This window comes from Thamnophis sirtalis, unplaced genomic scaffold, assembly GCF_051295495.1.
Source record: "Thamnophis sirtalis isolate CommonGarterSnake01/CBP01778 unplaced genomic scaffold, rThaSir2_p1.2 scaffold_7, whole genome shotgun sequence".
In the NCBI taxonomy this organism is placed as follows: Eukaryota; Metazoa; Chordata; class Lepidosauria; order Squamata; family Natricidae; genus Thamnophis; species Thamnophis sirtalis.
The window spans coordinates 10,257,507-10,401,685 of NW_028261387.1; the positions used below are offsets into that span (position 1 = coordinate 10,257,507).

Sequence of the window (144,179 nt, forward strand, 5' to 3'; positions counted from 1 at the left end):
GTCCTGGAGTGTGGGGAAGGCTCTGACGAGGGCTCTGTGTCGGAGGCAGAGAGGGGGCCAGAGCCATATGCTAGTTATCAGCTGCCTTCAGAGTCAGACATCAGTGAGGCAGACAAGCAACTGGAGCCTGTTCCCAGTGTGCACATGCGCAGAGTTCCCAGATGAAGGGAACAGCTAAAGAACCGAGGTCGACTTGGGAGTAAGGCCACAGGTGGATGATGAATGGCCCCTCCCAGAGGAAATAAAAGAGGAACAAAAGAGGAGTGGAGTTTGCAGGAGACAATTACTTCACTTAATTGGTTCGTGACTCTTTGAGACTCCTTGCCAAGTTTTGCAGATATCGGCCTGGCAACTCTCCAAGCCAGATAAGGTCTGTGACTGTAAATCCTCCCTTGAAAGACTTTGTTGGATTTGAATGAGAAGAATTCACAGTAAATTAATAAAAGGGGGTTTTGTCGCGACAAGGAATTTGCTTCATGCTCTTGGGAAACCTAGGTCAGAACAGGCAACAATGAGGAAAAAGATGAATATTTTGTTCTGGAAACTAGTCTCCTCCTTGAATTTTAAAGTATAACAAAGTCAATACAGGTTATCCTGTAAATCCACAAAATAAGACAAACTTTATTTAGTGACTGCTTGCAGTTATAATGATGATGAAAAAGTAATTTTACAACCAATGTTCACATTCATGACCTTCACTGGTCGGTAAAGCCAAGGAAACCTAAAGTAGGATTATAAGCACAGTTGCCATTTTACTTAGCATTGGTTTCACTTAATGACCAACTTACCAATTGTGGTCAATGAAGGAGGGCTACTTGTAAAGGCTCAATCAATTCGCAACATCTACCGACTAAAAAATAGTTTACTCAACTGCAAATTATCACAAATTCTAATGGATGTTAAAAATGTGCTCTTACTATAATAGATAACACATAAATGTCATTTAGTCCATGAATTCTGATTTAAAACAGGTCATAATTTGAATTCATGCAGTAAAAGAACCCAACCGTTTAAACCAGAAGCTCCAAAAGAAGTGATCTGCTTGATAGACCCAACAATCATCTCATTCTGCTTTTTCAATGTTGAAGAACTACTCCTAAATGTCTTCACGGAAGTCCTCAAATGCGGCCTGTTTTATTCAGTTCCGTTGAACAAAATTCTGGACATCTTTCACATACAGTAGAACAGCCAGCAGTTTTCTGAAAGCTGGATATTCTATTCAATGACCTGTTTGGGATATAGCTGCTAGTTTCCCAAAATTGCTCTAATACTGTCCGGCTCAAAAGCAACTCCTTATTCACCAAAACTTTTCCTTCAGTGTCTCTTGATTGGATTTGTTGATTGGATTTATTCCTTATGCTCCCTACTGCTACGCCATGGCTCAGCTAGCACCTTAGTGCAGAGGAGAATCTTCTGAAGGAACACATACCAAAAAAAGATCTCCCACACTAAAGTAGGAACTCCCTTTTTATTATCAGTGTTTCCAGGAGGAATGGTGTTGTTGATACTCTTTCAACACAAGGAACTTAGGCTCTTTCCTTTTGGAGGATATTTCCAGGAGGACACAAGAAGTGTCAACGTAAGACCCTGCTATTGTGTAGTTATTTCTGTCCTGTACAGTGGTGGGATTCAAATAATTTAACAACCGGTTCTCTGCCCTAATGAACGGCTGTGTGGGCGTGGCTTAGTGGTCATGTGAATGGGTGGCCGTGGCCAACTCAATGTCACTCATGTCAATGGGTGCTTCGCCTTAGTAGTTACAATGTAATAAGGGTTAACGGGAGAGGCAGTTTCTGTAAGCAGGGCAATAAAGATTAGGCTAGAAACAAAACCAGAATGTTTCCTTCCTGCCTTCCTTACAGGATTAGCCCTGTAAAGTGGGAAAAAACAAAAGGAGGTTTCTTCCAACAATCAGTTCTCTGAACTACTTAGAAAGTTACCAACCGGTTCTCCCGAATAGGTGCGAACTGGCTGAATCCCACCACTGGTCCTGTAGAAAATTATCTACTGTTTTCTACTCTTTCATATTTCCTTTAATGTTTCAAGCATATAATACTAGCTCCTCCACTGTGTGCTGAAAACAAATAGAAATCTGAGGACTACGAGGAATTTCCTAGTTCAAATCTCCCTTCGGTCATAAATTACCTCGCAAGTACAGTATCCCTTCAATGTTTGCTTATGGGGACACTATTAGTGTAACGTTTTGCCCAGAGTGCTTTGGGCAATAAATCATCATTACCATGTCAGGATTTTCTCCTCACTTCATCTTTCCTTGGTCTACCTAGGAGGAAGGGTGTCACTACTTATTTTCATCACTTCCCATTTATTAGGACAGATTACATGCACTAGCTTGAAGAGCAAGAGACATTCATTTAGAATATGAGCCTTATCAGAATTCTAGGGCAGTTGTGAGATTGTAAAAATAATCCTTGTGTATTGAATATTTGAAATGTGAGATTATATTATCGTGATTAAATTCCTTTCACTTCTTTTAAACGATGAAATACGATACCTAGCCAGCATCTAACCCAACCTGATTCTCTGAAGATTGAAACATTGGTTTATTTCTCTCCTTTAAAAACGAGAGACTAAATGCACCATAAATGAGCATAGCACTTCAGTCCCATAAGTGGGAAGAATTCAAAAATCCACAGTCGCCCAATTCCATCTTCCACCAAGGAAAAAGAAAATTATACATCTCTAATATGAAATGAGTGTCTAAATGGCTACAGAAGACATTTCACTGTAGACTGATGGGAAACATACTATACCTGCATTGTCATTAGTAGAAAATCACAAACCCAACTTTTCACAACAGAGATTTGTACAAAACTGGCTAAATATCACAAGGGGCAGATTGTGGCGCTGCTGCAATCTTATCACCCCTTACTATTTATAATGCAGCAACAACAAAACTAAGATAGCAATAGCAATAGCAGTTAGACTTATATACCGCTTCATGGGGCTTTCAGCCCTCTCTAAGCGGTTTACAGAGTCAGCATATCGCCCCCAACAATCCGGGTCCTCATTTCACCCACCTCGGAAGGATGGAAGGCTGAGTCAACCTTGAGCCGGTGAGATTAGAACCGCTGAACTGCAGATAACAGTCAGCTGAAGTGGCCTGCAGTACTGCACCCTAACCACTGCGCCACCTCGGCTCATAAAATGTGGGTCAGGTCTTTTCTCCAAAGCTCCTGAGGGAAGGACAAGAAGTAACAGATGGAAACTTATCAAAGAAAGAACCAACAAAGGAGAAATTTCCTGTCAGTGAGAACAACTAATTAGTAAAACAGCTTACCTCCAAAGTTACGAGTGCTTTGGAGGTAAGCTGTTTTTTTTAAAGAATGGAGCACTTTAAAGAAGAGATTGGGCAGCCACTTATCCAGAAGGGTATAGGGACCCCCCCCCCCGCTGAGTCAACCTTGAGCTGGTGAGATTAGAACCGCTGAACTGCAGATAATAGTCAGCTGAAGTGGCCTTCAGTACTGCACCCTAATCACTGCGCCACCTCGGCTCTAAGAGTCGAATTAAATATGATGGAATTAATACAATTCATAAATGTATAGCTATCATACAAACGAAAATAGTAGGCATGAGAACACTCATCTTGGCTTGGGAACTGGTGGAGAAACTGCTCTACACTGAGGTTTGTACACTAGTTGTTTGCAAAGAAAGAAAACTTGCATTCACATTAAAAGTTCTGTTCTTTCAGTACAAATAGCAGGTGCAAAATCACAGTTCCAGAGAATGAAACCAGGACTGGAGCCATTTTCCTCATCCAGGTTCCTCATCCAGATTGTCCTCCATCCCAATATGTATTTTTTTAAAACATTCAAGCAGGTTTTTTTTTTTAAATAGCATCATTCTGTTTCGTCCCTGAGGAAGAAAAGGCTTTTCAACAGCAAAACAAAAACAGATATACTTCAGTTGCAAAATGAGGTGCTATTATATGTCCCATCTTTGTTGTTATTTTTTTTCCCAATTAACCAGAAACAAAAGCCAATCTTTAATCTTCCATTATAAGGAGAACTTCCAATTCCGCCATAATTTTAGACCCTTTCCCCCCCCCTGTATTCTTTCCAACTCCATATTCTTCTCTGAGTGGGAAGGAGGAGGGAGTAACTGGAACTGTAACCACAATGAAAATATAATTGCACTACATCTGAACAAAGAAAAACAAATTTCCGACATCTTTTTAAGAAGTTCTTTGTTTGGCAGCGCTTTTCATCATATGCTGCAGACATTCTCGAAACACTTGAAAATTGTATCAGCATTCTTTATTTCTGCTAACCAATTTGGAAAACCCTTTGGCAATTAAAAATAAACAAGAGGGAACAAGTCAGATGCAGGGAAAGAAACCCAAGGGTGTTTATAGCTGTGCCGAAATGCTTGCAAAACCTTTTTTCTCTACCCCCCAACCCCACCCTTTAAAGATTTTTTTTTCTCCACAATTTTTCAAGATGCTGATTCCCTTAGCTTTCCCACTGTGGCGGCCCAAGGCTTTTTGTCATGCTGCAGCTGTGATCTGATAAAATAAATGACACTTGGAGGGGCCCATGTCCTTAGTAACAGTTATAATAGAGTTTCTAATGTGCAATAATATTCAAATGAATATTAAAACATCACAAAGCAATAATAAAACCGCAGCTGTGCCACTATAGAAAAACCACGGATTCTAAAGGAATAGGAGGCAGCTCAGCACCGAGTTACGCATTTATACCTGAGGGGCAGCCAAGGTTATCTCTCAAGCTGATGGGAAATAAGGCATATGGAATTCTGCTCACAAGGAGCCAAAGGATGATTCCCAGAGGAGCCAAGGGGAGTCCAACAAAAGAATATTCTCCAGCCTCTTGTTGACTTCCCTGTTCCATCTTTCCATCTCATTCTAAAGCTAGAGCTTTACGAATTCATACTTAGGATTAAATTACCCGAAACAAATGTGCAGTTGCTCCCCACAGCAACCACTGTGCTTAAACTCTCCAACTGCTTTTTTTTGTGTGGGGGGGGGAGAGATGATGGATTTTGGAAGCGAGCATGCTAGCAAATGGCTAGGAACATCTAGCAGCATCTGGCCAGTGATGGCTACTATTGGAAGGTAAGCTGGGTTGACTCCAGTTTGACTTTTAGGGAAGCCCATTTAGCTTTTGGCTTGATTGGGAAGTTGAAAAGCATCCAGGAAGATACAAAGGGAAATCACCTTATAATTTTGCTTTGTTTGTGTCCAAAGCTTGATTTAAGGGATTTATTTTAGCCAGTAGCATAAAATTTTGAATTGAATTGAATTTATTATATTCCTATGCCGCCCTTTTCCCAGAAGGGACTCAGGGGGGCTCACAACCAAAGTTGGGGGGGGGGAATAGGGGATACAAATAGGGGGAAAGAAGACATAGACGAACAATACCACAATTTTTTAAAAACAACTCAAGAGGCACATCATTCGAGCGGGGACAGGAACTCAACAGCCCCAGGACTGTTGGTACAGCCAGGTTTTAAGGGCTTTGCGGAAAGCCTGGAGGGTGGTGAGGGTCCGAATCTCCATGGGGAGCTCATTCCAGAGGGCCAGAGCAGCCACAGAGAAGGCTCTCCTCTGGGTGGTCGCCAGTCGGCATTGGCCAGTGGATGGAATTCGGAGGAGGCCTAATCTGTGGGATCTAATCGGTCTATTGGAGGTAAGGCATGTTTTCCCTTTGAAGATACACATGCATCTTCAAATCTTTTCCTACCAGTTCCATTATGAGAGCGCGCTTCGTCCGTGCAGCACTCAAAACTGCCCTCGGTGTCAGTGCTGATGAGTTGAGCTGTTTTTTAGCTCAGCTGAGGCACAGCAATCTGCTCTGCCATGCGAATCAGCAGAGGTTAAAAAAAAAAAAACCAAGGGAATATAGGACAGGGAACGGCTGAGGTAGGAGGGCGGGGCCAGCCACAGGTGGTATTTGCCGGTTCTCTGAACTACTCAAAAGTTCCGCTACCGATACGTCAGAACTGGTCTAAACTGGCTGAATACCACCTCTGAATATCTTCCTCATGCCATCAGTCCCTCATAGTTTGAGGTGATACAACCCATATGTCTTCCTTCTGCTGGTTGTATAAACTAGTTGTTGCGTTCAAGTAAAGGTGAAGCCAGGTCAAATTAAGATGGTAGCTAAGAACTTAATTAGCAGGTGCATAGGGAGGATGAAATGAAGAATATACGATCAAGTCTGTTCGGAATTCAGAGGACCTTCTGTTTCCCAATCACATAGGCTTTTAATACCTTCCTTCATAGATGAAGAGGCTAGTGATTAATAAATGATTACTCTTACTTATTATAATAGAAGAAAAGCGCTGAATGCATTTCTTCTATGTAATAAACTCACTCATCATTAAAAAAAAATCAATGAGAAGCTATTAGCTCCATCATTTATTTCTGTTCCCCTTTAATGTTGTGAATAGTCAAGGGACATATTCACACGAGGGACTAAACCACACTGAGATTAGCTCAAGCAAGTTACTCTGGACTGAACACATTCACATTTTTCTCATTTTTGTTCACTGTGGGACACAGATCTAGCCCACACCTTTCTCCTTCACTTATCATTTGGAGAGGGCGAGTCACCCCCCAAAAATTATTAGCATTCTTATAATACCAACTGGAGCAAGATCCAGCGCTGCAACATTTTCTGCTGTTCTCTCAGGCCGACAACTTAAATGAAGATATCAGGATACAAACGAGGGTGGATGTGAGATGGGGTACTTTCACTGTGTTACAGCCTATCTTCCAAACTAGAGATTGTAGAGGAAACTCCAACCAAATTACTTACAGTCACTGATGCCAGAAAATCCGTGTTTTTAAGGCAAATTGCCCAGGGCGTTCAGTAGAATAAGTAGCAGAGCTGGCTTTCTGCGTTTTCAAATAAATCAATTAGTAGATATTAATCTCTAAACCAAGCACCTTTCTTACAGCAGTTAAACCAAGAATCTAAACTTACCTAACTGAATTGCCATTTGCAGTCTTGCACCTCACATACCAGAAACACAGTCGTAAAAACAGACCCATTGCTATGTTGGTTATTTAATAGATTAACAGAGTTGGAAGGGATCTTGGGGGGTGGGGTCCCTATACCATTCTGGATAAGTGGCTGCCCAATCTCTTCTTTAAAGTGCTCCATTCTTAAAAAAACAGCTTACCTCCAAAGCACTCATAACTTTGGAGGTAAGCTGTTTTACTAATTAATTGTTCTCACTGACAGGAAATTTCTCCTTTGTTGGTTCTTTCTTTGATAAGTTTCCATCTGTTACTTCTTGTTCTTCCCTCAGGAGTTTTGGAGAAAAGACCTGACCCACACTTTATGAGCTGAGGTGGCGCAGTGATTAGGGTGCAGTACTGCAGGCCACTTCAGCTGACTGTTATCTGCAGTTCAGCGGTTCAAATCTCACCGGCTCAAGGTTGACTCAGCCTTCCATGCTTCCGAGGTGGGTGAAATGAGGACCCAGACTGTGGGGGCGATGTGCTGGCTCTGAAAACCGCTTAGAGAGGGCTGAAAGCCCTATGAAGCGGTATATAAGTCTAACTGCTATTGCTATTCTCTGTGACACATGGGGATGAATTCATTTTGTCTTTTTAATACGTCATTCTGAGAGCTTGCTGTGATGAACAGTAATGTCCTTATTTATAAATCCTCTTGGCCAGCAGAATTTACATTACAGTAGAATGCATCCTAACACATTCTATCGTTTATTTCTACCCATAGCAATATTTTCTTCTGCAATCTATGAGACAAAAACTATACAAGTGCTATCCACAGGATGAGGTGATGGTGAGAGACTATTTTCAAAGATTTTTTTTCATGAGAAAATTCAACCATTGCTCTCTCCCCATCCTCACACTCATAAATCTGGATTAATGATAAAAATCTAGTAACATGACTATACATCAGAGAAAAAAAGACTGTCAAATATTTTATGAGTGTATCCTATTCTTCCAGTTTTGGGGAACCAAGCATTTGTGCAAAAAAGAAGCCATCTTAAAGAGAAAATACAATACAATAGCAGAGTTGGAAGGGAGGTCTTCTTGGAGGTCTTCTAGTCCAACTCTCTGCCTAGGCAGGAAACCCTACACCGTTTCAGACAAATGGCTATCCACATCTTCTTAAAGACTTCCAGTGTTGGGGCATTCACAACTTCTGGAGGCAAGTTGTTCCACTGATTAATTGTTCTAACTGTCAGGAAATTTCTCCTCAGTTCTAAGTTGCTTCTCTCCTTGATTAGTTTCCATATTATTTTTCTGGGGTTATTGAAAGCTATGTTATTTTGCTATGCTATGAAAGCTATGTTATAAAATCTTTCAATTAGAGGGAAGTAGAAGTCAAAAAAAGAAGTACAAAGAGGGAGGTTCCTCACTTGCCATGTTTTCTCCTTATGCCTTATAAAAAGTGGGATTGATTTGTCTAAATTTAACTTTTCCAGCAGAGTCAGGCAGAAGATGGCAGAAGAAGAGATTCTGAAGAATAAGACAATAGTGCTATGAATACTATGTGTCCTGATCTGAACCTCTAAGCTAGACATTGGCACCAGAGAGAAAGTTTTCCCATTCAGTGTCATTGAAAGTTTCAACTGCCAATCTGATTAACTTCATCATAAGGAGGTACATCTGGTCTTCTACTTTAAACCAGAAAATATCTCATTCTGGGTTCTGATTCCATACATTTACTTCTTTGTCTCAGAATGCAGAGAGTCCCAGTTTGTTCCGTCTCTTGCTAGCCTTGAGATTGATGTCCTTAGAGTGAGAGTAACACATAGAAATCCTTGCATGTTAATGTTGTCAAGAGATATAATGCAATCTTTTAATTCAGGCAACTTGGGTTCCATTTCCCCATTCTGCCCCAAAACCTATAGCAGCTTATTCTCTGTGCTTCAGCGTCTGTGTTTCAGTGTATCAAAATTAGCAGAATGTGGCGTATGTTCCAGCAATAGCAAGGCAAAGTGATAAATTGCTCTCACTTGCTTCTTGCTCCTGTGCTTTGGTGGGATGGAAGACAGTGGAATAGTGTTGCATACATTAGGACTAGACAAGAGACAATGGAGGTGCATGGAAGTTGCCAGGCCATTCTGGAGATAGTGTAAATAACTAATGAACTCAGTCTAATCTACCCACAGGATAAAATAAGATAACACATACACTTCGGCCTTCGCTTCTGGAAGAAAACAGGATGCATCGATAAAAAAATAAATAGAAAAGGAGGGAAATGTGGCATCTCTGTAGACTCTATACAAGTATCTTTCATGAATGTTCTTAAAATGTGTTTTCAGAACCAGACAATCTCTTATAGATATCACCTCTTAGAGAAGAGAGATCTTTTCAGTAGCAACCCAATTCCACACCCGTTAACCCCGGTTAACCCCAGCGCGCCGACAAAAGCGCACCTTCAACGAACAAGTAGTAACAACCGAATAACCCTAACCCTAACCCTAACCCTAACCCTAACCCTAAACAAAACCCTGAACCTAACCCTTACCTTAACTGAAATCGTGGTTTTGTGGGCGCGGTTTTGTCGGCGCGTTATTGTGGGCGCATGTATGACATAGCGGTTTTTGTCTCAGCAGTTTCGTCGGCGTGCTTTTGACATGCACGCATTTGTCAGGTCACTATTAACCCCAAGATGTTTGCCTTCTCTTCTCCTTATTAAACTCATGATTTCAAAATATTTTCCATTTTAATTTTGTATGATGCAAAAGCAATAATTCTACCTTAATATGCTTCCCATTCAAACATTCAGGCATTTTAGTGTTTCTGAATTCAAATCAAAATACTCTGTGGTCTTTACCTGGCTTGACTGTACACATTCCTTATCATTCATTAAAATAACAACTTATTGATAGTTTTTAAGTAATTGCGCTATGATCAGACATATAACAAAGATCAATATTACACTCTTGAAATTGGTGATATAAAATCGATCTTTTTTAAGCTCCATTTTTTTCTTTGCTACATCCCAATATTATTGAAATTGCATTGTGAGGGTTTAAAAGATAAGCTTGTTTGTATACTAAGGGCTTTTCATTGCTCCACTTGTATATTGCCTCTAGCACTCATTGAAAAAAGAAGGAATCAAACATTAAAAAAAAATAAACCCACAAAACCTCACACTTTGTAATTTCATTACAATTTCATCCATTATTTGGATAAAAATAATATCTCCATCTAATAAAGCAACAGAAATGGGGATGAAATTCAGTCGGTTGTGTCGTTCTCCATTTCCACTTCATATTATATTTCAGTTTATAGTCTTATTGTCAGCAAAATATTTTTTTAGCTACTTAATTAACTACTTTACTTAATTAACAAATTGCTTAATTCTGGGGTGACTTGGAAGAAAAAAAAGTGACAAATGTTTTTTGTCCAGTAGCTAAGTTTGTGCATTTAGATACTAGAAGTTAAATAATAGAAATTAAACCCCACTTGTGTCTTTTCTGAGTAATTAAAAGTAATCAGAAATGGATCGGTTGATGTTAGAGAGAGGCTGATCAAGAGAGGGGAGGAATCAAGCAAGAAATCAGTCATTATGTAGGCATAAGATAGCAAAGTCTAACCCTCTTGAATGCCATTATATGCCATTATCTAGTCTGGCACAGGTGCAGACTGGGAAGATTCCTGTGAAATTAGGTATGAGCAATAAAGTGGCTAATTCTTCCTATCTCCAACCGGTTGTTTGTTTCTGACAAGTCAAATCCAGGTTGCAGAGGGATAGCTTGATAAAATGGTTGCACTGATTATAACTACAATCCTTTGCATATTTACTTGAGAATAAAATATTCAATGAACACAAGGCCCCTTGTTACTGAATAAGCATGTATCAAATACGAAAGCTGTATTTTTAAATCGCTTTTGAGGCCATCTTAGTCTGTTTATATTGGATCTCCAATATAACATTTTTTTTCAGTCTTATCTGTACATGTTTTCTCAGAAATAAATTCCAGAAAAGTAACGAGACTTAATATAAAGTAAAAAGCATATATGATTTTAGATTGGATATAGCACGTGATCATCTTTTTGAACTTTTGAGTCTTCTATTAATTCTTGACAGCAATAGTACTGGAACCGGTCTGGGAAGTAGATGCCATTTCCAAAATTAATTATACAACCCATATAGAATACAGCCACTTTTGTTCTAAACCTTGCACTCAAAGGCAGCCAGCTGCTGGCAAACCCCTATGTCCATCATTAACTGCATCTCAATACGCAAAGCCTACTAGGAATACATTAGGAAAGTTTGCCAAGTTAAAGTTTTGCTGATGCTTGTCCTTGATTTTTTTAAAAAAAGGCTCTTAGCTTTATAGCTTCAAAGAGTAAAGTTGAGAGAGGGGGGGGGAGAGGGAGAGAGAGAGAGAGAGAGAGTTAAGAGAGAAAAACACCTGAAAGCAAGTTCCAGAATGAACATTGCAATCAGTCAAGATTGCAAGACTTTGTGAAACAACCTTTCAGAAGAAGTTTATCAATGGTCATCTTCTTAACCACTAAGAAATAAATGAAAGGGCCATTTATTGTGTAGAACGCCAGGCAGGAGGGCCAGATCAAGTTAGTTTTCAGGATTAACTTTTGAAGCACTGACGGATCTGGCTTGATTATTGCCTTGTAATTTCTTTTTAAAGGGTATGGTTTTTGCCATATTTCTATAATGTTCTTTAAAAAAAAAAAACTAGAACTCCCTAGTTGTCTTAATTTAATTACTGGAATGATCTCAGGCACATATTGATAAACAATATGTGAATCATAAAATGATCATAAGAATAAATCAATATTTATTTATTTATTTATTTATTTATTTATTTATTTATTTATTTATTTATTTATAAATAAATAAATAAATAAATAAATAAATAAATAAATAAATAAAATTTATAGGCCGCCCAATCCCGAAGGACTCCGGATTCCGTACCTCCAAGGATCCAGAAAAAACTGCAGAGATGTTTGCAACAGCTTTTCCATTTGTTTTGATTTTAAATATCTCAAACGATGGCTTTTTTTTAACTATAGCAATGCTCCAGGCAGATAAAGCAATCATCGCTTCTCACAATCCTGAATATCTATGAAAATTAGCAAGATATGAAAATTTGGAATGAGACTAACTTGGGAGAGGGAAAGGAGAAGAGGTCTTAGAAGGAACCAGGAATAATCTGCAGACCTGCAAATTAAACAAACTGAAATATAGTAGTGATGTTAGGTAAAGGTTCCCCTTGAATATATGTGCTAGTCGTTCGGGACTCTAGGGGGCAGTGCTCATCTCTGTTTCAAAGCTGAAGAGCCAGTGCTGTCCGAAGACGTCTCCGTGGTCATGTGGTGACTAAACACCAAAGGTGCATGGAACGCTGTTACCTTCCCACCAAAGGTGATCCCTATTTTTCTACTCACATTTTTTACATGCTTTCGAACTGCTAGGTTGGCAGAAACTGGGACAAGTAATGGTAGCTCACTCTGTTATGTGGCACTAGGGATTCGAATCGCCGAACTGTCGACCTTTCAATTGACAAGCTCAGCATCTTAGCCACTGAGTCACCACGTGTACCATGTTAAGGTACACCCAAAACTCTCACAAGTCTTGCTGGGAGGAAGAAAGAAGAAAATAATATTGGCTTCACAGTCTTGAAAATGTAGTGTCTTACGACAAAATAAAGAGGTAAAAGGGATGAGGATCAAGAAAGAAGAATATAAATTACAAGCATTCGCAGATGATTTGGTGTTTATTATGGAAGATAAAATAGAAACAGGGCCAAAACTAGTTGGAATAATAGAAGAATATGGAGAAGTAGCAGGCTTGAAGATTAATACAGATAAAACAAAAATTCTGGTGAAAAATATGACAGAAAAACAGAAAAGAGAGTTGATGGGGAAACTGGACATACAGGTGGTGAAAAAAGTGAAATATTTGGGTATTCAATTGACATCAAGGTGTATAACACTAAAGGAGGATAACTATTATAAGGTGAGAAAACAAATAGAAATAGATTTGGAAAGATGGAAAAAACTACAATTATCACTGATGGGAAGAACAGCAGTAGTAAAGATGAATATACTACCAAGATTGCTATACTTATTCCAAACAATACCGATAAAATTAGAGAAAAAATACTTTGAAAGTATGAATAAAATAGTGGGAAAATACATATGGTGGGGGGGGAGCAAGAATTAATATAAAAATGTTGCAAAATGCAAGAGTTTGAGGTGGATTTGGATTACCAAACTGGGAATTGTATTATCAAGCAGCGGGATTAGCTTGGATGAAAGAATGGATCTTTCTGAGTAATACAAGATTATTGACATTGGAAGGTCATGCTTTGCAACTAGGTTGCCATGCTTTTTTGTGGTATGGTAAAAGTAAGGCACATGGCTATTTTCAAACACATTATGTAAGGAATGGATTGTTAACAATATGGAAAAGAGTCAAAAGAAAACACTATTTAGAAATATCAACAATGGAAGCATTGACACATCCAAATATTAATAATATGAAAAATGTCATTAAATACAAAGATATCTTAACAGAAAGGAGGGAACTAAAACAAAAACAAGAATTAGAAAAACAAGGGATTGATATAGGATGGTTTTCACAATTGCAAATACAATCAAGATATGAAAAAGATAAAAGGGAATACAGTTTTAGGAAGTTCGGAGTTGGATAAGATACTTATGGGAACGGAAGAAAGAATAATTAAGAGACTATATAGCTGCCTATTAAGAACTAGGTTAGAAGATACAATGGTAACTTGGGCAAAGAATTTTGGTCACACGATTGAGTTAGAAAAGTGGCAACAACTATGGGAAAGGAACTATAAATTAACCATGTCAACAGCTTACAAAGAAAACTTATACAAAATGTTTTATAGATGGCACATGTCACCAGAAAAATTAGCAAAGATGTTTAAAGACAAATCAGCGAAATGTTGGAAGTGTCAACAAGCAACAGGTTCCTATTATCATATGTGGTGGACATGTGCAGAAGCAAGGGAATATTGGACTAAGGTAAAAGTATGGTTAAAGAAAATGCTACAACAAGAAATAGAATTTAGACCAGAGATATTTTTACTAGGTATTGTCCCAGATAAACTCAAGAAAGAGGATACTTATTTGATTATACATGTAACTAAAGCAGCAAGAATTGTATTTGCCCAAAATTGGAAATTAAATAAGCTACCAAGAGATGAAGAGATAATAAAAAAAGATATTAGATTGTGCAGAGATGAATAGGTTGACAATGAAAATAAAGGATAAAGAGGAATCAGTACTTCAAGACATTGGGAAGATTTTATGATTGGCTAGAGAAAGGATACTAGAAAAGAAAGTAGGGAGAAGATATAGAAGCCAAACAATGCACTGTTAAATGGAAAGGGGGGGGGTATAAGAAGGGGAAAAGAGAAAAGAAAATATTAAATATATAAGTATATATCCCAGAGCAAGACATAAAGAGGGGGGGATATAGTTAGGATAGATTAATGAAGGTAAGGGAATAAGAAATGATATCAAATTATATTTGGGTTTGCAGAAATACCATCCCAAGGAAACATAAACTGAGACCTGAAAGAGACACCTACAATAATAGAAAAGAAAGAGAGAGAGGAGGAGGAGAGAATGAAAGGAAGATGGGGGAAAGAAGAAAGGGGTAAGGAGAGGAGGATAAAGATGAGAAGGAGAGAAGGAGAGAGGATAGGAAGGGGAAGAGGAAGACTAGGATTAGGAGAAAGGGAAGGGAAGAAGGAAGGGAAGGAGAGGAGGAAGGAAGGAAAAAAGGAGAGAAGGGAGGGAGGGAGAAAAGAAAGGGAAAATAAGGTGGTGTTACAACAGGAGGAAGGGATGGTGAACAAACAACCCAAACTGTATATTATAACCTATTAAATGAAATAACAAATGTATAAGAATGATAAATGTAAAAAAGAATAACAATGATGTGAATGTACACTTAAAATGGTATGTAAGAGAATTAAAAATTATGTGTGTGTGTGTGTGTGTGTGTGTATATTTAGTGTCACAACCCCTGGTATGCCCAAATATGGGAGGAGGCATACTGCTTCCTTTCTCTGTCTATCGGCTCGTCACAAGAGACCATCCAGACAGAAAGCCAATATTTTTACTGTTGCCTTTGTTACATTTGTGTTGTATTTGAGCTGATAAATAAATAAAGGGAGACTAGTATAGATCTATTTCAAGCTATTTAGCTCTCATCAGCTAGCCATACCCTTACTGGGATTTGAACCTGTGCTGTATTACATATTAAGCAGTTGTGTTAACCACTAAGCCACAAGGTTCTCCTCCTTTATCAGCTGAGCCAGGGAAATAGGTACGTATTTAGTGTCACAACCCCTGGTATGCCCAAATATGGGAGGAGGCATACTGCTTCCTTTCTCTGTCTATCGGCTCGTCACAAGAGACCATCCAGACAGAAAGCCAATATTTTTACTGTTTTGTATATATAATACTAATTTGTATATTTAATTTTAGATTTGTTTTATCATAACCATCAAGGTTGTAGCCTTCATAGCCATCAATTCTGAAAGTGAAAATTCAAAAGTCCAAATGTAGAAGAAAATAAAAACTTTGAAGTCCTTTTAAGACAATCAGCAGAAAACAATACAATGAAACTAGAATATGCTTCTTACAAAGAAAAGTTCAATATTAACAAATTATGGTGGAAAAAACCCTCAACTTTTTATAAACTCTGTTTAGAAAGAATTTACAGATTGTAAGCATCAACTTTAACTAGAGAGATATAAAGATTTTTTTTTAACATATCACGGTTTTCATACAGCGTACACAAAGTATTCAAAATAAGTTGTTTAAACAATCCAGTTGTTTTTATTTCACCTATCCACCATTCAATACTTCCTCCCCTTTATTAAAAAAAAAAAGTTGAAAACTCTTCCCCATTTTCTATTTGAAATAAAAATGCAACACCTGCAGAAAAATTAGATGAAATTTTCCTATTATTCTGTATCGTGATAACTCCACTCAATTTCTCTCCCACTTCCCTCCCACTGGCAAGATTCTCTAGAAATGAGTTTGCAAGATCAAGGCTGTTTTTTTTAAAAAAAAAGCTGTGCTGAGCAGTTCTGTTTTCTTCTCAGGCAGGGAACAAAGGAAAGATTCACTGTCCCTCCCTCTTCTTTACTGCTGCCACTGAGTTTAAGATAAATGAGTGGGAAATGAATGGAATCTGGAACACCGTGAGCTTCACTATAAATGGTCAGAATAAGTTTGGGAAATACTGTAATTCTGAGGTTTCAGACTTCTCTAAGTGTTGTGGGATTCATAGGACTCTTAAAAAATCACGCCCATTCTCTCATTCCTTTCTTTGAAAGTAGATGAGAAATCAACCTCTCTCTCTCTCTCTCTCTCTCTCTCTCTCTCTCTCTCTCTCTCTCTCCTCCCTCCCTCCCTCCCTCCCTCCCTCCCTCCTCTCTCTGTGTATATGTGTACTGAAGTAAATGGCAATAACAAGAGATTTTATAAGTGGATTTAAAGACCTCAGTTTTTTTTTAATTAAAAAAACCCACAAAGAGATCTTCCATTGATTAGGAGTTTTAGACTGATTATAGCAGGGGTGGGTTCCTGCCGGTTCTAACCGGTTCGGTAGAAGAGGTTCCACAAATCTACCGAACCAGTTAGAACCTGTTCCACACGGAGCGCCTGCCCCACCCCCTCACTCGCTTCACCCGCCTGTTCCATTGCAGTTCGCAGGTGGTAGCTTGCGCGGCGCGGCCAACCTGCTAGGACCTCCCTGAACTTACCTAGGAGGCATGGATGCCAGCATAGTACGGGGGCATTCCAGGGCATCCCACCCCACCACTGGTTCCCCGCCTCCCTTCCCGGTGAAGTTTTCCAAGGTGTGGTTTCAAAAGCAGCCTCCCAAGCCTTGTGCCCGGCTCCTGCTGAGCTCCAGGAAGGAGGAGAAGAGTGAGGGAGTGAGGAGGAAGAGCTGGCACGCACGCGGGGCCATGCCAGCTGGGCAACCGGTGCTAAGAAAGCGCCTCACAGCTTTTGAAGGGAGGAGGGGCGAAGGAAAGGGAGAATGCGGAGTCACTTTTCAGGGATGCCGAAGTGGCAGGAAACCAGCACCGCTGCCAGAGTCTAAAGCTTTCAGTGGCTTCAGACAGGTGAGGCGGGGAGCAGAGACCCAGGCGGTTTCCTTTGATCCCCTTCCAAGGGAGTAGTAGGGGTCATTTTTGCATTCCTGCATCCTCTCGACTTCACGCTCTTCTCCGTGCTCTCCTCGGATCCTCACGACTGCAATAGACATCCAGAAGTGGTGGGGGCTGTCGGGCTGGACACCCAAGCCCCATTAGCCCCAAAAACCGCTTCTGGATGTCTATTGCAGTCGTGAGGAGAGCGTGGAGAAGAGTGCGAAGTCCAGCAGAGGCAGGAAGGTTCTCGGTACTCCAGAAAGCTGCGCAGCTCCAGGGAGGCTAAACCAAGCCGCACACCTCTCCCAGCCGCTTTCGTGGCTTCCCAGAGTGCCAAGAACCTTCCTGCCTCCGCTGGACTTCACACTCTTCTCCGCGCTCTCCTCGGGTCCTCCTCCATCGCTCGCTCGCTCTTTCGCCCGCCCGGACCACCTCGGTGCCACTCCGGCTACCTCCGTTCTGCCACGCCCACAAGTCTTAAAGCTGTCAAGTTTGAACATCCCTGGGAGTTTTTTTCTAAAGGATTAGGGATGCAAGGGTCTTGCAACTTGACAGCTTTAAGACTTGCGTGCTTCAAATGCCAGAGTTTCTGAGACAACATTTTGGTTGCTAAGCAAGAGCGTTGTTAAGTGAGTTTCACCACATTTTGCAAGTTGGCCACGCCCACCGTCACATGACCGGCAAGCCACTCCTACCCAGTCACATGACCGGCAAGCCACTCCCACAAAACAGGCCACACCTACAGAAGAGGTTCTAAAAATTTTGAAACCCACCACTGGATTATAGCCATTGCTTATTCCAATAGTTAACACTATACAGGCAGTCCTTGAATTATGACCACAGTTGAGATCAAAATTTCTATTGCTAAGTAAGGCGGCTGTTCAGTGAGTTGCATGGATTTTACAAGCTTTTGGTTGAGAAATGGCTACACTCAAACCAATCACTCAAGTTGTTAATGTGAACCATGGTTGTTAAGCAAATCCAGCTTCCCCCATTGATTTTGTTTGTCAAAACTTGGCTGGGAAGGCTGGAAATGGCAGTCACATGGCACTGTAACTATTATAATGTCTGACAGTTGCCAAGAGCCTGAATTTTATCATATGACTATGGGGATGTTACAATGGTAAAAGGAGCCGATGTGGCGCAGTGGTTAGGGTGTAGTACTGCAGGCCACTTTAACTGACTGTGATCTGCAGTTCAGCGGTTCAAATCTCACCGGCTCAAGGTCGACTCAGCCTTCCATCCTTCTGAGGTGGGTGAAATGAGGACCCAGACTGTGGGGGCGATATGCTGAGTCAATTTGCTAAAAAAATTGTAAACCGCTTAGAGAGGGCTGAAAGCGGTATATAAGTCAAATAAATAAATAAATAAATAAATAAATAAATAAATAAATAAATAAATAAATGGTCATAAATGTGAGGATCAATGATAAGTCACTTTTTTCAAGCTGTTATCATTTTGAATGTTTGCTAAACCAATAATTGTAATTCAACACTTATACAGCACGTGGCACGACATAACCGCGATGTCAAAAGCGCGCCCACAACAGCGCGCCGACAACAGCGCGCCGACAGAAGCGCGATTTAACTTAAGGTAAGGTTTAGGGTTAGGTTTAGGGTTAGGTTTAGGGTTAGGTTTAGGGTTATTTTTAGGGTTATGTTACAGCGCGCTTCTGTCGGCGTGCTGTTGTCGGCGTGCTGTTGTCGCGCGGTTTTGACGGTGCAGTTTTGTCACAGCGCTTTAGTCACACGCGCTTTAGTCTACCGCAGTTTTGTGGTGGAACCATACAGCCACTTAAGGAAGCATCCTTTCTTCTGGTGCTGTTCATCACTCTTCGCTTTTGAAATAGGAATATTTCCCCGTAAATTCCACATTCTACACAGGATGACTAAGGTGAATTGATGAACAAAAGGGTTGCATTTCTGTGGGAAACATGAAGTAAAGTTAATGGAGTCTATATCATCTGAAAGGTCTATTGAACAAGAATTGGCTATCAGTAATATATATATAGATAGATAGATAGATAGATAGATAGATAGATAGATAGATAGATAGATAGATAGATAGATAGATAGAGATAGAGATAGAGATAGAGATAGAGATAGAGATAGAGATAGAGATAGAGATATATAGATATAGATATAGATATAACTGATAGCCAATTCTTGTTCAATAGACCTTTCATATGATATAGACTCCATTATATAGACTCCATGATATAGACTCACTCTCTCACTCTCTCTCTCTCTCTCTCTCTCTCTCTCTCTCTCTAGAGAGAGAGGGGGGGGAGAGAGAGAGATATTAGCTGTTGGGAAACATGCCAAAATCATACCAAAAATGTTCGTGCATAAGTTATTTCATGTCCAAAGTTTGCAAACTACAAAATAGAAAGAGTAGGGATGGCCTAAAAATGGGTTTGCATGAGTCACCCACAATATTTTACTTCAACAATGAGGAAAAAAATGTGCTTTCTGGAATGGTTTTGCTTTGCTGGAAATGGGACCGTGCAGTTAGAAAACAGCTGATCCCTGGGTTACTGAGTTAAAAGTGATTGAAATAAGAACTGACAGGTTAAATGTCCACATATATTTTCCAGTTAATATAAATTGCCAGAAACAAGTGAATGTGAAATTGTTGGGGAAAGTGTTTTGTCTTCTCCTCAGTAAGAAATACAGAGTTTATCCTAAATCTCTTGGGTTATAAATACTTGTTATTGTTTCCCCCCCCCCTCCCTTTTCAATTCTTTTTCTGAAATCATTTGTACAGGAATAGCAAAAGCATGACAAAAATAAACATACAAATGGGTTGTTTTTAAAACACCACAATTCACCCAAGAGTTCCATCCAGATGTTAAATAACATACCGCATGATTCTGTGAGATTCCATTGGTGTGGCCAATGGGTAGCTAAGGAAACAATATCGCGGACCATAGTTTTTGTTAAAATAAGAGCTTGGTGGTTTTTGTAAAGCATTTCCTGTAAATACTGTAGATAGCATTTTCAAGCTAGATATATAGATATATATATTCTATTCCTGGGGACAAAATGAGGTGCCTTTTAGCTCAAACTCTGTGAAATGGGATTGACAAACATATTCCGCAGGACATCGAACTGATGTTCTGCATCCCTGGCTTTGTTCTACGGCATTTCCAGTGTGAATTGACAGGAGAAACTACAATTTTGTTGCTTAAGTGCACATATGAAGGTAGCTGCAGTTGAGGGGCTACAGGTGATTTGTTGTTGTTGGGTTGTTGCGGTTTTTTTGGTTCTTTATACATAGCCTTGTTCTCTGACCCACCCCTTCATACACCAAAGCACGCTGAGACAAAGATACTTCAAGGATTTATTAATACACAGACAGGACCTTGGCAGCAATCCAGCACCATCCAGGCCTGGGCAGCAATCCAGCACAGACTAGACATTGGCAGCAATCCAGCACAGACTGACCTTGGCAGCAATCCAGCCTGCCAAGCTAGCCACGATAGCTTTTCCAGCTCTAGTAAATACGTTGATTCCTGCCAAGCGTGTGGAAAGTCATTCCTTTTATAGCAATAGCAATAGCAATAGCAGTAGACTTATATACCGCTTCATAGGGCTTTCAGCCCTCTCTAAGCGGTTTACAGAGAGTCAGCATATTGCCCCCAACAATCCAGGTCCTCATTTTACCCACCTCGGAAGGATGGAAGGCTGAGTCAACCCTGAGCCGGTGAGATTTGAACCGCTGAACTGCTGATCTAGCAGTAGCCTGCAGTGCTGCATTTAACCACTGCGCCACCTCGGCTCTTATAGTCTTGAGAGGAGCCTAATTACCACCAGCTGAGTTTAATTATCTCCTCTAACTGCGTAACTGTTCTTTGCACCTATTAGCCCTCCGTTGCTGGGCATCCAGGACCAACTCCCTTGTCTCCCCCCTACTGCTCCAATGCATTACGTCAGGATCACACTCCCTTGTCTCCTCCCCACTGGTCCAAGGCTCAGGCGCCTCCTGGTGGCCAACCAGCCTCTCCGCGCCCTGCTCGGAATCGGAACCCTGTCCAGGGTCCTCCATATCTTCCAGAGCCGACTCATAGGGCCCCTCGCTGTCGGAGTCTGGTGGCAGCTCCAACGGCTCCTGCTGGGCCACAACAGCCTTGTATTTCTTCTCTACTTCCCCAGAGAGGCTTCTGCTTTTCTATTTTACTCCCAGGATGCTTGAAAATTTATTTCAAATTTCTTCTGGTTGCATTTGAGGCTGACTTTATTGTAAGAGATGGGCAACGCAATATTACTATCTGAAAAAAAGGGCCAGGCCTTGAAGTTTCTTCATTATTTGTAGCCCAAATCAGGGAATGCTGAAATAGATGGGCCCACTTTATCTGATACAGATAGTCCTTATTACAGATAGTCCTTATGCTTGCCCATCATGGTTGTAAAATGGACCAATCCTGTGATTCTTTGACCTTTTCTGGAGCGGTCATTAAACAAACCAATGCACTGTGAAGTACATAGTCACATGAGCATGACACAACACATGGTCATGTTGCCAAGCACCCAAAGGTGGACTAGGTGACCACTGGGGGAGGGGGGAGTAGGGCAGCTGTCGGACCTTGGAATCCAGTTCCTGTCAGCTTCTGCTTTGCTGTTGCTTCAGCTGCCATGAAACGGGGAGGGAGGGCATGGTATTTGGGTGGGGTTACTCGATGTGCTGGAGGAATGTTCTGGAGTTCTCTGGATAGTCAGACTACGCATGCGTGGGTGTTTCCCGCCTGGACTAACGGCACCAACATTCCATCTTCGTGATGCCTTTTGAAGTTATCTCACACCTGACACTTGAAGGACTTATGATTGGACTAAGTCTATGATGCCAGGGGGTGTGGAATGGGCTATTCTATATATCAACTGCTTTCGCGCCTAATTAATCAGACTTCGCTATGCAACCGCTCTTTAACCATTTTTAATTAGTAAAAGTACATTTGATTTTCCACGTATGGAGTCTCATGATCTTTCTTTCCTAATTATTAAATGGAGAGGTGCTGACAGTTCCATTGTAACTTCAAATGGTTGCTAAGCAACAAGTCACAAGTTGAGGACTAACTGCACTATACAAGGCAGCAACCGTTTGTGTTCTTAACAGCTTCTATGTGTGTTCATTGGAGCAGAGTGTGCTATTAGTTAAAACTCAGTGGAGCAACCTGAAGCCTAAGAGCTGCTTGTCAAAAAACCCTTTCTGTATTCCCCCCGACTCTCTCTTTAATTAAATTTGGGCCTTGTGCATGAGAAAATATTGTGACATATCTTTTCCCCTGCCAATTCTAACTTGGGCTCCCAATCATAATTTCCCCATAAACCCTCTGGTTGCAGGCGAATCTTTACATACTCCAATTAACTTATTTCCAGGTCAGTTCGGTAGCATTCAACAGATTCTTGTTAGCCACTGGTAGAGTCTTTTAAACCATCTGCTTATTACTTGAAAGGGAAACCATAAGAAAAGGCCTATGGGAAGCCAGCAGTGGTAAATTGCTGTCCTGTACAGTTGCCAATGCGGATGTACCAGAGGTGGGTTCCTACCAGTTCGCACCTATTCGGTAGAACCGGTTCGTCAAATCTACCGGACCGGTTAGAAGAGGTTCCACCAGTGGACCCGGAAAGCAGGCCACACCTACAGAAGAGATTCCAAAAATTTTTGAAACCCACCACTGCTAAAGGGTTAGGAATGCAAGGATCTTGTAACTTGACAGGTTTAAGACTTGCATGCTTCAATGCCAGAGTTTCTGATCCAACATGACTGGAGGAGGAATTCTGGGAGTTGAAGTCCACAAGTCTTAAAGCTGTCAGGTTTGAAGACCCCTAGTTTTTTTTCTAAAGGGTTAGGGGTGCAAGGATCTTGTAACTTGACAGCTTTAAGACTTGCATGCTTCAATGCCAGAGTTTCTGAATAGCTACTTGGACCGACCTAAGTACTAATTCATAATTTCATATCCCGTCACATGGGTGGCAAGCCACTCCTATCCGGTTACATGGGTGGCAAGCCACTCCCACAAAGGAGGCCACACCCACAGAGTAAGTTCGAACAATTTTTGAAACCCACCACTGGGATGTATCCACCTGATCGAAGAACTGAGCTTAACTTGACAAAATCTTCAATTAAAATGTGATGGAGTGTTGAAGATTCTTAGCAATAGCAATAGCAGTTAGACTTATATACCGCTTCATAGTGCTTTCAGCCCTCTCTAAGCGGTTTACAGAGTCAGCATATCGCCCCCCACAATCTGGGTCCTCTTTTTACCCACCTCGGAAGGATGGAAGGTTGAGTCAACCTTGAGCCGGTGAGATTTGAACCGCCGAACTGCAGATAGCAGTCAGCTGAAGTGGCCTGCAGTACTGCACTCTACCCACTGCGCCAGTTATGTGGGACAATCAACTTGAACAAAGGCAAATACTAAAAAAAGGAGCTATTTCTGATGCAAGGAGGTCAATATAAAACTGGGATAATGAATCCATAATTCTCCAGTTTTATCTAAATTGCAACTCAAGGAGCCACATCCAGCAGGACAATTGCAAATAATGGTGGGAGCTGTAGGTCAGCGATATCTAGAAAACAACAAGTCTCTGAAACAGACCTTTTAATCTATCAGAAACACTGATTGGGTTTGGGAGGATTTAGTAATCAGATGGTGATAATCTTTAAATGCATCAAAGATGAATTATTTCCATGGTAGATCTATAATGTAAAAAAAATTCTATTCTATAACATTGTTCCGGTGACTGGTTTGAAGTTAGATGTTCATCAGGACAAATCCTAAATCCTAATGTGTTTTCCTAAAAATTAAGGGAAATGACATTTATAGAGTAGTAGCTGTACAAGACAACAGACATTTTTCATTCTTGAAACACTGTGCTCAGTTATCTGTAGGACAGAAATGTATGGAATGAAAAATCTAAACGTCAGCATCTTACCAGGTAAGTACTAGATTTGCTATTGAATATGAGCCTAAAAGACATTAATGAATCATTTATGGCTTGTACATTTCCTAATGTTTAAAAATACGTGGCACGACAAAACCGCGCTCGTCAAAATAGCAGTGATAAAATCGCGTCGCTAAAGCCGCAACGTCATCACCACGCGTCATCACCGCCGCGACAACAGCGAGGCGACAGAAGGGCGCTTTAAAACAGCACGGCGGCAGAAAGCGGATTTAAATTAAGGTAAGGGTTAGGATTAGGTTTAGGGGTTTGCTTTAGGGTTAGGTTTAGGGTTAGGTTTAGGGTTAGGTTTAGGGTTAGGTTTAGGGTTAGGTTTAGGGTTAGGTTTAAAATGCTGAGTGCTTTGGAAGGCGCGGATTTGCCCTCCGCGATTATGTCATCGCAGTAGGGTCACGTTTTTCCTTAGCGCTTCGAACGGCGCGAATTAGTCTTCGCGTTTATGTCTCCGCAGATAAGGGCTTCGCGGATTTGTGGTGGAACCTAAAAATAAACCCAGTTAATCAGGAAATATTTCCATTCTTTGTACAGAATCATCTTCATTTTTCCCTCTAGTAAACACTAAAAGTGAATATTTTTTACACTTGGATTAGTATATGTAAGGTACAACCAACTTGAACAAAGGCAAATACTAAAAATAAGAGCTATTTCTGATGCGAGAAGGTCTATATATAATTTCATAAATGTGAAATCGTGTCACCAGTCTCTTTTTTTTAGTGCAATATCATATTGGCACAGATCTGGTGAAAACCAACTCTGAAGGCTTCAGCGGTTTCCACTTAATTAAAAGTGGAACTTTGGTCACTAAATGAACTGTTGTAAGTCCCTGTACCAAAATATTCTCACTCTACACCTACTGTAAGTATGGAAACCCCCCAAATCCCCAGTTAACTTTTTTTTTTTTTGGTATGGCGAGCAAAGTTGCAGCTGTTCAAACATCCTTAGTCGACAAGCATCATTTCCATGGGGTTATGCTGAATTGCTCTTTAGGGCGGAGGGAGTACAGGCAGTCCTCGATTTACACTTAGCGACCAAAGTTACAACGGCACTGGGGAAAAAGCGACCTATGACCATTTTTTCACACATACGACGACCATTGCCGCATCCTGTGATTTACACTGGGATGCTTGACAACTGACTCACATTTACCGTGGCACGACAAAACCGCGGTCCACTAAAGCGCGCCCGATTAAAGCGCGTACCTGACGTCAGCAGCAGCGCGACAAATAAAATTAAAAATAAATTAAATTAAAATTAAAATAAAATTAAAGCAAGCCGATTCACATAAAGGTAAGGGTTAGGTTTAGGGTTACGTTAAGTGTTAGGGTTAGGTTTAGGGTTAGGTTAAGGGTTAGCGTTAGGTATAGCGTTAGGTTTAGGGTTAGGTTAAGGGTTAGCGTTAGGTATAGCGTTACGTTAAGGGTTAGGTTAAGGGTTAGCGTTAGGTTTAGCGTTAGGTTAAGGGTTAGGTTTAGCGTTAGGTTAAGGTTAGCGTTAGGTTTAGCGTTAGGTTAAGGGTTAAGTTTAGCGTTAGGTTAAGGGTTAGCGTTAGGTTTAGCGTTAGGTTTAGGGTTAGGTTAAGGGTTAGGCTTAGGGTTAGGTTTATGGTTAGGTTTGGAGGGGTTAGGTTTAGATTTACGCGTTAATTTTAAATTTACCGCTCACAGCGTGCTGTTTTCATCGCGCTGTGATGACGTCACGTACGCGCTTTCGTCGAGCGTGCTTTAGTCCACTGCGGTTTTGTGGTGGAACCACATTTACAACAGGTGGCAGTGCCAGTTAAAAAGTGTGGCAAGAAGTCGTAAAATGGGCGGAAAGCTCACTAAGTGGATACATTTCTCACTTAGCAAAGATAAATTTGGGGCTTACTTGGGATGGCAAGTGGAGGACTACCTGTATCTCCAAATGCCTGCGCATCCCACACCCGCACCTGTTCAAAGGTTTGCCCGAGGGAGCCTCAGTAGTAGAGGTCTTCTTCTGCCTTTCTCGGCATTCCCGGCATGGAGACGGAGAGGGCACCGGCAGCGATCTTAAAACCAGGCGCCCAAAGGAAGGCGGGCTTCGGTCAGGACTTCGAAGGGACGCCCCGCTTCGCCGCCTTCCCTCCGTCTCTCTCCGCCCCTGCGCAGTGCGAGCAAAGGGGCGGCCGGGAGCTCCGCCGGCCAATTGCCGAGCCGAGAGGAGGAGCGCAAACCCGGGCTCGTCCGCGGGCGCCCCGCGCGTTACATACATACATACGCGCAACCCAAGCCGGGGAAGGATGGAGGGCGAGCGGGGCGAGTCGCAGTCGCCGCGGCCGTTCTCCTCCCCTCCCCTTGGCGGCGAGGCCAAGGCAGCCCGTGCCGAGCCGCCAGCGCCCCGGCCGCTACTGCTACTGCCTCCCTCCTCCTCCACCTCGGAGCTGCTGGAGTTCGACGACGACGAGGACCTGGAAGTGTTCAGCAAGGTACAGGCTGCACGGGGGAGGCTCCACCGGCTGCTCCCGGAGAGCCCGGCGGCCCTCCGCTTTCCCCGTGGGGTGCTGGGGGTGGGTGGGTATCAAGGCAGGTTCCCTTCGCCGCCTTCCCTGCGTTCACACGGACCCCGGGACACTCGGGAGCGTCCTGCGGCTTGTGGAAAGTCCCCCCCTCCACGGCCCGCCCTTTACTCTGGAGCCGAGCTAAGCTCGCTTGTCCCGATTTGCGCTTGTGACGGCCACATCCAAAGCTGCAAAAGAGAAGGAACTTAGCGGAGGGGGGGGGGGAGTTCTTCCCGGGCCAGAAGTTTGCAAAAACACGGCCTGCCCTAACAAGCCCTCGGAGGAAAACCACCTTCCGTTTAGGTAGCGAGCAGGAGGATGGGATAGACAGAGAGAGTGTGGACAGCCCGAGCCCTGGCGTTGGGTTTGGGGTTCCAGGAAGGGCTTCCAAGTTGCCCCAGAAGAAGCAGGACAAGTTGGAAAGGATTTGGGATAAGGGGAGTGTCCTTTTTTAAGAATGTCCTCCCCCTTTCAGGATAGCAATAGCGCTTAGATCTATGCCAAAGGTGCTTTATCAGGAGGCCTATGGACTTCCTTGTTTGTTTGTTTTTTCCTTTAAAGATGTTTCACTTCTCATCCAAGAAGCTTCTTCAGCTCTGACAGGATAGTGGGGAATGGAAGGATTTATATCCCTTGCTGGTCATTTGCATCCTTTTAGAGGGTCCTTGAAGCACTTGGAGGTTTACCTGTGACCCTCGGGGTCACCTGAATGGCGCTCCTGGTTCCTGTAGGCTGCAGGATTTTTTCTCTGGAAATCTATTGAAAGGGGGTTCATCCTAAATCCAGTCGTGGCACGACAAAACCGCGGTCCACTAAAGCGCGCCCGATTAAAGCGCGTCGCTGACGTCATCAGCAGCGCGACAACAGCGACCGCGGAGAAAAAAGGGTGCTTTAAAAAGCACTTTGAAAGCAAGCCGATTCACGTTAAGGTAAGGGTTAGGGTTAGGGTTAGGGTTAGGTTAAGGGTTAGGGTTAGGGTTAGGTTAAGCATTAGGGTTAGGTTTAGGGTTAGGTTAAGGGTTAGCGTTAGGTTTAGCGTTAGGGTTAGGTTTAGGGTTAGGTTAAGGGTTAGCGTTAGGTTTAGCGTTAGGTTAAGGGTTAGGTTTAGGGTTAGGTTATGGGTTAGGTTTAGGGTTAGGTTAAGGGTTAGGTTTAGGGTTAGGTTAAGGGTTAGGTTTAGCGTTAGGTTAAGGGTTAGGTTTAGCGTTAGGTTATGGGTTAGGTTTAGGGTTAGGTTTCGGGGGGTTAGGTTTAGGTTTAGGGGTTAATTTTAACTTTAGCGCTCACAGCGTGCTTTTTTCGTCGTGCTGTGATGACGTCAGGTACGCGGTTTCGTCGAGCGCGCTTTAGTCGACCGCGGTTTTGTGGTGGAACCAAATCCAGTTGCCTCCTGGTAAGGCTCCTTTGGGACAACCATGACCTAAATGATTAAGAATCTCTACAGGCACTTAGACTTATATACCGTTTCACAGTGGTTTACAGAGTCTGCATATTACCCCCAACAATCGGGATCCTCGTTTTACCGACCTCAGAAGGATGGAAGGCCTGAGTCAACCTTGAGCTGCTCAGATTCGAACTCCTGGAGTGAGCACTGAGTTAGCCTGCAGTACTATATCCTAATACTATATTCTAACCACTGCCATCAAGGCTCTTAACACTGTTTCTGCCGGATATTGTGTTCTGCAGCTCACAAAAAAATTAAGATCCCAAACAGTTTCCCATACGGTAAAGCATTCTGCCAGACTACACTTCCCATTGTTCCCAACAAGTTAACCACCGTTTTGGCAGGGGGTAATGGAGATTGGAATCCACCACATGTAAAAGGCAAACAAGCTGCATTTCAGTGATCCAAGCTAAAGGATGATTTCTGCCAAAGGCCTGCTGTGGGTATTGGCCTCCTTTCATGTATTTGCAGGCTGCAGTGGAATAAAATATTTGGGCCACACGCTGCATAGGCACTGTAGTATCTTGATGCTGTGTTTCCATGCTTGGCAGATTAGAGAGAGAGAGAGGGCCTGGGGATGAAGTAGGCTGGGTTCATGGGTTGAGCTGAGCATTTCGAGACTGGAGGTAGCTAATGTCCTTTTTTTTTTTTTTTTGAGAACAAGATTACCTTTGTAATGAGGCACAGTATAATAGGGAGAGAGAGAGAGAGATTTGAGTCTTGCCTTTGGCTCTGTAGTTCTGGCACGGCTCAGGAATTTGATCTGGATTTGTCCTTCACTGTCGCTACTATGCCAGAAAAGACAGGCTCCACAATTTGCTATTTGTCGCACTTAGCAGGACATAATTTGTGGTCACCACTGGCCCTTCTTCCATACACAGAGAATACAGCGCTGAACAAATACATCTGACATTGTGAGAATCTTTGTTGTAGGGCAACAAAAGGAGCGTACGCTTTGTTTTGAAATGAAAGTTGGCATAACAAAAATTTGCCTTCTCTGCTTCCCCTCGTGTTGTGCTGACCTTTAGGAGAAACGGAAGTATTCTGTGGCCGATTTCGCCTGTTCTGAAGCCCAGGACAATGACATCAAGTTTGCCTTTCCTCCTGCTCACAGAACATTTGCAAGATATTCTGACTATGAATCATTGCCAGGACTGGCAAGTGGCATTGAGGAGAATTAAGGGAGGTTTTTCCTTTGCCAAGATTGTTGGAGGTTCGAGGTTCGAGGTTCATTTTATTTATATGCCGCCCTATTCCCAGCGGGACTCAGGGCGGCGCACAAACCCAAGGAGGGGAAGGGAAACACAAAAACTACAACAAAAAGTACAGGGCATTTAAAACAACCAACAGCTACACGATTCGAGAGGGGAAGGGAACTCATCGACCCCAGGCCTGCCGACACAGCCAGGTTTTAACGGCTTTTCGGAAGGCCTGGAGAGAGGCGAGGGTCCGAATCTCTGCGGGGAGTTCGTTCCAAAGGGCCGGAGCCGCCACAGAGAAGGCCCTCCCCCGGGTAGTGGCCAGATGACATTGGCTAGTAGACGGAACCCGGAGGAGGCCTAATCTGTGTGATCGAATGGGTCTTTGGGAGGTAATTGGCAGCAGGCGGTCTCTCAAGTACCCAGGTCCAATACCATGAAGGGCTTTATGGAGATGGAGCTTTTGCCTCCATCTTACTTTTTATAGGGGATATCTCAAAAACTTTGAAGCCACTCATCCAAATGGACCTAGCGATCCTCAAGAATTTTCTACCTTGAGTGCTTCAGAATTTCTTTCAGATTTCTCCTTATTGACGGTTTTAAACTTTATACTTGGGGTAGGGAGTGGGGTTGCTATGTCATTATTTTGCCATATATCCCACACAGAAGGCTTTCTGATTGGCTTCCATTTCCTACCTGAGAGAGGAGAAGGAGGTTCACGGAAAGAGTTATTTTGTAATGCTTTCCCTGGGGATTTAATGAAAGGTTTGGAAACAAGGAAGGGTGCAGACATCTGAAGAGATAATTGCGTCATGAAAACCAGGAGTTTCACAAACACTCCTTGGCTATCTAGGCATGAAATAAGTGCAAGTGCATGTATCTTTGAATTTTCTTCTCTTCTGAAATAATTTCAAAAGCAAATTCTCTTTCATCAGATTGACTGAGAATTAGTTGGGGAAAATCAGGACTTGGGGATTTGTTCGTTCATTCATTCATTCATTCATTCATTCATTCATTCATTGTACTTGAGAGACCGCCTTCTGCCAATTACCTCCCATAGACCCATTAGATCCCACAGATTAGGCCTCCTCCGAATTCCATCTACCAGCCAATGCCGGCTGTCGACCACCCGGAGGAGGGCCTTCTCTGTGGCTGCTCCGGCCTTCTGGAACGATCTCCCCGTGGAGATTCGGACCCTCGCCACCCTTCAGGCCTTCCGTATAGCCGTTAAGACCTGGCTGTCCCAGGTTGTTGAGTTCCACCCCTACTCGGATTGGTTGTGCTTGTTGTGTTTTTTAAATTGTCTGTATTGTTGTCTTATTTTTGTCTTACTTTTTGTATGTGTTCCCCTCCCCTTGGCTTTTGTTCAGCCACCCTGAGACCCTTTGGGAATAGGGCGGCATACAAGTCGAATAAATCCAATCCAATCCAATCCATTCATTTTTGTGTATTGCGCTAGTTACATTACTTGGAAGGAGAAGGGATGTGGGGCCAATTAAGTTTCTTTCTCTCAAGGTAGTTAGCATGCTGCAACTGATTATTAGGAGATCAAAGTCCTCAGTGAAAGGTCATAATTGGAACTGAAAGTTGCACGCAACTTAAATAACTCTCTGGTTCTGCTACTAAATGTTCTCTCTGCTACCAAAAAGAATTGGGCTGCCAATTCACAGAAATCTTCTCTGCTGTTTTCTCATAAATCTACTCCTTATCCTTTGAAAAATCAGGCAGGTTGATACAGGTGCTTTCTGTATGGCTGGTGCATTGCGTTAGCTGAAGTGTGAAAAACTAGTCAAACAGGTGAAACAAACAGCGTTGTCTGTATCGGGGGTTGAATTCTACGACTTGTGTCACCTGTTCATAGGTCTTCAAAATTTTTGTCATGCTATGTTGTGTACTTTATACCCATACAACCTCTCTCGGTTTTGTGCAGAGCAGATACACTCAGTATGGCTGTCCATCCTGCCCCTCTTGAGAATGTCAAGGATGAGCAGATCAGATGTTACAAACCTTCAGAAGATCCATTGTCTCCATGAATTAACCTTTTGCCGGGAGACAAAACAGCTGTGATAATAAGATGTGTTCTTAATTAGCAATAGCAATAGCAGTTAGACTTATATACCGCTTCATAGGGGTTTCAGCCCTCTCTAAGCGGTTTACAGAGTCAGCACATTGCCCCCACAGTCTGGGTCCTCATTTCACCCACCTCGGAAGGATGGAAGGCTGAGTCAACCTTGAGCCGGTGAGATTTGAACCGCTGAACTGCAGATAACAGTCAGCTGAAGTGGCCTGCAGTACTGCACCCTAACCACTGCGCCACCTCGGCTTAATTCTGCTATGGTTGATTATGTACAGGTGCCATTCAGTTGGTGTCAGCTCTTCATGACTTCAGGACATACAGTAGATTTTTTCCATGACAATATGCCTTAACCTAGTCTTCCAATGTTGCATCTATTAATCTCTGCAATTGAGTGTAGCAATAGCAGTTAGACTTATATACCGCTTCATAGGGCTTTCAGCCCTCTCTAAGCGGTTTACAGAGTCAGCATATCCCACAGTCTGGGTCCTCATTTCACCCACCTCGGAAGGATGGAAGGCTGAGTCAACCTTGAGCCGGTGAGATTTGAACCACCGAACTGCAGATAGCAGTCAGCTGAAGTGGCCTGCTGAAGTGGCCTGCAGTACTGCACTCTACCCACTGCACCAGTTATGTGGGACAACCAACTTGAACAAAGGCAAATACTAAAAATAAGAGCTGTTTCTGATTCAAGAAAGTCTATATATACCTGGGATAATGAATCCATAATTCTCCAGTTTTATCTAAATTGCAACTCCAGGAGCCACATCCAGCAGGACAATTGCAAATAATGGTGGGAGCTGTAGGTCAGCAATATCTAGAAAACAACAAGTCTCAGACCTTTTAATCTATCAGAAACACTGATTGGGTGTGGGAGGATTTAGGGATCAGATGGTGATAATCTTTAAATGCATCAAAGATGAATTATTTCCATGGTAGATCTATAATGTAAAAAAATTTCTATTCTATAACATTGTTCCGGTGACTGGTTTGAAGTTAGATGTTCATCAGGACAAATCCTAAATCCTAATGTGTTCTCCTAAAAATTAAGGGAAATGACATTTATAGAGTAGTAGCTGTACAAGACAACAGACATTTTTCATTCTTGAAACACTGTGCTCAGTTATGTGTAGGACAGAAACGTATGGAATGAAAAATCTAAACATCAGCATCTTACCAGATAAGTACTAGATTTGCTGTTGAATATGAGCCTAAAAGACATTAATGAATCATTTATGACTTGTGCATTTCCTAATGTTTAAAAATAAACGCAGTTCATCAGGAAATATTTCCATTCTTTGTAGAGGATCATCCTCGTTTTTTCCTCTAGTAAACACTAAAAGTGAATATTTTTTATACTTGGATTCGTATATGTAAGGTTGTTTAACCTTAGATATTTATCAAATGTTTCTTGATTGGACAAGTGGGATAACGTTTATTCATATCTGAAAAAGAGGGGTTGGTGCAAAGGGGTAACCCGACCTATTCTCCTGTTTCTATTCTCTTTTCCAACTTCTCATCACCTTACCCAAATTTATTACTATTTCCAACCCAATGGAAATTTATTACTATTCCCAGTGTATAAATGTTGATGATGTCAACACCCAGGTATCTATTAAGCTATGGGAAAATAGAGAAAGAAGTGCCAGGTTGAAACTGCAGTGGATAGGAGACTATTTTCTCATGTTGATACAGGCGATCAATTGCTTCAAGTGACCTTTTTCTAATATGTAGTAAAGATCTTTATCTAGTTGGACTTCTGCCAAGTTTGAATTGAGGACAGTCACACAACTTGTTGAAGTACAAATTACCCAATCTCACTTTCATTTAAGCCTATTATAGTGTACTCTACAAACGAATCCTGGTGACTTGAAGGGGATCACTATATCTCAAATATATTTATATGGCTTGGAAAGATAAGATAGCATAGTTCCATTAATATTTTTGGGGGGCAATATTGGCCTAAAGGGCACTGAAATCGCAAATAACTGAGGATGAACATATTACATCTGCTGGAAAATTACCTATATTTGTAATGTGCATAAGAAACTATTAATATATGTTTGTTAAATTTAAACCCTGCACACCTTACCGATAAAGTGACTGTGTTGTTTAAGGTTGCTTAAGATGGGTGGTTATATAAATCTTTATCATAAATCAGGTTTTCTATTTATGAGTCACACTATGTGAACCAGTAAACAAGTCCCATGTGAACCAGTAAAATGTGAATCCAGTAAAATCTCAATAGAACTCAAAAATTAATATTTAGCAAGAGGTGGAGTCTGCCCGAACAGCCACGCAAGCCAGAGATCCCTTCCTAATACCCCATTTTGGATTGGTGCTTTTTGGAATCTCTCGTCCTTGTTTGGAAACAGATTGATCTAGAAAAACTGTAGATATTAAGCAAATTGAATATTTCATTTAAATATTGCAGGATGTAATGCTAAATCGCAGATAGCTGTGGCAAATCTTTTTGTTTTGTTTTTTTTCTTTTCATAAAGTTTATTTAGAAAAAAAGTGCAAACACTTCTTAAAAACTGTCTAGTCACCAAATAAGGAAGAGGTTATTGAATGCAGGGAAGTGAGTGAAAACGAGGGTGCTGGATTCATTTTTGTTAATGTTTTACTGCAGAAGGTTCTGTTATTGATTATTTAGGATTATTGTTTGATAAAGAATGTCATGCTCCTTCAGGAAGGAAAAAAACGTGAAAGTCAGGTGTGATTTCTGACGACTATAGAAACACATCACACAATGTGTGATGAATATGATTCATCATCAATATGATTCGCAATTCCCTTCTTTGAGGATATTGTGGTTTTTTTAAAGGTTCCCCCTGCACACGTGCTAGTTGTTCCATACTCTAGGGGGCGTGCTCATTCTCGTTTCAAAGCCAAAGAGCCAGAGTTGTCTGAAGATGTCTCTGTTGTCATGTGGCCAACATGACTAAACACCAAAGGTGCACGGAACGCTGTTACCTTCCCACCAAAGGTGGTACCTATTTTTCTATTTGCATTTTTTACGTGCTTTCAAACTGCTAGGTTGGCAGAAGCTGGGACAAGTAACAGGAGCTCACTCTGTTATGCAGCGCTAGGGATTCGAACCACCAACCTTTCTGTTTAACTGTTTAATAAATTTATAGGCGGCCCAATCCCGAAGGACAAGCTCAGGTCTTAGCCACTGAGTCACTGCGTCCCCATTTTTAAAAGTTTTTTAAAAATACTTCCCAATCTTTCTTATAGTCCAAGGTTTTTCCTAACCTCTCACTAACCAGATCCCATCTTGCATATTTTTCTGAGATCAATCATGGCCCAGCCACCTTCTATGACTGATTCAGAAAAGCAAAATACTACTAATAATAGCAGTAATAATCTGAACGACAATTTTTATCCACTATTTGCACCCTAAAATTTCTTTTTGGGTTGGAATACAGAAACAAAGCATCATCTAGGGTTTTGCAAAATGGAACATGGCATTTCAGACCTTTGAGGATTTGGTAGGAAAAGGAAGTTAAGAACAAGGGAAAGAGTAATCATAAATATTATGCTCTCCATTTTCTGATGTTCTGGTTTAGTTTCAGGAATGATTTTATTTTATAGGTAGTGAATGGCGAGTCCTGGAATGAGGCATTTCATTTTTTTTTTCTCATAGAGACAATAGGGTGGGGAAAATAAATCTTCAGCTTATAATGATTTATGCAGGCATTTGGAATTCATATATTAAATCACTGCAGTCTAAAATTCACCTTGGTTCAGAGCTTTTCAGCTTATTTTATAGTTAAGTACCTACACTTTTCTCAGATCAGTTTTCCAGCTCTCCAATCAACTGAGGGTTTAGTTCCAAGCCTCCGTGAACACAGCTTGCTAACTAACTCCAAAAATTTTAGACAACAAAGCCTTGAAATACCGCTTCGGGTGCTGGTATCGCTTATTTTAAAGACAGCTTATTGTTGTCTCCGGATTTTGCAAACATTAATAGAAGTGTTCCTGCAAAATCAATATTAATAGGAAGGAAATTCCCTTGTTGTCATACTTCTCCATGTATTCATCTGGAAAGTTTGCTGCCTAACCAAAACATTATTTTCTTAGCACACAAATACCTGGAAACAAATTGACTTCATATATCATTCCTTGCTGCTTGCTCAGTGGAAATAAAATAGCTCTCTAAGTAGTGAAAAATGAGAATCTTAAAACTGTCAAGTTTAATAATCCAGATTATTACTCAAAATATAAACTCAAAGTACATACATTTTAGAAAACGCTTGGCTGCGTGGCATAAAGATGCCCCCGGAGCACAAAAACTTTGAATGGAGTCTTAGAAGATGATAACGTGGAGCATATCATGTTCCTATTGTGCATGAAAGTTGGGATTCATATTCTTAGATCCTTTCTTTGCTGTATCTAAGGAAAAAAATATGTTTCTAGTTGCACGCTATTACCTTCTTTGAAATTAGTTCAAGGTAATTAGCACAATGACTTCCTGGAAAGTAGCATCATGTAGTGTAGTCAAGGGATGTGAATTATGAGAAGATGAGGTCCCAGTTGATGCCTCTTAAACAATCCACATTCTTTTAGTCTTAATCACTCATGTGCAAGATATGAAAATACAATAACATGCTAAGAATAGCAGTAGCCCTTAGACTTATATACCACTTTACAGTGCTTTATAGCCCTCTCTAAGCGGTTTAGAGAGTTGGAATATTGTCCCCGGTTCCACCACAAAACCGCGAAGCCCTTATCCGCGGCGACATAAGTGCAGAGGGGAAATCCGCGCCGTTGGAAGCGCTAAGGAAAAACGCGACCCTACCGCGATGACATAATCGCGGAGGGCAAATCGCGCCATCCTCCGCGAGCTGCACTGGCTACCTGTTGATCTCCGGGTGCGCTTCAGGGTCCTGTTGACCATCTTTAAAGCCCTTCATGGTAGTGGATCTGAGTACTTGAGAGACCGCCTTCTGCCAATTACCTCCCTCCGACCGATAAGATCGCACAGACTGGGCCTCCTCCGAATTCCATCCGCCAGTAAATGTCGACTGGCGACTACACGGAGGAGAGCCTTTTCTGTTGCAGCTCCGACCCTGTGGAACGATCTCCCCGTCGAGATACGCACCCTCACCACCATCCAGGCCTTCCGCGCAGCCCTTAAGACCTGGCTATCCCAACAGGCCTGGGGATAAGTCTCTAATTTGCCCCACCCAAGTGTTGAATGTTGAATGCAAGTTGTGTTTTTATTACTTTATTTATTTTGTTCACATATTGTTTGTTTTGAATTGCACCCCTTCCCTAATGATTGTAAGCCGCCCTGAGTCCCCTCAGGGAAAAGGGCGGCCTATAAATCCAAATAAACTAAACTAAACTAAACTAAACCTAACCCTAACCTAACCCTAAAGCAAACCCCTAAACCTAACCCTAAAGCAAACCCCTAAACCTAATCCTAACCCTTACCTTTATTTAAATCGGCTTTCTGTTTTAAAGCGCCCTTCTGTCGCCGTGCTGTTGTCGCGGCGGTGATGACGCGCGGTGATGACGTCGCAGCTTTAGCGACGCGGTTTTATCACCGCTACTTTGATGAGCGCGGTTTTGTCGTGCCACGATTGTCCCCAACAATCTGGGTCCTCATTTTACCAACCTGGGAAGGGTGAAAAGCTGAGTCAAAGTTGAGCCAGTGAGAATCGAACTGCTGGCAGTGCGGTAGAATTTGCCTGCAATATTGCATTTTAACCACTGTGCCACTATGGCTCATCACTCATGGCTCTGTGAGTGTGGCTTGAGATAAAGTTGTGTAAGTACTAATGATGAAGTGTAAGTAAACAATAGTCAAGTGTGATCTGGACAGATTCAGTGCTATTGGTGTTAAGGAAATAATTACATAAGTCTACTACGGATTCTGAATTAATTTAAGGAATGTCCTGGAAACAATACTTCTCTAGAAAGTTATGAGGTCCTGCCAGACAGTTCAGGATGCTGCTTTCAAGATTTTCAGAGCTGCTAAAAGAAGAACTTACCCCAATTGTGATTTTAGAATAACAAAGACCATGGTTCCTCATTTCTCCCTCCAGCATTTCCCTCCTCCTGTTTGCCCCAAATAGAGCTTTTTATATATTATCCTCAGATGGTGCTGAATACTGAATTTGTAAGCCAAGAGGTCATAGGCACTGACTGCAAAATAACCATTCTGTTCTGAAGCACACCAGAATCGGACAGGGATATCCAGTTAGGAAAAAGGGCCCCGGAAATATTAGTAGCGACAGGGAATAAAATTTATATTAAAAACTTCGCAAGGATGACCTTTCCACTCAGTTCGTTCTGTTTGCCTCACTGATTGCTGGGTTTTAGTGGAATAGTGATACATGTAGCAAAATGTTATCTGTATAAGCCAGTGGTGGGTTTCAAAAAATTGTTCGAACCTACTCTGTGGGTGTGGCCTCCTTTGTGGGAGTGGCCTGCCGGCCATGTGACCTGGTGGGAGTGGCTTGCTGGCCATGTGTTTTCTCTCTCTCTCCCTCTCTCTCTCTCTCTCTCCTTCCTTTTGTCTCTCTGTCCCTTTTTCCTTTTTTTTCTTTCATCTCTCACTTTTTCTTTCTTTTTTTCTTTTTTCTTTATTTCTTTCTTCCTTTCTTTCTCTTTCTCTCTCTGTGTGAGTCTGTGTGTGTGTGTGTGTGTGTGTGTGTGTGTGAGAGAGAGAGAGAGAGAGAGAGAGAGAGAGGTGGGTTTCAAAAAATTTTGGAACCTCTTCTGTAGGTGTGGCCTGCTTTCCGGGTCCACTGGTGGAACCTCTTCTAACCAGTTCGGTAGATTTGACGAACCGGTTCTACCGAACTGATGCGAACTGGTAGGAACCCACCTCTGGTATAAGCTAATGTCAAAACCCTGAGTCATTTCTTCTATTAATCAAACCAGCAAGCAACTTCTTTTCAATTACTTTTCCTCGGAGCTTGTTTTGATAATTATAAAAAATTTGGAAAGCTTTCTGGAATTTCTTTTGTTTTGCCCACAAAGGGAGTGGGGGGAGTATTAACCCAATCCAATCATTGGCCCCACCTTCACTCCAACTCTTTTATTTTGTCGCGTCTCCTTTTCCTTAACATTGGCCATGTCTTTGGTTGCCTATTTTTTTCAGGTATGACCATCTGATCTAGCAATACTTTTGACCCTTTCGGTCTCCCCCTCTTTTTATCTCCATGGGGTATCTGAAGTCACTCAGAAGAAATGCAGAAGGGACAGCCAGCTCTGAAGTTTCCTTTCTTTTGCCAGCTTTCGGTTGATCTCAGAGAGAAACATGTGTGTGTCATCTGAATCCAACCCAGTGGTGGGATTCAAATAATTTAACAACCAGTTCTCTGCCCTAATGACCATCTGGGTAGGTGGGGCTCGGTGGTCATTTGACTGGGTGGGCGTGGCCAGCTCAAGGTCACTCAGGTCGATGGACGCTTCACCTTAGCTGTTGCAATGTAATAAGGGTTAACCCGAGAGGCAGTTTCTGTAAGCAGATCAGTAAAGATTAGGCTAGAAACAACACCAGAATGTTTCCTTCCTGCCTTCCTTACAGTATTAGCCCTGTAAAGTGGAAAAAAACAAAAGGAGATTTCTTCCAACAATCGGTTCTCCGAACTACTTAGAAAGTTACCAACCGGTTCTCCCGCATAGGTGCAAACCGGCTGAATCCCACCACTGATGACTTCAAGATGACTTGAACTAGCCAGTATCCTCCGCAAACAAGGATGATCCACTGAGTTGGATTTGCAAAGCTGCTCTCAGAGGATTGCTCGATTTTACAGGAATTTTTCCTTCCTAGACACTGGAAACCTGGTTTTCCTGGATGTTTGATGGAAATCTACTGACCTGGATTTTCCTAAGTCAGACAGCTTGAGCCAGAATCCAGACTCAGAGAATTAGTTTAATACTTTGCAGTCTTTAAACTAGTCTTGATCCCCAACCAGAGGTTGTATTCTGCCAGTTCAGACCGGTTCGCCCGAAGTCGAAATTGCGGGTGGCCCAGGGTCTATGGCATCCCATTTAGGCCCTTTTTTTTTAGCCAAAAGCACATGCGCGGAAGACTGAGCACATATGCGGAAGTGGCGCGTGCGCTCACATTTGCAAACTAAGTGAACTAAGAGTCTGCAACTCTAAGAAATCTGGTATTTCAGGAGCCCAGGAGCACCCTGCCTAAACCCAATTAAACAGCATTGACAAAATAGTTATTAACAAGGGGTGCCTACTTTTCTTTCCATACCAACTATTTGATGATCCATATAGCAATAGCAATAGCAGTTAGACTTATATACCGCTTCATAGGGCTTTCAGCCCTCTCTAAGCGGTTTACAGAGTCAGCAAATTGCCCCCACAGTCTGGGTCCTCATTTCACCCACCTCGGAAGGATGGAAGGCTGAGTCAACCTTGAGCCGGTGAGATTTGAACCGCTGAACTGCAGATAACAGTCAGCTGAAGTGGCCTGCAGTACTGCACCCTAACCACTGCGCCACCTCGGCTCTTCTATAATATATAATCCTAATCTGCATGAACTCCGTGCACAAGTTGCAAATAAATTCTTTTCTCGGGGCGTTCTCTTTTCAATGCAAATATGTGCTATTTTTAGCCCCAAGTGAATTGATATTTGTGCAAAAGGTGACCTTTGACGGCCATTGAATGTGTTACATGTGTAATATGACATACTGTGTAACACATTTCCTGCCCTCTTTCCAGTGGCAAACAGCCTCCAAAATGATGGCTTTCTTTGTGGTGAAAAGAGTCTCTCTGATTCCCGTTGTGTATCTCCTATAGCTAAACACTGTGTAGAACAATTTACTTCAGGTAAACGTGCCCTATACCCCCTGCTCAGAGGTGGGTTCCTACCAGTTCGCACCTATTCGGTAGAACCGGTTCGTCAAATCTACCGAACCGGTTAGAAGAGGTTCCACCAGTGGACCCGGAAAGCAGGCCACACCTACAGAAGAGGTTCCAAAACTTTTTGAAACCCACCACTGGTCCTTGGATATGATTATTCTACACTATCATGCTCCTATTTATAAAACTCAGCGCCTCTGTGAAAGGTAAGGATGACTACTGCGTTTGTGGTGCAATCAGAACATTGCGTGTGTTGAAGTTGTTTTAACGCAAACCAAACATGCCTTTTAAAAAACAAGTTGACATCATATTCTTATGCATGCCAGTGCTGTGTGTGAGGTAATTTAAGGTGGTTCTGACAAGCGTCATCGGCATCTTCATATCCGGTCACATGGGCGCCAAGCCACTCCCATCCGGTCACATGGACGGCAAGCCACTCTCACAAAGGAGGCCACACCCACAGAGTAGGTTCGAACAATTTTTGAAACCCACCACTGCCCCCTGCTGGTCTTTGGGTTCCTTGCGTTTTTCTCAGTGAATTGCATAACATACTAAATATACTGCACAGCTACTACTTATTTGAATACTTTGAATGTTAGCTTTAAATATCCTTTAGTATCCTTTATCCTTTAGGTAGTAACCTTTCCCATAAATTTTCAACTACTCATTATCTGTTGCCTTTAAAGCAAAGTCTCAAAAAATAGTTAATAGGTTTTATTGATTAGTTATTCATTACAGTTTTGTTTTTAGTTCTGGAACACATAAACCTGTAATATAAAGGTTCGGACAGAATTGGCACGGAAGAGAAAGAGCTAATTTTTGTACTAGCTGACTGAAGTGAGAAGAGATGGGTTACTTAGCTACAAAAAAAATTCCTTGAGGTGGTTGGTTGGTTGGTTGGTTGGTTGGTTTAATTTATTTGTATGCCGCCCTTTTCCCTGAAGGGATTCAGGGCGGCTCACAACTCAAAAAGGGAGGGGAAATACAAACAGAGTTACAAAAACATAGAAACCATACATAGTTAAAAGCACAACAATCATACCATTCGAAGTGGGGCAGCGAGTCTTTAGCCTCAGGCCTGTCGGAACAGCCAGGTTTTAAGGGCTATGCGGAAGGCCTGGAGGGTGGTGAGGGCACGAATCTCCACGGGGAGTTCGTTCCAGAGAGTCGGAGCAGCCACAGAGAAGGCTCTCCTCCGGGTAGTCGCCAGTCGACACTGGCCAGCTGATGGAATTTGGAGGAGGCCTAGTCTGTGGGATCTAATTGGTCTAGTGGAGGTAATTGGCAGTAGGCGGTCTCTCAAGAACCCAGATCCAATACCATGAAGGGCTTTGTAGGTGACAACTAGCACCTTGAAGCGTACCCGGAGATCAACAGGCAGCCAGTGCAGCTCGCGGAGGATAGGTGTTACGTGGGTGAACCGAGGCACATCCACGATCGCTCGCGCGGCTGCATTCTGGACAAGCTGAAGTCGCCGAATACTCTTCAAGGGCTGCCTGTCCGTGGCTTTGTTTTCCCACGTTATGCAGTAGATTTTTGGATAAAGTTGTATGAGTTTAACTGTGACGAGTGACTAATGGGGGAAATGTTTTAAATTACTAGTGAAATCACTCTGTCAGGCATGAACAACCAGGATCACACGTGAAGAGTCCAATTAGCTGGTTTATTGCTCAAGCCTAAACACAGGAATATTTTGACAGACAGCTCGTACCTGGGTAAGATTAGTTAAGGTTCAACAGCAGTAGAGGGGGAATTGGAGTTTGCCCTCTTATGCCGTTGTAGGGATTCCAGGCTAATTCCTTGCTTGACTCCACCCCTTGGCTCTGCCAATCTCTCTCCAGCATATCCACAGCTTCAAAAAAAATGAAAATTAAACTAGGCTTGTCTACAGGATTACAATCAGCAGTGAAAGACACATTGTGGAAGACACAGAGAGGAAAAAAAGGAAAGTACAAATGAAATCGATAGAGAGAGAGAGAAAGCAAAAGTGAATAGATGTGAAGTAAGAAGATGCTCGACTATAATAAAAGATAAAGGATTTCAGAAGGAAGGGCATTCATCGGGAACAAGCTGCAAGAGAAAGGGAGAGAAAATTTAACATAAGGTCAGAAAAATGGAGAAAGAAGAAAATTGAACTTGACAGATCGGCACAGATTTTGTACTGTTACCTTTATTTTTTCTCCTTCAACTTCACTTCAGGTTTCTTAGGCCTTTCCTTAAAAGTCTCTGTGGTTTTAGTAGACTGGAACTATCTTTTCTTTTTTGTCTTTTCCTTCCGTTTTTGTAGAGGAAAATTTCCAGTCTTCGTAATAAAAAGTTTGTCTCCAATCTCCATAATCAGGAAAACAATCTATCTCAGAGAGAAACATCTGTGTGTCTTCTGAATCCAACCCCACGAAGAGGACTTGAACTAGCCAGTATTCTTCTCAAACAAGGATGATCCACTGAGTTGGATTTGCAATGCTGCTCTCAGAAGACTGCTCGATTTTACAGGATTTTTTCCTTCCTAGACATTGGAAAACTGGTTTTCCTGGATGTTTGATGGAAATCTACTGACCTGGATTTTCCTAGTCAAGACAGCTTCAACCAGAATCCAGACTCAGAGAACCTCCATAATCAGGAAAACAATAAACAGAAAAAATTATTTTGATCATGAAGAGGAAAAAAAAACACTACGCCAAAGGATATAATTATGTCCTAATGGATATACTGTCTCTGAAGTGTTACTCGGCAGAACAGTTGTGCCACAGCAAGAAAGTTTCTTCTGACCAGTTATATCTTATCCTTGACTTACAACCATAATAAAGATCAAAATTTGCTAAGCAAGGTGGTGATTAAGAGACTTTTTTTGTCACAGTTCTTGAGATAATCACTGTTAAATGAGTCATGCAGTCATTAAGGTACACCCACGTTACACCTATCCTCCGCGAGCTGCACTGGCTACCTATTAGTCTCCGAATCCGCTTCAAGGTGCTGGTCACTACCTATAAAGCCCTACATGGCATCGGACCTGGGTACCTGAGAGACCGCCTCCTGCCGATTACCTCTCTCAGACCAATTAGATCGCACAGATTAGGTCTCCTCCAGATTCCATCTGCCAGCCAATGTCGGCTGGCGACTCCCCGGGGGAGAGCCTTCTCTGTTGCAGCTCCGGCCCTCTGGAACGAGCTCCCTGTTGAGATCCGGACCCTTACTACCCCCCCGGCCTTCCGCAAAGCCACCAATCCTGGCTGTTCCAGCAGGCTTGGTGGGGGGCTGAGAAGCATTTACCTCCACGGAAATTGTGAATGTTGGTTTTGTTTTTAATATGTTGTCTTTGTCTCGTTTCCCCCCTTTCCCTTGTCTTTTGTGAGCCGCCCGGAATCCTCCGGGAGTGGGTGGCATACAAGACAAATAAATAAATAAATAAATTAACCAAATCCAGCTTCCCCCTTTAATTTTGTCTGAAACTGACTAGGAAAGATTGCAACTACTAATCACATGGATGATTAGGATGCTCTAACCATCATAAATATGAACCAATTGCTAAGTGCTCAAATTTTTATTGTTGTAATCACGGGAACTAATCATAAGTCACTTTTTTTCAATGCCATTGTAACTTTGAATGGTTGCTAAATGAATAGTTGTAAGTCAAGGATTGCCTGTAATGGTTGAACTAGTATCTTTTAGTAGAGCTATCTGCTGCTGAAATATGAATTACAGTAGTATCTGCGCTCTACATGGGGCAGCCTTTGAAGAGTATTCGGAGACTTCAACTTGTCCAGAATGCAGCCGCGCGAGCGATTGTGGGTGCACCTTGGTACACCCACGTTACACCTATCCTCCGCGAGCTGCACTGGCTACCGATCGGTCTCTGGATATGCTTCAAAGTGCTAGTCGTAACTTATAAAGCCCTTCATGGTATTGGACCTGGGTACTTGAGAGACCGCCTGCTGCCAATTACCTCCCAAAGACCGTTAGATCACACAGGGTCGGCCTCCTCCGGGTTCCGTCCACCAGCCAATGCCACCTGGCTACCACCCGGGGGAGGGCCTTCTCTGTAGCAGCTCCGGCCCTTTGGAATGAACTCCCCATGGAGATTCGGACCCTCACCTCTCTCCAGGCCTTCCGGAAAGCCGTTAAAACCTGGCTGTGCTGGCAGGTCTGGGGTTGATGAGTTCCCCTCCCCTCTCGACTTGTATGCCTATGTGATTCTTGTGTATTTTAATTACGTGTATTGTGTTTTATGTTCCCTTTTCCCCTTTTGAGTTGTTCGCCGCCCTGAGTCCCTCCCGGAGAAGGGCGGCATACAAATAAACTAATCTGAATCTGAATCTGAATCTGTTGTTGGGTTGTTTTTAAAGAAATGCATATTTTAAATAACATTTTCACCAGTATTGAGCTACCAAAATGTAAGGTTCCATAGACAGATGCTGATAATCATTGGACCCCATTCAGTTACACTTTGCATCAAATATTCTTTGAAAGCCAAATTCCCCCTGGGATGAGGAAAGTTAATCTATAATATTGTACATATTTTAGAATGGGATATTGAGGTCGAACAAGCAGCATTTTAATAAGAAAACGGTGCAAGAGGAATGAGCTAAAGCATCACACTTCACGATCAAAAAGCCTGCAGCTATGATTTTTGAAAATTGGGTAGGATAATACCAAGTACTTCTTTAAATATCACATGCTTAAGGTCACCTCTGGGTTAAGCTTTATTATTATTATAGTGCAAGGCTCATGAAAAATGGTGGCTTGGTTAAAATTAGTTAAGTTGATTGACTACGTTCATAATAAAAACAGAGAAAAAATATTCATGCTTGTTATTATAGTGTGGTTAAAGAGCTGATCTAGGAATCAAGAAGCTATGAGTTCTAGTCCTGCCGTAGGCATAAAAACCAACTGGATCACTTGGAGCCAGTCATTCTTTCTCAGCCCAACCCTCACAGGGTTGTTGTGGGGAAAACAGGAAGAAGAAAGAGTGTTGGATATGTTCGCTGTCTTAAGTTGCTTATAAACAATAATAAAGTGTTCTGACCCCCTCCTCCATCCAGTAACGAATGCTGAGACAAGCTTAACTGGAATGTACTTTAATTCAGTGTTTCTCAACCTTGGCAACTTGAAGATGTCCGGACTTCAACTCCCAGAATTCCCCAGCCAGCGTTCGCTGGCTGGGGAATTCTGGAAGTTGAAGTCTGGACATCTTCAAGTTGCCAAGGTTGAGAAACACTGCTTTAATTAGCAAAACACCAAAACCTCGGTGGCTGAAAGCCAAGCATAACAAACAGATAAGGACCTTGGCAGCAACTCAGACAAACTCAGGCAGCAATAAACACAGATAAGGCTTGGCAGCAATCCAGCCTGCCAAGCTCACAGTACTGTCCTCCGACATTGACTCCTGCGTTGACTTCTACAAAGAGGGCCGTGTGCATAAGTAGCTTTTATAGTCTGGAGAGGAGCCTAATGACCACCAGCTGAGTACATTCACCTCCTGTAATTGCGTAATTGTTCCTGACGCCTAGTAGCTCTTCAATGGTGTGCATCCAGGAACAACTCACTGCTGGCTTCTGGATTACTCTCCCTTGTCTCCTTCCCACTGGTCCAAGGCTCAGGCGCCTCCTGGTGGCCAACCAGTCTCTCTGCTCCCTGCTCGGAGTCGGAACCCTGTCCAGGGTCCTCCACATCCTCCAGAGCCGACTCATAGGGCCCCTTGCTGTCGGAGTCTGGTGGCAGCTCCAATGGCTCCTGCTGGGCCACAACAATAAAGGCAGGACAAAAATCAAATAAATAAATGTGTCTTTGATAGCACCAAATTGGAAACCGTGTTCATGTGTTATATACTTATGTTCTGCAAGACTGAGTATATATGAGGGTTTCTGTAGCAATTTGGTGATTTCCAGAAGCACCATTATTGTTTTTTGAGTTGTTCAACAATTTGTAGAGCCAAGGTGGCGCAGTGGTTAGAGTGCAGTACTGCAGGCTACTTCAACTGATTGTTAGCTGCAATTCGGCAGTTCAAATCCCACCAGGTTCAAGGTTGACACAGCCTTCCATCCTTCTGAGGTGGGTAAAATGAGGACCCAGATTGTTGGGGGCAAAATGCTGACTCTGTAAACCGCTTAGAGAGGGCTGTAAAAGCACTATGAAGCAGTATATAAGTCTAAGTGCTATTGCTATTGCATTATAATCTCCAAGGAAAAGATACACGCAACATTACCATTGTATTAAAAAAATGTGATCTGCAGGGCTAAATTCAGTGTCATGTTACAATGGAACTCTTGCTGCAAAGAAGAAGAAAACCAGTGAACTTTGGAGATCAAGGAAAGTTTTAGACCCCAATTCCAAGTGTATTTTCAAGACAAAAAGGCTATTGTAGTTGATTGATTGATAGATTGATTGCTATATCTTCCCACCTCTCTCTGGCTGATTTTTGAGAAGCAAGCTGCCTGTTTTCTAGGCCAGAAAAGAACAGAACAGCTGGCTGTGATCTTTTTGCCAACAAAGTGAAATGTTACAGAACCGCCTTTAAAAACTCTGGAAGAATTGTTACAGAGAGAAGTGGTAAAAAAAAAAAAAGGCTGGTCAATTCTAGAGCGGTAATGCTTAATATAATTACTTCTCTAAGAGACATAATTGTCAGTATGTACACATAGCCCTATTGATACTGTTCTTTCTCACCAAATAAGGAGCTATATAAAGTAAATCTATTATTTAAGCTGAAATTTCACAACTCTCTCAATATATATCATTCCTTCAAACTCCTGGACAAAGCAGCATGACATTCATTAATGGCAACTAGTCTGTGACTCATTTAAAAAACAAAAAAACAAGCTGAGCATGAAATACAAGTCTTGTGTATTTTGCCTTGCAAACTGTGATTCATCCATTGTATATTATAGCAAGCCATCCCACATTGCTTTTATGGCATTATCTTTTGGTAACCCTGATGACTTCTTTCCAATTGCCTTGTTTATTTTCACAGGATGCGTCACTCATGGAGGCAAACTCGTTCAGTCCTTTAATGCCAACATCTCCATCTTCGATGATAAATCAGTACAAATTTGAGGATGAACCAGAAGGAAAGGATCTTTTCATAACGGTTGACGAGCCGGAAAGCTATATTACGGCCATTGAGACATTCATCACTTACAGAATTGTCACCAAGGTTTGTTCCTTCTTATAGCAAAGTACCACTTTAAAAATATATATATATAAGGCCTTATGGATCTTGTTAGAGCAAACCATAATATAATTATTCATTGACCAATCAGTAAATGCATAAATTGCCCCAATTGCTATGGCAACATTGGGCAACTTATAATGTACGTTAAATGCAGTTTTAGACCAAAAAAATGAAGAAATGATTTCATTTACATGGGTGCTCATGGCAAATTGTCAGGGTAAAGTGTTCAGAAGAAGACAGTAAGTTTTAAAAAGTAAGTAAAGAGCAGTTGTGACATTTGCATTAGTTCCAGAAAGTGATAAAAGTGCAAGCTTTTCAAACCAGGTCTTTTCCAGATTGCAGCTGTCCAAATTATAATTGCAACAGATTTCCAAAGAGACTCTGTTTGGACTTCCCTGACAGTGGTAGCAAACTGTTTTTTGAAACTGCATGAAATTTCAAATGGGACTATTTGTTTACTTATTTATTTAAGCTATGTCTAACCTGCCTTCATTAAACTTATTCCTGATTGCAGATGAGACGGCAGATGTAATGCTTTTCAAGGGGAAAAAAAATGATGCAGCCAGCAGGTGCTCTTATTAGTTCTCAAGAAAATACAATGACTCTGTTTATAATTATACAGAGGAAGTTCCTTTATTTATTTTTTCAAGTTTCCAGGTCAGTCAGTTACAACTCCTCTGGGTAGCTTAACAGCCAATTCTGTCTTCTCCCCATGTTGATAGAAACAAATGATTGACTTCCCCAAACATCCTACCTAAGAGTTGCATAAGAGTCATATTTTAATGCTATTCTAAAGGGTTCCATCACAAAACAGCAGTAGACTAAAGCGCGCTCGACGAAAGCGCGTACGTGACGTCATCACAGCGCGATGAAAACAGCACGCTGTGAGCGGTAAGCTTAAAATTAACGCGTAAATCTAAACCTAACCCCCCCCAAACCTAACCCTAAACCTAACCCTAAGCCTAACCCTTAACCTAACCCTAAACCTAACCCTAAACCTAACCCTAAACCTAACGCTAACCCTTAACCTAACCCTAACGCTTAACGTAACCCTAACCCTAACCCTTACCTTTATGTGAATCGGCTTGCTTTAAAAGCGCTTTTTAAAGCGCCCTTTTTCTTTCTTGTCGCGCTGCTGATGACGTCACGTACGCGCTTTAATCGGCCGCGCTTTAGTGGACCGCGGTTTTGACGTGCCACGATTCTAAAGGCCAGTAATGGGGGGAAGGGGGGGATGCTGCAGATGCCTAGAAGATTGCTGTTTAGAGAGTAGGTGCTATGGCAGACCGTGGCACGACAAAACCACGCTCGACTAAAGCACACCCGATTAAACCGCGTCGCTGACGTCATCAACAGGGCGACAACAGCGAGCGCGGAGAAAGAAGGGCGCTTTAAATAGCGCTTTGAAAGCAAAGCGCTATTCAAGTTAAGGTAAGGGTTAGGTTTAGGGTTAGGTTTAGGGTTAGGGTTAGGGTTAGGTTAAGGGTTAGGTTTAGGGTTAGGTTAAGGGTTAGGGTTAGGTTTAGGGTTAGGTTAAGGGTTAGGATTAGGTTTAGCGTTAGGTTAAGGGTTAGGTTTAGGATTAGGTTTAGGGGGGTTAGGTTTAGGTTTAGGGGTTAATTTTAGGTTTAGCGTTTACAGCGTGCTTTTTTCTCCGCGCTGTTGTCGCGCTGTGATGACGTCAGCTGCGCGGTTTCGTCGAGCGCCCTTTAGTCGAACGCGGTTTTGTGGTGGAACCATGGCAGACAAGGCCCATTTCCTGGGATTTGCTAGATGATATGACGAGGGAGGATTGCATATGTTCATCCAAACTCCTATTTTGGTACTTGAACATTGGATCTTCAAACATACATGATGACAGTATTCGGAGGCAAATCTCTTTGCTTTTCATTTTTTATTACAAATGTAAGAAAAATGCTTTGGTGGGACATTAATTTTTCAGAAGCTAGGATGTGGCTACTTAAGCCATGTCCCTGTGCAATGCTAAGTTTAAATGTCCATCTTTTTAGCTATGCCTGCTGGCCCTTAATTTAATCTCCTGTGCAAGATGTCAGCCATGACCAGTGACATCATTGTTCAAGACAATTGATGAGACTCTTGGGGATAAACCATCCTTGCCCGGGCAAGGAAAATGTGATAAGCACGGGCAGTCCAAAGAAAACATCCCGGATATTATGTAATCACAATTTGTGAACAAGAATAGAGGTGGAATGCAAAGAGATACACCCATAGAAAGAATTTCTAAAACCTAGGACTGAAGAAAAGCTGAATTTTCTTTCCGAGGTGGCGCAGTGGGTAGAGTGCAGTACTGCAGGCTACTTCAGCTGACTGTTATCTGCAGTTCGGTGGTTCAAATCTCACCAGGCTCAAGGTTGACTCAGCCTTCCATCCTTCCGAGGTGGGTAAAATGAGGACCTGGATTGTTGGGGGCAATATGCTGACTCTGTAAACCGTTTAGAGAGGGCTGAAAGCCCTATGAAGTGGTATATAAGTCTAACTGCTATTGCTATTGCTAAATATTCAAAAAAAAAAATAACCCTGGTTTATATTGGTGATAAGGTAACTTGATGAGTCTTGGCTTTGTAACAGTTGTAAAAAGATCAGAGGAAAGCAAGCAACTGAATAGCAAGTACAACTCATTTGCTTTGCATTGAATGTATTTATCATTTTCCCCAACTGTGTTTGTTTATCTGCAGCCTTTATGAATTACTTATGTCACTTACAGGATTTGTAAGATCTGTCAGGGAATACAAGCCCAGAACAGAATCTCTTGGGAGGTACACTGGAATTACAGTCCTAAGATACTCTCTGATGAAGAATTGAAACCCTATTAGAAGACAGGGATCTCACTGAGGAGAATTCTACATATTCTGTTACTAATAATCAGCCAACGCTTCTTATTGATGACTATCATGTTCATTAAATTATTTGGATTCCTCTGTGCATATTTGGCACAAGATTGAAATGTGTTTACTGAGGAGAATCCTGCGCATTGTCAACATGACACAAAACTCTTTTTTTAATTGAAAGAAAAGTTTCCTCATGTGTTAACTTTCTATCAAAATTCACCTGAGCCAGATTTTCATCTAAAAGGATTATCTTAACTAGGATTTTAGGCCAAAATTCCTCATTCAGGCTGCTACAGAGGAACTTCCTAATACTATCCAAAGGAGAGCATTTGGAATAGAGAGAGGGATTCACAGTATAATTATAATAAATGTTGACTGAAAAGATTCAAAAAGCTATATAAGTCAGAGTACAAAACAACAAAAAACTCAGTATTTTTGCATTGTATAGATTGATTGCAACAAGAATCTAAATATTTGCATTGTAGCTAGGTAATATAATAATGCATATACTGTGGCTTCACACATTTTCTACGTTCAGGAAATACTCGAAAAGTGTATATAAATGTGAAAGTATTTATGAAAAAATAGCTGAAAAAGTATCTAAATTTGAAGGTAATTTATGGACATACTTGAACATCTTAATCTGCTCAATTTGGAAAACATTTATTTCCTATTATAATCTTTAAGAATTTTCTTAGAGAAAAGGAGCACCCTCATTTTGAAGCCATTAAATCCCAATTCTTTGTTCTTGGATTAAGATCAAATCTGTGTGGCATATTGGCAAAAATGTGCCCAAACTAACAAGCATTACTCTTAATAATGAACAAGATATGCTAAGTATGGGGTGGGCATGATTACGACTAGCAACATAGCCTACACTTTATCTTATTAAAATGTGTTAGATAAAAATGTGATGATTCTACCTACAACTATAACATCCTTATGGAAGACAGTGAGGTGGAATGCAAAAAGAGTTAATGATAAACAGCATGAATTAATAAGTGAAAGTAAAGAAAGAAAGTTTGTGTCTCTGAATTTCAGGGAAAGGAAAAGGAGTTAATACATCTGAATGAAGGTGATTGCATCTCGTAGAACGGAGTTAATGAGTGTGTGCACAGTGTCTTTGGAATCCAAAGATATATGTTTAATTTAATAGGTTTAATTGAGTGAATGGTTAATTAAATGAATGGCCTTAATTGTATGTCAAAAAGTAGGAAGTTGTGCCATCTAGGTTGTTATGTGTATGAATGAAAGCAAGAATCCCATACATTGGCAATGCTGCCTATTGTGCTACAGTGAATGCTGATAATTGAAGAATTAAAAATATGATTTGGGAAAGGTTATGCAACATTCAGAATTAATGGCAGTCTAATATGCTGTTAACTGATGTGAATGGATGAATAGCAACATGCTGAGAAAATGCAGAAAAATGTGATTAGGCCATTGAGAAACCTTGCTTAGAAAAAGATCTTCTGTTAATTTCAAATACCTATTTTAATCATAAGCACATCCATTTATACACCTGAAAAGGCATGGAAGAAAAAAAAAGTGACTGATCTTATTGTTTGTGATGAAAACCTGTGAGCATTAGTGAAGGATACAAGAGTAATGAGAGATTTTGAATATGGAGCAAATCACTACTTGGCACTACCAAGAGATAATCTTGAGAAATAGGGAAAGAAAATATAGACATTTGAGAATATGAAAATAGAATGACTGCGGGGAGTCCTATATGAAAAAGCATTAGGAAATAGCTTAATTTAAAGCTGGCTTTAAAAACTTGATTCTTTTCTCAGGCATTGGGCCCATGATAAGATGGCTTTGCTGTTATCTCTCTGTTATTTTGCCTCTTTGACCATCTTTTCCTTTGTATGGTTTTGATTAATTTACTGATCTGTTACGTTTTCAGTTTGTACACTACCGTGAGATGTGCTGAGTGGGTGATCTAATAGATGATAGATAGATAGATAGATAGATAGATAGATAGATAGATAGATAGATAGATAGATAGATAGATAGATAGATAGATAGATCGATCTTTGGTGGTGCAGTGGTTAGAATGCGGTATTGCAAGCTAACTCTGCTCACACTGCCAAGAGTTTCGATTCCTTCTTTCCTGACTGGCTCAAGGTTGACTCAGCCTTCCATCCTTCCGAGGTCGTTAAAATGAGGACCCAGATTGTTGGGGGTGCAATAAGCTGACTCTGTAAGCACTGTGAGCCAGTATATAAATCTTAAGTGCTATTGCTATAAAAATATAAATGGAATTTTATTAAATTACTAAACATTGAGCAGGGAGAAAGGTACTGTGGGATTTCTCCTTGGTTATTTAATGTATTGGTGGTTAAATACATAAGGAATTGTAGAAGTTGGATCTTAGGGATATATTACTTGGGGATGTGAATATGCCTGTCCTTCTGTATACAGCAGATGTCATGTTGTCGATTGAGATAAATTATATGATGCCATGCAAAATATGGTTCTGAAAATTAATGCATCAAAGTCCAGAGTAGTTGTGTTTGATGGGGAACATTGAGAGAATGATGTCAAGTTATGCATATGTTTTTTAAAAAACCAAAGCAACTAGATGAATTTGTGTATTTTGGTCAAATATTTACAAAAATGGGGAATTGGGCCAAAAAGTTTTGAAATATGTACAGTAAATGACGATAGAAAAGCAGTGGGTGGTATGTAGCCCGCTCTAGGGTAGGAGAATTTATAGAACAAGATGGCTGTAAATCTGTTTCGGTACAATTTGTTACAGGAAGTAAGAGTTAGGTATTGTTCTGACCCCCCTCGTCCCACACCAACACACACTCCGAGCCAAAGATAAGTTACAACATTTAATTAACAGACAGAGAGGTCCTTGGCAGCAAACCGGCACAGATAAGACTTGGCAGCAATCCAACACAGATAAACCGTGGCAGCAATCCAGCCTGCCAAGCTCATCATAATGTTCTCCAACATTAGTTCCTGCGTTGACTTCTGCAAGAGGGGCGTGTGCACAAGCAGTCTTTTTATAGTCTGGAGAGGAGCCTAATGACCACCAGCTGAGTGCAATTACCTCCTGTACTTACACAACTGTTCCTGACGCCTATTAGCTCTTCATTGCCAGGCATCCAGGAACAACTCACTACTGGCGTCCGGATCACTCCCTTGTCTCCTCCCCTCTGGTCCAAGGCTCAAGCGCCTCCTGGTGGCCAGCCAGCCTCTCTGCGCCCTGCTCGGAGTCGGAATCCTGTCCAGGGTCCTCCACATCCTCCAGAGCCGACTCATAGGGCCCCTCGCTGTCGGAGTCTGGTGGCAGCTCCAACAGCTCCTCCTGGGCCACAACAAGTATATTAGGAAAAACAGTAAAGTAAGCGGCATGTAGTAGGAACATTGTGTACACAAGAAGTATTCATGGTCAAACAAGAAAGAAAAGTCCAAGACTCTATGCTCAGTTCATGAATGAATGTGGATTTGATGCAAAAGTAAATGACCCATACCCCAGAATATACTTTAATCATATAGAGCAAATGAAAGAGGATTGAATTGCAGAACAAGTATACAACAGGAGAGCGAGTGGAGTAGAACGAAAGAAGACCTGGAAAGTTTTATGGTTCAGTGGATTTGATATGGTATTGGAAAAAAGGAGTGGTGAGATCAAAAGTCAGTGCTGAAAGATGCGGTATATAAACGTAGTGATTATAATGGCATTTTGCAGGGATAAAAAGATAGGGAGATGTATTGTGAATGATATTAATGTAAACTAGATTTAACTTTTTCTTCTTTTTTTTTCTTCATGCCAACATTTCTTTGATTTTTTTTTGTTTCTTATTCCTTCTTGGCACTTTGCGTGTGATTGCTTATCCCAGAAGGGAATAGTGCAATTGGAATTCAGGTAGGCACTTATGAATCAATTTAAATTTATACTGCAATAGGAAATCTTGGTTTATACTGGACGGAAGAGAAGCTTCAATATGTTTTCACATTGTATACATATTCTATATCGGTGATGGCAAACCTTTTGGGCACCAAGTGCCCAAATCAGAATGTGTGTGCATGCACGTAGCACCAGAAACCTGAAGAACAGCACATGCCTGTTTTTGTGGCTGTTTTCAAGCTATTTTTCAGGCCGTTTTTGGCCCAGAAAACATCCCAGAAACGGCGTGTTTTGGGGGCATTTTTCGGGCCATTTTCCAATGCCTGCAAAGATCAGTTGGCCAGTGCACATGTGTGTACTAGAAACCAGAAGAGCAGCTGGCAACAGTGCGTGTGCCCACAGCAGGAGTGGGTTCCTGCCAGTTCTAACCTCTTGTATAGAAGAGGTTCCACAAATCTACAGTGCCGTTTAGAACCGGTTCCAGCTCCCACCCCCCCGCCCATCCGCACATCATCAAAATGAAGAGCGAGAGGAGGATTCTGGGAGTTGAAGTCCACAAGTCTTAAAGCTGTCACGTTTGAACACCCTTGGGATTTTTTCTAAAGGGTTGGGGTCCAAAGGTGTTGTAAATTGACAGCTTTAAGACTTGCACACTTCAATGCCAGAGTTCCTGAGCCAACATGACTGGAGGAGGAATTCTGGGAGTTGAAGTCCACAAGTCTTAAAGCTGTCAAGTTTGAACACCCCTGGGGCTTTTTTCCTAAAGGGTTAGGGGTGCAAGGGTCTTGTAACTTGACAACTTTAAGACTTGCATGCTTCAAATGCCAGAGTTTCTGAGACAACATTTTGGTTGCTAAGCAAGAGCGTTGTTAAGTGAGTTTCACCACATTTTACAAGTTGGCCACGCCCAGCCAGTCACATGACTGCCAAGCCACTCCCACCAGGTCACATGGTCGACAAGCCACTCCCACAAAGCAGGCCACACCTACAGAAGAGGTTCTAAAAAATTTTGAAACCCACCCCTGGCCCACAGAGAGGACTCTACATGCCACCTCTGGCACCCGTGCCACAGGTTGGCCATCACGGTTCTAGATTGTTCCTGTACATACAGTCTTTTCATTTCAACTCTATATTTATCCGCAATTTGTGCTTAAGTATTTTGGAGCTACATTTTGGCAACCATATTTTCTTTCCCATGTTCCTGCTCTAGGACAGCCAATTCATGCATGATTTCTCTTTGGAAGTGAGCCTTACTATATCTTCTAGGGCTCAAGTTTTGTGTTCATTTCAAGATCTCTGGCATTTCTTCTAAAGTTGTTGGCAAGCTTAGTTTGGAACAGCCTTCTTCAAGTGGTGCCCTGCAGATGTAGAGTGCAAAGATTTTTATGCTAGAATATTATGTAAAATTTTAGAACATGCATGGTTAAAGGGCCTGCTTGATGCGCAGAGTTGTATAGGACCTGTTATTGCTTGGAAGAATCAGCTTAAAGTATTGAGAAAGTTATATGGGCAGTTTTTAGATCACAAATATTCAGTGAAAGAAATGAAAAAAAGCATCTGGTCTTAGAGGGTTTGACCTGGACTACAAACAAGACCTGAATGATGAATCCTATACATTGTGAATTCTCAGTATTATATATGATTTCATTTGGTTCCTTCCCTAGTCATCTATTATTATTGCGACCATATATGTAACGTAAGTTTCTCATTTTGTTTCGTTTTTTTACTTTACGGTTTTCTTTTCAGACAACTCGTGGTGAATTTGACTCCAGTGAGTATGACGTTAGAAGGCGCTATCAGGACTTTCTGTGGTTGAAAGGAAGACTTGAAGAAGCGCATCCAACACTTATTATTCCTGTAAGACTTTTTATTGGCTTCCATAGAAAACCGGGTTCCAGAGATAGAGCACTAAAATTGGCAACGGCCAATTTTACCAGAGAATAGAGTTTTGGGACTGTTTCCCTATTGGGTTAGTTATAATGAGACAACAGTGTTTTTTGTAAAGTGAATGATGGCATCATGCCATTTTATTCCAATCATGTTTTGAATCTTGCCCCCAAAACAGACAAAGTTGCTAAAGTGAAAATGTGGATATGTTAACAAAGATTTCTCTCTACCCACCTTCTCTGTTACTTTTTGTGCCGATACAGAAAGAGCCGTGAGTCATTCCATTTTAAGGCATAGTATGCATAGAAATTGTATTTTTAGCGTTGCGGTTTAGGTATCTATGCATGAATGCACCTTAATTAGTTTCCTTCTTCACTTCTTTCTTTCTTTAGCCGTTGCCTGAAAAATTCATAATGAAAGGAGTTGTGGAACGATTTAATGAAGAATTCATTGAAACAAGAAGGAAAGCTTTGCATAAGTTTTTAAACCGGATTGCTGATCATCCTACTTTAACTTTTAATGAGGACTTCAAAATTTTTCTTACTGCACAAACAGAGGTAATGAAACCTTCCGATATTCAGATAGCTAATGGGGAAGCCAGATTCATTTAACAACCAGGTTTGCTAACTTAACAACTGCAAGGATTCACTTAACAACTGTAGCATGAAAGGTCATAAAATGGGGAAAACCTCTCAGCAACATAAATTTTGGGCTCAGGGCCACCTGCATACCTCCAGAGGGTGAACCTACCAATATTGCTTCCTCCTCCTATTTTCCCCACAACAACAATTGGAACAGCTTGCCTCCAGGAGTTGTGAATGCCCCAACACTGGAAGTCTTTAAGAAGATGCTGAATAACCATTTGTCTGAAACGGTATAGGGCTTCCTGCCTAGGCAGGGGGTTGGACTAGAAGACCTCCAAGGTCCTTTCCAACTCTGCTATTGTATTGTATTGTATTATAATTATGGGATATTAGTCAGGTTGACTGACCCAAAGTTACCCAACTGGCCTTCATGGCTGAAGGGAAACTGGAACTCATCATTTTCTGGTTTCTATGCCAGGACATTCACCACTACACCAAATTGGCTCTCTTTCCTCCCTTATTGCTACTTTCCCCTCCTGGCCTTACAGAGAGATTCTCGCAGGAGCCTGGCCAGAAGCTTAATACAGTCAAAATGGAAAACACTGGTTGTGGTTGCATGTAACACAAAGACAGGTTATGGCGAGCTGCAAATGATGAGCTGCATTTATGCATTCACCTTTCAGTGTGGTTTCAAGTTTTGCTATAGATAGACGTTTAGATGTTTGGGGAGAAAATGGATTGCATGGATATTGTGATGTAATTGTGATTTTATGCTTTTAATTGCTGTACACTTACTCTAAAATAAAACCACGATGTCAGCCTCTGTTTTGCTGCTTGCTTTTCGGCTGCCATTGAAATGGGGAAGTGGGGGGGCATAGTATTTGGGTGTGGGAAATATTCTGTGCAGGAGTGACTGTAAGAAAGGAGTTGTTCTCACCATCTACTGCGCATGTGGCAGGGAGGGAGTTTCCCGCCAAGGCCAACTGTCCAGCATACCAACCTGATGATGATTTTGGAACCTGGGTACTTGAGAGACCGCCTGCTGCCAATTACCTCCCAAAGACCCATTAGATCACACAGATTAGGCCTCCTCCGGGTTCCATCTATAGCCAATGTCATCTGGCTACTACCCGGGGGAGGGCCTTCTTTGTGGCGGCTCCGGCCCTTTGGAACGAGCTCCCCGCAGAGATTCGGACCCTCACCTCTCTCCAGGCCTTCCGAAAAGCCGTTAAAACCTGGCTGTGTTGGCAGGCCTGGGGTCGATGAGTTCCCTTCCCCTCTCGAATCGTGTGGCTGTTGGTTGCTTTAAATTCCCTTGTACTTTTTTGTTGTAGTTCTTTGTGCTTCCCTTCCCCTCCCTTGGGTTTGTGCGCCGCCGTGAGTCCCGCCGGGAATAGAGCGGCATATAAATAAAATGAACCTTGAACCTTGAAGATGTTTCCGACATGACACCTGTGGAGTAATTGGATTGGACTATGGGCTGGGGTTACCAAGGGGAGGGGAATGGGTCACATATTGATATCTATGATTGTGCGCGCTTTTGTCTCGGATCCTGCTTTGCTTAGTTACTATTTACTTAGAACCACTAAAAGTACTCTTAATTCTGCAAAATGGAGTTGAGTGGTTTCTTTCTTGGTTACTGAGTGAAGCAGCCCTGACACATAATTTTACTTTTACGATCATTGATTAAATGGTGACATTCAAAGAAATCGTCAGAGGGAGTTAGGTGGCAGCTGTTCTTAGTGACTCTGTGTGATTCGCTTTTCTCGCCGTGTGCATTTAAACATCCAAACGAGACTGTGCTGTTTCTGTGTGTCGTATACTACATGTGGATATATGCATGTTTTTTTTGTTTGTTTATATTTTTGTCATATTTTTTTTAATTGAGAATTTTGGAAAAAAAAAACTTTTACAAATATTTACTTCCTTCCCGCCCCCAACCCCCCCCCAACCTTCCACCTCCCCCCCTCCGACTTCCCAGAACCAATACAGGATATAAATCTTTAACAAAAACATTCTAAAATAAACTTTAAAAAAAAGTTAATATCATCTTTCATTTGAGCTTTAACTCCTCTTTGCTAGGCTAACTCTAAACAGATTATATCATTCCTTATTTCTTCAGTTATAAGCTATCTGGAATTTCTTAGTCCCATATTTATTTTGAGTATAGTCAATCCATCTTCTCCACTCCAGTTTATATCTCTCGTTTGAATGGTCCTTGAGATATGCTGATATTTTGGCCATCTCTGCTAGGTTTGTTACTTTCAATGTCCATTCTTGAATAGTAGGCAAATCTTCCTTCTTCCAGTATTACGCCACCAGCAGTCTTGCTGCGGTTATTAAATGCAAAATCAGGTTAATCTCTACAACTGTACAATCAGTAATTATACCTAACAAAAATAACTGAGGGGTAAACTTTATCCTTTTTTAAAGAACATTTTGCATAATCCACCATATTTTTATCCAAAATGCTTTAACCTTTTTACAAGTCCACCATATATGATAGTATGTAGCATCAGCACAATCACATCTCCAGCATTTAGGTTGTAAATTCGGATACATAGAGGCCAGTTTTTTAGGATCTAAATGCCTCCTCTATAAAAACATCTTATAAAAGTTTTCTCTCAAATTTTGGGCTTGTGTAAACTTTACATTTCTTACCCAGATCTTTTCCCATGTATCCAACATTATTGGTTCTTCAAAATGTTGGATATTTTTGTCATATTTATGAAGGGTAAATTGGAGGTGTTGACCCTTTGAGAGCTCTATGCAACAAAATTTCATTTTAACATATGTCGATTAGTGTACATTTAAAGCAGGGGTGAAATGCTACCAGTTCAGACTGTTTCGCCCGAACCGGTAGCAAAAAAAAAATGCTACTGGTTCAGGAGAACTGATTTTTCCAACGATCAGCTGTGCAACACGATTTATATTAGCTAGAAAGCAGGATTTCCTGCTTTCTAGCTAATCTAATCACGCAGCACAGCGGATTCCTCCCCTCACTGTTCGCTTACCTCGCTGTTCGCTTACTCGCTTGCCAGGCACGCTCAGTAGCAGGCTCCGCCCGGACACCATTTTGATGCTCTGCACATGCTCACATTGCTACTGAACCAGTAGCAAAGATAAGTGGCATTCATCCCTGATTTAAAGTAACAATAAAGTTATTTTAAGTCTAAGTTTGTGAAGCACATAGGCCTGCTATGTGTGACTTCAATATTGTTTTGAGATTGTGTTCGGGGTTCTGCTGTGGATGTGGGCTTTCGTTACATTAAATTGATTCTACAAGAAGAGCCATTTATCCATCCTGAAATTGGATTTCCTCTTTTAATTTTTAGGAACTTTCATCTCACCGGAAGCAGGGGCCCGGCTTACTTAGCAGAATGGGTCAAACAGTCAAAGCGGTGGCTTCATCAATGCGAGGCTGTGCTGTGAAAAACCGCCCGGAAATATTTACAGAAATGAGTGACTATGTGGATGTGTTTAACCAGAAAATCAATCTATTGAACAAAATCTCCCAACGAGTTTACAAAGAAAAAAAAGGTTGGTGGACCAGGAGGAAGCGGAGTGGGGAGGGGAGGTGAAACTAATCTTGGGGTATATAGATTGACCATGTTTCCCCCTGCCAAATTATAAAGCTTCATAGCAGGACAAGTTATAGACCTATAGCGTTTTTCCCCCTGTTCTGTGCACCTGACAAATGGAAAATCACAGGGAATACTTTTTTTCCTCTGAAATAATTCCAGCAGAACTATTGGTTTTAACAGCTTTGACACTGACATGGAGTAAAAAATGGAAGAAGTTAACAGCTGCTCCTGTAAGTCAGTTGGTGGGTTTCAAAAATTGTTCGAACCTACTCTGTGGGTGTGGCCTCCTTTGTGGGAGTGGCTTGCCGCCCATGTGATCGGATGGGAGTGGCTTGCCGCCCATGTGACCGGATATGAAGATGTCGACGACACTTGTCAGAACCACCTTAAATTACCTCACACACAGCACTGGCATGCATAAGAATATGAAGTAAACTTGTTTTTTAAAAGGCATCTTTGGTTTACGTTAAAACAACTTCAACCCACGCAATGTTCTGATTGCAACACAAACGCAGTAGTCATCCTTACCTTTCACAGAGGCACTGAGTTTTATAAATATGAGCAAGATAGTGTAGAATAATCATATCCAAGGACCAGTGGTGGGTTTCAAAGAATTTTGGAACCTCTTCTGTAGGTGTGGCCTGCTTTCCGGGTCCACTGGTGGAACCTCTTCTAACCGGTTCAGTAGATTTGACGAAGCGGTTCTACCGAATAGGTGCGAACTGGTAGGAACCCACCTCTGCTGTAAGTCCTGATTTCTGTGTAAGAATGGGGGTTAGTCCACATTTTTTAATTGAATTATAAAGTACCGTGTTTCCCTGAAAATAAGACAGGGTCTTCTTTTCTTTTGATGCCCAAAATAAATGCTTGGTCTTATTTTGTGGGAGGTCTTATTATTTTTGAGGTGCAGGAGGCTCCTTAACCTTGGCCCGCAGCCCGTGGATCAGCTGGTCCAGAGAGGGCCGGACGTTCTGTCTCTGTTTCTGGCACACTCTTGCTGGCCTTAGTGTCGCTGGTCCTGTCATTCTTTTTGTGGCCACCACTAGGAGAAGGGGCGCAATAGGTAGAGTTTGCAGGAGCAGCCCCTGCGAGGCTGTTCCGCGTGGATGGCAGATTCACGTGTTCCCCCCTTCCCACCCATGCATTTAAATATTTTAGGGGAAGCCTTATTTTAGCGCATGCGCTCAAAAGCCTGATAGGGCTTATTATCCAGGGAGGTCTTATTTTTGGGGAAACAGGATATTATAAAATACAAAGTAAATAGGAAAGCAGTAGATGGGGTAGGAGAGGAGAAGTGAGGAAAGATAAGAAAAAGAAAGAAAAAGAACCACTGACTTCCGACTCTCTCTGTTACGGTAAAATAAGGCATCAACATCAAATCACAACTTTTTTATTTTATTTTTCATAATATTACAAACAAGCAATTTCTATAAAGATCTATCAGTCTCATCGGTAAAACCCGAAGACAGAATTTCATTCTTTTCCACTTCGAGCATGAATTGATGTGGGAAAGTGGGTTATAAGGACAGAAGTTAGGATCACCCTTTTCCTTCTTCCTTTGAAAGGAACTGTCTGAGAAAATGCTCTATGGAGACAGGCAGAAACTGGTTGGTGTCCTTTTCAGATAATTTGTACCCTGCCATCAAAGGTGCCACTTACATAGCAGCTATTTGCTGTCGGTGGCAGATCTCTCACACCAATTCATCTAATGCCTGGCTACGTGGCCAATCACTCAGAGTTTTAAAAAGGTAGGAAGGAAGGAAGGAAGGAAGGAAGGAAGGAAGGAAGGAAGGAAGGAAGGAAGGAAGGAAGGAAGGAAGGAAGGAAGGAAGGAAAGAGAGAAAGAAAGAAAGAAAGAAAGAAAGAAAGAAAGAAAGAAAGAAAGAAAGAAAGAAAGAAAGAGGGATTGCCATCTCCTGTGGAGAGAGCAATTAAGAATGTGGGTGATGTTTTCAAAAAGACACATGGCCAACTGTATGGATCAACTTCGCCTTGATTTCCAATCTGTTTCCCAAGTCGCTGAATTTCGTTAAAAACCCATCAATATAATTTTCTCTCCCATTTAAGAAGATTGCAGCTTGGGAAAGAAGAATTGGCTTTTCTTTCCTTCTGTGCTGTAGCTCCCAGAAAAATCCACCCACCTACCACATTGCTTTTTAGATTACAGGTTTCAGATTTAAAATTTTAGGCTGGTGCCAATAAAAGGAAGTTTCCTAAAGAAAATGCTGTATATATGCGAGTGAACAAGGGAACAGGTGAATTTTCAGGCACAGAAATGAAGCGGAAGATGCTTAATTTTCCATCCCTTTAACACTGAGCTCCACTAAATATAAGCCCAATTCCTTACATGATAATTAAGCTTAGGGGGTGGAGGGGGGGGGGAACACCAGTTCCTAATGATGCCAAATTTTCAATTTTTAATTGCCAGGAAGAGGAGTGTTGCCTTGTAACACTCCACATGCATGTAGCAATTATATCCACATGCATGTAGCAATTATATACATTGCCTTCAGCTTGTGAATAAAAGCCTATATATAGATATACACTACTAAAGAATAAGTAAAGTAAACTTTAAGAAGGAAAACATTGGCAGCAATGTATAAGAAGTTTTTCTAGAGGTGGTCTCGCATTTTGTCCATGGTCTGTGTTCTTTTTCAAAAAAGCTTGTTGTTGTTGATGTTGTTGTTGTTGTTGTTAAAAAATTAACAGATGGTTCAAGTCTACTGTATCATTAAAACAATTCCTTCCCTCTCCCCGCCCCCTCGGGAAAAAGCATTTTACCAGGCTCAGAGCAATAATCGTGCCAACGGTTTTACAAGGAAAAGGTTGTTTTCTGAATCCCGAGCTGTGGAGAAATCTGTGGCCAGAGTGTAGGACTTGGCAATCAGCCTTGTCAATCCTGGATAAGGGGAGGGAAAATAATGCCAGGAAGTTGCCATGGAAGCCAATATGAAATACGAAAAGCCAATCCAGGAATTCTTTAGGATTTTAAGGACAAATTAGCAGATTTAGCAGTGCATATGCTTTTTGTGAGCAAGCTTTTTATTCTGGGTACATAAATGACGTGAAATGTTCTGTGTGCATACCCTTAATATAGCTCCTTTTAAAAAAATTATCATTTATATATTGTTTTTCAGATTTTTTTAAAAGTGCTTCAGGCACAATATTTTAATAATTCTTACATGGATTTTATGTAGCAATTCACATACTAAGCTACTACCATTTCCATAGTTCGTAATATATTTTGAATGCAAAAGCAAAAGTTTTTTTTTTTTTTTAATTTAAAGCTGGCTTAAACTTGCATCCATATGTTTGAATATCCTTAAATGGGAATCTTTTGCAAATTGATGTTTGGTAAGATGGCCCCAAATTTCTGAATTAATTAATTCAACTTACGCTGCCTGGTAGCAATTCTAGACAACTTAGAATCATTAAAATCCAATAAAAACATTAAAATGATAATTAATAACATTAATGTACTTAAAATAGACAAAGATGAGAAGGAATGGAAAAAGATGCAGGTAATCTTCACTTAATGACCAAAATTAGGACTGGACATCTGTTGCTAAGCAGTGCAGTAGTTAAGTGAAACATCCTGTGACTGTACCACAACTGTTCAGCTGCAGTCATTAAGCAAATCATTCAGGTCATTAAGTGAGACATTGTGTGATCATAATTTGTGATTTTACTACCAACTTCTCTATTAACTTTGCTTGTTGGAAGCTGGCTGTGAAGCCCACAAATGGTGATCACATGACTGCAGGCTGCTATGACATTAATAAATGCATACCAATTGTGAAGTGTCTGAATCACAGTCTCCTGAACCTGGGTCACTTCGATAGTTATAAGTTTGAGGACCTGTCATAAAGTTACTTTGTTACCACCAATGTAACTTCCAACATTTGCTAAACAGGTCAGTTGTTAACTAGGGATCACCTGTCTCTACTATTGAAGAGCCGAGGTGGCGCAGTGGTTAGGGTGCAGTACTGCAGGCCACTTCAGCTGACTGTTATCTGCAGTTCAGCGGTTCTAATCTCACTGGCTCAAGGTTGACTCAGCCTTCCATCCTTCCGAGGTGGGTGAAATGAGGACCCAGACTGTGGGGGGCAATACGCTGACTCTGTAAAGAGGGCTGAAAGCCCTATGAAGCGGTATATAAGTCTAACTGCTATTGCTATTGCTATTGAACTTTTTGATTCTATATGAAAAGCTGTGGTGGCGCAGTGGTTAGAATGCAGTACTGCAGGTTACTTCTGCTGACTGCCGGCTGCCAGCTGTCGACAGTTCGATTCTCACCGGCTTAAGGTTGATTCACCTTTTCATCCTTCCGGGGTCAGTAAAATGAGGACCCAGATGGTTGAGGGCAATATGCCGAATCTGTAAACTGCTTAGGGAGGGCTTTAAAGCACTGTGAAGTGGTATATAAGTGCTATTGCTACTGCTATATGCCAGCATTTCAGACTGTCGTACAGGCAGTCCTTGACCTATGACCATAATGGAGCCCAAAATTTCTGTTGTTAAGTGAGACATTTGTTAAGTGAGTTTTGCTCCATTTAACAACCTTTCTTGCCATAGTTGTTTAAGCAAATTAATTCAGTTGATAAGTTAGTAACCCAGTTGTTAAGTGACGTGACCCGACAAATGCACGCACAACAAAAGCACGCCGACAAAACCGCGGCGCTAAAACCGTGGCGTCATCAACACGACGTCATCAATGCGGCGACAACAGCGCAGTGACAGAAGCGCAATTTAAGTTAAGGTTAGGGTTAGGTTTACAGCGCGCTTCTGTCGCCACGCTGTTGTTGCCGCGCTTCAGCGCTCATTCGTCGGCGCGCTTTAGAACTCGCGGTTTTGTCACCGGGGTTTAGTCGGGCGCGCTTTTGTCATTCGCCCTTTTGTCGGTGAACCGTTAAGTGAAACTGGCTTCCCCATTAACTTTGCTTGTCAAAAGGTTGTAAAAGTTGTTCCCATGACCTTGGGACAATGTTCCCAGCAATGGTCCTAAGTATGAACCAGTTGCCAAGCAACTGAATTTTGATCCCATGATCATGGGGATGGTACAAAGGTGGTAACGGTGAAAAATGGTCATAAGTGACTTTTTCCAGTGCTGTTATGACTTTGAACGGTGATTGAAAGAACTGTTGTAAGTGTGGGACTATCTGTATTCTTCAGAAAGAGTTTCTGTTTCTTTATGATAATTGCTTGGGAGATTATGAAGTCCTGAGTGTCTTTTCTCTCCTCCCCCCCCCCCCCCGCTTCCTTTTCCCAAGACTATTTTTATGAAATGAAGGAATTTGGTCCAATTCACGCACTCTGGTCTGCTTCGGAAGAAGATCTGGAAGATACATTAAAAGGAATGGCTACAGGCATCGACCAGTGTTGCAAAGCTGGAGACAAATGGATGTCCGCTCTGTCCGAAAGCTTCTTCCCTGTCATACATGAATATTTGCTTTATAATGAAATATTGATGGTAAGGTGGGTTGGGAGCTGTTAAACAGCTGAATTTCCTCTGGTGTCATTGCTGCAATGGATGCTCCCATGAGTTGCTGGTGCGTTTTCTTAGTCAGTGCGAGTAGTTTAGCCCTGCAGGAAAGGATTATATTATATTTTCTTTTCCTGCATGATGTCTATGTGCTTTCCTGCAAAATACACCTCTTTCTTCTCTTAACTATACATGATCTACTGGTCCCTAGGGAGAAAATAGCAAGAAGGCAACAGAGAGCCATGATTATAAAGCTAGTTAGTTTGGGGGAGGTGTATCAATGATTGTTTTGTGAGTATCAATGATTGTTTTAACAATAGAATATTGTAGGTTTCCAGAGTATGTAAGTCTTCACATTTGAACTTCCTTCTGCATGAGATGGATGGGTAACTATATTTGGAAAGGAGGAATTCCATTTGAATTGAGATACTCTTTTAACTCACAGAAAGAATATCTATAGATATTCGTAGTTTAAAAGTACGTTATGAACAGTGGTGGGATTCAAATAATTTAACAACCGGTTCTCAGGGTCAGGTTGGCTGTTGTGGGAGGCGTGGCCCTTCCCCATCCTCCAGCTCCGCTGCCCGTGCAGGACGCGCTTCCCGCGATGGCCAACCAGACCCTGGATGAACCGGTTGTTAAATTACCTGCCCCCCGCCCCCCAATATCAAAAGTGGATAGCAATAGCAGTTAGACTTATATACCGCTTCATAGGGCTTTCAGCCCTCTCTAAGCGGTTTACAGAGTCAGCATATCACCCCCACAGTCTGGGTCCTAATTTCACCCACCTCGGAAGGATGGAAGGCTGAGTCAACCTTGAGCCGGTGAGATTTGAACCGCCGAACTGCAGAACTAGCAGTCAGCTGAAGTGGCTGCAGTACTGCACCCTAACCACTGCGCCACCTCGGATCTTGGGTGCTGCGCTGCAGTGGAGAAATGGGAAACTGAGTGGCCAGCATGAGGGATGGAGGAAGAGCAGGGAGAAAAGAGAGAGAAAGCGGCCATCTCCTGCTCTAGTGCATGCTGCTCCGTTGCCCATTTTTCCATTGCAGCACAACACCCAGGATCAGTGGTGGGTTTCAAAAATTGTTTGAACCTACTCTGTGGGTGTGGCCTCCTTTGTGGGAGTGGCTTGCTGCCCATGTGACCGGATGGGAGTGGCTTGCCGCCCATGTGACCGGATATGAAGATGCCAATGACACTTGTCAGAACAGCCTTAAATTACCTCACACACAGCACTGGCATGCATAAGAATATGATGTCAACTTGTTTTTTAAAAGGCATCTTTGGTTTGCGTTAAAACAACTTCAACACATGCAATGTTCTGATTGCACCACAAACGCAGTAGTCATCCTTACCTTTTACAGAGGCACTGAGTTTTATAAATATGAGCATGATAGTGTAGAATGATCATATCCAAGGACCAGTGGTGGGTTTCAAAAATTTTTGGAACCTCTTCTGTAGGTGTGGCCTGCTTTCCGGGTCCACTGGTGGAACCTCTTCTAACCGGTTCGGTAGATTTGACGAACCGGTTCTACCGAATAGGTGCGAACTGGTAGGAACCCACCTCTGCCCAGGATCCACTTTGAGAACAGGAGGGAGGCGGTGTAATTTAACAATCGGTTCGCCTGAACTGGTGCGAACCAGCTGAATCCCACCACTGGTTATAAACCTACTTTTGTATTGGCCCCTACAAGGAATGCAGTTTTTCATAGCTCCTCAGTTCCATGAGAAATAAGTCAAAAGAAATCCAGATGAAAATAATCCATAACAGATTTTTTTTTTTTAAGTCTACAATGGCTCAGTATCCCTCCTACTCCTGGGCGTGGGAAAATAGGCAGGGTTTCAGCAACTTTCTAAGTATCATTATGGACAGAGGTGGGTTCCTACCAGTTCGCACCTATTCGGTAGAACCGGTTCATCAAATCTACCGAACCGGTTAGAAGAGGTTCCACCAGTGGACCCGGAAAGCAGGCCACACCTACAGAAGAGGTTCCAAAAAATTTTGAAACCCACCACTGACACAGACAGACAGACAGACTCACACAGAGAGAGAAAGAGAAAGGAAGGAAGAAAGAAAGAAATAAAAGAAAAAGAAAGAAAAAGTGAGAGAGAGATGAAAGAAAATAAGGAAAAAGGGACAGAGAGACAAAAGGAAGGAGAGAGAGAGAGAGAAACACATGGCCGGCAAGCCACTCCCACCAGGTCACATGGCCGGAAAGCCACTCCCACAAAGGAGGCCACACCCACAGAGTAGGTTCGAAATTTTTTTGAAACCCACCACTGATTATGGGAGAACAGCCATATGGATCACTGCTGGGATGCTCTTCCACAGGGGAGGCAACATGACAGAAAGTAAATGACACTGTTCAATTGAAGAATCTGGAGTACATCTACTCTGCCTGATCATACAGGATAGGCAGCAACTATTGGAGATACAATGGTCCTTCAAATACTCAGGCCCTGAGTGATGCACTTGAAAGGATTGTTTAATATATATTGACAGTATTACTATTGCCCAAGGTTCATTTGTCATGTGCATGGTGACATAGTTCAGCAAATGGAAATTACACGTTTAGGAGACATTTTCAGTTGACATTTAGATAACACAATAAAAATCCCTTCGCCCAAATAGTTCTCCTAATGAAGACCACAGAAGCCTACTGAGATAAGGAGAGTCAGACAGGAAGAGCCATGCAAATTACAGGGGTTGAATTAGGATCACATTCTGTACGGCTTCTACTACAGGATGGAGGACAGGTGGGCAAACCACGGGGAACAGCAGAATGTCAGTACTTTCAAAAAGACTTTACAAAAAAAAAAAGCCACCTTATGGAGGAGACTCCGTGAAAACCGGATGAGTTGAACAAGGTCCAGAGAAACATCTGTGTGGCCCATTAGAATTCAATTTGACGGGACCCCTTATCTTGTGCTATGCTGTATGATTAATTGCAGGGAAGGTGAGATGAGAAATTAAAGGATGTTATTGCATTTGTTGGACCCTCACACTCCACCTCAGCCGCACAATTAGGCTGCATTTGGTGCAGGCAGGGGGTGGCTCATCCTTCCATTAACACAGCTTCTCGGTTTCATTTCTTTCCCATTCTATTCTGTTGACAGCTGCAAGACTTGCATTCAGCTGTAGATTCTCATACTGGGGAGCAGGCAATAGCACTCATTTAATAAATGTCATTTTTTCTTTGAGGAGCAAAAAGAAAAAAAAGCCCAGCTTTTTATGGACCCACTTGTACCAATGCAACAATAAAGCTTTTAGCCTCTCCCATCAAGCAGACAGAAAAAATGACAGCCAGGAAAACCCAGTGTTACATATAAGAGGGTTGCGGACCAAAAATCTCTTTGACTCTGAACACAAGAATTCTCAGGATTACATGGCGCTCTACATGGGGGCAGCCCTTGAAGAGTATTCGGAGACTTCAAACTCGTCCAGAATGCAGCCGCGCGAGCGATTGTGGGTGCACCTCGGTACACCCACGTTACACCTATCCTCCGCGAGCTGCACTGGCTACCGATCAGTCTCCGGATACGCTTCAAGGTGCTAGTCGTAACTTATAAAGCCCTTCGTGGTATTGGATCTGGGTACTTGAGAGACCGCCTGCTGCCAATTACCTCCCACAGACCCATTAGATCTCACAGGGTTGGCCTCCTCCGGGTGCCATCTACTGGCCAATGCCATCTGGCTGTTAACCGGGGGAGGGCCGTCTCTGTGGCAGCTCCGGCCCTCTGGAACGAACTCCCCGCAGGGATTCGGACCCTCACCTCTCTCCAGGCCTTCCGAAAAGCCGTCAAAACCTGGCTTTGCCGGCAGGCCTGGGGGTGATGAGTTCCCTCCCCTCTCGACATGTATGGTTGTGCGACTGTTGCCTATTTTTATTATTTGTATTTCGTTTTTATGTTCCCCTTTTTCCCCCTTTTGAATTGTTCGCCGCCCTGAGTCCTCCCGGAGAAGGGTGGCATACAAATAATAAAATTCTATTCTATTCTATTACCTGTGCAAAATTTCTAATGCATTTATTTCCGTTGTTTCATATTTCAGGGTGTTCTGAAAAGAAGGGACCAGATCCAAGCAGAACTGGATTCCAAAACGGATGCTATGTATAATAAGAAGGCTGAAAGTGGCCTGGTAAGCAATTGAGAATAAAATGACAAAAATTGTCTTGCTATAATTCAAATCTAGATTACACCGCAGGTTGTTATCGCTTCCCCCCCCCCCCCCCAACGTAGTTGCATTCCCATTATGTTCTTTACGAGCCACTCAAGGCTGCTATCCTTTTGGCAGATTTGTAGGTACATGGAGAAAGTCAACCTTGAATGTTGCCCTACAATGACAAAGAAGCTGTACAGAGACAGAATGTGGAGTTGAGTAATGTACGTGTTCTGAAAAAGCAGTTGGCAGAGTCCTCAGCCCACACTCTGGATCGCTTTGGAGGAAAGATTGAAGACCATCTGTTAAATATTCCTCTGCCCACAACATTCTCCCTACTGATAAAATGTGCCGTTATAGGATGGGGTTGGCTTAGTCCCTGTCACAAGGCACCCACAGAAATGGCTGTTGCTGTCAAAATGACAAAAACAGCATCATGTTTCAAGCTTTTACAACGATTTGGTGCATCATCCAAACATTGCAGTGTCTGTTAACAAAAGAGTTGGGGACATCATAATATTGCCTAAATCAGTTTAACCCCTTACAAGCCTCCACTCTGGTTTGTAAGTATGGAGGATTTATTGAGACCTGCTATATGATTCTATAGCAGTGGTAGGTTTCAAAAATTGTTCGAACCTACTCTGTGGGTGTGGCCTCCTTTGTGGGAGTGGCTTGCTGCCCATGTGACCGGATAGGAGTGGCTTGCCGCCCATGTGACTGGATATGAAGATGCCAACGACACTTGTCAGAACCACCTTAAATTACCAAACACACAGCACTGGCATGCATAAGAATATGATGTAAACTTGTTTTTTAAAAGGCATCTTTGGTTTGCGTTAAAACAACTTCAACACACGCAATGTTCGGATTGCACCACAAACGCAGTAGTCATCCTTACCTTTCACAGAGGCACCGAGTTTTATAAATATGAGCATGATAGTGTAGAATAATCATATCTAAGGACCAGTGGTGGGTTTCAAAAAATTTTGGAACCTCTTCTGTAGGTGTGGACTGCTTTCCGGGTCCACTGGTGGAACCTCTTTTAACCGGTTCTATAGATTTGACGAACCGGTTCTACCGAATAGGTGCGAACTGGTAGGAACCCACCTCCGATTCTATATTTCTCAATGATAATACCTGGCAGTCCTTGACTTTCGGTCTTTTTAAGAATCATTTGAAGTTATGCTAGCTCAGAAATGGTGCTTTACAGTAAACCATTTCCAATGTTGTAACATGGCGTGCCAATCACCACCTCTGCAGTCATGTGATCTGGGTGCTTGGTCACCTATTCACATTTATGATTGGTTGCCAGGTGCCCTGAGATCATCATTGGCAATCTTCTCTGCTGGCTTCCCCAGAAAATAAGTGGGGAAGCCAGCAGGAAGGTTGCAAGCTGCTGCCACCTGCTGAAGGATTTCCCCTCTTCTCCATAGAGTGTGTGGGGAAAATCAAGCTGGATAAAACAAAGCTCAGATTTTAAGGATCCATTTTGTTTCTCCAGCCGAGTGTGGGAGTTCCCTTCTCCCCAGTTGTCAGAACAGACGAGAGGAAGCAAGGTTTCACGTAGCAAATTAACGTATAGATTTTTTTTTAACCCTAAGATATGGGGATAGCTACTACTTTGATTGAAAAGATTTGAAAAGTTGTATACTGTTGCTCTTTAATTTCACTGTAAAAATAGGACAAGCTGAATATATTAATAGATAGTAGAAATACACCGAAGGGAGGAGTAGAGGGATAGAAGAAAGAGGGGTAGAGAGGGTGGGAGAGAGGATGGGAGGGAGGGGGAGAAGGAAGGGAGGGAGTGTACTGGGAGAGAGGAGTGGTAGAGGGGGAGGGGAAGTAGGGTAGAGGGGAAGGATGGAGGGAAGATGGAAAGTTGGAGGGGGGCGAAAGAAAGGGTGTATGGAGGGTCGAAGAGGTACATTGGGTTTCTATTTTGGGGGGTATTGTTGACAAGAGGAATGGCTGTGTTTATTGTTTAATGTTATATGGCCCCGGTTATGCACAGTATATATGTGACTGTACGAAATGAAAATGGAAAATAAAAACACATTTACAACGAGAAAAAGAAAAGATTTGAAAAGGAGGCTGAATAAATTCTTTTTTAAAAAGATTTTTATTAACAAACATGTAAAATACACACACACACACACACACACACACACACACACACAAATTAGACGTACACCACATTTATACAATACAATACGAATAGGAACTTCCTGTTCTTTATAACAGCAATCATCAATCGATACCGCTCACCTTATATTATTTCCCCTTCTATTGTATTTCATTTGGATTTCACCATTCTTAACCCTCTTATTTTACTCATAACTATTATTTATTGAGTTTTGTTATATTCCTTCATTGATTTTTGTTTCTTTCCTCCATCCACCTATACCATTTATCCCATATCTGGTAGAATTCTGATTCTTCTTTTCCCTGGATTTCTTTAGTTAGTTTGTCCATTTCGGCACAGTCCATAACCTTTCTTATTATTTCATCTTCGCTTGGAGTTAATTTGTTTTTCCATTTCTGGGCAAAGGCAATCCTTGCCGCCGTAATTATATGTAATATTAAATACTGGATTTCTTTTTTGTATTTCGCAGACATAATTCCTAATAAAAAAAAAAACTTCAGGTTTCCATTCTATTTTAACCCCTGTTATTGCCTCCAGCCAATTTTTGACCCTTTTCCAAAAAAATTTAATGGATGCTGAATAAATTCTTAACTGACAGGTCTAGGGGGGGCTGTTAGGCTTAAAGTCTCAATTGAATTTCTAGATTCTGGACAGAGCATATATCTGATATGGCAAAAATAACTTGCCAACAACTGTAAAGGATCCAAAGGATAGTTTGATTGATCCAAAGTTTGCAGGCTATATTAAGTCTCTTGCATATAGAAGTGCCAAGAGCAACAGACAGAAGGTCACATAAGTCTTATTGAGGAGGTTGATAAAAGCATGCCCACATACGTTCATTTAATTCTGCCCAACTCCATAACATCCTAATCATCATGCAATATTAACAGTACTAAAAACAAGAAAAACACAGGTTCCGAAAAAGAAAGTAATTAGTTCACAGGAAATTCTTTTTCTGTATATGCTTTTTTCCCCCTCGTTTTTACCAGATATAGAGAGAATTGGTTTACAACTTATAGGAAAGCCAAGGAAGATACAGGTATCTCTCGTGGTATGAAAACATTAGAAAAATATTTCTGGAAAGGGAAAATCGCAATTTATGATAACCAAGTTGAGCTAGGCCCTTCAGTTTTATTCTAAAAAGTGGACCTAGCCAAAAGGAACAAGGAAGTGTAGCAGCAAATGTCTTTGAACTTTGTCCCATCTTCAAGGCATGAACTTTGATTTTATTAGCAGTGGCTAACAGCTGTTAGTGAACAGCTTAGATTGACATAACAAAAAAACAAATCCATGCTGAAGGATCTTAGGGGAGAGGCATCTACGAATTTAACAGTAAAATGCAGCAATATATTACTATAGTTACGTATATGGTGGTTTTGAAACAAATACTAACGCCTCAAAATTGATAAGCTTAATTTGGACAATTAATGTAGAACAGATACAAAAAAAAGGAAACTCATTTTTGATCGTGTTATTTCAGGATCAGTTGCCAGCTAAGCTTTTGGCTCAATTAATCTGATAATTAGAGATATAAGGACAGTTAAGTATAATTTGCATTCCTAACTGGCAAGCTAAAACCAAGACCTAAGTTATGTAATGGATTAGGGTGGTTCATGCGGTAAGACGCTGAGTCAAAAGACCAATGAGAGATCAAAACTTCAGAGGTTCAAAACCCGAGAGCAAGCTGTATGATGGAATGCGCTCCCATCAATTTACCCTAACAATTTGAAAGCATGTAAATGCAAGTAGATAAATAGGTACCACTTTGGAGGGAAAATAACGGAGACACAATAGGGGGCCCCCTCAGGTGTCCCCTGGGCACCGGTGATGTCACCAGCTAATCCTTTCAACCTGGAAGCACCTTGGTATGTGCTTCCGGCACAAATGTTTTAAGTAGTAGTAATAGTAGTTATATAATTGCATTTTAATTTCAATATTTCTTCAAGACTTCAGCATAAATAGTTATATCATTTTGTCTTTGTATTGTAATAAAAATGAGGAGTAGTTTAGGCGGAGAGGACAATACTGACAAAACATTATTCAGTGATTAGGGCCAAATACTACCTTCGCTTAATCTTAATTTGCTAAATAAATGGCATAGTTGGCTTCATAAGTTGCACTGAGCCATAAATTAAAGATCTACAATGCAACATCCATAGGCACTATATTCTCAAGTGCACTGCTCGGAGAGTCCAAGCATGGGTTAACACAGCCTATCTGCCCTTGGACTGAGTGACGTTTTTCTGTTGACCACGCCTCCCTTTGCCTCTGTATGCTCAGTTTGAAAACTCAGTCCGCCCGTTGGGACTGTTTTGGGAGTGCTCCAGTCCAAGGTCAGATAGGCTGGAGATTTTTCCCACTTTGGACCACCGTTATACCTTGAATTTGGAAAGCTGATAAATTTGCAAGTGTGCAGGTTTGATTCTAGCTGAGAGGCCATCCGGGCTTCCCCTGACTCCGCTGGTCACAGGCGCCTCAGGGGACTGTGAGCCGCTTGTCCAGCGGCTGCTGACGAGCGATGGGGGTGGTGGGAGACTCACAGGTCACCAGTCGAGCTCCCAGCCCCAACCGCTGCTCAGGGAGGCCTTGCAGGCGTATTTCCCACAAACCTCATAGACAGCATGAAAGGCACCCAAATTAAATGTGCTTTGTTAAAAGGTCCTTTGAAAATTAGCAAAATTTTGGGTGACGCTTGTTAAGTGGATCCCTGCAGGTGTTAAGTTAGTAACACCGTTGTTAAGTGAATCTAGCTTCCCCACTGACTTTGTTCATCAGAAGGTCACACAAGATGATCACATGACCCCGGGACACTGCAGCCGTCATAAATATGAACCAATTGTCAAGCATTGCCAAGGATGTTCCAACGATCATAACTGTGAAAAATGGTCATAAGTCACTTTTTTCCAGTGCTGTTTTGGAAGGGGCACTAAATGAACTATTGTTAGTCGAGGATTACCTGTAAATGCAAGCCAGTTGTCAAGTACTCAGATTGCAATCACTTGATTGTGTGTGTGTGTGATGCAACAATCATAACTTCGAGAATGGGTCATAAATCCCTTTTTCTGAAGCCATCATAACTTCGAGATATTGTTAAATAAACAATCTTAAGTCAATGTAAGTCGGTATATCAAATAATTTAACAACCGGTTCTCTGCCCTAATGACCAGCAGAGTAGGTGGGGCTCAGTGGTCATGTGACTGGGTGGGCATGGCCAACTCAACGTCACTCAGGTCGTTGGGCGCTTCGCCTTAGCTGTTACAATGTAATAAGGGTTAACCAGAGAGGCAGTTTCTGTAAGCAGGTCAATAAAGATTAGGCTAGAAACAACACCAGAATGTTTCCTTCCTGCCTTCCTTACAGGATTAGCCCTGTAAAGTGGGGAAAAACAAAAGGAGATTTCTTCCAACAATCGGTTCTCTCAACTACTTAGAAAGTTACCAACCGATTCTCCCGAATAGGTGCGAACTGGCTGAATCCCACTACTGATTCCATCCCCTAATTCATGTGGTTTGAAGAAGAATCAGAGGTTGCAATAGTATGTGGGAAGTCAGAGCAAACAGCTGTTGCCTAGGGAACAATAAGATAATAGACAGTATATAGCCCACAGCAGCATAGTGGTTAGAGCAAGAGACTCAAAAGAAACTTTCCTAAGTTCTCAGGCTGTAAAGGTGATAGTGGGAGAATTTTACTTTCAGACTTTCAACATTCTATTATAATAAAATAGAATTAGTTTATCTGGTCACATTTCCCATCTGGTCTATCTGACAGGCTAATAGATGCTGTTTATAGACATCAAGGAGAGTCATGTAAGGCTGGTGAAAACTACTGGTTGAAAATTCTAGAAAGTATAATCCTAATTCATTTAAAAGTGAAGAAGTTGGAAAACACCAGGTGTTATCGATTAGTGTGAAATCTCTCATATCCCAAATTGAGGATCCATTTGGAGTTCCATTCCTGTCCTGACTATATTTGATAACAGTTTATTCCCTGGCGCAATAAGCATCACTTCATCACTTCCTTTTTTTCTTATGGCAAAACAAAACAAAAACTACAATTTAATTTGCTTACATCTGAGTGGATATGGGTAGAATTGGAGTTCGTGCAAGCATTATGGGCAACATCCAATATAGTCATATACATGTAGTGAATTCTTTCACATTTTAAATATTATGATATAGGCACTTCATTTTTAAACAACTGTGTCAAGAAAGGTGGTAAAATGGAGCAAAACTCATTTAACAAATGTCTCACTTCAGTGTTGTGACTCAGCAGAAGTCTCCTGTGAGTCTTTTCGGGATGCAAGATTAACAATGCAGCTGGGGCTCGTTAGTGGCGTCTTCTGGTGATAAAAGGACGGATGGTGCCACGCCCTGGTTGCAGGAGTCAACGTTCAACGTTCATTGATCATCGGTTGTGGTTTATTTGTGAGAGACACTTGGAGAAGTGATTGGCTTTCTGTAACCCTGATTCAAGGAGACACTTGGAGAAGTAAATTGTTTTGTAAGAGTTTTGTTTTGTATTCTGTTATCTTCTCAGAGTCTTTATTTATGTTTATTTTTGGGCTCGCAGCCAGTCTGAGCCGAGAACTGATAAAGTTCTTCCCTTTTACGTTTGTCTGCCTGTCGTCTGTTAACGAGCGAAGGAGGGGGGACAGAACACTTAAGAATGTAAATTTTGGCCTCAATTATGGTTGTATGTTGTGGACTACCCATGGAAGATGATACTTCCTCTCCATATTGCATATGGGAAGTCTACAGCCCCTTACAAGATAACAAATGTGGAGATGGGAATATACTTTTTTTTTAAATCCCTCCATTCCCCACTTTCCCTTACTTGGAGTGCTCTTTGGTTGTTTTTTATGAATTTTACACAACTGTCCAGTTGACTTCACCTCTGAAAACTGAGACCTAGAAATTATGCTGACAGTGAATGACATGGTCCCAAATTTTGTTTGAAGGGCATTTGTGCAAAATAGAGAGAATTGCAAAGATGAAAATGCAATGCAGTGCATTGTCTTTGAATTGGACATAAAATTGACCTTATGGAGAGTACAACTGTGATTTCTAACGAAACAGTTCCGATTAGAATTGTCGTGGAAGAAATATAATAGCTCTATTCTTGAAGTCCATAATATGGGTTTGTTTGCTTTTAGGATCTTTTGTCTGCTATCAACTTTCTTTCTTTCTTTATACCCGTAAAGTGTTAACATTGATAGATTATTGAATTTGGATCAAAGATACCATAGTTCAGAATCCTAGCTCAGACATGAAAGTTTGGGAGTAATCCCGGGTTAATACAGGAACCTGGCTCAAGCTTTCAGTATCGCTTATAATTTCTGGAATAAATTAGTAGCATGATTTGAGAAGGCCAGGATTGCGAACAAATCCCGTCTCTGATGGTGGAATGTTGCGCAGGCAGAAATTCAGCTGAAGTTCCTTAACAGATGGGGGCCACAGCAAGTCTCTTCAGCAAGATGGCACCACAGATACCCTGGGCCATGCCGTAAAGGTCTTTAAAGGTAATGACCATTACCTTGAATTGGACAGAGAAGCAAACTTGTAACCAATACAGCTCACACAATAACAGTGTTATATGCATCTTCCTACGGTCCAGAATAGTCCATGCCACTGCATTCTATACTAGCTGTAGCTTCCAAATTCTTTTCAGGGGTAGCCCCATGTGAAGCACATTGCAGTAATCCAACCAAGAGATGACCAGAGCATGAGTGTCCTTCCTGCAAAGGACCAGGTAATCTGAAATTCAACGAAAAGTTATATCACAAGCAGTGATGGGTTGCAGGCAGTACGCCCCGGTATGGGTGTACTGGAGCCTGCCCGGAGTACCGAGTACTGTTCCGGTACAGCGCTCTGGAGGGCCCACCTGTCTGCCCTCGCTCCTTACCTGTGTTTAAAGTCTTTGGTTCTTCTGCGCACGCGCACAGCACATACAGCACCTGTGTGACACTCTGCTGAGCAGCTGGAGGCTCGCAGAGGCGTCGCTGGACAGTAAGACACATATGCATGTTGCGCGCATCCATATGGACAATGCCGGGCCCGTTCCAACCATACCGGTTGGAACGGGATCCGGAACCCACCACTGATCACAAGGGAGAGACAGATCTAAGCAGGCTAAACAAGGAAAGCTTCATTTATTTCATTCTGGAGTCATTCCTCCAAGCCAGTGAAGAAACCAGAGGTGCTCAAAGGACTTGGTTGTGCAGCTGTTTCATGCTCGCTCTAACCATGGTCATGCCCAGAAAATGCGCTCTACATGGGGCAGCCCTTGAAGAGCATTCGGAGACTTCAGCTCGTCCGGAATGCAGCTGCGCGAGCGATCGTGGGTGCACGAGCCTTCATGGTATTGGACCTGGGTACTTGAGAGACCGCCTGCTGCCAATTACCTCCCAAAGACCCATAAGATCACACAGGGCTGGTCTCCTCCGGGTTCCGTCTACCAGCCAATGCCATCTGGCTACCACCCGGGGGAGGGCCTTCTCTGTGGCAGCTCCGGCCCTTTGGAACGAACTCCCCGCAGAGATTTGGACCCTCACCTCTCTCCAGGCCTTCCGAAAAGCCGTTAAAACCTGGCTGTGTCGGCAGACCTGGGGTTGATGAGTTCCCTTCCCCTCTCGATTTGTGTGGCTGTTGGTTATTTTTTAAATGCTTGTATTTGTAGTTTTGTGTTTCCCTTTCCCCCCCTTGGGTTTGTGCGCCGCCCTGAGTCCCGCTGGGAATAGGGTGGCATATAAATAAACATAAGCCTAAACCTAAACCTAACCTAAATTTCAGACCTTGAAGACCTCATCCAGGCCAGATCTTCAAAGATGCTTTGAGGAGTAGATCCAAAGGAGATTAAGAACAATAAATTGCATTGTACAAGTCCAGACAGAGTTGGCAGCTGGGAAGTATGAGATTCTAAAGGAGATTTCTACCTTCATACTGGGAAAAAGCTAACCTGCTCGATTTTTGACAGTCCCGTTGTTCTTAAAAGCCAGGAGCCCTGCCAGGAAACAAACAAACTCTATAGGGACTCACTGTTGCCCTTTATGAACTAAGAGTGCCTCTACAAGAGAAATAACACTCCACTGCAGCTGCAAACAATAGGAGGTAGTCAATAGCAATAGGTAAGCAGTAAAGGAAATCTCGTCAAGCATTACTTATCTGCTTAGTGACAGATCATTGATAAACTTCTAAGGAACCCCATAGTTTCCTAGAGGAAAATAGGTTGGAGAAAAGGTGATCCGACTTCATTCTTGGAACAGAGCATTATTGTCAGGCTTGCAATTATATTCCTTTTAGAATTTTGGCCTGCCACACTTTCTCTTATTCCAATATGCTGTTTCTTTAGTATAGTTGATGGGAGGGGGGAATAGACAGGAGTAGGATTGTGGGATGTATTGTTTTCATTCTTTACTAGAAGCCAAGGTCATCCTTTGTTTCCGTACTTCTGACACCTGACCGGAAGCAGCTGGGTGTGGATGCCAGCGTGGAAGAAGAAGATTGGACCATGTGATGGATTGTGGGTGTGGGGACAAGATCATGAACTTTTAACTGGGTGGGATTCTGATGTCGTTTCCATTATAGGGATTTCATAGCATGATGCCAAACATGTCTGTCTTATTAAATTGGAACCTTAAGGATAGTTTTGCCTTGGTCTCTGATTTAATTCTGCATGATATTTGGAACGCTGACAATTATGTTATGTTGCTATTAATGTACCACTCCTGATATTGATATTTTCGCCAAACTTCTTAACTTTCCTCTAATGTGTTTTGTATTTAGTTGCCTGAAGAGATTGGAAAACTTGAAGACAAATTAGAATGCGCCAATAATGCTCTGCAAGCGGATTGGGATAGATGGAAGCACAGCCTGCGTCTTGATATGAAATCAGCATTTGGCAACATGGCAGAAAATAATCTCCGCTATTATGAAGAGGTAAAACAGCTTTTTAAAAACAGCATCCAATTTGTGTGATGCCTCTATATAGTTTTGGTTCTAAAAAGAAGTGTTTAAAAATAGAGCTGTGTCTTTGTTTTCTTAGATGCACTTCATAGTCAGTTGTATATACACATGCAAACACACACACATATTGCTTTTAAGTTCTCTATCAACAGAGGGCAGTCTTGATTTAAAAAGCACAAAGGATCTCTATTTATACATTGAATTCTTCGCTTAGTTCAAGGAAGCCTCGAGGTAGGAGACTTTTGCTGCCAGATCTGATCAGCAGATTAATCCCCCATGCTTCAGATGATGAGTCAGAGGGGCAATTTTGAATCAATAGAGACAAATTTTAATCAGCATTAAAAATTAGAAAGTAGCCTGCAGATTCACGGTAGAGTTACCATCTGCCTTGCCTTCATATTATCAAGTTAATCAAGTCTTCTTGGTCCTTAATCTACTCACAAAGTAAAATTTCCAAAATACTAGAGGATAAACAGTTTTCAAGTCAGCAAGCAGGGGTGGGTTTCTCGCCCCGTTCCAACCGATTCGGTTGGAACGGGGCCGGCGGCGTCCTCGTGCACACGCGCGATGCACGCATGCGTACTAGCGTCTGCACGACGCTCCAGCTGATCCTGGAGGATTGCGCAGGTGCTGTATGCGTCCTGCGCATGCGTAGAAGCGCAGAACTCGTCGAAACCGGGTAAGGACCGTGGGCAGGCGGGCGCGCCCTTCGCCGTTCCCGGAAGTTACTTACTTCCGGGTTCGCCGACCAACCGGTTCGCAGGGACCGCCGCGAACCGGTTGAAACCCACCCCTGTCAGCAAGGGTATATAAATGAGAGATACGCTACTTTTGATTTCCTTGTTTATGTACCTTGTATATAAACCAGCAATCTGGGTTATTGGGAACAAGCTATGTGTCAGTGGGACAAACGGTTGCTTTATTCACACTTTCCTGCAAAACCAGCCCTTAAACCAGCCAGAAATCAAAAGCGGCTTATTATTCTGTACTTGTATAGCCAATATAATGAACAAAGAAGAAAGGGATTATAGATCAGTTTCTAATAGTAACTATCTTAAAAGGTCGACTGTAATTTTCAGTAAAATTTCATTATATTCCTAATTATGGATCCGATCCACTAAACTACAGTTTGCCTCTTTGGGTATTTATTAATCCAGTGTGAAATTCTAAAAATATAAAGGGGAGCTACTCGTTTTACAAATGAAACTAAACAACCTCCAGCATATTTATTGACACCCAGCTAGGTTCAGGCATGTTCTTATTATGCTGCAGGTTTCCTGCCCTACAGATTTATGCTCGGCATGGTGGCTGAGAGGCATTTGCCACTCCTTCGCCTAAAGTATGGTTGCAACTGGATTGTTTGAACAAATGAACCCTCCTCCGTAGAATGCCTGAATGACCTTTCCTAGTGTAAAGCCACCTAATTTCATATTATAACACACATCCTATGGGTTTGTTTCTCATTAAAGAATATTGTTCTTTTAACAATCCTGTAGCATTTCGTGTCACTATCTGACGTATGCTGAAAGTACGCCTCTTTTCATGAGAATGCCAGTTGAAAGACAGAGATCTGGATAATCAAGAGTGTTTAATTATACTGAGAAATGCAAAGGACTGAAAATCTGGTCCTTCAGATCAAAATCAAAGCATTACTCACCTCAGATGGTTTGCTGATCCTTCTTATTTCCTCAGTCACTCCCTATATTTGTGTGTCTTCTCAACTGTATGTTAGAGAAATGCCCAGGGGTGAAATTCAGCAGGTTCTGACAAGTTCTGGAGAACCGGTAGCGGACATTTTGAGTAGTTCGGAGAACAGGGAAAAAACACCTCTGGTTGGCCCCAGAGTGGGGTGGGAATGGGGAGATTTTACAGTATCCTTCCCCTGGAGTGGGGAGGGAATGGAGATTTTACAGTATCCTTCCCCTGGAGTGGGGAGGGAATGGAGATTTTGCAGTATCCTTCCCCTGGAGTGGGGAGGGAATGGAGATTTTACAGTATCCTTCCCCTGGAGTGGGGAGGGAATGGAGATTTTACAGTATCCTTCCCCTGGAGTGGGGAGGGAATGGATATTTTACAGTATCCTTCCCCTGGAGTGGGGAGGGAATGGAGATTTTACAGTATCCTTCCCCTGGAGTGGGGAGGGAATGTAGATTTTGCAGTATCCTTCCCCTGGAGTGGGAAAGGAATGGAGATTTTGCAGTATCCTTCCCCTGAAGTGGGGAGGGAATGGAGATTTTACAGTATCCTTCCCCTGGAGTGAGGAGGGAATGGAGATTTTACAGTATCCTTCCCCTGGAGTGAGGAGGGAATGGAGATTTTGCAGTATCCTTCCCCTGGAGTAGGGTGGGAATGGAGATTTTACAGTATCCTTCCCCTGGAGTGGGGAGGGAATGGAGATTTTACAGTATCCTTCCCCTGGAGTGGGGAGGGAATGGAGATTTTGCAGTATTCTTCCCCTGGAGTGGGGAGGGAATGGAGATTTTGCAGTATCCTTCCCATGGAGTGGGACAGTTGTGTAAACCCATATCCCTTTCAGCCTTCTCCAACAAATCTGCAGTTTCCAAACCAAGTTCTTTTCTCCTTTAAATCTGCCAACAGCAATTTAGATTCCAATCCATCCAGCTGTGAGTTTGGTCTGGTCACAGTTGCTTGTGTCTGGATATCCTTTTTAGGTTGATCTCAAACTCATGGTGTCACGTTGCCATTGTTTGACATGTCACAACATTTTTTTTCCCCTTCACGGAGCTGGGGTGGGCGTGGCCCGCATGTGACGCATCTGGTTTGACACTCCCGATTGTTATGATTATTTTTATCAAACTTTTTGCCAAATGGGGAAGCGGGGGGGGGGGGAGTACATTGAGATATTTGAGGTGACATCTGGAGTTAGTTAAAATAGGACTATGCAATCAGTGAGAAATCTAGATGTGTCTTGTGTAAATATTGTTAAATCATGATTTCAGCCGGAAGAGATTTCCTATTTGTTTCATTCCATATTAGAGTAAGACTTGTTTAAGTCGATAACTTGTCTGAGAAACATCAGATGGTAGCGATGCTTTGTTTAGAGCTTAATTAGAAATTCAGCCTGAAAACACTTTACAAGAAGAGGCTTGCAAATAAGTTTATAAACATTACTAGCACACATAAAATGAAATTGTACCTGTAACTAAGAGCATCATAATCAGATGCATCAGCAGTTACCACACGGCCCTGGGAAAACATGCAGCTGTTTTATCTTTTGCAAACAGATGCTGTGTTTGCAGCCCCGGATTCTCCAAAGCATTTGGACTTGAATCTGAATGTTGTACAGCCCTAATGATCCTTGATATTATATTTGCAACCTGTCAGCTTGCTCCACGAACCTGAATGACTGATATATAATAGGGCTGGAATGGAGAACCCATGGCATGCGTGCCACAGGTGACACACGGAGCCATTTGTTAGGGCACGCGAGGCGATGCCCTGTCAGCTTGTGTTCAGGCTTTTTTAAAGCCATTTTTCGCCCTCCCCAAGCTCCAGAGGCTTTACAGGAGCCTGGAGAGGGTGAAAAGAGCCTCCCGCACCCCCCCTGAAAAAACCGGCCCTATGGGCAAACTGGAAGTTCGGGAATGGACTTCCGGTTTGCTCGTAGGGTCAGTTTAAGCCTTCCAGAGGCTTCAGGAAGCTTAAGGAGGCTTCCCTGAAGCCTCCCAAGGATTAAAAACGACCCTATGAGCAAACTGGGGTGGGGGAGGCTGTTTACCCCCTCCCCAGGCTCCTATAAAGCCTCTGGAGCCTGGGGGAGGGCGAAAAAAGCATGCAAAAAATGGGAGGGAGCACCTCTCGTGCGTGCATGGGCACTGGGAGGTCGCACGTTGCATTATGGGTGCGGTAAGCCCACGCACGACCCCCCTGTGCATCCCCCCCCCTTATGGCACGCAAGCAAAAAAAGGTTCGCCATCGCTGTAATAGGGTAACATGCATAGTAAGCTATGCTTGGTTATGGTTAGCCCGACAGACAGCAACTAGCAAATTGAGGACAAGGAATAAAAATTCTATTACGAATAAAACAGTCAGCATGTTTTTAGTCTTTGCTTATTTATTGTATTGTGTGTTTATGCACATAGACCTAATTTCAGAGCCATTTAATCTTGTGACCCATCAAATGCGCGCTCGACAAAACTGCGCCCGACAAAACTGCGCCGACAAAACCGCGAGTTCAAAATCACACCCACAAAAGGACGCCGACAAATGCGCACCGACAAAAGCGCGATTAGGGTTAAGGTAAGGGTTAGGGTAAGGGTTAGGGTTATTACGTTGTTTTTGCGTTGTTTGTTGATGGTGCGCTTTTGTTGGCGCTCTTTTGTTGGTATTTTTTGGGGCCCTTCTGTGGGCGCAATTTCGAACTCACGGTTTTCTTGGCACGCTTTTGTCGGTGCGCTTTTGTCGAGCGCGCATTTGTCGGTGAACCATTTAATCCGACAGGAACTAGCACTACAAATATCAGAAAAGGCATAATTCAGTTTGGGTGTAGGTTTATACCTGCAAAGTGTTTTTATCACCAGTTCAGGGGCTTCAGATAGCAACTGCAGGGGAATATTTTTCTGAAATTTCCAAATCCTGCACAGGATTTCAAAGACATGTAACTAGTGACTGCCACAGTTGGCGAGTAGACAAAGTCTTTATAATGTCTCTCTGGACAACAAGAGGAATTGAGATTGCCCACAAGTGCTCCATACAATTGCTCTTCTCGAATAGACTGCAAGATAGCAGTCCACAGTAGGTTGATAGCTCTGGGAGATGCGGGAATAGACATTTTTGCTCAAACTTTAGGGCAGTTTCAAAAGGACACTTGGTTTGCATACTTTTTCTAATCATTTTCAGACTGCTTTTTAGATGAACCTTTGGCTCAGCAGGTTTTACAGCACCTGGTCAGTTTCTTTCAGCCCTTAGCGAAATACCTGATATTTGCCTTTAATTTTAAAGTTATAAGACTTAAATTCATTTTCTTTTGAAATAAATTAATGAAAAGAAAAAATAGGTATGTTGCTATCTCTGATCATTCTCACTGGACCTCTGCTAATTAGGACTAAATGGCAAAGATATGGAAAGAAGAGATAATTGGTTGTATTTTAAGAGAAAGGGATGAATTACTAAAATTGTTTATCTATATATATGGCTGTATGTGTGTGTGTGTATGTTCCAGCATAACTCTGGAATGCTTCGAGCAATTTCAACCAAACTTGGTACACAGATTATTTACTCTCTGGAAACAAATACTGTGGGGGGTAAGACACCTCTAACACCTCTCGGAGTGTGTGTTCTGTTAAGATACAGTCTATTGTGTCTTAAAATGGCTTCTACTGCACAGCGTAGTGGAGTTGCCGTGGTCACAGTACTCCACAAGGGGGCTCTCTCTGGTAAGAGGGAAAATCCAACATTAGAAATTATGTTTGGTCCAGACATTTTCTCCCTATAAATAAATACCCTGGCAACGCCGGGTTGTCAGCTAGTATGTGATGAAAGTGGAAGTCAGTCCTTTATATATGTCTTTAGCATATTCTCATTTCTTTTCTACTTTTCTCTCTCCCGAACTTTTTTCTTTTTATTGTTTTAGCTCATATTAGTTTTTATCATTTTAATTGTAATTTTTAATAAAATTACTATTAAAAAATGAGCCCCCAACCCCTATGGATTACATTGAGATAGATGGCTTGAGACGGGATAGAATGTTACTTCCCGCACTATGAGTTAGCAGGGAAAAGTGCTTTCCAAGTCTTTTACATTCTCCGTGGAACACTGATTTTTAATTAAATGATATACAGAAGATTCTATTATCATAAGAATATAGGAAGAGCTACGCTGCATTCGTTCAAAGGACTATCCAATTCAACAGAGCATTTAGTCAGTTAGCTGTCTGAGTAATAATCCCTTCTTACTGATATAATCTAGTGACTGGGCTTCAGCCCAGTGCTTTGTGTGGGGAAAAAATAGGCTTTGTTACCCTGGAAAAAGGCCGAGATAAATAGTAGGGATCGCTGTATATAAAAGGATAAATGCTTTCTGAAAAGATTGATGTTTTGTAATCACATCAGTGTTGCAGCCCTTTGGTTAATGGGCAAACCCCCGTAAATCTACAGCTATTTTATTTTATTATTTATATGCCACCCATCTCTTCAAGGATTCTAGGCGACTTACGGATAGTAAAAAGATAAATAGAAAAGCAGCTAGAAATTTAAAACTATGTAAAAAGTCAGGAACCAAAGGACAGATGATACAGATATGAGGTCTTCTTACTCCATCAATCGCATCCAGTGGTGAGCATCCATCTCAGGTCCCTAAGTCAGTTGACAAAACAAAAGCTAATACTCTGCCAAAAGGATGGGACCAGTTTTTCAACGCCGGTAGAATGTTTCATACGCAGTGGGTCGGGTTAAGACACTGAGCTTGTTGATCAGAAAGGTTGGCGGTTCAAATCCCTAGTGCCGTATAACAGAGTGAGCTCCAGTTACTTATCTCAGCTTCTGCCAACCTAGCAGTTTGAAAGCACGTAAAAATGCAAGTATAAAAAATAGGGACCAATTTGGTGGGAAAGTAACAGTGTTCCATGCGTCTTCAGCATTTAGTCCTGCTGGCCACATGACCACGGAGACGTCTTTGGACACCGCTGGCTCTTTGGCTTTGAAACGGAGATGAGCACTGCCTCCTAGAGTTGGGAATGACTAGCACATATATGCAAGGGGAATCTTTACCTTTGGAGTGTTTCACAAGGATGAGGCCACCGTGTAAAAGGCTCTTCTGCTTGGCCTGTCCACCAGAATTCCTTAGCAGACAGGGTGCATAACAAGCCTCTTCTTCTGGCGCTGGTAGGGCAGGCTAGTCCCAGGGACTTCTATGGCATGTGCCTACCACCCCAAACTACCTACCTAACAGTTCAAAAGCATGCAAATGCAAGTAGATGAATAGTACTGTGTTGTGGCCCAGCAGGAGCCGTTGGAGCTGCCACCAGACTCCGACCGTGAGGGGCCCTATGAGTCGGCTCTGGAGGATGTGGAGGACCCTGGACAGGGTTCCGACTCCGAGCAGGGCGCAGAGAGGCTGGTTGGCCACTAGGAGGCACCTGAGCCTTGGACCAGTGGGGAGGAGACAAGGGAGAGTGAGCCGGATGTCAGTAGTGGGTTGTTCCTGGATGGTCGGCACCGAAGAGCTAATAGGCGTAAGGAACAGTTGCACAAGTACAGGAGGTAATTGCACTCAGCTGGTGGTCATTAGGCTCCTCTCCAGACTATAAAAAGACTGTGCACACGCCCCTCTTGCAGAAGTCAACGCATTGACTAAAAGCTGGAGAACTTCTGTAACTAGCTTGGCAGGCTGGATTGCTGCCAAGGCTAGTCTGAGTTGCTGCCAAGGTCCTTATCTGTTTGTTGTGCTTGGCTTTCAGCCATCGAGGTTTTGGTTTCTTGCTATTAAAGTACATTCCAGTTAAGCTTGTCTCGGCATTCGTTACTGGTCGGAGGAGGGGTCAGAACAGTACGGCATATAAGAAAGTGGGAAGGTTACAGCGTTCCATGTTTTGCCACATGGTGTGATGTCATGCCAGTCACATGACCACGGAAACATCTTCCAGGAGCCCTAATTCTAGTCATCTTTGGCTTAAGGAATAGAGATGAGCACTCCCCCCCTAAAGTCGGTCATGACTAGCAAGATAAAACCTGTGGGAACACTTTTACCCCTAAAACAGTGGTGGGATTCACATAAGTTGACCACCAGTTCACAAATGTGAGCACACGCACACACCTTCCACACAGGTGTGCTGATTTTGATCGTGCACGTGTCCGCGCAGCATCAAAAACCAGGCTACATAAGACGTTTTAGACCTGGGGTGGGTGCTCTGAACTGGCTGAATATCATCTCTGCCCTAAGCTCCCTAGCTCTTATAAAGCGTCATGGACACTGGAGATCCAGAAAATTGGATTCATTTCCTAAACTGTAATGAAAATATCCATGCTTGAGAATGTTGTGTGAACAAAATCATAGCAATAACTTTGATCCTCTAGCATGCTGAAAAGATTAGATAAGCAAGATTGGTTCCTAACATAGGCATTCATATGAAGGAATGAGCTATCACATATGCATTTTATACGTCACTCCAAGACCTTTAATTACTGTAGAGTTATCATGCATTGAACTGCCAAGTATTGAGAATGCATACAGTTCAAATACAATGCTATGTTGGCATTGTGAAACATTTCTCACACATACTGCACCAAGTATCTCTGTCCAAAAAAAAGGGGGGGAAAACAATAGTGAGAATTTTGAATGGGAAGAAAAAGATGAATGCACAAATACAACTGCTTGACAATCAAAAGAGTGTACTGTTCGTAAAATGGAGCGGCTGATACGATTTGAGTTTGTTACACATATCTGTGAGAAGAAAAGATGAGGGGTTATGAGTCATTCTACACCTATATTTAATTCATTGTCTTAGTGGACAGTTCATTAGTAATGATATTATCATGCTTGAACAGATGTTCTTCCAGAGAAAGCAAAAAGCAGTTTAAGGCTACATAAGATGTGGGGTTTTTTTGGTGTTCATGTCGGAAGCACCAAGGCACTTCCAGGTTGAAAGAATTAACCGATGACATCACTGTTGCCTAGGAATGCCTGGTTTCACATCCCCATTAATATACCTCGGGAAATGGTACCTGTTGTGGCCCAACAGGAGCCGTTGGAGCTGCCACCAGACTCCGACAGCGAGGGGCCCTATGAGTCGGCTCTGGAGGATGTGGAGGACCCTGGATAGGGTTCTGACTCCAAGCAGGGCTCAGACAGGCTGGTTGGCCACCAGGAGGCACCTGAGCCTTGGACCAGTGGGGAGGAGACAAGGCAGAGTGAGCCAGAAGCCAGTAGTGAGTTGTTCCTGGATGCCTGGCACCGAAGAGCTAATAGGTGTCAGGAACAATTGCGCAGTTACAGGAGGTAATTGCACTCAGCTGGTGGTCATTAGGCTCTTCTCCAGACTATAAAAAGACTCCTTGTGCACACGCCCTTCTTGCAGAAGTCAACGCAGGAACGAATGTCGGAGAACATTGTTATGAGCTTGGCAGGCTGGATTGCTGCCAAACCTTATCTGTGTTTATTGCTGCCCGAGCTTGTCTTTGCCAGTTTGCTGCCAAGGACCTGTCTGTCTGTTAATTAAATGCCGTAACTTATCTTTGGCTCGGAGTGTGTGTTGGTGTGGGACGAGGGGGGGTCAGAACAAGTACCTATCTACCTACTTCTGATTACTCGCTTTCCAATTGCTAGATCAGCAGGAGCAAGAGCAGTGATGGCTAAGCTTTTTGTCGTTGCTTGCCAAAAGTCTGCGTACGTGTGGCAGCACGCGCGCACATGCCCACATCCATAATACAATGCACGCACAACATCCCCCTGCACATGCACGTGCAACGCTCCTGCACTTCCCCACCTCCGCTCCCTGGCACATGCACACGACACACACACACCGAACCCTGTTTTAGGCCTCCCTGAAGCCTCCTAGGACCAAGTGCAAGGGAGACCCGAAAATCAGCTGGCCTGCAGGAGGTTATTAAGCCAGGATATTAAGTCAACTGTGATCCCTTGGCTCACATCTAAGATTAGTCCCAATGCCTCAGCAGAACTACCTCAAAAGATACAGTAAAAAGGAGATGATCAGATGTGTTAAATGCAATAGGCCAAGAGTTGTCCTGTGGGGCTGTCCGAGAGATGATGAAGTGTCGGTGTTGTGTTCTATCGGACGCGGCCAGCAGATGGTGCTGTGTGAAGCGCCTCTGATTGGCCAAGACGCACCTGCCAGCCGGCGGGAAAAATGCAGACTTCCCATTGGTTCCCCGTCTGACAGCTACAAGTATAAATAGCTGTCAGACGGGGTTTGCTTGCCTTTTGCCTGTCACAAGTTCTGTTAATAAACGGTTGCTGTTACTGTTCCTGCTGTCTCCTCAGTTATTGTTCCTCAAGACTTAAAAGTTACCCCTTCCCCGGCCTACACAATCAGCTATGACAATCAGGCCACACACACACACAAGGGCAAACAAAATCCTAAATGGGATTGAGTTTGACCCCCCTGGCCTAAATCATGTGTCTTAGGGTATCCAAGCAATGCTGAAGTTTGCAGTATCAGAATCAATGTAGAAGGTTTTCTTATCCATTACTGAAAAAAAGGCAGCCTAAATTTTATGCTGTAATCTTGGGCATAAGAAAAACCAGTTTTCTACCGGAGCCCATTCAATTGCTTGTAAATTCTAGTTCTGTTTATAAAGATGTTATATGTTAATTTACTACTATTGTTAGAATAGTTGCCTGATTGTATGCACCCTGACCTTCAGTGCAGTGCAGGGGTGGGTTTCTCGCCCCGTTCCAACCGGTTCGGTTGGAACGAGGCCGGCGGTGTCCTCGCGCATGCGCGCGGCGCGCACATGCGTACTAGCGTCTGTGCGATGCTCCAGCTGCTCCTGGAGGATCGCGCAGGCGCTGTATGCGTCCTGCGCATGCGTGGAAGCGCAGAATTCGGCAAAACCGGGTAAGGAGCGGACGTGGGGGGGGGGCCTTCGCCGTTCCCGGAAGTTACTTACTTCCGGGTTCGGCGACCAACCGGATCGCGGGGACCGCCGCGAACCAGTTGAAACCCACCCCTGGTGCAGTGTTTCTCAACCTTGGCAAGTTTAAGCATCTCCCAGTCAGCTGGCTGGCTGAGGAATTCTGGGAGTTGAAGTCCACACAGCTTAAACTTGCCAAGGTTGAACACCGCTTTAATGAATTAGCTATGCCTATTGGATCTTGGTCAAGCAGATGATTAATTCCACAAGTTATACTCAGATGTCTGAGAATTAAGCTAGTTGGAGCAGTATACCTGAGAGAAAGGGGTGCTTAAGCAGTAGCCTCATATTCACTTTGGCAAGAAATAAAATTCCTTCAATTTCTGCTTTATATAGGCAATGAAGCCCTTAAAAGATGAAGAAACTCTTGTGTTTTTTTTAATTAAGATAAAATAACGTTGCTGCTCTTCTAGTTTTTTAAGTTGCATGTCAGCATTTTCAAAATTTATGACGGGATCTCTGGCCAGGAATCTGTCGTAAACTGCCTGTTCTGCTTTATGAGTTTAAATATTTATGTTGAAGTGTTATTATATTTATAGCAGAACCTTGACATCCTTTTTCTCTTTTAAAAATCGTCTTAGAAATCTCTTAACATTTTATGGCTTAAATAAAATTAATAAGGCCACCAGTTTGTCTGGTAAGATGTGTTTGTAATCTGCTATTCAGCTAGATGAGTCATGCCCATCACTTCCCTAAAAATCTTTCTGGCTGGCAAGAGTTTTGTACTCAACTTCCTAATTACAACAACTGTTCAGGTAATTGGCTGAAATAATAAGACATCATAGGAGATTTCCTTTAGGCAGAGTGGCCTTTGTGCCATCTCATTTCATTCAGAAATCCCAATAGCGGTGGGCATCCTTTGTGAGGAAAAAAAATCTTAAGACTTCCAAATACAAAATTATTGTTGTTTTTTGTTCATAGAAAAGTGTGACGCACATAGTTTAAGTGCATCAAATTAATAAATGAATGAGTAAGAATAGTAGTATTTTTGCACAACAGCAAAAACTAAACCGTGGATAAGCTGAAACAGCCATTAGTTTTGGTATGGTCCTTGGTTAACAACAATCATAGGGACTGGGAACTCTGTCACCAAGCAATGAAATCATAAAGTGCAACACCATGTGATCATACCAGCTTACTATGGCAGTTGTAATTACTACAAACTAAAAAATAGAAAGTGCAGAAAAGAAAAAGGGGAAAAAAATAAGAATATAATAAAGAAAAAAGAAAAATATATAAAGAAATGACTTCCCCCATCATCACACATATAAATTATTTTAGTAATGTTTATCATCTTTTAAAATACGACAAAAGATATTCTTCTCCTGTTCTGTCCCAAGACTCCAATATATACTGACGCAGACTTGGCTGTCTGCCACAACTAAGGAAGGAGATAAGCAACCCCTTGGCTAGGAGCCCAGAAAATTATCTCTATGAAACAAGGCTTGAACTCACGAAATTCTCCCAATCTTTCACTACGCCTGTATTAGTAAACTGTTGTTTCTTGCAAAATTCCCCTTCCGTTGCCCCACCTATAAGCTCTCTAGGAGGCGCCAATTAGTAGCCACCTGTTCCTATTTCCTTCTGTGAGCCTTTTTCCAAAGCTGCTCCCTCCTCCTCTCAGCCCTACGCATACGTACATCAGGGACAGCCTCCCTCTGTTCTTCCTCACTACTCCCTGACTCAGACGCCACCTGGTGGCCAACAAGCCTCTCTAGTCTAGTCCAGTGTTTTTCAACCTTTTTTGTGCAAAGGCACACTTTTTTCATGAAAAAAATCACAAGGCACACCACCATTAGAAAATGTTTTAAAAATTTAACTCTGTGCCTATATTGACTATATATAAAGTGTTTTTCCCATGGCACACCTTACACTATGTCACGGCACACTAGTGTGCCGCGGCACAGTGGTTGAAAAACACTGCTCTAGTCCCTGCTCTGACTTCGAACACCCCCCAGACTCTTCCTCAGCCTCCAGGGCAGTGCCATTGTGTTCATAGCTGTCAGATCCCAGCAACGGCTCAGCCGGCCACTGTTGGGCCACAACGTTCTCCAATATCTCATCTCTTACCTATGATCAAGCCTCATTGTTTCAGTCTTTATCAGCAGAAGTCCATTAAAGGTTACTAGAAATAATAACATGCCTATTTTAACCTTGATGAAAATAATCCTGCTTTATATTTCTTCCTTTTATTTTTTAACAATCTTGATCTTTAGTCTTTTAAATAAAGGAACGTGATTTCTTTTCACTTTTTCTTTGTCTTTTGTCACAAAATTCTCCGAAGCTTTAACAAGCGTCTATTGTAAATCCAATATAGGAAAAATTATGCAGGTTTGTTATTTGATTTGTTATTTGTATATCCCTTTTAAAGAGATCAGCCAGTTTATTTTGTAGATCTACTGTAGCCTCTTTCCATATCATTCTTGTAACCTGTCATTTTTAAATTTACTTTCAGAGCAGTTTCAATCTTCTCTGGTAAAAAGTGTTCCTCTTCCACAGCTTCTTTTAAACACTATCTATCTATAATGACAGACACTTTTAAAATTAATGTCTGGGTCCGTTGTTCAAAAATAACTTTCAGTAAAATGTTTTGCTCAGTTCTATATTAGAAGGTCAAATTTAAGTGTTCGCCTTTAATTGTAATATTTAGTTCCTTCTGGTTCCCTCTGGTGTTCAGCCTTCAAAGTCGCATCCTACCAGATTTTTTTTATTAAGCTAATTTTTAAAAAAAACATTTTCCCATGAGAAGTGTTTCTATAATTAATTCCAAATTCTTATTCCAAACCCGTCTCGATCCTTAGTCCATTTGTAACTTTCCAATATCAAAAGTCTAATCACCCTTTTTGCTGTTAGTTTCAAAAGAAAAAGAATTTAAGTCCTGAAACTTGTATTTAACATTTTGTTTGCTAAGGACTAAAGGCAAATCACCAGGTGCTATAAAAACCTGTTGAGCCGAAGGAAGGAAGGAGAGAAGGAGGGAAGGGAGAAGGAGGGAGGGAAGGAAGGAGGGAAGGAAGGAGAGCAGGAGAGAAGAAACGAGGGAAAGAAAGAGGGAGGGAGGGAAGAAGAAGTAGGACCATTGTAAGATAAGATGGATCTATGGGATGGTAAGAAAGCAATCTTCAAGTATATTGTCAACTGTAGGGAAAAATTGTTATAAATACATATTATTAATAACAGTTATGAGATCATATAATTGTGAATGTATATATGAAATTGATAAAATAAAAGTTTAAAAAAAAACCTGTTGAGCCAAATATTCCTATTAGCTGAAAACAAACAATTTATGAAAGTGTTTACAAAAAAGTATGTTAAATGTCCTTAAAGGCACCAAACATGGTTTGAGCGAGAGGACTATTCCCTCATCTCCCAGTTCTCTAAACCCATCAGAAACCACTGTCTTGTGGTCTCCGTGCAAGAAGCAACTGTATGGAGCATTTGTGGGTGATTTCAAGTCATCTTCTTGTCCAGAGTGGAATTATGAAGAGCCAATTTACTCACAGTAGCAGTAGATAGCAATAGCAGTAGACTTATATACCGCTTCATAGGCCTTTCAGGCCTCTCTAAGCGGTTTACAGAGAGTCAGCATATTGCCCCCAACAATCTGGGTCCTCATTTTACCCACCTCGGAAGGATGGAAGGCTGAGTCAACCCTGAGCCGGTGAGATTTGAACCGCTGAACTGCTGATCTAGCAGTAGCCTGCAGTGCTGCATTTAACCACTGCGCCACCTTGGCTCTTACTGTGGTTGTCCGCTCCATTTTTAGTGGATGCATCTTCTCAATTTTTTAAACTTATATTCATTTATGTAACCAAACATGTGTTTGGGAATTCAGATTCTTCTGTAACATATTTTGTTATTTAAGCTAAGTGCTCTGCTCCAATTGACAAGATACATAATTAGCCACGTGAACATAAAAGTAGGTCTCTGCGCCTTGGGCTCAAGGCTTTGCTTCTGGAGAACATCAGCTGTGGAATTGCCATTCCTTCCGAGACTAGCAGCTCTGAAATTCATTCTTTTCCAGTTACTTAGCATGAAAAATGAGTTGAGGACAATAGCACTAAGAGTTTTATACTGCTCCACAATGTTTTATAACACTCCCTGAGCAGTTTACAACATTAGCATATTGTCTCCAACAATCTGGGTACCTATTTTACCGACCTCAGAAGGATGGAAGGCTAAGTCAACCTTCAGCTAGTCCAGATCGAACTCCCGACAATGGGCAGAGTTAGCCTGCAACACTGCATTCTAACCACTCTGCCACCATGGCTCTTGATCCTAAGAAAGAGCCATTTGTGCAAACTAACTGGAAAGAAGAACATGATACAGGAATTCCTAATTTATGCATCTAGCAATAGCACTTCGACTTATATACCGCTTCATAATGCTATACAGCCCTCTCTAAGCAGTTTACAGAATCAGCATATTGCCTTCAACAATCTGGATCCTCATTTTAAGGACTTCAGAAGGATGGAAAGCTGAGTCAACCTTGAGCCGGTCAGCAGAATTAGCCTGCAATACTGCATTCTAACCACTGTGCCACCATGGCTCTTATATGATGGGATATGTAATTTGCCATCAATTACTCATGAATTTTTTACGGGCTTCCAGCAGGTGATAACTACCCGAAAATATAAAGGCAGAAACTACCCATTGCATTGAAGTATTATCTCAACTTATAGGAATGATGGCATCGGTTTCAGCAATGGCAGGTTAAGCCTGCAAAACATTTTGGTACTGAAGTCAGCTGTGTGTACATTACATTGGCAACTATGATAATTATGCCTTAATCCTATCTGGAGCATTAGTGAGGATCATGAAGTATTTAAGAGTGTGAAGTAATTTCTTTGCCAGCATAGTAAATATTAGATCTCTGAGCTGAGAGCAATCAAACATTCCCTTGGCTCACAGTAGTTGTGCTGAGAGCAATAATATGTTATCTTGACTTGCTCTATATGAGACTATCACAGCCCTCAGGAGAATTATGGCTGTCTTAGAATTTCCCAGTTCAGTGGTCTTATTTTTTTTACAAGTAGATACCAAATTAAAGCAATAATCATAGTACACTTACAAAAAACTTGTTAGTTAATCTGGAATAGTTTACTACCTTATTTGTGCAGGTTAATTACTTCTTAAAACAGTGCTTCCCAAAGTTTTTCCTTCATTATCCAAAATCGATTATCAAAAAGCCCTGTTTATCGCTTATCAGAAAATTCTTCTTTAAATATCCCTCTTGTGATTGGATAATGAGTTTGGGTGTCGTTACCCAAAGAAAAATCTCTTTTATCCAGTTCTGGATAATTTGCTCAAGTTTGAGAAGCACTGCCTTTAAAGCATAACTTCAGTACTTAATATCATACTCAGCAGGAGGGTTCCGAGACCCTTCTGTTCTTGTGGGAATGAGATCTGGAGTTAGAGAAATGAGTTAGCCATTCTGGGTTACTCAAAAGTATTCCCATGCACCTCAGATTATCCAAGATCCCATGCCCTCTATCATCCGACGTAGGAAATTGTAAATGTGCCTTTTGGTTTTCATCCAAAAAGAAGAAGGAATTGCCAAAAATATTAGGACACTGGGAGCAGTGGTGGGCTGCTGCCGGTTTGGTCAAACCGGTATTTCCGATCAACGGCTGGACTTACTCACCCATCCTAGCACTATCACATCCTATATAGTTGCCTTTTTTTCGATGCCACATGCTCACATTTTCGGTTTTGGGAGAACCGGTTGTTACAGTATTTCATCCTCCCACTTCTAGCTGGGAGGATGAAATGGGCCAAAGTTCAGAGAAATCAGAAATCAGAGTACTCCCATTTTGCTTTACACAAGATTGGGATAAAACTTATAGGAACGTCTTCTGACCCCCTCCTCTCTCCAGTAATGAATGCCGAGACAAACTTAACTGGAATGTACTGTAATAGCAAGAAACCAAAACCTTGGTGACTGAAAGCCAAGCATAAGAAACAGATAAGGACCTTGGCAGCAACTCAGACAAACCTTGGCAGCAATCCAGCCTTCCAAGCTAGTTACAAAAGCTCTCCAACTTTTGGTCAATGCGTTGACTTCTGCAAGAGGGGCGTGTGCACAAGCAGTCTTTTTATAGTCTGGAGAGGAGCCTAATGACCACCAGCTGAGTGCAATTACCTCCTGTACTTGCACAACTGTTCCTGATGCCTATTAGCTCTTCGATGCCGGGCATCCAGGAACAACTTACTACTGGTGTCCGGATCACTCTCCCTTGTCTCCTCCACACTGGTCCAAGGCTCAGGCGCCTCCTGGTGGCCAACCAGCCTCTCTGCGTCCTGCTCAGAGTCGGAACCCTGTCCAGGGTCCTCCACATCCTCCAGAGCAGATTCAGAGGGCCCCTCGCTGTCGGAGTCTGGTGACAGCTCCAACGGCTCCTGTGTAAGGTGTTAACAAGAACATGAAGCTTCCCAAATTGCGCAGAAGACAGCTCTGAGGTTTTTCCATACAAAATGTTTGCTGTCATTTGAGAAATGTATACATCATAAAATTCTGCTTCATTGTCCAATCGATGAGGAGAAGCAGCTTGAGGCTGGTTTATAGAATTCTTCAAAGTTCAAAGCTTCAAAGTTAATGTTTTGTTCTTTTTCTTTTTCTTTTACAGTGCCTTGCCACCTGGGAGTCCTTCTTGGCCTCTCAAACTGCATCAGACATTACCTTGGAAGAAGAATCTGAAGATCAGTCTTGATTGAGGCATCCTCCTCTGAATTGTTCCTCACCAAAGAATTACTTTATATTTGAGATGAAATTCATTTATTGTGTAGAGATATTAAGATTCGAGAGTGGGGAGAGTAAGCTTACTGAAATGTCTGGTATTCTATTATCCCGGAGTTTCTTTGAATCATGGTTTGTGTATGTGTTTTTGGTAGGCGGTGGGGAGGGGAGAGGCCCAGTTCAGATGTAACAGTAACATCATTTAATACTGTGGGGACAAGTTTAGGGTTCACCAACAAATGCACGCTCGACAAAAGCGCGCCGACAAAAGCGCAGTGAGAAAACCGCAAGTTTGAAATCGCGCTGACGAATGAGCACAGAAGCGCCGACACCAGCGCGCCGACAAAAGCGCGCCTTCAACAAACAAGTAATAACAACCTAGTAACCCTAAACCGAACCCTAAGCCTAACCCTAAACCTAACCCTGAGCCTAACCCTTACCTTAACTTAAATTGCGCTTTTGTGGGCGCGGTTTTGTCAGCGCGTTGTTGTGGGCGCATTTATGACGTTGCCGTTTTCTCACCACGGTTTCGTCGGCGCGCTTTTGTCGTGCGCGCATTTGTCGGGTCACGCAAGTTTAGAACTTCAATTCATGCACCCCTGCCTTTAATTACATTAGAAATTTTCCCTTCAGGTCTACAATGATTATAGCTTAATACTAAATCCGAACCAACAACTTGCGAAACAAGTCATTTCTGAGACAGTGAGTTTCAATGAATTTAGTTTTACTTAGGTCTACTCAAAATAAACTCAGAGAAAGCAATGAGAGGGAGGCATTATATTCTTTCTTGTAACATTAAACTGTGATAGTAACACCTTACGACTATGATTTAGCACTAAACTATGGTTTGTAACACTTTCTTATAAGGCTTAACAATGGTTACATACAAACGGGGGCCACTGAGGTGTGAATATATGATTGCCAGAATTTTTCTGGAGATTTTTTTTTTTTAAATAACTGTGCAATTTGAATATAAAATATTTTAAATATGCATTTTAATAATAAAAAAGTTGAATAGGAATCTCTTCATTTTCTCTTTATGATTATAGCTAAGCTCTAACCTGGCCGTTATTCTAAAGTTTCACAATAATGTTCAAATGAACATTACATTTTTAATGCATTATAGTGACAATGAAATATTCACCCGCTGGAAAGAATATGGAAACTGTGAAATGCAATTTCTACCCCAATTAGTCTGACACCAGAAAATGCATTTCTTAAAGTAGTAAAAAAAAAAAAAAGGCTTCCTGAGGGATGTTTATTTAAAGAGCCATTTTTTTTTATTTTGTCATGGAAACAGAGTTGTCCTTTTCAAAGGAATACCTTGTTCGCCTTTTAAAAGATATTAGCTTATATATTTTTAACAATTTTTTTTAACAATAATAGCACTAGCAATAGCAGTTAGACTTATATACCGCTTCATAGGGCTTTCAGCCCTCTCTAAGCGGTTTACAGAGTCAGCACATCGCCCCCACAGTCTGGGTCCTCATTTCACCCACCTCGGAAGGATGGAAGGCTGAGTCAACCTTGAGCCGGTGAGATTTGAACCGCCAAACTGCAGATAACAGTCAGCTGAAATGGCCTGCAGTACTGCACTCTAACCACTGCGCCACCTCGGCTCTTAAGTGGTAGTTTTCATTGATTCAGTAGTAACTGAACTAGTATTGGGTTGAAAATACATACACGGATAATTTAGCAGTATAAATAGTTGCTTATGTTTAGTAAATTACCCATCTGTCACTGCACTAACAGAGAAGGACAATCAGTAGTGGAAGATCTGCCAGATCCAAAATGAATGAAAAAAGGAACCTTTTTCATTTTCCCTGTCCTCTCTATAATTTCCCATACTTCCATGTTTTATTCAAGTAATTCCATTCACTCTAATGCAGTGGTTCCCAAACTTGGCAACTTTAAGACTTGTGGACTTCAACTCCCAGAATTCTCCAGCTCTGCTGGCTGAAGAATTCTGGGAGTTGAAGTCCACAAGTCTTAAAAGTTGCCAAGTTTGGGAACCACTGCTCTAATGGAAGAAAAATAATCTTTACTTCCTCCAGGTTTGTTATAGGTTTGCCACCTGCTATGGCATACTGAGAGAATGGGAATACTTTGACGGATCCAAAGCCTTTTTAAAATTTATTTTATTTATTTATTCAATTTATACGGCACCCACCTCATCTAGAGGTGACTACTCCCGATTCTATTTCAACTTGCACACAAAAAAAGACCATCCACCCTGCCCCCAAATTTTGTTTTTACAGTATTGTTAGGTTATTGACATTTCCAGAGTAGCCACAAAAATCGGTTATTTTTCAGATCAGGTGACTTCCTTGAGGGTAGATCTCTCTCATCCTGTGGGTCCTGGAAGTCCTCCAAAGGAACATAAGATATTCATTCATTCCGAAAGTAATTTAATCTTTTAACAACCTTATGAATAACCTCAACTTTTCAATGGATATTTGATAACCTTGGAAAGTCTCCTACACTTAAAACTCCTTGAAGCCAAATGCTGAAGCAAGATTGGAGAACTTGCTGTCCTCTAACAATGGCTAAAATATATTTTAGGATTAGGATTAGGATTTATTTCATTTATATGCCGCCCTTTTCCCCAAAGGGGACTCAGGGCGGCTCACAACTCAGTCAAGGGAAAGGAGGTACAAACAGGGGATAACAAAGACAAACAAACAATACACAATTTAAAAACACAACAACCATACCATTCGAGAAGGGGGGGGGCAGAAGCTCTTTAGCCCCAGGCCTGCTGGAATAGCCAGGTTTTAAGGGCTTTGCGGAAGGCCTGGAAGGTGGTGAGGGTTCGAATCTCCACGGGGAGTTCGTTCCAGAGGGTCGGAGTGAATGGGATTACATGAATATCAACTAGAGGAGCTAAAGCAGTGATGGCAAACCTTTTTGTAAATGCCTGCCAAAATTGTGCATGCATGTGCAATACCGCGCGTGCATGTCCCACACCCACAATGCAATGCGCCCTGCCCAGCTGCGCATGGACGTGTGACAGACACACACACACCGTGCATGCACTTCCGAACTTCCGGTTGTCCCGTTGAGCCCGTATTTTGCCCTCCCCAGCTCCAGTGGCTTTCCTGAAGCCTGGGGAGGGCGAAAATGGCCTCCCACAACCCTGCTGATAGGCTGAGAATGAGCCGGGCAGCGCGTGCATGCGCACCAGAGCTGACGCCTCGTGTGCACGGCAGATTGGCTCTGCGTACCACCTGTGGCACACGTGCCATAGATTCACTATCACGGAGCTAAGGGATGCTGTTGTAATTCAGCAACAGCTAAAGGGCCGCATATCTCCAAAGACTTGTGAAAGCCAGACCAATATATTTCTTCGACCTTTTTTCTGCATTTTTCTAATTCACAGTTTTTCTTCCATTATTCAATCAAGCCATTAATCTAAAAAAAATTTTTAAATGTCATTAGTCGCCCATAAAGATAAACCTCTGTCCATTCTTTAACCTCCTTTGTCCTAATATTTCTGAATAACTACCCGTAATAGTCATAAACGTAAGATAAACCATGGGAAAGAGGAAAAAAAGACTGCACACATTACTGTCTGTCTTATGTCAACCTGCTTGTGGTTCATTAACCATGTTGGAGATTTGACTCTTATGTAAAGCTTGGCTCTTCCTTGGAACCCAAGTAGTCACCATTTAGGTTTAGTCGAAGTCAGAATTAAACTTATGTCAGTCCTTGGTTTTAAATTCTGGCTCCTGCATATCAGGGGTGGGTTTCTCGCCCCGTTCCAACCGGTTCGGTTGGAACGGGGCCGGCGGCGTCCTCGTGCACGCGCGCGGTGCACGCATGCGTAGTAGCGTCTGTGCGATGCTCCAGCTGCTCCTGGAGGATCGTGCAGGTGCTGTATGCATCCTGCTCATGCGTGGAAGCGCAGAACTCGTCAAAACCGGGTAAGGAGCGCGGGCGGGCGGGCCCTTCGCCGTTCCCGGAAGTTACTTACTTCCGGGTTCGCTGACCAACCGGTTCGCAGGGACCGCCGTGAACCGGTTGAAACCCACCCCTGCTGCATATGCAGAATAATAGCTACTCCAAGCTTAGACAAAACACTGAATCTCAAATAAGACTCTTATGTTGTTTTAATGAGCAATGTGTAAAGGAAATAATATGGCAAAGTGCATGTACTACTATTCTAGCTTACCATGCAGTTATGGGCTTTTCTTCATGGGAAGACTTGCCAAATCATATAGCCATGATTCTGGAGTTCATTCAAAGCAGAGAATTGACCTAAATGGTCTATCAAGAGTCACTCCAGCTCTATGATTTTATATAAAACTGCACTGTAGCAAAGGGAACAGTTGTAATCATTTCTCAACATGTAGAAAGTTGGAATATGGTAACACATATTTCAACCCAGCTTGCCGCTAGAGAGGTTGGAAAGCAGGACACTTTTATCTCCCTCCCTGGGAACCAAAGTATGAATTCCGCTTCATAATAGTAGTTAAGAGCTCCAGTACAGAAGCAGCCGTGGCACAGATGGTGATGTTTGGCTGCAAGAATACCACCCACGCCCACATTTGTTTTAAAATTATATTTTGAATTATGAATGACCCAAAAAGAAAAAGCAACTAATGGAATTTCTCTATGGGGTACAATTTTCAGCAAAATGCAGTACAAAAGCAATGTTTAACTAAACACCTGTAGGATGGATCTATGCACTTCAATAAGCCCTTATTTGCTTAATTGTTCAATGAATAAACCACAATTAATCGGAACCACAGCATACATTAAAACGTGAGCCATTGTTTACAAAACACATTGGCTGAGATGCCAGCTACAATCAAAGTAGTCACATTATGGCTTAGGCCCCTGCATAAGATACGCTCGATTGAGTCATGAGGAAGGCTAGCAGATCACAGGGCTAACTCCAGCCAATTAGGAGCATTAGATTTAGTGCTAAAACCAGACCCGCCATTTGTCTGGCAATAGTATAGGGGGGAAAAAACTATATAAGAGATTAAGTAATCCGTTTTCTAAGACTGAGGCCATATTTATTTACTTAGTAAACAAATCTACTTGGCTGGTTATCTTAACCAGTATTGTATGTAATGATAAGGGGTCTACTTAATCTGGCCCCATGTAATATAGGGTGCTTTAAATGTGAAACCCACACTTTGAATCATACCCAAAGCCTACTACTGGTAGCCAGCATAGATTGCATAACAGTGATGTTACAGTATATGGGTGTGCTGTGCATTCTGGACCAGTTGAAACTTCCAAATGCTTCCCAGGAGCAGCCCCATTAAGAGTGCGTTGCAATAATCCAACTGATACGCATCAGGCATGAGCGGACTTAAGCAAGTCTTCCTGATAGCAATAGCAGTTAGACTTATATACCGCTTCATAGGGCTTTCAGCCCTCTCTAAGCGGTTTACAGAGTCAGCATATCGCCCCCACAGTCTGGGTCCTCATTTCACCCACCTCGGAAGGATGGAAGGCTGAGTCAACCTTGAGCCGGTGAGATTTGAACAGCCGAACTGCAGATAACAGTCAGCTGAAGTGGCCTGCAGTGCTGCACTCTAACCACTGCGCTACCTCGGTTCCTCTATATTTTTCTTACACTTCATTCAATTATGGATCAACATGTAATTCTTGCACTACTGCAGATGTTGGCATAGTGTGTTTGATTTTATAGATATTATCAATGGGAGAAAATACAATTTCATTTGTGTACATTTCGAGCAGCAGACCAGCAAGCAACAGTTAAAACATTGAAAAGGAAGAAAAGAGTTCTAGTCATAAGCTTCTTACCATGTGTTTTGGGCAATCACTCCATGGAAACCTAAAGGGCAAAACGATGCTTTTGCTTTGCTGGTTCCAACACCTACACCGTAGTGTTACACAATTTCATTTCCTTTTTCCTTGATTCATCTCTTACTGGGCCTAGAACCAGAATTAGTTCCAGTAGCTAAACCATCTGCTTGTAGTCATTAATTCAGAAATGATGAAAGATTGGAGGGGGAAGAGGAAGGGAGAGATGAAGGGTGGAAGATTATAGCCACGAATCACAGCACTGCATGCTTGGAATTCAATTATCTTTGCTATTTCAGAAGAAATAAATACAACAGGATAGCTAGCTAGATGGATGGTTGGTTGCTTGATTGATGGGCAAATAGACCGACAGCTAGCTAGATGTGAGGGAGGAATGAGAGGTTGAATGTAAAGACAGATATGTAGCAATATTGTGTAGCCACTCTTCCCGTTATAATTAGTACAAGATTCCAAGGACCCTACATTTTCCAAATGGTGTCCTTCAGGTATCACAAGATCACAATTCCTGACATACAAGTCATTGACTACAGTAGTTGAAAATAATGGAAATTGTCGTTGATCTGGCAGATATAAGCAGATCTAGCAGATGGAGAAGGTGCTGATTTTGCCTGCAGTTCCTGTTTTTTTTCTTTAAATATATATATTTAGGATGGATACTGATGAATAATAACATGGATAAATATTTTTAAATATTTCATGTTTACCAGAAGAAACATCCATCGTCTTATAATTCAAGATTTTAGAATGAAATTGATTCACTATTAATGTCACATTTAGCAGGAGTAGAAAAGTGTGTGTGGGTTTGTGTGCGTTCATTCATTTTCAGAGATATGCTGGTACAACTTGGGCTTGAGTTACAAGCAGGGGTGGGTTTCAACCGGTTCGCGGCGGTCCCTGCAAACCGGTTGGTCGGCGAACCCGGAAGTAAGTAACTTCCAGGAACGGCGAAAGGCGCACCCGCCCGCCCGCGCTCCTTACCCAGTTTTGATGAGTTCTGCGCTTCCACGCATGCGCAGGACGCATACAGCGCCTGCGCGATCCTCCAGGAGCAGCTGGAGCATCACACAGACGCTAGCACGCATGCACAAGGACGCCGCCGGCCCCATTCCAACCGAACCGGTTGGAACGGGGCGAGAAACCCACCCCTGATTACAAGCATCATTAGTTTGTATATGCAGGCTCATGGTGAGTGGAAAATGTGACTAGAAGCCCTGAGTTATAAGCATAGAAAAAAAAAACAATGCCAAGTGAAATTGCAAGCTTTACAGTAGTTCTGACTAAACTCTGATGCTGAAAGCCAATTCCAAGGATTTGCGAGAAGAAAATCACTAATTCATTAGACAAAATGGAAAATGAACAGGAGAATTGGCTAAAAAAAATAGCCAAATCAGAACTAATCAGGGGCAGCCTTTGAAGAGTATTCGGAGACTTCAACTCGTCCAGAATGCAGCCGCGCGAGCGATTGTGGGTGCCCCTCGGTACACCCCCGTTACACCTATCCTCCGCGAGCTGCACTGGCTACCGATCGGTCTCCGGATATGCTTCAAAGTGCTAGTCGTAACTTATAAAGCCCTTCATGGTATTGGACCTGGGTACTTGAGAGACCGCCTGCTGCCAATTACCTCCCAAAGACCCGTCAGATCTCACAGGGTCGGCCTCCTCCGGGTTCCGTCCACCAGCCAATGCCATCTGGCTACTACCCGGGGGAGGGCCTTCTCTGTAGCAGCTCCGGCCCTTTGGAATGAACTCCCCGCGGAGATCCGGACCCTCACCTCTCTCCAGGCCTTCCGGAAAGCCGTCAAAACCTGGCTGTGCCGGCAGGCCTGGGGTTGATGAGTTCCCCTCCCCTCTCGACTGGTATGGCTGTGTGATTTTCATGTATTTTAATTATGTGTACTGTTGTTTATGTTCCCTTTCCCCCCCTGAGTTGTTTGCTGCCCTGAGTCCCTCCTGGAGAAGGGTGGCATACAAATAAAATGAAAAAACGAGAGGAAAAAAAAACTACATTTCAGTTTGCAGCCCATTTAAGTAAAGCTATGAATTAGTTCAGAACGAACTGCAAACTCCTGACATGACAAGCATAGGAAGTCTGGGTGGAAACCTGAAGTGACTCCCGTGTATTCTTAATTAAGGCAGTGTAAGAACTCCAGCCCCCGTTAATAAAAACATCAACACATTTGTCTCCTTTTGTCTCCTTTTGCAAAAAATTACGTCAAAAATAAAACTGCAGGCTAAAGCAATTTATTCCTGATCAAATTGAATTGAATTCTTTTTTTAAAAAATGCATATTTTTTAACTACACCAAGGCAGTGTCCAAACTCATTTTGGTTCAGCTGTTCACCTCTTGCAAACTGTCTGTTCTCTGTTTCTTCCTGAATAGTTAGAAGTCACTCTTACATGAGGAAATCACCTCCTCTGTATCTCATTATAGGGAGGGCATGAGCATCTGATGCCCTATTCATCTGAAAGGGCAGCAATGCTGCTAAGACAGGCCTCTCAGATCAGAAAGGAGATGGCTTTAACGGAATAAGTCAAGTTGCTGATTTAAATTATGTATGCCTACCTAAACAGTCTCTTTTTAAAAAAAAAACTGCCAAAAATAGAAAGTAGATGTGATGCCTTGAAGGGGCTTTTTGATCAAAGCCTCAATCAAGGTGCCCTCTGAGGCCTCTCTGTGAAAGCTAATCATTACTTTGTTGACCTTCATTGGTCTACATGCCAGTGGTGGGTTTCTGAAATTGTTCGAACCTACTCTGTGGGTGTGGCCTCCCTTGTGGGAGTGGCTTGCCACCCATGTGATCGGATGGGAGTGGCTTGCCACCCATGTGACTGGATATGAAGGTGCCGACGACACTTGTTGCTTCTCTCCTTGATTAGTTTCCACCCAATGTGTCTTGTTGTAACCTCAGGTGCTTTGGAGAATAGTTTGACTCCCTCTTTTTGAGATATTGGAACACTGCTATCATGTCTTCTTCCCCTAGTCCTTCTTTTTATTAAACTAGACATACCCAGTTCCAGCAACCATTCTTCATATGCTTTAGCCTCCAGTCCCCTAATCATCTTTGTTGCTCTTCTCTGCACTCTTTCTAGAGTGTCCAGATTGATCCTCAACTTGATCTCTATTGGTATGACTAGTATCTCTTGAAGTAGGTTGGCTATGTTTTCCACTTGGTTTTCTTTTTCTGTCCCAGTAGCTTGCAATGGTAGCTCTGGAATCTACAACTACCCTGTGATTCACTTGACTTGTTTTGTGGCTATTAGCTTGATGAAGCATACTGAGAACGCAGCAAAAAAATGACTTGGATTTTTTCCCCCTTCAAACTGAGAGTCTCTATCATTGTACCTTAATTATTTTATGGATTGTAGAATCCCTGCCTCACGGCAATAGCAAAGATGCAGTTTATTTATTGTTTTTAATCCTGAGTTTGATTGGTAATGTGCAGGCAGATTTAGCCACACAGAAAACATTGATTCTCCAATCAGATGACAAAGATGCAGATATCCTGTTCCCATTACAATGCTTTCCTAGCTGAGTCTCCTCTTTTATAAAACAAACATTGGCAAACAGAAAATCAACTCATCGGCAAGAAGGCCAGGCTAGGAGTATTTCCCCTGGGAAACATTAAATGTATGGATCTCTGTCTTTTTAATAGTTACACTGAAGCATGTATAACTGACTGTCTAGTAAAATGTGATTCTAATCAGAAAAAAAAGGGAGAAGGAGACCCAATCTTAGAGTTTACGCATTCGGGCTGCAAACAACTCTGAAATAGACAGCTCTATTGCTGCCATGGGGAATTTTGCAGTCCATATCTACTAATTGTAATCAATCCTTTCTATTGCAAAAAAACAAAAAACAAAAGAAAGCAGGAGTTAAGAACGGTCTTTTTTAAAAAAGTGGGAAAAGCAGATTGCTTGCTGTTTATGTAACACAGTATGGTCATCATAAATAAACAAGGCTACTCTTATTTAACTGTAAATCTTTGATCATTTCACAAAGAGCAAACAAGGTTCTTTAGAAGAAACCTGAAAGTTTTCACAATGAGCAAAGCAATCTTTCCCCAACGTTGACTAGAAACAGGATTTCCCATTATAGAACTGCTCCCAAATTGACTGCAGAAGGAAAAAAAAAATATCCACGTTTTCGTCTTCACTGAGGCTACAATGCCATAGAGTACTTTTTAAAAAACCTTTCATCTTCCCTACTATTACTGGAGGTAAGAATGACTATTTCCTTGTCTCCAGAAAGCTTGGCGTATATTTTGTGTCCAAAAAGAAGAAGAAAAAAGAAAATCTGCAAGAGTCTTCCTTCAAGTAAGGGGACAGAAGAGTCTATTGAAGCCTGAATAAGTGCCAGATTAGGAAAGCAGATGACAAGCCAATTTCAGAAGGTCACAGCATATGAAAATAAAAGAATAAAGAGAAGGGGCTAAACAGAGTAACGGGCAAAAGCAAAGTGATACAAAAAGGAAGAAGACTGAGGGAGCCTTCCTATTTACTTTGCTCCTGAGAGAACATCTTGTGGTTGCAGAAGGAATATTGATGAACAAATGAAATGTTTATTGTTGATATTTCCCCACCAGAAATATAAAATATTTGGGACAACGATGTTTAAGGGAGAGTGGTGCAGTGGCCAAGAGGTGGTGCTCTAGCCTCACAATCAGGAAGCTGTGAGTTCGATCCTAGGTAGTGGCATATATTTCTCTCTCTGGGCACAATGAGAACGTATCTGCTGAATACCACCCCATATTGGCAACAGGAAGGGCATCCGGACAGTAAACACTCAGCTCCGTTCAGTTGCCCGGACTCCACCCCGCAAGAGAGTATGGGGTCATTAAAAAAGGATGATGAATGAGCAATTATATTCCTTTTAGAATTTGGCCTGCCACACTTTCTCTTATTTCATTATGCTGTTTCATTAGTATAGTGGATGGGAGGGGGGGATAGAAGGAATAGGATTGTGGAATGTATTGTTTTCATTCTTTACTAGAAGCCAAGGTCATCTTTTGTCTCTGCACTTTTACACCTGACCGGAAGCAGCTGGGTGTGGATGCCAGCATGGAGGAAGAAGATTGGACCATGTGATGGATTGTGGGTGTGGGGACAAGATCATGAACTTTTAACTGGGTGGGATTCTGATGTCATTTCCAGTATTGGGATTTCATAGCATAATGCCAAGATGTCTGATTTATTAAATTGGAATTTTAAGGATCATTTTGCCTTGGACTCTGATTGAATTTTACATGATACTTGGAATGCTGACATGATGTTTGAGGGAGGTTAGGTCCATCCATAGGCCAGCATAACTCCATGTTAACTGATGAGAAGAGCCAGCAGTCTACACATTGGTTAATGAATGGAGCTCTCAGCTGGCCAAGAAGCAGATTAGACTCATAGGCCAGCACAGCTCCACATTAGCCGATGAACTGGCCATTACCCTAAGGAGGCTTTTGGTCCATTGGTGAGAGATGCTGTTGAGATCATGCTGTCTGTCCTAAGGGCTATTTCCTCCTTAAAGTCTCTTTTCTTCCTCCTCTTATTCCATAATGTTTTATATTTTGCTTCAGAGATGGGTTCCTACCAGTTCGCACCTATTCGGTAGAACCGGTTCTTCAAATCTACCGAATCGGTTAGAAGAGGTTCCACCAGTGGACCCGGAAAGCAGGCCACACCTACAGAAGAGATTCCAAAAATTTTTGAAACCCACCACTGGTCCTTGGATATGATTATTCTACACTATCATGCTCATATTTATAAAACTCAGTGCCTCTGTGAAAGGTAAGGATGACTACTGCGTTTGTGGTGCAATCAGAACATTGCGTGTGTTGAAGTTGTTTTAACGCAAACCAAAGATGCCTTTTAAAAAAACAAGTTTCCATCATATTCTTATGCATGCCAGTGCTGTGTGTGAGGTAATTTAAGGTGGTTCTGAGAAGTGTCACCGGCATCTTCATATCCGGTCACATGGGTGGCAAGCCACTCCCATCCGGTCACATGAGCGGCAAGCCACTCCCACAAAGGAGGCCACACCCACAGAGTAGGTTCGAACAATTTTTGAAACCCACCACTGTTTTGCTTCTTTTCTCAAACTATTCTGAAAAATTTCTAAAGCAAAGGAGCAGCTTATTTGACATGTTAACTTCTGTGCTTTGCTGAATAGCTTCTAAAGCGCATGCTGTTCTTATGTTCCTTCAAATCTCTTGCCCTACTTCCTTCTGTGTAATGGCGGGTCACTGATTCATTCCCACACAGAGGTTTGAAAAGAGTTCAAGAAATCATGTTTTGTGCTCTCCCTGTCACTTGTCATAATTACTCTGGCAGAATAGTGAGTTGCAAACCAAGCGCAATGTGAATTGCACATTCTAAAAAAGATATTCGTTTTTACTATGTTTATTCTGTGTGATGCAGAGAGATCATTTCTCCATTTTCATCCATCTGCTTCATCTTGTATAATTATGAAATATTTGGGACACACCCAAAAAACAAAAATTAAAGACAAATTGATGGAGTCTTCCATTCTGCCCAGATTACAATACAGTATGTTACCTCTTTTAAAAATTTCTTCTCTATTTCTCTCTATCTAGAGATGACCTGATATCCCCCTGCTCTTTCTCTGTTTCTCTTCTCCAGTTTTATAATATGTTGTTTATAAAATTCTGTTTATATTCACAAAGTCTGTTCAATATTCTACCCTTTCTAATCCATTAACCACTTATGCAAAAATGGGAACTCTTCATTAGCAGAATATTTGACACTTGCACACCATGTTTATGTAAATATAATTATGCAAATTCTTGCAAATGAGAGATTATTCAAATGAATGATTCAGTTGGGTTCAGGTGCTATAAATCAGTGGTTTTAAACCTGTGGGTTGGGACCCCTTGCAGGGGGGGGTGTCGAATGACCCTTTCACAGGGGTCGCTTAAGACCATCGGAAAACACATATTTTCAATGGTCTTAGGAACTGAGACACCAATTTTATGGTTGGGAGCAGTGGTGGGTTTCAAAAATTGTTCGAACCTACTCTGTGGGTGTGGCCCCCTTTGTGGGAGTGGCTTGCCGCCCATGTGACCGGATGGAAGTGGCTTGCCACCCATGTGACCGGATATGAAGATGCCGACGACACTTGTCAGAACCACCTTAAATTACCTCACACACAGCACTGGCATGCATAAGAATATGATGTAAACTTGTTTTTTAAAAGGCATCTTTGGTTTGCGTTAAAACAACTTCAACACATGCAATGTTCTGATTGCACCACAAACGCAGTAGTCATCCTTACCTTTCACAGAGGCACTGAGTTTTATAAATATGAGCATGACAGTGTAGAATAATCATATCCAAGGACCAGTGGTGGGTTTCAAAAAATTTTGGAACCTCTTCTGTAGGTGTGGCCTGCTTTTCGGGTCCACTGGTGGAACCTCTTCTAACCAGTTCAGTAGATTTGACGAACCGGTTCTACCGAATAGGTGCGAACTGGTAGGAACCCACCTCTGGTTGGGGGTCACCACAACATGAGGAACTGTATTAAAGGGTCACGGCATTGGGAAGGTTGAGAATCACTGCTATAAATGAAGCAGGTGAATGAAAGAACAGGAAACTGTCTCAGAGACGGGAAACAAAAGGCAGAAATCAATAGAGACTAAAATATCACTTCTAGAACTTTCATGGTGATGGATATTGTTTTCTGTGTATAACTGAAAGGGAGGCAATTGCTAGAGCAGTTTTGGAGCAGTCTGTTGGTGGTGTTGAATGTATTTTGAAGAAAAAGCTTCAAAAATGTAACCACCACACTCAAAATTGTCTTGTTTGTGTGCCCATTTCGGCAGAGTGAAGTTTTTCAAAACTGAAACTAATAAACAGCTGTTTGAGTTTGACAACTAGTCAAAAAGAATTTAATGGTTCTGACCAGAACTGCAATTGAAAGTGATATTTTTCACTCTTTGAACACTGATAAACTGATAGAAGTATTTGAGGGACAGAAAGTAAAGAAAATAGCTTTCAGATATAAAAACAGTTTCTCTGTGTTTCAGAAAGTGTCTCTCTCTCTCTAAAGAAGAATTGGATTTTAAAAAATGAGTAGCTAAATATTTATTTATTTCTTCTAGAAATATCTAGTTTTAGATATTTCATACATTTGTTTGAACATCTTATTCTGCATAGTTTCAACTGCAATGTAAATCCAGGGCTAGTAGCGAAGAGCCCCATGCCAGATGTTGCATTAAGCCCCCAAATTTCTTAAACAAGCTCTGGCAGATGACCGGAGAGAGAGCAAAAAAGTATACTGGCTCTTGACCAAATCAATAGTATTGATTGTTTGAAACTATTAGTCTGGTGGTATTGTTGGCCCAACCCAAAGCTGGATGGTTTGTTTCATCTGATGCAAGTAAGTCAATAATCACACAAACATGGGTGGGAAGAAGTATGTTTACATGATATCTGCCATTCTGATAGGTTGAATACCTTTATTCCGATAGGTTGAGTACCTTTATCATATGCAGAGTCAGAGAGAAGGGGAGTTTGAACTATGTGAAAAAGATGGCTTTGTAGTCCAATAAACAGTGTTGTGGGCTGAGAAGTAACTATTGTATGTAATGGGGACAAAAAGTGGAAATTATAATTCGCAGAACCTAACAAGGAAATAAGGTCCTTCCACAAAGGTCTTAGCAATTCAATAATTGTCAATGACTCTCCATTTTTCATAACTTCACTCCAAGGAATCGTTTAACCAAAGAATTCCCTCCCCACAGAAGGACATTCATGTTTACAGATACACTGTTATCATATTCCTGTTCTGATCCCCTACTCCATCTAGTAACAAAAGCTGAGACAAGCTTTACTAGAATGTACTTTAATTAGCAAGACCAGAATCTCGGTGGCTGAAAGTCAAGCAAAACAAACAGATAAGGACCTTGGCAGCAAGTCCGACAAACCTTGGCAGCAACTCAGACAAACCTTGGCAGCAATCCAGCCTGCCAAGGTAGTTACGTTCTCTTTAGTCAAAGCGTTGACTTCTGCAAGAAGGGCGTGTCACAAACAGTCTTTTTTATAGTCTGGAGAGGAGCCTAATGACCATCAGCTGAGCGCAATTACCTCCTATAATTGCGTAATTGCTCCTGACGCCGAGTAGCTCTTCGATGGCGTGCATCCAGGAACAACTCACTGCTCGTTTCTGGATCACTCTCCCTTGTCTCCTCCTCACTGGTCCAAGGCTCAGACGCCACCTGGTGGCCAACCAGTCTCTCTGCGCCTGCTCGGAGTCGGAACCCTGTCCAGGGTCCTCCACATCCTCCAGGGCCGACTCATAGGGCCCCTCACTGTCGGAGTCTGGTGGCAGCTCCAACGGCTCCTGCTGGGCCACAACACTTCCTGACCAGCAGTATGTTTTTAAAACTTAATTAAAAGTTTAGTGACCTCTACCTAAATTATTTTCAAATCTTTCTTGTGACACATATGCATTGAGTCCCACTGGCTTCTGATATTATCCCTAGACCTAAAGCAACTGAACAAACTTCAGAAAAGTATATGTTTTCTAACATAGCATAGATTCTTTGGCCTCTTGAAGTTTCTTGAGAATTTTCACTTTTTAATGCTGCCTGTGGATTTTGGCAGCTCTAATTAGATCCAGATTGTGCCAAATTAAAAACATTCATTACATCATCTTGTAGTTTTTCTTTGAAAGACTACTTTGGGAATTATTAGCATTCCAATTAGCACATTTCTTATTGCAGCAGAATTAGATACACAACATTCATCCAAGCTCTAATCCTACATTTATATATGTGGGAATAAGCTTTACTGCATTCTGCTAGAATAGGGGTGGAAAAGTTGGGATGTCAATTAAATAGCAGAGATATAGAACAGGTAATCCTCAATTTACAACCATTCATTTGGTGACTATTCAAAGTTACAATGGTAGCACTTCCACAGTCATGTGATCCAAATCTGGGCACATGGCAACAAGCATGTATTTGCCATGTTTGCAGCATCATGGAATCATAGGATTGCAATTTGCAACTTTCAGAAGGCTCGATTTGCTTAACAACCCGGTGATTCACTGAACAACAGCAATGATTCAATTTATGAAGTTGTGAAAGCCTCAACACTGGAAGTCTTTAAGAAGATGTTGGATAACCATTTGTCTGAAGCAGTATAGGTAAGGTGACCAGATTTTCAGATTGGTAAAGAGGGACACCTTTGACCGGGGGGAGGGGGGGGGCTTGATTAAAACTTTTATACGGAACAACAAAAATTTTCATACAATGCAAAAATAGTATTGTAATATTTTTTTTATTTCAACATAACTACAATTTACAAATATAAATTGTAACTGTTGCCAAACATCAAAATTTTGATCGTTTGACCATGAGGATGCTGCAATGGTCGCTAAGTGTGAAAATGGTTGCTAAGTGTGAAAAGTGGTCATCAGTCACATTTTTCAATAATGCCATTGTAACTTTGGTCACTATACCACCTTTCTTGCCACAGTTCTTAAGTGAATAACTGCAGCTGGTATTTTTTAAATAGTCTACAATTGTCTACAAGACAATTTAAAAAAAGAATCCACACAGAATAAATTGAAGTAAAACATTTCAAAGTATTGTGCATAGAATTTTTTAAAATGGTTTCACTTCAATTTATTTTGGATAGAATCTTTTTTTAAATAGTCTAAGAAAATTAAAAAAAAAATCCACACAGAATAAAACTATTTTAAAAAATCCAATGCACAATAAATAAAATATTATTTTAAAATACATTAAAAAAATAAAAGAAAAAAACCCAGCTCACTTACCAGCAGGCAGGCACTCCAAGTCAATCCAGAATGATGTAGATGTTAATACAAAGAACTGAGCAAATTAAAATGGTGAAATTAGTCAGGGAAATATTTTTCAAAGAAACTTTGTCACCATTTTTTCCACACGAGCCGACCTCCAACCTCCATGCCCCTCCCCTCCAGAAAATCCAGGAAGGAACACTCGCTGCCTCTCTAGCCAAGTATTTCCTGGAGCTCTATGGTACAGTGTCATCTTTTCTTATAAAAGTGAGTAAAAGGGGCGGGGGGGTGGGTCCGTTTTCTTGCTTTAAAGTTTTAATATCTTCAATGAAAGTACTGAGACAGAGAGAGAGGTTAGACAGAGTGTCTTTTGTCTTGCCCCGGTTAGGATTTCTTAAGCAAATCCACTGGGCTTTCAACATGAAGCCAGAAAATCGGGAGTTTTTTAAAACACCCCGGGACATGGGACAAATTGTTATAAATCATGACTGTACTGCTGAAATCGGGACGTCTGGTCACCTTAGGTATAGGGTTTCCTGCCTAGGCAGGGGGTTGGACTAGAAGACCTCCAAGGCCCCTTCCAACTCTGCTATTGTATTGTATTGTATTGAATTGTATTGTATTGTATTATGGCAAAAAGAGCTGTAAAATCAGGCACCTCACTTAACAACTGCATTGTTTAGCAACAGAAATCCTTGTCTCAAATGTGATTATAAGTCAAGGACTATCTATAATATTCTTTACCAATGGTGGTCAAAATTTTGCAAAACTTCAAAACAGGAAGGTTTGCAAACGCACAATTGACTCACTTTGATTACTTTTTATACCTTAAATCGCTGTTAGTCACAAAACCACCACCCATCATTTTATAAGAAGGAACAAATGACTATTAATATTTGAAAATTGTCATTTTTTTTCCCTATCTTACTAATCCACATTCAAACAAGAAGCTTCAAATTCACATCAGAAATTCAAGTATTTCGGCAAGTGGGCATCTGCTGTTCGTTTTAATTTGTAGGCTTGAGATGATCTCAACCTGTCAGATACCAAATGCAATTACATATTATTTTTAAAACTCTTGTCAAAAATTTTCAAATTGGAATCATCAAATGCTGTCATTAAATATTGAGTGTTACTCATCAAACATTATCAACTAAGAAATGACAGTCAAATTAAATATCCACCCCTTCTGTAAGTGTATTGACATTGCCTGCATGTACACAGGAGCATGGCTTCCATCACACCCCTATGACTGATGCAGCACGGGGTACACAAGTGAACCCCCCAATAGTTAATCAGGTTAGGTATTTCTAACAGGCTAAATATTCTAATTCTAAAATGCTTAATGTCAGAAAGAAATCATAGTACCCTTTGCCTACCCTTTGCCTCACAAAAGACAGTTCCTTATTTTCTCCTTGCTCTCCAAAATAGGGGAACTTAGAATGTACGCTTCTGGCAAACAGGAAACCTGGGTGGGCAGTAAACCACAAACGTTAATCATAGATGCATGCGACCTCATGACAGTCTAAATGTCAACTTAGGACTCAGTAGGATTTTAACTTGTAATCAGCGATATTTTAGCAATAGTGACCCAATATGCTAGCAATACTTTAGCAATCTTCCCGTCAGCTTCATGAGTAACCAAGATTCACTTCCCTATTATGTTTTGGGGATCTTATGAGAATCATGTATTTGTAACTTTCCCGAAATGTCCTTTACTGACCTAAGTAAGAAGTTTATGACCTTAAAAATGTATACGCCTTGTGTGACGTCTGTCTGATTTGTAATGATCAATTAGAAAAGTATAAAATCCCTGCCAAGGGATACCTAAGACAGTTCAGTCTGATGCCAATCAGACTAGGCTCTTGAACGCGTTCAAATAAAACCTGTCTTCTCTTGGAAACACATGGTGTTGGCTCCTATTTTGACATAAGTAAAGGGCAGATTTTAATTTTGCTGCTACATGACCACTATCTTGTTTTTTTAACTGCATCTCTACTGAAGACTAAATAAGGATAAACATACAGATCTGCAAAAAAAAAAAAAAAAAGAATATATCTTTTATAAACAAAAGGCCTGATTTTGTACAAGTACTCAGTAGCAGGATAGATATTACAAATACTGATTAGTTTTAAACTGGTTTATTAGCATGTGCCTATTGATAGTAGAGTTTCTCCTTGAGGGAGATGGACGGACTTCAAACATGAAATATAATGAGGGGAGGGGGTTCCTGCATCTAGGTCTGGGATGCAAACTTTGCATGGCCACTATGTGGTAACAAAGAGTGATACTTTTCTGCCCTTCTTAGCAGTGTTAAGTAACCTATGCTATAAAGCACTTATGATGTTAACTAGTTGGATAATAAAACATTTACAAGTGAACAATCAAGCTCAGAGACCACCAAAGATTCCACAGCTCAATCCTGACCAACAGATGTTCTTTTCTATTGGTGCTAAGTAACTCACTCTAATTATGTTACTGTTGTGGCCCAGCAGTTGGAGCTGCCACCAGACTCCGACAGCGAGGGGCCCTATGAGTCGGCTCTGGAGGATGTGGAGGACCCTGGACAGGGTTCCAACTCCAAGCAGGGCGCAGAGAGGCTGGTTGGCCACCAGGAGGCAGCTGAGCCTTGGATCAGTGGGTAGGAGACAAGGGAGAGTGAGCCGGATGCCAGTAGTGAGTTGCTCCTGGATGCACGGCATCGAAGAGCTACTAGGCATCAGGAACAGTTGCGCAATTACAAGAGGTAATTGCACTCAGCTGGTGGTCATTAGGCTCCTCTCCAGACTATAAAAAGACTACTTGTGCACACGCCTCTCTTTGCAGAAGTCAACAGAGGATCGAATGTTGGAGAACATTGTTAGAAGCTTTGCAGGCTGGATTGCTGCCAAGCCTTATCTGTGTTTATTGCTGCCCAAGCTTGTCTGTGCCAGTTTGCTGCCAAGGACCTGTCTGTCTGTTAATTAAATGCCATAACTTATCTTTGACTCGGAGTGTGCTTGGGTGTGGAACAAGGGTGGTCAGAACATGTTACCTAATTAGATAATAAAATATCTGCATGCAAACAACCAAGCTCAGAGATCACCAAGAATCCCATTGAGTAAAATAATATCTGAAGATCCTTAAATCTGACTTCACGTGTTCTTCCTTTCTCAAACAACAGCAATGCTCTACTAATACCTTATTTGCATGCAGTATTTTTCCTATTAGGCAGGCTGATTTCAGTCTAGTGTTTTAGTAAAAATAATATGTTATATTATATTCTATTATAAAGCTAGGTGGGTCAGTGGTTAGAAGGCAATATTGCAGGCTAATTTTGCTGACTTCTGGCTGCCAGCAGTTCTGCAGTTCGATTCTCACTGGCTCAAGGTTGATTCAGCCTTCCATCCTTCCAAGGTCAGTAAAATTGAGAGGGCTCTAAAAGCATTATTAAATGGTATATAAGGCTAAGTGCTATTGCTATGTCTAAATTTCTGGCATTGCTCATAAACGACAGCTAAGGCAACCATGAATTGTCTGGAAAAAGGGAGAATTATCAGGGCTCCCAGATCTGGGTTGTCAATGCCAAATGTGTTAGATGGCCCAAAGAGTTAGGAGTTTTCTGTAATTGTTTTACTCTTGTCTATTGGTTATCTGGATTTTGCACCCTAGGCTTGGGAAAAAACCGTAATCCGTCAAAGGCACACCTGACAAAACCGTGCCAACAAAACCGCGGTGAGAAACCCGCAACGTCGAAAGCACTCCCACAAAAGAGCGCTGACAAAACCGCGTCCACAAAAGTGCGATTAGGGTTAAGGTAAGGGTTAGGGTTAGGGTTAGGGTTAGGGTTAGGGTTAGGGTTAGGGTTAGGGTTAGGGTTAGGGTTAGGGTTAGGGTTAGGGTTAGGGTTAAGGTTAGGGTAAGGGTTAGGGTTATTACGTTGTTTTCATTCTTTTTTGATGGCGCGCTTTCGTCGGCGCGCATTTGTCGGCGCGCTTCTTTGGCCGTGATTTTGACCTCGCGGTTTTCTGGCCACGGTTTTGTTGGTGCGCTTTTGTCAAGCGTGCATTTGTCGGTGAACCGGAAAAAACAATTTAGTCAACAGTTAATTTTAAACCGAAAGTCCAACCAGAGGTTTGATAATATTTTCATGAAGAGTTCATATTCTGGTTTTGGCTGAAAATGTGATTCCAGTTGTAATGTCAGCCTTTGTCTCTCCTTAAAAATTACTGTACTTTTTTTTAGCCACTTTGAGAATTTTTTTTTAACTAGAGGAAGCAGGGACCTAACTGTCTGCATAAGGAGCACAGCAGACACCACCACAGGAGGTAGCACAGGAAGGATGATCAGACCTCCGTAGAAATAGGGCACCGAAATGCTGACAGTCCCAACTTGTCACTCTGTTCAAGGTTCACTAGGCACAGTGTATGGCTGTGAGTTGAAGGAGTTCGTTCTCCATAAAAGAAAGGAGGTTCCTGGGGTTCCCTAAGCAGGAAAGCTACGACTATGTGTATGTAGGCCACGACAGAGTAAACAAGGGCAACCCGAACAAAATGCAGTTAAATTCATTGCGAGAAATAAAACAGATAAGCAAGAATATTTATTCTTACCTCATCGTTCCAGTTGAGGTCCCAGTAGCCACAGAATGACTGGCACCTGAAACGAAATAAACAAGGCAGAGCAGGGATGTGTTTAGTTCAACTCCCTCCAATTCTGCTCAGCATACCAAGGAATTGTGGGTGCCATGGTCAAAAGTATTTGGAAGATGTCTTTGAGTAGCATATTAAGAGGGAGGCTTGTCTAACTCCAGTATTCCCCATTGTGGTGTTTTCCAGATGCCTTTGGATTACAACATCCAGAATATAACCAAGTGTCCAATGAGTATCAGTACAGGAAGGATGTTCTAGGAAGTTCTAAAACAGGAGTGTCAAACTCGTGGCGTCACGCTTTTGTCACATGACATATTGTGACTTTTCCCCCTTCGCTAAATTAGGTGGGCATGGTCAGAGCATGACCCATCCAGCCAGTGGTGGGTTTCAAAAAATTTTGGAACCTCTACTGTAGGTGTGGCCTGCTTTCTGGGTCCCACTGGTGGAACCTCTTCTAACTGGTTCAGTAGATTTGATGAACTGGTTCTACCGAATAGGTGCGAACTGGTAGGAACCCACCTCTGCATCAGGCCCACAGACCGCGAGTTTAACACTTTTGTTCTAAAACAATATTTGGTCAAATGCAGGACTTCTAGATGTCATAACAAGAGGATCACAACAGAACGATATCCTGACATTCCGAAAAAAGTGGTTAAAATCAGTCTTGCAATGCATGTGTGTGTGTGCAAGGTTTTAAGTCAATTCAGATCCACTACCTTGTATACTTCCCTTAGTGTCATCTTTTCAGGCTAGATATTAGCATCAATATGAGCCAGGACATAAACAAAAATTATTAATTTTTTAAAAAAAATCAAAATTAGATTGGATTTAGGTTCAGTTTAGCAAGAACGAGTCATTGCAATGTTTTAGATTTTTCACAATTGTGTTTTTCTGACATTTTGTCTGTCTCCATCAGAGGTGGGTTCCTACCAGTTCGCACCTATTCGGTAGAACCGGTTCGTCAAATCTACCGAACCGGTTAGAAGAGGTTCCACCAGTGGACCCGGAAAGCAGGCCACACCTACAGAAGAGGTTCCAAAAAATTTTGAAACCCACCACTGGTCCTTGGATATGATTATTCTACACTATCATGCTCATATTTATAAAACTCAGTGCCTCTGTGAAAGGGAAGGATGACTTCTGCGTTTGTGGTGCAATCAGAACATTGCGTGTGTTGAAGTTGTTTTAACGCAAACAAGTTTAAAAAACAAGTTTACCTCATATTCTTATGCCTGCCAGTGCTGTGTGTGATGTAATTTAAGGTGGTTCTGACAAGTGTCGTCGGCATCTTCATATCCGGTCACATGGGTGGCAAGCCACTCCCATCCGGTCACATGGGTGGCAAGCCACTCCCACAAAGGAGGCCACACCCACAGAGTAGGTTCGAACAATTTTTGAAACCCACCACTGGTCTCCATCCTTAGAACCTTAGGATCATGACTGCGCTTGGTATTTATCTGTCTTCTGTTCCCAATTTTGCCCCATGAAAAATCACGTTGGCTTGGTATTAACTGTACCTAGCCGAATTAGAGTGTTTCACAGCACTGATGGGGGGAAAAAATGGACCATAAGAATTGACTTAACAAACACAGATAATAAAATGAAATGTCACATTTTATTAAACACTTCTATCCCATCTGTCTAAATGATTTTAAATGCCAGAACATTTTAAAAGACCGGGTGAGTGAGAGAGATAAAGAAAGTATCAGCAGGCCACATCCCATGGAGGTGCTTGTTTACTGCGCTGGTGTCTTTTAACATTTACTTTTTTACTAACAGGGTAATTAACACTATAAACTATTAGAAAGGGGAGCTGGGGGAATGGCAATAGGGCAGAGAGCCATATTCTCTTTTGGTTCCTTTCCTTCTGAAGAGACATCCGTTCCATGTTTTACATCTTTCAGCTGGATTGCCCAGAGGTTGTATATATAATTGGGAAGGGCATTAGTAGGGCACTCTTAACAGTTGCCAAAGGAAGTCATTGATCAGCGATCAGATCTCTCCAGAGCCAGACTAAGATGACTGACAGCAAGAATTCCTCTGCCAGGCCCAACCGAGCTTGGTATTTCAAAAGAAAAAGAAAAGGAAAGCATATGTTTAGTTGGACAACAATAAATATGGAGGTGGTTATCCAAATTTGCATCAATTAATTCCCCAGCATGGATATTGCTTGACTGGTATTATTGGAATGTATAGTTGTTGCAGGATCAATACTTTTAATTTGACCGCAAATGGTGGAAAAGAGAGAGAGTGACCTGGAAAGATTTGGGCTACAATTCCCTTATTTTTCCGTGACCCGTCAAAACCGTGGTCCACTAAAGCACGCTCGACGAAAGCGTGTACCTGACGTCATCAGAAGCGCGACGAAAAAAATTAAAAATAAATTAAATTAAAATTAAAATAAAATTAAAGCAAGCCGATTCACATAAAGGTAAGGGTTAGGGTTAGGGTTAGGGTTAGGGTTAGGGTTAGGGTTAGGGTTAGGGTTAGGGTTAGGGTTAGGGTTAGGGTTAGGGTTAGGGTTAGGGTTAGGGTTAGGGTTAGGGTTAGGGTTAGGTTAAGGGTTAGGGTTAGGTTTAGGGTTACGTTAAGCGTTAGGGTTAGGTTTAGCGTTAGGTTAAGGGTTAGTGTTAGGTTTAGCGTTAGGTTAAGGGTTAGGTTTAGGGTTAGGTTTAGGGTTAGGTTAAGGGTTAGGTTTAGGGTTAGGTTTGGGGGGGTTAGGGTAAGGTTTTCGCTTTAATTTTAAATTTACCGCTCACAGCGCGATGTTTTCGTCGCGCTGTGATGACGTCACGTACGCGCTTTCATCGAGCGCGCTTTTGTCTACCGCGGTTTTGTGGTGGAACCTATTTTTCATCTAATAGGGCTGGTGATTCTGGGATTTGTAATCAAAGGCAACTAGATTGTCTCTACCCTAATTCTCCATGTCTTAGGGACCCATTTATGTTTTGATTTGAAATGTCCCATGCTCAGCAAAACTATATTGTGGGAAATTGGAAAAAAAATAAACGGGGAAGAAACAAAATCGATGCACAGCAGGGACAGCAAGTTTACCCCCTTCTGTGCATGTATGAAAAAAGATTGATCTAGTTTATTAAAGAACTAAATGAATCTTATTTTTTTAAGTTATTTGACTAAACTCATTCCATTTCTTTATTCCTTGGGGCAGGTCACCCTTATAGAAAAATCTCGTGATTATTTTTACTTTGCTGCTGGTTACTGCCAAATGTTTTCTAAAACGTGCATGTTTTATGTACATTTATGTTTCTGTGTGTATAAGTGTATTAGCAGTCCAAATAATCATTGCACGCAAATCATAATTAAATATCTCGAATGTGTTTGCACTGAGCTGATTGTCCCATTAATCCTTCAACCCTTGATGAATGTCCTTCTGCTTGCAGTCTTAATATAGAATTAGAGGTTCTCCTACCAATGATTCCATCTAATATCTCTTTTGTACAAGCGGTTCCTTATCAAGAACCATGCATCTCTTATACAAACTCAAGATGCTGTTTAGCAAACAGCACACAGTAGATAAACAGTGCATTCCTCCTACTCAGCTTCTAGGAAATGATGCTAGTGAAGGTTTTCAGCTTCATTTCATTACTGGCACTCTTCCCTCGGGTTTTATTTGATTCACAGGCAGCTCATCACTCTCCTAGTCACACTTCCAACCCTGTGTAGTGCCACCTGATCCAGCTCAGGCTCATGGAGAATGCCCATGTAAGCTCTTAGCACAATCCATCAGAGACTACTGTCACTTTCTCTGACTTGGAAAGAAAGCGGGTGATAGCACAGGTGATTTGGAGAAAGGGGCTGGAGCAGGAACCCATGAGATCTCTGCACAAGGACTCAGCAGGACTGCTACTTTTTAAAAAAAAACTATTAAAACTATTGAGCCTCTGGCATGGAAAATCATATTCAAACTTTGGGATGAAAGAGCTGGAGTTTCACACTGTGGACCCTTCCGATCGGGATCAAAAGGAGGACCCCCTTAATGTGAAAGATAAGCTACCAGCCAAATTAGCTCCATTGTGTTTTCCAAGTTCCAATTCTCTGTCAAAAAGGAAGCATTGACTTCAAAAGAGATTCCTTAGGAAGGAACCCAAAGAAGCATATCGGAACTTTTTTATAAATTATCTTCATTTAACAACCCCATAATCCCTTGCGGGGTGTAGTCTGGGCAACTGGATGGAGCTAGTAGAGTGTTTTAATGGCTGGATGCCCTTCCTGTCGCCAATGCAGTGTTTTGTTCAGCAGATATATTCTCAGTGTGCCCAGAGAGAGAAATATATTTGCCTCTGCTAGGATCAAACTCACAGCCTCCTGATCGTGAGGCAAGAGTTCCACCTCTAGGCTACCGCACCACTCTGGAACTTTTTATAAATGTTCATGTTGAATAGAGGGGTTTAACTTCTTCAAGCAAGTCTTAAGAGCTACCTCTCTTTCTTAAAGCAGATATTTATCAACACAACACTCTTCATGTTAAGTATTCATTAATATTCATGATGCCAGCAACAGCCTCTTGCTTTCTGATTGGCTGAAAGCTGCAGAGGGTGTTGCCGGCCAAGAGTTATAGTTGATTGGCCGAGGGACTGACGTCAGCGGTTGCTGCCTAGTCCCCGGCCGGTGATTGGTTAAACCGTTCGTATAAATACCTTTGGCGCGCGTTCTGTTCTTTGAATCGCTGTCAGCTTAGAATAAAGTAGTTTGCTTGTTGAACCCTGGCTGCCGCGTCGTCCCTCCGTCAATACTTAAAACTTCAGATGATGCTCCCCAGACAAAGTGGACTATGCTGGTTGGAAATGGTGGGAGATGAGGCCTGATTTATTTGGAAGCCACCGAGTCGGGGAAGGTTGCGTTAAAAGTCTATTTATTTTTAATCAGCTGAAAGGATGTGTGCGTTTCCTTTTGAACACCTCATTCTTCCAAACCATCCTTCAACCCTTTCTTCTTTTTCTCATCAGTTGTATGTGGGGGTTTTTTTTGTTTTTTTTTTATTCAGCTGTACAAAAGCCTAGTGAAGATTACAATTTCATCCTGTGGCTTAATGAAAGGGCAGGACTAAAACACAGCGAAGTTGTAGGAGTGACAATCTTCGGATGAATGCCCTGGCTCAACAAAGGTTTCTTTCAAGCTTTAGATTGGAGGTGGAAAGAAATTTAGCAGCAAATAACTGAACCAGTTCCATATACATCTCAATCATGGGTGAAATGTTACCGGTTCGGACCAGTTTGCCCAAACGGGTAGTAAAAAAAATGCTAGCGGTTCAGGCGAACTGGTATTTCTGACAATCAGCTGTGATGCACGATTTATATTAGCTAGAATCGTCAGATTTCCTGCTTTCTAGCTAATCTAAATTGCATGGCACAGCTGATTCCTCCCCCCCCTCCAAAAAACATCGCTGTTCTAATTACCTTTGCAGACTCTGAAGGCTTCAAAACGTTCCTTTTTTGAACATGCGGGTGCACTCAGGCGCACAGAGCACATACTCAGTAGCAGACTCACCGAATCAGTAGCAGACTTCAGAGGATTACACTGCTGATGGCTCTGCTTCCTAAACTTTTTGCTTGCTAAGTCTTGTTTCTCAAACTTTGGACCTTTGAGATGTGTGGGCTTCAACTCCCAGAATTCTCTTGGCTGAATTTGGATTGGATTTATTTTATTTCATTTATATGTCGCCCTTTTCCCCGAAGGGGACTCAGGGCGGCTCACAATTCAGTCAGGGAAGGGGGTACAGACAGGGGATAAAAAGACGAACATAACAGTACACAATTTAAAACACACAACAACCATACCATTCGAGGAGGGGGGCAGAAACTCTTTAGCCCCAGGCCTGTCGGAATAGCCAGGTTTTAAGGGCTTTGCGGAAGGCCTGGAGGGTGGTGAGGGTTCCAATCTCCACGGGGAGTTCGTTCCAGAGGGTTGGAGCAGCCACAGAGAAGGCTCTCCTCCGGGTAGTCGCCAGTCGGCATTGGCCAGCGGATGGAATTCGGAGGAGGCCTAATCTGTGGGATCTGATCGGTCTATTGGAGATAATTGGCAGCAGGTGGTCTCTCAAGTACCCAGGTCCAATACCATGAAGGGCTTTATAAGTAACGAGTAATAATTCTGAATAATTCTTTTCACACTTGTTTTCCCTTTAATAAAGTCTAACTTGCCTAAAACATTTTGCTGATAGCCATCCAATAAATTACACACTTTGATGCATATTATTTGGAGTCATTGTTCTGAATAGTGGATGAGAATTGGAAGGCTTGGCACCATTTTCAAATGATAGGCTGACAACTGATAGTATCAATTCCAACCTATATTCACCAGATTTGTTTTACCCAGACATTAAATTCCCCTTGCAGTCAAAATTATCCTTCTCTGCTTGTTATTGTTGCTTGTTAGAGGAAGCAAACCCAATTTATTTATTTAGTTATCACATTTCTATAACCACCCATCTCACAAAACAATAAAAGTACATTAAAAACAACCAATTTAAAACAATAACAGGATTAAAAAGTTAAATGCTGGAAAAGCATACATAAGAATCCAATCAGGTAATTATCATATAGCCTTATAGCAGGATCCACCCTAAGATGGGATCCTCAATTTTGTTGACAAAACAATGTTTTAATTGACTTCTAGAAGACCAACAGGAATGGGGCTAGCTCACCCCGGGATGAATGATGTTTCACAGGGCAGGGCCATGGCAGAAAAAGCTTTCCTCATTGGTCTTACCCAACAAAAGTTGCTGGTCAATTAGGACCTGCAACACACCTTTCCTGCCAAGCCTCAGATCAGTGGTGGGATTCAAATAATTTAACAACCGTTTCTCTGCCCTAATGACTATCTGGGTAGGTGGATCTCGGTGGTCATGTGACTGGGTGGGCTTGGCCAACTCAAGGTCACTCAGGTCGGTGGATGCTTCGCCTTAGCTGTGACAATGTCATAAGGGTTAACCGGAGAGGCAGTTTCTGTAAGCAGGTCAATAAAGATTAGGCTAGAAACAACTCTAGAATGTTTCCTTCCTGCCTTCCTTACAGGATTAGCTTTAAAGTGGAAAAAAACAAAAGGAGATTTCTTCCAACAATTGGTTCTCTGAACTACTTAGAAAGTTACCAACCGGTTCTCCTTAATAGGTGCGAACAGGCTGAATCCCACCACTGCCTCAGATGTAACATTGATGTAACTGAGGAGTGGCAATTCCTCAAATAACCTTCATTACAGGGTTATGCAAATCAATCAAAATCCAGATCTGTCCCTCCATGGTAAATTTCTACATATCATTCTATTTTCTCAAAGTTTGCATGAATTAAGACCAAACCCTGAAAATCCATGTCCATTATTTTTTACAATGTTTCCGCATATTTCTTGGTCTCTATATAAGATATGGATTTTGTATACAGCTGTCCCTAAAGTATACATTTTTAATACAAGCATCCCTAAGGGAACTAAGATGAGAGAGTGAGTGGCTTATTGCTTATATGCTACTCTAGTCCAACAAGACTCCGAGAAGCTTCCATTCCATTCTTGTAGTTGAAGGGTTAAAATACCAAAATAAAAAAACAAGCTTACTTGTTTTTTGTTAGAACAAAAACATCCAAGGATAATCCAGAATGGAGTTCCCATTTATATGTGATTCCCTCCCAAGGCTCTCTATAAAAGCCAGGTTTTAATTGTTCTTTTAAAATGTGACAGGGCGGGGCTACAACAGAGAAGGTTCAACTTCCTGGACTTCATAGATGACAGTTCCGAAGAGATGAGGTTGAGATCCTACTTTGGTCAATCTTACTGGACAGTGAGAACTGTTCCAGATATCCCGAGTACTGATACTAGGACAGTGATGGCAAACCTTTTACTTATGGCGTGCCACAATTGTATGCATGCCCACACCAATTCAACCCTGTTTGCATGCGCGCGCAACACACACACACCACTCCCGCGCATATGTGCACGACCCCTCCCCAGGCTCCGGAGGCTTTTCTGAAGCTTGGGGAGAGCAAAAATGGCCTCCTCCTGAGGCCCTCTGGAAGCTGGAAATAGATCATTTCCGAACTTCCGGTAGGACCATTGCAGAGATGGGTTCCTACCAGTTCGCACCTATTCGGTAGAACCGGTTCGTCAAATCTACCGAACCGGTTAGAAGAGGTTCCACCAGTGGACCCAGAAAGCAGGCCACACCTACAGAAGAGGTTCCAAAAATTTTTGAAACCCACCACTGGTCCTTGGATAGGATTATTCTACACTATCATGCTCCTATTTATAAAACTCAGTGCCTCTGTGAAAGGTAAGGATGACTGCTGCGTTTGTGGTGCAATCAGAACATTGCGTGTGTTGAAGTTGTTTTAACACAAACCAAAGATAATGACCACCAGCTGTGTGCAATTACCTCCTGTACTTGTGCAATTGTTCCTGATGCCTATTAGCTCTTCGGTGCCGTGCATCCAGGAACAACTCACTACTGTTGTCTGACTCACTCTCCCTTGTCTCCTCCCCACTGGTCCAAGGCTCAGGCGCTTCCTGGTGGCCAACCAACCTCTCTGTGCCCTGCTAGGAGTCGGAACCCCGTCCAGGGTCCTCCACATCCTCCAGAGCCGACTCATAGGGCCCCTCGCTGTCGGAGTCTGGTGGCAGCTCCAACGGCTCCTGCTGGGCCACAACAGTAAGGCATGTTGCTGCAAAATAAATTTTAAAAATCATTCAAGCCTCAGTACTTACTTCTATGTTAGCTATATATTCAACCTTTATTTTCAAGAAAATATTATCAAATAAGCAATCCTGAGACTTTGTGGCATTTGAAATGAGGAGTGAAACCTACAGAAGGTATAGAGAAAAATAATATAAATCACTGCAACCAATTTGCCTGACATCAGTGAGAAAGTACCTATTAGAGACCATGTAGTTAAGACAACTGGAATAGAAGTCAGGCATAAGAGATAGTGTTGAGAAGCATGATATAATTAGGAAAATTGGTTGCATAGCAATCAAATATGCTTCTAACCATTTGGGGCAGGAAGGGAGCATGCAACCAAAATTCATTTTCAGCACTAATCATAGTCTAAGCTGTAATTAACTTAATAGAAAACTAGCTGCTGAGATCTGTCAGTTTGACCATAAAGTACTGCCTGATGTGCAATACGATAATATTTTCTGTAATATTTCTGTAATGTAACGGTAAGAATTTTAAGTTGAATCTATCCTTTTCCAGGGCTTACAAGCATTGTTCCTCAAGAAGCACATGCCTAATAACCAAAAGATGGGGTGCAGTGGCTTAGTGGCTAAGACGCTGAGCTTGTCAATCGGAAAGGTCGGCAGTTTGGAGGTTCGAATCCCTAGTGCTGCATAATGGAGTGAGCTCCCATTACTAGCAGTTTGAAAGCACTAAAAATGTAAGTAGAAAAATAGGGACCCCTTTGGTAGGAAGGTAACAGCATTCTGTGCCCCTTCGGTGTTTAGTCATGCCAGCCATATGACCACAGAGACGTCTTCGGATAGCGCTGGCTCTTCGGCTTGGAAACAGAGATGAGCAATGCCCCCTAGAGTCGGGAACGACTAGCACATATGTGCGAGAGGAGCCTTTACCTTTATTCTCAGGAAATCATATGTAGTGTGATTCAGCTGCACATCGTTAGAATATATGCAATATTTGGTGAGAATCATAGGTTTAAATGTGCACATTTCTGTAGTTGGAACAAGATTACATGGCTGCATTGGGTCAACTGCAGCAAATCCATAGAGAAAATTGTTTTCCTTGTGGATGCCCTTATTATTACGCTCCAAAGTTCGTTATTTGCCAAATGAGCTGTCTACTTTTACTTGCATCTTTCTATAAAATGCTCATAGAAGTGCAGCTTTTTCTCCATCTGGACATTTTATTTAGACAACTCTATTTCCATGAAGAGATATGCTTTGAAAATGTGAATCTACAATTTAAATCTGCATGTTCTTCCTCTGAGTGGGAGATGAGACCATTTTGTTGCAGAAAATGACAGGCTTTAGACTTCTCAGGATACAGGAAAAGTTTATTTGGCAGCCAGGTTCAGAAAGCGAGCCCATGGCTTAGCATTGCAAGTTCTGAACAACCTTCATTATCGAAGCACGCGTTCTTATACATTCTCAAAAGCGTTGCAACACGGAAACACTTAACTCATTTCTTAGTGGTTACCTTGAAGAGAAAACCTTATAAGGAGATGGGGTCTTACTTCTCTTTTTGTTACAGGTATGGACGACGTGTCATTAATGAACTTTATCTGAACCGTGTGGTTTGGACTTTTGACATAGGGACGTTGGCTGGAACATCTTGTGGTTAGGCACTTGCTTCCTCTTCTTTTGCAAGCTGCAACTCTGCCTATGGGGTTTTTTAATATAGAAGCAAAGGGGCCCCGAGAGGCTGTCCAGCCTTACCCAGTAGGTTTCACACTTCATGTCCAAATCTCACTTTACGTCCTGCTTTAATTTCTTGCTTCTTCAGTAAAGGCACAAATCGTTCAATGGATCTTCCTTTCTCTGCATGGAGAGGGCACATGAAAATCGGCAATGAGTATTATGTTGTCTAACTAGTTTATCTAAGCTTACAATTTATATATATATATATATATATATATATATATATATATATATATATATATATATATATATATATATATATATATATATATATATATATATATATATATATATATATATATATATATATATATATATATATATATATATATATATATATATATATATATATAAATGTGTTTTTATTTTTTTCCATTTTCATTTCGTACAGTCACATATATACTGTGCATAACCGGAGCCATATAACATTGAACAATAAACACAGCCATTCCTCTTGTCAGCAGTACCCCCCAAAATAGAAACCCAATGTACCTCTTCGACCCTCCATACACCCTTTCTTTCGCCCCCGCTCCAACTTTCCATCTTCCCTCCATCCTTCCCCTCTATCCTACTTCCCCTCCCCCTCTACGACTCCCCTCTCCCAGTACACTCCCTCCCTTCCTTCTCACCCTCCCTCCCATCCTCTCTCCCACCCTCTCTACCCCTCTTTCTTCTATCCCTCTACTCCTCCCTTCGGTGTATTTGTACTATCTGTTAATATATTCAGCTTGTCCTATTTTTACAGTGAAATTAAAGAGCAACAGTATACAAGTGCAGTCGCGTTACTTTAAAGTCTAACACATACTATCTATCTACTTACAATTAAAATATTGAAGCCATAGAGGTGCAAAACCATATTCCATGCTGCCTGCTAAATAATGCCTGATACATGCTATGTGAGAAAACAAAACGATCATCCATTAAAAAAATCTTGTTCCAGGCTCTCTTGGATGGACAGACTTCCCCAACACCACCACCAACACCACCACCACCACATATGTTAAGAAATCAGCTACCAGTACAAGATGTGAAACTAATGATTTTATGGGAATAAACATAAATGATTTTAAAATTAGATTGTGAAGGAAAGCGGTGGGGGGGGAGGGAAATAGAGATATTTGTGCCATATGCTTGAGTTCGTTCCATCCCTGTTGGGGCAGATTGAAAGAGGAGAAGGAGTCATCAAACAGCAAAGTGCATCATGTACTGTATATGCAAATGATCACAAATGTAATTCCCGACATCCTAATTAGAAGGATCACGAAGCAGGTGTTTTCATTGGTCCAAGATTCTGAAGTCACCACCTCACAGCAGGAGTGAAACAGTGGTGAGTTTCAAAAATTGTTCGAACCTACTCTGTGGATTTGGCCTCCTTTGTGGGGGTGGCTTGCCGCCCATGTGACCGGATGGGCGTGGCTTGCCGCCCAGGTGACCGGATATGAAGATGCCGACGACACTTGTCAGAACCACCTTAAATTACCTCACACACAGCACTGGCATGCATAAGAATAGGATGGAAACTTGTTTTTTAAAAGGCACCTTTGGTTTGCATTAAAACAACTTCAACACACACAATGTTCTGATTGCACCACAAATGCAGTAGTCATCCTTACCTTTCACAGAGGCACTGAGCTTTATAAATAGGAGCATGATAGTGTAGAATAATCATATCCAAGGACCAGTGGTGGGTTTCAAAAAAATTTGGAACCTCTTCTGTAGGTGTGGCCTGCTTTCTGGGTCCACTGGTGGAACCTTTTCTAACCGGTTTGGTAGATTTGACGAACCGGTTATACCGAATAGGTGCGAACTGGTAGGAACCCACCTCTGGAGTGAAATCAACTTACCTTCGCTACTGGCTCACAAATGTGATGACATCAGGGTAGCTGGGCCGAGGCTCCCGCCATCTCCGCTATCAGTTCACTCAAACTGGATAGAACTGTTTGATTTGCACCACTGCCTCATAGAGTAGAGAAGCCCTACTCAATTTTGTTGTCTCCAAATGTGTTGGAGAATCAGAATTTGTCATTTGTCAAATTTGTGGAACTGAAATTTCAGTACATTTAGGGAAGACTCTAGTTAGGGTATGGCAATACAGATGAAGCTGCACTCAAATCTGATATGGAATAAAGCAATTATCTCTGCCCTTTGCTAAATAATCACACAGTTATATTCTTTGCTGCAAGGAGAAGTTAGTAAAATAATGCAATCTAGTTATCATTTTTCTTCTTCCTGCGGTACTGATTAAACTCAGTTGAAAAAGTGAAATGATTTCAGAACATTTATTGGTTTACAAAAGCATTGCACGTTCATTGCATATTAATCAAGATAAATCTTGCTTCACTGACATCTACTTTTCTACGAGAAAGAAATGGGTGAATTCAGGCACATGATTTCCCAGCAGATTCTAAAATGGAGTTCTGAAATAGGTCAACTATTTGCTATTTGTGTGAAATAGGTCTCTGTGTTGACTGTAAGTGTGTTATTTTATGGGTTTTGTTGTCTGGGGAAATATGGAGTAATTATGAAACTAAAGAAAGCAAAGTATAATTATTGAAAATTCCCTCTTCTATAAAACTCAATTGATCAAGCCTGTTTCAACACTAAAGTATGCAGATTTATGATTGATTACAACGTGACTGTTTCTAAAAAGATGAATGTTTAAAATTAAACTGAAGCTTGGTATATCCACAGGGACATAAGCAAAATCAGGGTTTGAAATTCTCCACTGGCCCTAATATGACCCTGAACAATAAATAAATAAATAAAACTGAACACTTGAATAAAATTAGGAAATGATATGGAAGTAGATTCAATTGCCTTATCTCCCACAAAATAAGTAGGTGATTGCAATATCTTTTAGGATTTTAATATTTGCTGGGACAAATACCCCAAATATTAAAGATTAAGTTCCTATCAGAATAAACCATTGGAAAAAGGATTAGAGTTAAAGAAGGCACACAATGCATGGCACTTCTACCAGCTTGGCATTGTCACTGCATCTTAGTACAGCTCTATACAGTACAATTAAAGGTACACTTGCCTTGATTTTCCTGCACAGATAATCAGAGTGAATCCAAGTCTTGCAGGGTCTTTCCCTCCCAGCGTCTGGGCTCCAAGAAGCCATTTCTTCCCTCACACATACAGAGATAGATAGAAATTCTACACTGTGGCCCAGAAATGGGTTCCTACCAGTTCGCACCTATTCGGTAGAACCGGTTCGTCAAATCTACCGAACCAGTTAGAAGAGATTCCACCAGTGGACCCGGAAAGCAGACCACACCTACAGAAGGGGTCCCAAATTTTTTTGAAACCCACCACTGGCAAGGATCTTGTAACTTGACAGCTTTAAGACTTGCATGCTTCAATGCCAGAGTTTCTGAATAATTACTTGGACCGACCTAAGTACTAATTCATAATTTCATATCCGGTCACATGGGCGGCAAGCCACTCCCATCCGGTCACATGGGTGGCAAGCCATTCCCACCAAGGAGGCCACACCCACAGAGAAGGTTCCAACTATTTTTGAAACCCACCACTGCTGTGGCCTCTAACCAAGAATCAGTTTTGTCTAGAAGTTAAGGCACCAATCTAGAAACCAGGAGAATATGTATTCCAGTCTCATTTTAGGCATGAATCCAGATGGATAACCTTGGGCCAGGCCCTCTGACTCAGACCTGAGAACCAAGCAATGGCAAACCACTTCTGAAATTTTGGCAAGAAAACTTCCTTATATGCAAAAGTAATGATGAATTGATGAGCACACACCTTTTCACTTATCAGGAGCTTCTGTAACACAAAGGGCAGGACAGACCAAATTTTATTTTTTGCCCACTCCAATTGATTCTACTGATTTTTCCCAACTGTTCTTAGAGGTCTAAATTCCACGACAGTGAAGATAATCATTCAGCCAGTTTCAAAAATTGGTGAATTGCCAAAAATCTCATCATTGCAAAAAGCTGATAGAGAAGGCCATACATGCAGAGGTGGTATTCAGCACGTTCTGGCCAGTTCTGGATAATCAGTAGCAGAAATTTTGAGTAGTTTGGAGAACCGATAAATACCACCTCTGGCTGGCCCCACCCTCATCTATTCTCTGCCTCCTGAGTCCCAGCTGATCTGGAGGTTATTGGGAATTTGCAGTAACCATGCCATGCCCACCATACCACACCCACAGAACCAGTAGTAACCAATTTTGAATCCACTGTATACGTGGTTCTAAGATCAAGGGTGTCCATACCTAGTAGAATCTAAAATTTGTCTCATTCAAATTTCAAGCCAAACTACTGCAGACAACAAATAAAAATAGAGAAACAGCAAGGATACAAGTCTAGTACCAAGATAGTGTGAGAAATTATGCAGACAAATCTGTGCTTGTGTATCCTCTGCTTGTTCTCAGGCATTCTGATTTATTGTTTATGTGCTTAATTTAGGCACAACACATAGATCAGATTCCTATATTATATCCTCTGCCTTCGCTGTGGCCATGCCTGTATTGTATTGTATTGTATTTGGTTTATTTGTATGCCGCCCTTCTCCAGGAGGGACTCAGGGCGGCGAACAATTCAGGGGGGGAAAGGGAACATAAACAACAGTACACATAATTAAAATGCACGAAAATCACACAGCCATACCAGTCGAGAGGGGAGGGGAACTCATCAACCCCAGGCCTGCCGGCACAGCCAGGTTTTGACGGCTTTCCGGAAGGCCTGGAGAGAGGTGAGGGTCTGGATCTCCGCGGGGAGTTCATTCCAAAGGGCCGGAGCTGCTACAGAGAAGGCCCTCCCCCGGGTAGTAGCCAGATGGCATTGGCTGGTGGATGGAACCCAGAGGAGGACGACCCTGTGAGATCTGACGGGTCTTTGGGAGGTAATTGGCAGCAGGCGGTCTCTCTGCCTGTGATTATGCCAACAGGAATCATAAAGTGCATTAAGCCAGGGTTTGATTGGGGGTGATGGTTGGTGCCTTTGAGTCAGTGTTGACTCCAACTGCCTGGAAACTTTACATGAAATTTCCTTGGAAAGTCTTTTTGGAAGTAACTGGAAATTGCCCTCTTCTTATGCCTAAAAGTAGTCACAGGCCCAAGGTGCTAGCTTTGTGCCTAAGGAGCAGTGGTGGTTTTCAAAAATTGTTCGAACCTACTCTGTGGGTGTGGCCTCCTTTTGTGGGAGTGGCTTGCCGCCCATGTGACCAGATATGAAGATGCCGACGACACTTGTCAGAACCACCTTAAATTACCTCACACACAGCACTGGCATGCATAAGAATATGATGGAAACTTGTTTTTTAAAAGGCATCTTTGGTTTGCGTTAAAACAACTTCAACACACGCAATGTTCTGATTGCACCACAAACGCAGTAGTCATCTTTACCTTTCACAGAGGCACTGAGTTTTATAAATATGAGCATGATAGTGTAGAATAATCATATCCAAGGACCAGTGGTGGGTTTCAAAAATTTTTGGAACCTCTTCTGTAGGTGTGGCCTGCTTTCTGGGTCCACTGGTGGAACCTCTTCTAACCGGTTCGGTAGATTTGACGAACTGGTTCTACCGAATAGGTGCGAACTGGTAGGAACCCACCTCTGCTAAGGAGGGACTAGAAATTTGTGCCTAAGGAAGGACCAGAACACCCAGTTTGTAGCCCAGTGTCTTAACCATTGTACCAGATTTGCTCCTCTTAGCCATATATTTAGCCATGGCTTATTGAATAAACCATACTTTTCTGATTCACCCAGTTTACTGAATTCCAGGTGTCACAGATCATTTCAAATGAGCGGAATCTCAAATTATTTACTGTTTCAGATACAAACAAACATTAGCTAAGGTTTAATTTTTCTTTTACAGTGTGGTCAGAAGACACCACCTCAGGTAATATCACACACCTCACATTTTTCTTCCTTGTGCTAATCCATAACTCATAGCTTGCAACAACTATGATTTAGTGCAATGTAAATCAAAACAGAGGAGAAACCCAGACAGAGGAAAGCGCTCATCTACAGAACTACTGAGAATTGGACACAGCTGAACAGAGAGCATCAAACATAGCAATCCATGTGGCATCTTAATAGTTATTTATTAATCAAAGCATTGGCCACCTCAGTCACCAAGGCATGGCTAGGAAGCATATGAAAAAGTAAAGACTGAAAACAGAAATACAACATTACAAAGTAGAAACGTGTCAGGACACTTCAGGAAGCCACAATATTTAAAACAGCAACCAATAGATTACAACGGAATCGTTCTGCTCCCGGGGTGTTGAAAAAGCTACCACAACCACAGTCAGCAGAGTTGGGATTATACAAATTTTGGAGGAATGCTCTTCCATAGTGGAGGCATGGCCCCCAGCAGAGGCAGAGGATATAATATATGAATCTGATCTATGTGTTGTGCCTAAATTAAACACAGGGACAATAAATCAGAAAGTGTGAGAAGAAGGAGAGGATACACAAGCACAGGTTTGTCTGCATAATTTCTCACAATAGCTTGGTCCTAGACTTGTATCCTTGCTGTTTCTCTATTTTTATTTGTTGTCTGCAGTATTTTCCCCAACATAATATAATTTCCTATTTTATCTGACTCTAATCCTTAGCGTCTTGCCCAGCCTTAAACCAAATTATTTCTAGAATCTTTTGTATATATGCATATCTCCCCACCTAGAGCCAAGGTGGCGCAGTGGTTAAATGCAGCACTGCAGGCTACTGCTAGATCAGCAGGTCAGCGGTTCAAATCTCACCGGCTCAGGGTTGACTCAGCCTTCCATCCTTCCGAGGTGGGTAAAATGAGGACCCAGATTGTTGGGGGCAATATGCTGACTCTCTGTAAACCGCTTAGAGAGGCCTGAAAGGCCTATGAAGCGGTATATAAGTCTACTGCTATTGCTATTGCTATTGCAAATACCTAATTTACCAACTATTCCAAGAATCCAGGGTCCCATCTGCCGGTCAATGCCGACTGGCAACCACGCGGAGGAGAGCCTTCTCGGTGGCAGCTCCGACCCTATGGAACGATCTCCCCATGGAGATTCGTACCCTCACCACCCTCCAGACCTTCCGCACAGCCCTCAAAACCTGGCTATCCCGTCAGGCCTGGGACTAAGATTGTAACCCGCCCGAATGGTATGAATGTTGTGTTTTTAAATTTGTATTGTTTTATATGTCCAAAGTTTGTTTTTCCCCCCTCCCCTCTTAAGTTGTGAGCCGCCCTGAGTCCCCCCAGGGAAAAGGGCGGCATATAAATTTAATAAAATACAAATAAATAAAATACAAATACAAATACAAATATACAAACACAAGAAAAATCTACGAATCAATAAAAATGGGTAAACTCACTAAATTATTAATTTCAAATTGGACATGCTCAGCTCTATTAAAACATTACTCAATTGGATTATTGCTGATATAGAATCCATTTCATTTCCTTAGCACAAAGAGTTTATTTGTACTATTTATTAATAAAAAAAATTGCCACAGGGATTTTTGCTGCAGTAATATATCTATATATTTTCTTTCCCAGCTTATCCAGAAAAACCCACTTGGAGTGAACCATGCTTCCAAGGGGAAATATTTTAGTTGGCTATAACTTGAAGTAGCATATAAGTTTCTTTTTAAAAAAGCATTTGTTTAAAGATTGCAACATGTATTTGTCTGAAGTCAAGGTGATATTTGGAAACTATAAAGAAAGAAATGACAATATGTTAAGTCCTTGATAAATGACTGGTTGCTTAACAACAATTTTAGGTTACAATGGACCCCTTCCCCCATCATGTAATTGCATTTCAGGTGTTTGGCAACTGGTTCACATTTACAACCAGTTGCAGATCCTGCAGTGCAGTCACACGATTTCAAAGAACGAAGAACCGAGCAAAGAGAATATGAAGGATGATCATCTGCATTGGGAAATCTTCTCCAGATACAATTTAGAATTCTAGAAAAATCAAATTTCCAAGCCCCTCTTTATTTACTCAAAGCAATATATTTATACAATAAATAAAAAATTACTTACCACTTTGTTGCTTATATTTGCAATAATGCAGAGAAAAAAGGAACATAAATCTCTCAGGCAATAATCAATAGACATATGGTATAATCAGACATCGATATTTTTGCATTGGTTAAGAGTAAATACATTTGAATCCTTTCCTGTTTGCACAAGGGGCACAAAAAATGAAACGTAAAGGTTTCTAAAATATCAATGGTTAGATTTAAACCTATACAACAAGCCAGTATGTGAGCTACAATTAATTTAAATAGCCATATTCTCAGTTTAGTGTGCATGGGAGTATGGCCTTTATATTATACTCATGTAAGATTTAAATGAGTCTACTCTAATTCCAGATCTAATACAAACCTACTTAGAACACTGAGTTTATTGGAAAAGATCCCTAAATAAAACATAAAAAAAAAGAAAATGGGTGTTTGAATCAAAGCAAATCAAATTTGGTTGAATCAAATGTACTTTTTTGCCAAGGCCAGTTATTACACTTTTAACAGTATCTATAAATGGGCAAATTATACTTGCACTTGTGCACCAAGATCAGATCAGCAAAGTATGAAGCAAATGGCCAGGTTTATACACACACACACACACACACACAAACACACACACACACACACACACATATATATATACATACATACATACATACATACACACACACACACACACACATACATACATACATACATATATATATCAGAGGTGGGTTCCTACCAGTTCGCACCTATTCGGTAGAACCGGTTCATCAAATCTACCGAACCGCTTAGAAGAGGTTCCACCAGTGGACCCGGAAAGCAGGCCACACCTACAGAAGAGGTTCAAACATTTTTGGAAACCCACCACTGGTCCTTGGATATGATTATTCTACACTATCATGCTCATATTTATACAACTCAGTGCCTCTGTGAAAGGTAAGGATGACTACTGCGTTTGTGGTGCAATCCGAACATTGCGTGTGTTGAAGTTGTTTTAACGCAAACCAAAGATGCCTTTTAAAAAACAAGTTTACATCATATTCTTATGCATGCCAGTGCTGTGTGTGAGGTCATTTCAGGTGGTTCTGACAAGTGTCATCGGCATCTTCACATCCAGTCACATGGGTGGCAAGCCACTCCCATCCGGTCACATGGGAGGCAAGCCACTCCCACAAAGGAGGCCAAACCCACAGAGTAGGTTCGAACAATTTTTGAAACCCACCACTGAATGCAGGTGCTCCCATGGAGACAAATTGCTTCCTTTTAACAGTTAAAATGCACAATGTGTGTTTAACTGTTTTGGGAGGAGTGTTTAAAATTCTTCTAGGAATAGAAGAGGTTTCCTTCACAAAGGCAATTTTTTTTCCTTTCTAGTTTCAAAATCTCTTCTAAACGACTGAAAAATAGCTCCAACTCAACTGGATGTTTAAGGTGCTGACCTACAAGGCCTTCAGCTCTTAAATATTGTTACCCCTGGAACAGAGAGCGAAATGCCTATGTGAAGAAACTTGTCTGGTCTAAAATAAACTCCCGTTAGGAAGAACATTTAAAGAATTAGCGAGGAATATGCTTCAACAATAGTCTCTCTCCAATGGCTGATTGAAAAAATTATAAGGACTCCTATTTTCTCTCTCACTGTTACGTTTTGCTGTTGCAGAAAATGAGACAAGAACCAGCTCTTTGTCAAAGGGAAAGGTTTATTTGCGCAAAGGTTCAGGAGCAAAACCTGAACCCCGAATGGCAGTTGTGTACAGTCTTTTATACTCTTTGACAACTTATTGATCATCCCCAAATACCTGGCCTTCCTGTGTCATGTAGACCTCTACACAATCTCCCAAAACAGAGACATGACACTCATTACTCATTTACCTCCCCACAGGGGGTATTGGTACAAATATCCTGTTTCATTTGTTTTAGTTAGGGGAAGCAAACAGAACAACTAATCTTAAGGGTAATCATTCCTTTTTCCCATTCCACATGGTAAAGAAACTTTTAATACCCAAAGAATCTGTCTAGTTGTCAAATTCTCTTTTATTGCAGTGTCTATATGACACGGGTAAAGTCTGGACAGATGTCTCCCAACACACTTAAGTTGGATTAGTTTTAAAATTGATACTTTTTTTCCTAGCTTAACCCAAATTCTCTAATTAGTTTCTTTTTAAAGAAAGAATTAACATAGAAGATTAGTTCGGTAACTAACTAGGTTAAGCATTCTGGGTGAATTGCAGCCTTTTTAGCACTAATTCTGTGACTTAATTTTTTTTATTTCTACAGCTAGTCCTTGATTAATGACTGTAAAGGAGCCTGCCCATTATAGTCGTAAGTTGTGCGGGTCCTAAGGCAGAGCATCATATAACTGGACCTGATGATTTTACAACCTTTTCTGTGGCAGCAATTAAGCAAACCCATTTTTCGCTATGGGGCATTTTTCCTGAAAACCAGAAGTAAAATGCTGCTTTTTTTGCAAAAATTTTTTAAAAAGGTCATACGGTAAATTGAACTAATGTGACTTCGGAATACTGCAAACAACTGTAAATGCAGGCTGAGTGCCAAGTGCTCAAAATGTGGTCACATGACTGGAGGCGGTCATCACAACTTTGAAATCAGGTTGTAAGTAGCTTTTGGGTAGTCTGTCATAACTGAATGGTCTGTCTGTTCATATCTTGAGAATTACCTGTACCTCAGTGGTGGGTTGCAGTAGGTACGCCCCGGTACAGGTGTACTGGAGTCTTTCCGGAACACCGGGTACCGTTCCGGTACGGTGCTCCAGAGGTCCCACCCGCCTGACTGAACTCCTTACCGTGTTTTAAACCTGTCGGCGCTTCTGCACCCACACATGGCGCATACAGCGCCTTTGCGACGCTTCGCTGAGCAGCTGGAGTGTCACGGAAGCTTGCGGAAATGTCATTTGAAGCTACAACGCATGCACGTGGCGCGCGGGTGCATGTGGGCGACGCCGGGTCCATTCCAACCATACCAGTTCCAGTTGGAACAGAATCCGGAACCCACCACTGACTGTACCTGTATTATTTTTTTAGGATACATGCAAATATATCTGATTTGGATTCAGGAATACAAAGGATACCCAGACTTTTTAAGATTAAACTTTGTAAAATGGGAAGTGAGAAGCAACTTTATGTGTAACTGTACATTATTCTATATACTGTAAATATCTATGTAGTTACATAATATATTGCCTTGATGTAGTCCAATTTCTCCTTGGAATAAAGTTGTTTAGAAAAAGAATTATTATTTTTCTCCTAAAGTCGGATTCAGCTCTCCTATTTAAAAAAAAAATGAAATGGTGAAATAACTCAGTTGAAGTAAATTGAAAGTAAACCTCTTGGAAACCCAACTACAATAAGGTTACAAGTGTATTGCAATATATTACAATATATCAGGTAGCCTGCATCTGAGTAAGTAAGCCATCTTCCTCTCCCTTGTCCCTTCCCCTTTCTTTCTCACAGGCCGAGGACCTCTGACAGAGTAAAACACTTGGAGAATTCCTCTCAACCTTCCTCAAACAGGGCACCTATAGCGAATATTCAGAAACAGAAATACTCATATTTAGACATTACCAAGGTGAGGAAAAGTAGTTAGATTTGTTTCCAGCTGAATATAGTATTGTCTTCATTGCAAATCTTTCCCAGTATTATTTATTTATTTATTTATTTATTTATTTGTTTGTTTGTTTGTTTGTTTGTTTGTTTGTCTTGTATGCCGCCCACTCCCGGAGGACTCCGGGCGGCTCACAAAAGACAAGGGAAAGGGGGGGAAAACGAGACAAAGACAACATATTAAAAACAAAACCAACATTCACAATTTCCGTGGAGGTAGATGCTTCTCAGCTCCCCCCAGCCTGCTGGAACAGCCAGGACTTGGTGGCTTTGCGGAAGGCCGGGAGGGTAGTAAGGGTCCGGATCTCAACAGGGAGCTCGTTCCAGAGGGCCGGAGCTGCAACAGAGAAGGCTCTCCCCCGGGGAGTCGCCAGCCGACATTGGCTGGCAGATGGAACCTGGAGGAGACCCAACCTGTGCGATCTAATTGGTCTGAGAGAGGTAATCGGCAGGAGGCGGTCTCTCAGGTACCCAGGTCCGATGCCATGTAGGGCTTTATAGGTAGCGACCAGCACCTTGAATGGCACCAGAATGGAAAATAGGATAGGAATGGAAAGGGTGAGCAGGGAGCACATATCCCCATTCGGTCACCCTGGTTGAAACAAAGCAGATGATACCCAGTTCAATAAGAATCTTCACTGCACACTAGTCTAAATCTATTCTAAGTAGTTGACTGCTTTTGAGAGCGCTATTTCCTCTGATAACACATAGTTCCTATGGCTTAGTGAACCCCTCACCTGGCCTTTCTCCACTTGATGCTATGTAGAAACCAATACGTTTGTCAGAAGGGGAAACTCTGGCTTCATATGATCTCCCTGCCCTTTACTGAAGGGTTGGAGTAGGGCCAAGAGTTGTTATGATAGGAAATGTGTTGTTATTGAGGCAGCTATGTCAAAAGAAATGGGGTCCTTATGATTCATCGCACATCGGCGCTGAGGAAAAAGCAGTCGCGGGAAAAGTAGCAACAGGCTATTTATTTATCAATTTATTTTGACTCATCGTTCAGCGCAAATACCTTTTCAGCTTTGACGGTATTAGGCCCTCTCCCCTTTTCCTTACTCAGCCTGATTCATTTGTTCTGTTTTTATGGAGCTATTTCGTCTCTTTCACTATTTTGCCAGATAATTCTGTATTTTTTTCTTATTCATTGTGTGTGTGTGTGTGTGTGAGAGAGAGAGAGAGAGAGAGAGATAGAGAGAGAGAGAGAGGGAGGGAGGGAGGGAGGGAGGGGGAGAGAGAAAGAGAAAGAGAGACAGAGAGAGACAGAGAGAATGCACACATGTGTATCATCATACATTTCAGTCGTATGCATGCTGAATTAATCATAGTGTTTGTAGCTGGAAGCTCTTTCATTGGGACATCTCTGCGGGGTGGGGGGCAGAAAGGGACTTGACAAAGGCATGGAATAGCTGAAGATACTGCTTAATTTCATATGTATGTATGTATGTATGTATGTATGTATGTATGTATGTATGTACTGTATGTATGTACTGTGTGTGTGTGTGTGTGTGTATACATATAGATCAGTGGTGGGTTTCAAAAATTGTTCAAACCTACTCTGTGGGTGTGGCCTCCTTTGTGGGAGTGGCTTGCCACCCATGTGACTGGATGGGAGTGGCTTGCCGCCCATGTGACCGGATATGAAGATGCCGACGACACTTGTCAGAAGCACCTTAAATTACCTCACACACAGCACTGGCATGCATAAGAATATGATGTAAACTTGTTTTTTAAAAGGCATCTTTGGTTTGCGTTAAAACAACTTCAACACACGCAATGTTCTGATTGTACCACGAACGCAGTAGTCATCCTTACCTTTCACAGAGGCACTGAGGTTTATAAATATGAGCATGATAGTGTAGAATAATCATATCCAAGGACCAGTGGTGGGTTTCAAAAAATTTTGGAAGCTCTTCTGTAGGTGTGGCCTGCTTTCCGGGTCCACTGGTGGAACCTCTTCTAACCGGTTCGGTAGATTTGACGAACCGGTTCTACCGAACAGGTGCGAACTGGTAGGAACCCACCTCTGATTAGATAGATAGATAGATAGATAGATAGATAGATAGATAGATAGATAGATAGATGATAGATGAGATGATAGATAGATAGATAGATAGATAGATAGATAGATAGATAGATAGATAGATAGATGATAGATAGATAGATAGATAGATAGATAGATAGATAGATGATAGATAGATAGATAGATAGATAGATAGATAGATAGATAGATAGAGACAGAGACAGAGACAGAGATAGAGATAGAGATAGATATAAATATTGGCTGTTCTGCCCTCCTCCCACAGCTCTTGTTTTTCCCTCCTTTTTCCTCCCCCCCTCCTTTTTTTTGGCTTTTTTTGTTTCTTTATTTAGCTTTTTCAATGCAACATTATAATTAAGTATGAACCAGACAGGCTAACCAATGAAACGCAGTAGGGCTGATTTTAAATTAGCTCAGAACCATTGCACTGATGAATAACTTGCTGGTCTGTTGTTTTTGTCTTTAAATCTCAAGGAAGAACTGATGGCTTCTACTATAACTTTATCCTCCCCGAAGCCCTATAAATAGATTAATGTACGAAACAGATCTGGATGCAAAGCCCCTTGGAAAGATTCCAATGGAAGATTTTAAGTTTTATTAATTTGTATCCTGCCTTTATTATTTTTACAAATAACTCGAGGTGGCGAACATATCCAACCCAGCTTTCTCCTCCTATTTTCCCCACAACCCTGTAAAAGTGGGTTGGGTTGAGACTGACTAGCCCAAAGTCACCCAGCTGATTTTCATGGCTAAGGAGGAACTTGAACTCACAGTCTCCCATTTTCTAGCTTGTACCATAACTCCGTGACCCGTCAAATGTGCGGCCGACAAAAACGCAGCGACAAAACCACGTCGAGAAAAGAGCGAAGTCAAAATCGCATCCACAAAAGCGCGCCGATAAATGTGTGCCAACGAAAGCGCGCTATCAACAAACCACGTGAAAACAAGGTAATAACCCTAAGGGTTAGGTTTAGGGTTAGGGTTAGGGTTAGGGTTATTACCTTATTTTCGCGTGGTTTGTTGACAGCGCGCTTTTGTCGGCGCACATTTATCGGCGCGCTTCTGTGGGCGCGATTTCGACCGCTCTTTTCTTGCCGCGGTTTTGTAGGCGCTCTTTTGTCGAGTGCGCATTTGTCGGTGAACCCCATAAACTGACTCTGTGTTTGTTCCATGTGAATTAGCTTCACTCCTCTACCACATGCCATGCCTAATCATTTACATATTTGATTGACTGCACAGCCTCTCAATGGACTTTGTCCAATCAGGTTCCTTTCTTCCACAGTGTAGTTGTATACATATAGAACCCTTTCATGTGCCTACTGGATGCATATGTCGCAAGACTGGTGACCTTCACAGGTGCCTGCAACAATGACAGAGCTAATCTATATCACCTTATTAGGCTTATATTTCACATTTTTTTCAGGGTTCTATGCAGTGGCGGGTTGCAGGCAGTACGCCCCAGTATGGCCGTACTGGATCCTGCCTGGAGAACTGGGTACCATTCCGGTAAGGTGATCCGGAGAGCCCACCTGCCTGCCCGAGCTCCTTACCTGTGCTTTAAGCTTTTGGCGCTTCCGTGCACGTGCATGGCCCATATGGCACCTGCGCGGTGCTCCGCAGAGCAGCTGGAGCATCGCAGAGGCTTACGGAAGCGTCACAAGCGTCCATGTGGATGATGCTGGGGCCGTTCCAACCGTACTGATTGGAACACAATCTGGAACCCACCACTGGTTCTATCATTATATTATACCAATATCAA

General features: G+C 41.9%; 1 protein-coding gene across 1 annotated transcript; it reads left to right on the forward strand.

Annotated features, from left to right (window-relative positions):
* Window positions 1-26,336: 26,336 nt before the first annotated feature.
* SNX7 (sorting nexin 7) lies at window positions 26,337-98,243 on the forward strand. Its single transcript, XM_087719295.1, has 9 exons — window positions 26,337-26,553; window positions 47,151-47,333; window positions 55,812-55,922; window positions 56,345-56,509; window positions 59,872-60,076; window positions 65,391-65,590; window positions 69,657-69,743; window positions 79,689-79,841; window positions 97,105-98,243. The coding sequence occupies exons 1-9, from the start codon at window positions 26,368-26,370 to the stop codon at window positions 97,186-97,188; spliced, it is 1,374 nt and encodes a 457-aa protein (XP_087575421.1). The 5' UTR covers window positions 26,337-26,367; the 3' UTR covers window positions 97,189-98,243.
* Window positions 98,244-144,179: the final 45,936 nt, after the last annotated feature.

What these genes read in the sequence shown, in the direction of transcription:
- SNX7 (XM_087719295.1), top strand. Translation starts at nt 26,368, where the DNA reads ATGGAGGGCGAGCGGGGCGAGTCGCAGTCGCCGCGGCCGTTCTCCTCC. An exon ending in CTTACAGAATTGTCACCAAG is followed by an intron (nt 47,334 to 55,811) that starts GTTTGTTCCTTC and finishes TTTTCTTTTCAG; the next exon opens with ACAACTCGTGGTGAATTTGA. An exon ending in AGAAGGCTGAAAGTGGCCTG is followed by an intron (nt 69,744 to 79,688) that starts GTAAGCAATTGA and finishes TTTTGTATTTAG; the next exon opens with TTGCCTGAAGAGATTGGAAA.